This window comes from Microtus pennsylvanicus, chromosome 8, assembly GCF_037038515.1.
Source record: "Microtus pennsylvanicus isolate mMicPen1 chromosome 8, mMicPen1.hap1, whole genome shotgun sequence".
NCBI lineage: Eukaryota > Metazoa > Chordata > Mammalia > Rodentia > Cricetidae > Microtus > Microtus pennsylvanicus.
The window spans coordinates 115421102-115565280 of record NC_134586.1 but is presented as its reverse complement, the minus strand read 5'-3'; the positions used below and the strand labels follow the sequence as shown (position 1 = coordinate 115565280).

The 144179-nt window shown below is 39.1% G+C and overlaps 9 protein-coding genes and 2 pseudogenes across 9 annotated transcripts; 4 read left to right on the top strand and 7 right to left on the bottom strand.

Annotated features, from left to right (window-relative positions):
• The first annotated feature begins 29629 nt into the window (after positions 1-29629).
• On the top strand, positions 29630-30557 carry LOC142855736 (olfactory receptor 4C45-like; annotated as a pseudogene).
• Positions 30558-40067: 9510 nt separating this feature from the next.
• Positions 40068-40997, top strand: LOC142855399 (olfactory receptor 4C45-like). The gene has a single exon (XM_075981898.1). The coding sequence runs from the start codon at positions 40068-40070 to the stop codon at positions 40995-40997; it is 930 nt and encodes a 309-aa protein (XP_075838013.1).
• Positions 40998-44753: 3756 nt separating this feature from the next.
• LOC142855676 (olfactory receptor 4C3-like) lies at positions 44754-45680 on the bottom strand. Its single transcript, XM_075982127.1, has one exon. It carries the CDS (start codon positions 45678-45680, stop codon positions 44754-44756), a length of 927 nt encoding a protein of 308 aa, XP_075838242.1.
• A 5529-nt stretch (positions 45681-51209) lies between these two features.
• On the bottom strand, positions 51210-52118 carry LOC142855675 (olfactory receptor 4C3D-like). The gene has a single exon (XM_075982126.1). The coding sequence runs from the start codon at positions 52116-52118 to the stop codon at positions 51210-51212; it is 909 nt and encodes a 302-aa protein (XP_075838241.1).
• A 7037-nt stretch (positions 52119-59155) lies between these two features.
• LOC142855674 (olfactory receptor 4X1-like) lies at positions 59156-60085 on the bottom strand (annotated as a pseudogene).
• A 15452-nt stretch (positions 60086-75537) lies between these two features.
• On the bottom strand, positions 75538-76503 carry LOC142855398 (olfactory receptor 4X2-like). The gene has a single exon (XM_075981896.1). It carries the CDS (start codon positions 76501-76503, stop codon positions 75538-75540), a length of 966 nt encoding a protein of 321 aa, XP_075838011.1.
• An 8344-nt stretch (positions 76504-84847) lies between these two features.
• LOC142855397 (olfactory receptor 4B1-like) lies at positions 84848-85783 on the bottom strand. The gene has a single exon (XM_075981895.1). It carries the CDS (start codon positions 85781-85783, stop codon positions 84848-84850), a length of 936 nt encoding a protein of 311 aa, XP_075838010.1.
• A 4-nt stretch (positions 85784-85787) lies between these two features.
• On the bottom strand, positions 85788-96714 carry LOC142855396 (olfactory receptor 4B1-like). The gene is made up of 5 exons (XM_075981894.1): positions 95789-96714; positions 92475-92548; positions 91942-92027; positions 91129-91220; positions 85788-85824 (listed from the first exon to the last, which is right to left on the bottom strand). The coding sequence occupies exons 1-5, from the start codon at positions 96697-96699 to the stop codon at positions 85788-85790; spliced, it is 1200 nt and encodes a 399-aa protein (XP_075838009.1). The 5' UTR covers positions 96700-96714.
• A 7945-nt stretch (positions 96715-104659) lies between these two features.
• On the bottom strand, positions 104660-105589 carry LOC142855673 (olfactory receptor 4X2-like). Its single transcript, XM_075982125.1, has one exon. The coding sequence runs from the start codon at positions 105587-105589 to the stop codon at positions 104660-104662; it is 930 nt and encodes a 309-aa protein (XP_075838240.1).
• Positions 105590-111492: 5903 nt separating this feature from the next.
• Positions 111493-112419, top strand: LOC142855672 (olfactory receptor 4B13-like). The gene has a single exon (XM_075982124.1). It carries the CDS (start codon positions 111493-111495, stop codon positions 112417-112419), a length of 927 nt encoding a protein of 308 aa, XP_075838239.1.
• A 6877-nt stretch (positions 112420-119296) lies between these two features.
• Positions 119297-120214, top strand: LOC142855671 (olfactory receptor 4B13-like). Its single transcript, XM_075982123.1, has one exon. The coding sequence runs from the start codon at positions 119297-119299 to the stop codon at positions 120212-120214; it is 918 nt and encodes a 305-aa protein (XP_075838238.1).
• Positions 120215-144179: the final 23965 nt, after the last annotated feature.

The window sequence follows — 144179 nt, the reverse complement described above, 5'->3', positions numbered from 1 at the left end:
CAAGCGTTGTTTATATAAAATTTCCTAAATACGCTGCATGCGCATAACTTAATCCGCAAAGAAACGTTTTATAAACACCACAAATGCTGAATTTAATAAATAGGGGACAAAAATGCAAGGTAATGAATGGCAGCTGGCATTGATAATGCTGAAAGGGAGAAGATATAGTCTTGTTACTCTGCAAGATGTGCGTCGGTTATGGATCAGAACTAAGAAAAGAGCAGAAAATAAAGACAGGTTTTCCAATGGACTCATGATGGCCCTTCTGTCAAAGAAGACAAATTCTCTCTATGGCAATTCTCTCTATGGAAGCGACCTTGATGACATAGGTCCTCATCCTAACCTTCATGGGGTCGGGTGAAATCTCTTGCCCTCTTAGGTTCAGATTATTATACAGCAGTCCAGAATAGCTGTTATGGATGAACATCATTTTCCGGCCCTGATGTCTCTGCTATCTGTCTCTTCAGTTCGGGGATCAGATGTAAGTTAATGGGCTTATATCCCTAACCCAACAATGTTTCAGCCTGTCTTTTGGGTAGATACTGATGTGTTAGTGTATAACAATCCCAGTATCCTTACTCCTCCTTGGAATAATTTAACTCATCTGAATGATTTTGATGGGACTCCATATAGTTTTACTTATATGGATAAAAGGGAGCCAATACTATTTGGAAATGGTGCTTGGTTTTCAATGGGATTTCAGCAGTGGTCACAACCTATTATTAAAATAGGAAAATCTAGCAATCATCCTCAAAGACTCTGAGCACAGTCCATGACTGAGACCTTGGATAATATTACTGAAAATTATGAATTTGCATATCCCCTATATCCATATTTTAAATATTATATGTTAAAATATAAGCCATTTATATGGAAAATTTCTTTCGGAAAATTTGGAAAAAATTCAAAATAAATGGATCAATTGTCGTACATATAGTGACTTTATTAACACTTGTTCTGAAAGGAATATTACCACTTCTGATTTGATTATTGGTACAATGATGAATCAAACCAGTAATAAAACGGTAAATGGAAGCTGTTGTCTGCATGGGGAGATGGAAGAATCAGTGATGATCTTATTGCCTTCTTCAGAGTGAAAGCTGCAAAACAGATGCATAATTGGCAAATAGTAGCTACCGTTAAACCTGTTCAGGTTTTAAATGGATCATTATTTGGAACACCAGTATCCACTTCTAGTTATGTATTTACCTTATTTAGAAGTAATGTTACTGCTTCAGTGCCGCTATCATATGTATTTTTTTGAAAGAATCAATTGTCCTACTGGAATTAGTTTTAATGATTAGCAATTGTAGTCATACATTAATTCCTCTATTCAGTTTTATCATCATCACTTATGATATTAGAGCAACATACACAAATTTAGCTGCCTACAAAGTAAGGTTATGCTTGGTATCAAAATTCTATAGATGATATTTTTGTTGAATTCTTCAATATGATATTGAAAAGAACAAAGTTCATGTTAGGTTTAGTAAGAGCTGTAATTCCTGACCTTGTTGCTGTTGTTGTTACTGCTAATGTGGCTAGTATCACTTTACATACATCCTTGCAGACAAAAGACTTTGTAGAGCAATGGCATATTTTCACAAGCTGGTTTCAGCAGGTTTAAATATTTGCTCGACTTTGAACAGAAATTGCTGTACCAAAGCAAACTGTGGGTTCACTGAGAAAAAACCTGTATCATTGCAGGAAGGAACTAATTAAATTACTTTGTGTTTGTTGTGATTGGAATTCAACCACTATTTGCATTAATAATTTGGATTATAAAGATTTTTTACGGGAATGGAATAATATTCCAGCTTATCTTCTGGGAAATGCCTCCGCTCAATTTTTCAATGATCACTTACATAGGACTTTTGTTAAATCATAACCCTCAAACATTGAACAAATTTTTGATGACAACTTGGCAGGTTTAGATCTTAAGGGATTCTTACAAATCATTATTCATACCTCCAGTGGTATGATTATCGTTAATCATGCTAATACTTTTTTATGTTTGATTATGTATCAGTTTTATATTTGACTAAGCATAATAATTGCATACTTTATGGTTAAAACACCATTTGAATTCAAATAAAAATAAAAACAATGAAATTGTGGAGACACAGAACTGGCTCAAAGTGCAGGCTCCTCCTGGGGCAGATGACATGAAGCTGGGAAAATATTGTTTTGCAAACCAAAGGAGCAATAAAGTAAAAAGGAAGAAAAAGAGCAGGAGAAATGAGACCCCCAAACCACAGCGCAGACCAAGAACACTTCCCAAAGACTCAGACAGCCACTGTAACAATTTGAACAAGATGCAAGACACTGCCAAGGTAAAATGAAAAGAAGAAGTTGGTCGACTATAATGCAATAATTTATACAACATCCTAAGAGGTCACACTGTAACATCAGAATCATGTGATCACAGACCAGGCACATTTCAAAACAAAGGAAAAAGGACTATACTTATGTAAGAAGATAACTTTATTGAGATGATAAAGACATAAAGTGAAATGAAAATCTAACTAAAAAACGAAGAAAAAAAGCAACAGCTAAAATATGAAAAAAATTAAAAATCACACAAAAAAAGCAAGATAATGAAGGGGGAAAAAACCAGACTGCTGATGAAAACGGTTTGAGACCAAAGACTGAAATATAAGCCATAAAGAAAACAATAGAAACCCCAGATATGAAAATCCAGGGAAAAATGAACAGAAAATACAGAGGGAAGTACAACAGAATAAAAGAGATGGAAGAGAGAATCTCAGGTTTGAAGAATGCTAGATCAGGTAATGAAATAAAAACATGAAACCTAACAAATTTTTAACAAAACATACATTAAATCTGGGAAAACAAAACAAAACCTAAGAAAGTGAGGGATAGAAGGCACAGAAAATATAATCTAGAAAATTACAAAAGGAAACTTTCAAAACATAAAAGAATATATATTACCTTAAGAAAGAGGTTTAAGAAGCATAAGGAACAACAAATAAAGTAGATTAAAAAGGTCCCAGCCTTACTAAAAGGAAAACACCAACGCAAGAATGAAAACTTCACACACTAATTCTCAAGCAAAAAAAACTCACATCAGCAAAACTCTAACAACCACTCTCACTGAAAAATAACAGAAATTATCATCTTATTAGTCATTAATGTCTTACTATACATGTACTCAATCCACATATAATGACACAGTCTAAGAGAATAGAGATTAATGTACCATTCTCCTTACTTTTCTTTATCATGGTGCATTGTGGACCATTAGGGTCCGAAGTATTCATCCCCTGATCCTTAGACTTACCAGGGAGGCCTTCTTCCTGTGTGCGCCCAACCTCTCAGTATGTTCAGTTTCTGACATACTGTACTGGACTTCTGATAGGACGTTTCCACGAGAAGAGTCAACGATACGGAGCAAACATACCAGTGAGCCACTAGATCAATCTCTTTTACGAAGTTTTTCAGTCTGATGGGCAATTTTTATGTCTTTGATTTAACACCGACTCTAGTGCTGTGATAACGGACTGTGAGGAACCCATGATGACAAGCAGGCACCAGCAGCTTATCTACGTCTGTCTTACATGTGCCGCAAAAACAAAAGTATCTGTGTGCAGCTCTTTTATCTACAAGAGACTGAAGCGCACAGTAAGGGCCTGCCCCTTACCGGAGCAAGCATACCAGTGAGCCACTCGAATCTTTTTCGAAGTTTTTAAGCGTCTGATGGGCAATTTTTTTTTTTTTTTTTTTTGGGTTTTTCGAGGCAGGATTTCTCTGTAGCTTTGGTGCCTGTCCTGGAACTAGCTCTTGTAGACCAGGCTGGCCTCGAACTCCCAGAGATCCGCCTGCCTCTGCCTCCCGAGTGCTGGGATTAAAGGCGTGCGCCACCACCGCCCGGCCTGATGGGCAATTTTTATGTCTTTGTTTTAACACCGACTCTAGTGCTGTGACAACGAACTGCGAGTAGCCCATGATGACAAGCAGGCACCTGCGGCTTATCTACGTCCGTCTTACAAGTGCCCTGAAAACTAAAGTATCTGTGCATGGCTCTTTTATCTACAAGAGACTGAAGGGCACAGTAAGGTCCTGCCCCTTACCGGAGCAAGCATACCAGTGAGCCACTCGATGAATCTCTTTTTCGAAGTTTTTCGGCGTCTGATGGGCAATTTTTATGTATTTGTTTTAACACCGACTCTAGTACTGTGATAACGGACTGCTAGGAGCCCTTGATGACAAGCAGGCACCCGCGGCTTATCTACGTCCATCTTACAAGTGCTGTGAAAAAGAAAGTATCTGTGCATGGCTCTTTTATCTACAAGAGACTGAAGCGCACAGGAAGGTCCTGCCCCTTACCAGAGCAAGCATACCAGTGAGCCACTCGATGAATCTCTTTTTCGAAGTTTTTCGGCGTCTGATGGGCAATTTTTATGTCTTTGTTTTAACACCGACTCTAGTGCTGTGACAACGAACTGCGAGTAGCCCATGATGACAAGCAGGCACCTGCGGCTTATCTATGTCCGTCTTACAAGTGCTGTGAAAACTAAAGTATCTGTGTGCAGCTCTTTTATCTACAAGAGACTGAAGCGCACAGTAAGGGCCTGCCCCTTACCGGAGCAAGCATACCAGTGAGCCACTCGATGAATCTCTTTTTCGAAGTTTTTCAGCGTCTGATTGGCAATTTTTATGTCTTTGTTTTAACACCGACTCTAGTACTGTGATAACGGACTGCTAGGAGCCCTTGATGACAAGCAGGCACCTGCGGCTTATCTACGTCCGTCTTACAAGTGCCCTGAAAACTAAAGTATCTGTGCATGGCTCTTTTATCTACAAGAGACTGAAGCGCACAGTAAGGTCCTGCCCCTTACCGGAGCAAGCATACCAGTGAGCCACTCGATGAATCTCTTTTTCGAAGTTTTTCGGCGTCTGATGGGCAATTTTTATGTCTTTGTTTTAACACCGACTCTAGTGCTGTGACCACGAACTGCGAATAGCCCATGATGACAAGCAGGCACCTGCGGCTTATCTACGTCCGTCTTACAAGTGCCCTGAAAACTAAAGTATCTGTGCTCGGCTCTTTTATCTACAAGAGACTGAAGGGCACAGTAAGGTCCTGCCCCTTACCGGAGCAAGCATACCAGTGAGCCACTCGATGAATCTCTTTTTCGAAGTTTTTCAGCGTCTGATTGGCAATTTTTATGTCTTTGTTTTAACACCGACTCTAGTACTGTGATAACGGACTGCTAGGAGCCCTTGATGACAAGCAGGCACCCGCAGCTCATCTACGTCCGTCTTAGAAGTGCGGCAAAAACGAAATTATCCGAAAATGAAAGTATCTGTGCACGGCTCTTTTATCTTCAAGAGACTGAAGCGCACAGTAAGGTACTGCCGCTTATCTACGTCGGACTTACCGTACCTAACAGTCATAACGGTGGTCCCAAAATGATGATCAAAAGCCCTCCCAGAAGATCACTAAGGCCTCAATGCTATAAAATTAACTTTTAGCTTTTGGTGAGAGTAATTGAAAAATACACGAGGAAATGGAAAGATCTCCCCATGTTCTTAGATAGAGAAAATAAACTAAATATGGCAATCAGTCCAAAAGCAATCTGTAGATTAAATGGAATCCATACCAAAACATCAAATTCTTAATAATCAATAATCAATATTGAAAAACCAATGATGGACAACATAATCCTGTACAGGAAAGTAAGTTCCAGAGGCATGACAATCCATCAGCCTCCATTACAGAGATACAGTATTGGAAACAGCTTGGTATTGGCATAAAAGCAGACTTGACCACTGGAATCAAATCAAATACACAGATAGTAATCCACACAGAAGTTCAGCTGATTTTTGACCAAGAAGCTAAAATTATACAATGAAATAAAGATAGCATCTTCAACAAATGGTGCTGGCATAACTGTATGTCAACATGTAGAGGAATGAAACTAGATAAATATCTATCAACATGCAAAAACCTAATGTCCAAAGGAATCTCCAAAATATATAAAGAGCTAAAGAAATTAGGCATCAAAAGATGAAAATGTCTTACCTCCTCTGAGGACTGAATGGATATGGTAGGGAGGCTGCTTGTTTGTTCCGGATGCTCAGAACTAAATAATAAGACAAACCATATTACTTGAAATACTCATTGGACAATAGCTTAAGCGTATTTATGGGTAACTCATATCATAAATTAAACCCATCTCCTTTAATCTGTATATTGTCTTCCCTTGTAAAATTCCATCATCTGTCTCTATACTAGCTATATTGCTTCTTTCTGACTCTGCCTTCTTTCTATCAACATTGACTTTCAATTTTCTGACTGGCTCAAACAATATCTGGAACAGATTTGGTATTAAGCAACAGTATTCACAGCACAGACAGAAGGGACTCTCATATCACCTTAAGCTGAAGAGAAAGCTGCTAACATTCTGCTTTCATTCTCCTAATGTTAAAACCACATTTCTTTACTTTTACTTTTCCATTTCTAGAACCAACATTTTTATATTCTCATTCTTATGATTTATGATTGCCAACAAGTCTGCTGCAAAGAAAGAAAATAAGAACTCCAGAATACAAAATGGAAGGGGACTGGGGCATAGGGGACAAAGTAGTGAGGGCAACTGTTGCAGTATTTTCTTAATATCACTGAGCATGTACCCAAGCAAGCATGCCCTTTTGTCTGCGATGTCCATGGCCAGCAAGTGGCCTTATCCCATCCAAGCTTTCCACCAAGGACTCCTATCTAACTGCAGGGTGTTGAGGTTCACCATCACAGCCTACTCCAGGGTGGAGTGGATAAAAGAGACTCCAGGGCTAAGAGAACTAAGAGAAGGCAGACCAAGAAAAAACCACAAGCACACAGCTAGCCACAGCAAAGAGCGTACCAAGCAGCCAAGACTCTCCTAACAGGATTGGTACAACTGTGCATGCTGTTATGTCAGAATACCTCCAAAAATGTGAAAGACAACATGATAGTATGAGAATCCAGTGAATATACACCCTAATCCCGAGGAAGAAGAAATAAACCTTAAAATTAAATTTAGAAAAGAGATAGGGTCCATCAAACAGAATGTGAAAAACAACTGTAAGCAAATGGAAGAGAAGAATAACAACAACTTTGAAGAAATGAAAAATCCAAAGATACCCTAGGAAAGGAAACCAAGAAAAAGCAAATCAAACTGGTAATGGATAGAGTTGAAAACTGAACTGGAGGAATTAGATTAAAGAAAATTATACAATAATTCTTTCACAACATAAAAAAATAATATTCCTATTAAGGCAGAGAAGCATAAGGAAAACAAAATAGACTGAAAAAAGAAACCCTCACCACATCATAAAACACAAATGATACAGTATTAAGAAAGTATATTAAGAGTAGCAAAGGAAAAAGGTCTAATACTAATTTGTAGAAACAAAAATGACTTCTAACTTAAACCAATCAAAAGAGAATAAGATGGAAACTTTAAACTCATAGAAGGTATATTTTGAGGGATGAAGTATGAATACCAAATATAAATTTCAGTAATATAAACACACCCACATTACTAGAAATAAATTTATGCCTCAAACCACACTAATAGTTGGAGACTGCAGCACTATCTCAACAATGGACAGGTCAACCAGACAGAAACATAACAGAGAAATAAGAGAAATAATCGACATAATTAAATAAATGGACTTGACATCTGTAGATCAACCCAAATATTAAAAAATATACCCTCAGCATCTCCAGAAACTTCTAGAAAATTGACCACACACTTGATAACAAAGTAAAGCTAATATGCCACAAAAAATTTTTGCGGAGGCAGGAGGATCTGTGTGAGGTCGAGTCAGGCCTGGTATAGAACAGCTACTTCCAGGACAGGGAACAAAAGCTACAGAGAAACCCTGTCTCAAAAATCAAAAAAAAATTAAGAAAAAAGGGAGGGGGCTTTTTTGATGGCTTAGTGGTTAAAAATATTGCCTGCTCTTCCAAAGGTCATGAGCTCAATTCCCAGTAATCACATGGTAGCTGACAACCATCTGTAATGATGTCTGGCACCCTCTTCTGGCCTGGAGACACACATACAGACAGAATACTGTATACATAATTAATAAGTAAATAAATATTTAAAAAAAATTTGCAACCACATGAGCCTTATCAGATCAACATGGATAAAAGTTAAGAGTATAACAACAATTATAACACCAGAAAGCAGACAAACTCATGGAAACTGAACAGTCAACTATTAAACCCCGCCTGGGTCAGAGAAGAAATAAAGAAATTAAAGTCTTGCCTGAATTCAAGAAAACAAAGACACAACATAACCAAGCTGAAAGTAGCGCAAAAAGGAAAATTCATCTTACTAAGTTTCCACATTAAAAAAAAAAACAGAGAAAGCTCACATTAGACAACTAAAAGCACAGCTGAGAGCTATAGAAAAAAAAACATTCTTACCCAGGAGTAGAAGGCTGGAAATTATCAAATGGAGGACTCAAACAAACAAAATATAAACACAGAAAACAATCCAAAGAAGTCAATGAAACAAAGAACTGGTTATTTGAGCAAAAACAAGATTCACAAATGGCTGTCCAATGTAATAAAAAGTTACAGAAAGAGAACATGCAAATTAACAGGATAAGTAATGAAATGATGGACATAACAGACACTGAAGACATTCAGAAATAATTATCTTAACACAAAGACCTATAAACCAAAGTTGGAGAATGTAAAATAAGTGGACTTGTTTTTAGATAAATAACATATACCAAGTTTCAATAAGACAAAGCGAACAATGTAAATAGATCGTGAAGTGGTGAGGAAATATAAGCAGCCAAAAAAAACCTACATACCAAGAAAAACACAGCAATAATTAGTTTTACTACATAATTTTACCAGAAATTCAAAGAGCTGATACCCAAACTCCTTAAAGTGTGTCACATAATAGAAACAGAAGAGTCATTTCAAAGCTTTATATTAAGCAACAGTGGTACCATGACACTGAACGAAAAAATAAAAAGCAACCAAGATAGAGAATTAAAGACCAATCTCGCTCATGAACATCGACAAAAAAATTCCCAATAAGATACTGAAAAACCTGATTCAAAAAAATAGGAGGCTTTATCACAGAGATACTGCGCTGGTTCAACACATGGAAATCCATCAATCAAATCTATCATATAAATACACTGAAAAAAAGAACAAACCATATGATCATTTCAGTAGAGAAAAATAACAGTAATTATCAAAAACTAGTCATTAATATCTCTTAATATACATGCGCTAATTTCAAATATAATGACACAGGCTACGAGAATAGGTAAGAAAACAAGAATAAGCCATCTGTTATACACAGAACCTTCATCACTGCGTCTTAAACTTCAGTCTATAACTGCAGCCCTGCCTAGTAAGCTCTCTGAGCAGGACCATGTAGGACCATGTCATGGATTCCCCAGCTGCCTAGCATGTGTGTGAGCCCTGCCCCCTCCTTGCCTTAAAGTCTGTTTAGCCTGTTTGTGGGTTTTCATCCCAAGTCAGGTATTTATAGTGACCAAATTTCCTCTGTCACAGGAGTGGGGTCACTGTGCCATGGGGCTTCTGCCCTAGAGGTGGTACTGGCAGCTGGTGTAAGCTGAGGAAAACTCTACACCATTTGGAAAGATGGAAAACCGAATCCAGGAATACATTTTAAAAACCTTCATTAACAATTCAGCTTCATCACAACGATGCAGGGATGGTACAACATTCATAAATGCATTAATGTAATCCATGATACAAATAAACTTAAAGAAAAATACGCATGAACAACCTATGAAATATTAAAGTAGGCACATATCGTACTTGTCATCAAAGACTCTCAGCATATTCCATTAATCATACCTGGGATAATGGTACTGAAAATTGAGAAACAGCATAACCTGTATGTACAGATAATACATATTATTAATTTCAAACATCAGCCATCCTTTAGAAAATTGTGAAACAAATTGGACAAAATACTTCAATATAAACGGGTCAATTGGAGCCCACATGGTTAGCTTAGTAACAATTGTTCTGAAATATCACCACCTGTGATTTGCTTAGTGTTACCAGGATGAATCAAGCCAAGAATAAAAAGTTAACAGGAGGCCATTTTCTGGCATTGATTGCCTTCCACACAGCCCATAATGCAATAGATCCATATTAGGAAGATCATAGCTGACTTAAAACCTGTTCAGGTATTTAAAGGCTCAGTCATTGGAACAGCAGTACCCGCCTCTACTTATATATTTACCTTACTCAGGAATACTAATGTTACTACCTATGTACCACTAACATATGTATTTTTAGTTAGAAGAACCAATTTCAATACTGGAATTAGTAGTTATGATTTTCAATTGTATTCATGTATTAATTTTTCTGTTAGGTTTAATCCTCATCATTACTTATGATAGTACAGCAACATACACACATTTGGCTGTCTGTAAACCTAGGTCAGTGTTGGGCTCAAAATCCTCTGGATCTTAATGTAGAATTCTTTATCAAAATATTGAAAAGAACAAAGTGAATGTTAGATTTTGTAATAGAGGAAATTCATAACCTTATTGCTGTTGCTGCTAATGCTTCTGTGTCAGGTGGGCAATGGTATAAAGATTCTCAGGGACTGGACTCAGCAAGCTCAAATAGATACTCAACCACAGACAGAGATTGATGTGCTTAAGAAATCTGTAGGATGGTTGGGAAAGAAATATTTATCTGTGCAAAAACATCTGTGATTGGAATTCGACCGCTTTTGACATTACTGATTAAGCTTACTGAATTTTTACATGAATGGAAGGTTATTCATATTTATCTTTTGGGCAATGCTGCTCCTTGATCTCTCATTGATCATTTACATGATGTTATAGAACTTACTTTTCCTAATCATTTCCTGATTCAGATGCCTCAACTATTGCACAAATTTTTGATAACAAAGTGACAGAACAATTTGGACAAATTAGATGCTATGGGACTCGTACAAAGTATTCCTCATACATCTGGTGGTATGCTTATTGTAATCATTGTTATTCTTTTCTACTTTTGATTATGTAAGAGTTTCTTTCAACCAAATGCAGAATATTTACATACTTTATGAATAAAACTCAATTAACTTAAAAAGTCTAAAAGGAGAAAAATATGGAGGCACAAAACTAGCTTAGAGTGCAGGCTCCTTGTGGCACAGATGAGACAAACTTGGGAAACAGTTGCATGAGAGAACAAGCATAGATGAAAGCAAACTCTGCCTATTTCTCAAATGTTCTCTCAGAATCTATACCATGGATAAAGAATTTGTTTTTGAGCTCAGTTGCTCACACTGTACCAGTTAAAAAGGAGTGCTTTGCTTCTGTATACTTTTTGCATTGTATCTTTGTACTTATTTTCACTTTTATTACTGATTAATTGAGGTATTGTTTCTGGGAAGGAGAAGCAAGAGAACACACGTACATGAGTACAGAGAGGTTTCAGAGTTGAGGTATCACTTTTTAGTATGTATAAAAAGCCATAGTAAATAAATCTTATTGTGCAGTTGTTCATACTATGCATCAATGTGTACTGATTTACAAGACAACCATACCAAGGGACCACAACGCCGTAGAAGTTGAAAGGTGGTACCAGAACAGGGACCATAAAGAGTAAAAGTTAGGAAGGGTTTTAAATTATAAACCAGATAAGTAATCTTCATTACAGGGTAATGGGACAAGCCAAATCCTCTCTTTACCTTGCTATCCTAAATCATTCAATAAAAACTCATAGGGTTCACATTTCTCTTTCTGATTTAGAAATGTGTGTGGAAATAATGAAGCCTTAAAATTCTTTGGTATCCAGAAGGCACCTAAGATATAGATACTTGGTAAAGAATTAAAGCTAATGTTGAAAAAGCTCTGAGATAGGGTGAGAAAGTACTTGTCTGTTTCTGGTCTTATAGGGTTTATGAGCTTTACTATTTTCAAAGAAAAGCAAATGAAAATAACTGGCCACTGTGTCAAAAGAGAAAGTAGTGCCAGCTGCACAAGTAACGACCATATATAAAAAAAAAATTCAAATATTTGGCTCTTTGTTAATGGGAGTACATGACATGTAACTCCAGCACATAGAGGCTGGGAGGAAAGCTGCCATGAATCAGTTGCCTCCCTGGGCTAAATAACAAAACAACAATGAAACAATTCCATTCAGGATAGCAAGGGCAGACATAAAAATTTCAAGTCCTTTGCAGTAAGAAAAGTACATTTGAGGTACCATTTTTTGTTCCAATTTTCTTCTCCATTGTTGTGATTAAACTCTATCCAAAAGCAACTTAGATAATGAGATTAATCTGGTTGATATCCAAAGATCACAGTCCATCCTTGTGGGAGCTTAGAGTGGAAACTCAAGCTAATAAATGAAGACAAAACATGGGGAAACATTGCTTCCTACCTTTCTCTCATTTGTCATGGTCTCATGCTAAGCTAGTTCTCTTCTGCAGGTCCACTTGCTTAGAGATATTGTCAACTCAGTGGAAGAGCCTTCCCACACTTTAAATCAATACAATTTCTCTCAGATGCAGCAATTAGATGTTCTCATCTATGCACACCCTCAACTGATGCTTCTTCAGATAACCCTAGGCAATGTCATGTTGACAGGTGAGGCTAATTAGGAAAAAGGCAATAATATACAAGGAGGTTTTAAAGATCCAAATCAATGTGTTAATCACATCCAACCACTTAAACAGCCAAAGCCCAAACAGCAACTGGAAAACACAGAAATGTCAGGGAATGGGAAGAGAAAGGCCTTTAAGAACAATAAATAAAAAAACTAAAACCAACTCTCCACAAACTTCTCAAAACAACAAAAACATAAGGAACTTTTAACATGAAATTTTCTAGATACAAAATTGTTGAAGGCTGATCATTTTCCAGAGGAACAATCAGATGATAATAAAACTAACAATATAGGGCTGGAGAGATGGCTCAGAGGTTAAGAGCACTGACTGCTCTTCCAGAGGTCCTGAGTTCAATTCCCAGCGACCACATGGTGGCTCACAACCATCTGTAATGAGACTGGTGTCCTCATATGGCTAGCAAGGAGACAGACAGAACACTGTATACACAATAAATAAATAAATCTTTAAAAAAAAAAAAGAAAAGAAAATAATATAAAACTAACAATATAGATTGCAACACTCAAAAAATGAGACATAAAGACATAGCTACAAATATAGACTATAATTTCTTAAACAGAAATGACAGGATTCTAATCAAAATCAAACTACCAGAAATCAATGACCATAACTCATCCAGTACACCACATTCTTTGGAGAGATTCACTTGAAACCTTCTGAGGTTTTAACTTTGTAGAAAATATTGTGACTACTAAAAGGATATCATTCAGCCGGGCAATGTTGGCGCACGCCTTTAATCCCAGCACTCGGGAGGCAGAGGCAGGTGGTTCTCTGTGAGTTCGAGACCAGCCTGGTCTACAGAGCTAGTTCCAGGACAGGCTCCAAAGCCACAGAGAAACTCTGTCTCGAAAAACCAAAAAATAAAAAATAAAAATAAAAAAAAATAAAAAGATATCATTCTATTATAATAAAGAATAGGATGTCTGTTAGGGTCACTTAGACAACATTTTGCTTACTATTGTTGGGTCCAGGTGGCATGCAATTATTGAGGAGGGGGCAGACCACTAAAATCTATTAAACCAGAAGCAAAGTTGATTCCAGAAAAAAAGGAAGGGAAAAAACAAACCTCCATGGGGCACACAAAGCTTATCAGTTATATCTGATCACCACCTGAGATTGGATTTCTATATCAGTGGTGATGGGAGATTTCCAAACTACCCTTTTTATAGCAAGAAGCAAGCATTATGCATGAACAAAAGAATTTTTATAACCTTGAGGTAAAGCTCAGGTACTAATTGCTTTGTTTGTTGTTACCATTTACAATAACAGGCTTTTTCAGTGAAACTAGGGTTTGCATTTAGCCTATTGTTTCTCTCTGCCACTTTCTGGTGGTCTTTATTGAAGTTCTGTGATCCCTTGATACTTACAGTTTTGCACAACAAAAAAGTCATGTACATCCCTTAATTTAAAAGTTAACTCGGCATTTCTAAAACCTGAAAAATGCAGCTGTTCTAGAATTATTATACCTTCATGGCACACAGGTTGTGAGCCTATAATGGCCCCTTGAGCACCATGTTAGAGGTCTTTGACTGAGAAGTGGGTCTTTTGGCTGGTTGTAAATCATGGTTGTCTCATTTGTTACAGGAATGTACCTTAATGGCTTATTAATCTTGGTGAACAAACATTTGCATCTCATGATACTAATATCTAACAGGCATGGTTAGCATACTACTTATCTTTGGGGAATTAGGGATGCAGCCCTCCCTTACTTAAATTCTACTGTGTGACTTAATGTCTCCTAAGAACTGGTAAATCCTTATACCATTAATGCTACTATCAATTATACTCTACTTCAATTTAGCAGGAGTGCTACTCTACACAGGAGAAACCGTTTACAAGCTCCACAAAATTAATACAAATGGATCCTAAACATAAATGTTAAAAGTGCAGAACTTCTGAAGATACTGTCGTCTCCGAGTTTGGAAAATTTGGTGATATCTCTCCGCATGCGGCAAAATAAGCACTACAGCCACCACCATTTGCAGCTGCCAATGCTCTGCTCAGTGCAGACACAGCCCAGGCAGTGAAGTTATTCAGAGACTGCCATGGAGAGTTGCAAGGATCACTTAGGACTACTTACTTAGGATAAGGCAGGAACACACTAACTCTTTGTCCACTGGCTCCCAACCAATCAGGAGAGGACTGAACAGATCAGCCGTACTCCTCAGCAGGCCACTCCACCTAGTTTGTGGACAGTGGCCCCTGACCCGCCAAGCACAGCCACGTGGGAAGTGCAGCCACGTGCATTAAGCCCAGCCACTCCTCCCACCTGGGGACATTGGCCCTTTACTCACCTTGGCCCATCACTACTCCAATCTGTGAAGATCAACCACTCATTCACCATGGTACAGCTGACAAACTCTCCCCACAAGGGAACCCAAGACACAGTGCACAAGAGAGACTGATTTCTTCAGGAAGCGATAAACCAGGAGTCCTTGCTCCCTGAAGAACCCTCCCATTTGACTGGTGGAGGCTCTGATTGGTTAGTGAGGTCTGAGTGTCAGAATCAGGTGAGCAGAAGGTCCCAGCAATGGCTGCTAATCAGACCTATCCCAGATTGACTGTAGAACTAAGTCAAATTCAACAGCAAGTCTCTTGCTAATGTAAATCAATGGGTTGGGTTTTAAAAGGAAGTATACAAATTCAGAAAGGGGCTAATCAGACAATGTTGCACAAGAGAAACATTGGGTAAACCAAGAACATTATAAACAAAGTCCACAGTGGTGTTGGAACTGATAACCATAGTTTTCACCCTTCTGTGAAAAGTCTTGGGTTCTGAGGACCCAGACCAGCAATGGAAGAGGTTGCTCAGCTTCCATGTAAAATGTTAGTCACTGAGTGCTGTAATCTAACACATGGAGTTGCATTCAATTGTCTGTTTCTCAAACATCTCAGCTGACTTAACTTTATCAATCAGGATTGTACATATCTGCATAGATATGCTCATTGGAAACTGAATACTCAGTAGTTCAAGCTACCCTCCCTAAATTGCACACCCACGAATTCTGTCTGTCTTCACTCACATGGAAGGAATTAATACATGCAGGGAAATTATAGAGAAAGTCACTCATCATGCCCCATCAGTCAGTCCTTCTTTAAAATGGAGACCCCTGCAGCTCACTGCCTTCAAGTTTAGTCTGTGACCTGGCTACTATCTAATCTCTTTTCTCAGAGCAGTGTTCCTCCTCTTCTGGTCTGAATGGAGAAGCCAGGCTCCATAAACAAATCCTTTCTCTGTTCTGCAATGGACAGTCCACTATGTACTCAAACTGGCAGTCTCAGAATGCTGTGGTGCTGCAGACGTGCAATCCAAGGTTTAGAGTGTTTAGGAAAGAAGACAAGAAGGGCAATGTCTTGTGGGGCTACAGACAGGGTTCAAATATACTTCAATCAACATTGGAGACCTTGACTCAAAATTTCTTTTCATAAAGACTAGAAATGCCAATGTTCTAGATATACCTTTATGGCACAACAGGACTTAATGGGGTTGTGACCCTGGCATGGTCTCTTGGGCAGCATTAAAAGGATGGTTTTTTATTGGAGGAATGGGTGTTTCTGCTGTTTGTAAAACATGGCTGTTGCCTTTGTTTTGGGAATGCAGCTGGTTAATGCTAGGGAACAAACATTTATATCTTATACTAATCTCTAACATGTGCAGTTAGCATACCATTAACCTTTGGAGGATTTAGGATGCAACTCTCCCTTACCTAAATTCTACTTTGTGACTTAATATTTTCTAAGAACTTATACCATCAATCCTAGTCTTACCACAGTAGCAGTGGAGTGTTACTCTATAAAGGAACTACTGTTTACAAGCTCCACAGAATTAACTACAGATGGATAGTAAACCTAAATGTTAAATGTTCAAAGTGCAAAACTTCTGGAAGATACTAGAGGGACCAGGGCTCTCCGACCTTGGCAAATCTGTGTTACACGGGGCTGATTTCATAAAGGATATTTCAAAGCACAGTCCTGCTACCAGTGCTCTGCACAGATGCAGTCAGGAGAGTGCCAGTCGACCCAAGAGATACAAAGAACATGCAGGACCACTCAGATCATGCTGGAGCATTAAAGACGAACAGAAGCACACTGGATGATGCAGGACCAGGGAAGAATATAAAGAAATCTGCATCTGATCACTAACTACCACATAGCCAGGGGAAGATGAACCACACTGGCTCTCGTAGTTTAGCACCAGAGAACTTATACATGAAAATTGTAAGATTATTCAGGAATTCCATGGGTACAATTCATATAAAACTCTGACAATTACTGCCCTAAGCTTCACTGAGCTCAAGAGTATATTGCTGACCTTGAAGACCTGACAGCCAGCCTTCCAGAACTGTAAAATGTGTCGTTGCACTATTTAGCCACATGGTGGCAGCACGCGTCTACTGTACTGTTGCCCGGCAAGAGACTCATAAAGAAGTAGGAGTCTGAGAAGACTAAAAGAAATAGTTGGACACAAAAAATCAGGTAAAAGCTTTTGAAAACAGTCACTTTAAATGTATCCCAAAGAGCACAACAAAGTGAGTTTGGTCCAATCACGTCATCTAAGAGAAAAGGCCCTCTCCACCACACTTTTAACAATGGCTCTTCCTCCACTAGTGACTAGGCATTCAGGGAATAAACACTATCAGATGTGCCAGTGACTAGGCAAAAACGCTACATTCAGGGAACAAACACTATAGAAGTCCACAGGACAATGAGAGGAACTGCATCCCAGGAAGCCTGTAGCCAGGTGATAAGGCTAAAAGAGAGACTGTTCACTCAGGCCTTATCACCACCTAAGACTCTCTCGACTGAAAGTCTAAGCTATGATGAAGAAAGCGTGGACCTTACAGCCCTATCCTACTCATCACTCTTTCCTGTTTCTGGTCTGCCTGGTCCCACAGAAAACAAGAAATGCTTCTGTTTGGTTTTAATTTTCTGATCACGCAGATGTTTTAAATGAGCAAAGCATTCTGTTCCAGGTTGGTATAAATAGGAGCTGATATTTATTTCAGGTAGAAAGGACAGCTTAGTTACATCAGTCACTGCTATAGGGGTTTGTTCTGAATCCCAACTAAAGAGAGTTCTTTACTATAGGTTAACCTATAGGTTTCTAGAGAGGGTGGGTGATCTAAAGCAATGTATGGCTTTGTACAAGCTCAAATTTTGGGGGGTTGCTATATGCCTGAAGTCAGGAAGGCAGAGAGGTGAGGACCTAATTTTAATCCCCAGAAACCACAAGGTAGAACCAACTCCCACAAGCTGTCTTCTGTCTTCAACATGTATGCTATGGTGCATGAGTGCTTGTATGCCCACAAAAATGCACACACATGCACACATAATAAATAAGTTTTTGAAGTTATGCCTGAAGACTCAGAACTGGGTATAAAGACTCACACTTGATATCTCAGCATCTCAAATACTAAAGCAGTATTCTGCTTTAATACCAGGCCACCTTAGGTTGTATGAAACCCTGTCTCTGAAAGAACATGATAAAGGACTGAAACCCTAGATTATGAGCTTCACTGCTACAAATTTTTCAGTGACCTCAAGCAAACACCTCGTCACCTTTCTGATTGTCAGTTTTCTGACAGAAGTCTGAATCAAATGTCCTGTGCTAGGCTAGGATCTACTGTTCTGTGCTTATCCTCCTAGGATCCTTTACTTTCTGTCACTGAACAAACTCAGAGTGTGGTGAGTGCCGCTTCTCCACCACCAGTGCCAAATGATCTTGAACTCCATCAGTCCTGAGCCAAATTGAAGTCTGGCCACATGATTCCATAGTAAGCACCAGACATAACAAGTTTTTAAAAATTTCCTAACTTCATTCATTCTGACCCTAAACAGGAAAGAAGGCAAGGAGAAAGGTTTCTGCTTCTTGGGTTCACGTAGACTTCCAGCAGACAATAAACATCCACAAGTTAAGAGCCAGGGAGGTGCTGTCTTGTGGTAATTAAGATCCATCAGAGTTAGGAGAATAAGACATCATCAGATGGCTCCTCTTTTCATAATGTAGTGTTTCCTACTCTTTGTGTCTCTCATGTCTGTGAGCTACACCTAAGCATCCTACCTCGAATCTGGAAACTCCTCTGAGACATCAGTCTCAGCTCAATTCCTGGGTGTGCCACACACTTCCACACACACACACACACACACAGAGAAACACACAGTAGCTCCTCAGATGACTTTTAGAATGCAGCCTCCTGACATAGTAGGTCTACAAATCAGGCATGATTTGATTGATCTAATCAATCAGCTCTGTTGTCTGATCAAGTGAGGAACACCTCTCCAAAAGGCTCTTGAAAATCCTTCCATTTGTGTTGTGTGGCATTTTGTTTGTGTTCTGACAAATAAAACTGGCCTGGAGATCCAGGGTGGAGCTAATCACTAGTTGACCATAGGAGCCCGGTGGTGGTGGTAGTGGTGGTGGTTGGGTAGAGACAGAATCTCACCCTTTTAAATGCAGAAAGGAGATGCATAGGAAGCTCTGGTCTTCCAGGTTTTTACCCCCATATCTGTCTCCTGGTTTTTATTGATTACATGTAGTTGGATTTACACATCACCTTTGTAACACAGATCATGTTTTACTTTAAGTTGTTCAAAGGATTCATTGCTTAAACCATTAGCTTGGGAGAAAGATCTGGAAAACAAGCATGACAAGACTTTGATCACAGACTGCCTCCAAAAAACTGAATAGCTAGCTAGAGGTGCAAAGAAAGCAGAAAGGGTTTTTGCAAAGTTAGAACTTAAACAAATCTAACTCTGCCCATGCCCCCATTGTACCCAGTGAACAGGATAACTGTGGCAGAGAGCCTTTTGTCTTCTTATTATTTCCCCAGGCTCTTTCGAGCCTTCCTAATGACAAAGAGGAGATAGACAGTTTGAATAATTTCCCTGCAGGGAGACAGGCCATCTCTTCAACAGTATAATCAACTTTTACAGGGAGGAAGGCAGAGTCTGTGGCAGTTGAATCAATACTATGGACCTATCAGGACAGCACCAGCACCAGCAGAGAACTTATACATGAAAATCGTAAGATTATTCAGGAATTCCATAGGTACAATTCAGATAAAACTCTGACAATTACTGCCCTAAGCTTCACTGAGCTCAAGAGTATATTGCTGAGCTTCAAGACCTGACAGCCAGCCTTCCAGAACTGTAAAATGTGTCATTGCACTATTTAGCCACATGGTGGCAGCACGCGTCTACTGTACTGCCGCACAGCAAGAGACTCATAAAGTAGGAGTCGGAGAAGCCTAAAAGAAATAGTTAGACTCAAAAAATCAGGTAAGTTTTTGTAAACAATCACTTTAAATGTATCCCAAAGACAGCACAACAAAGTGAGTTTGGTCCAATCACGTCATCTAAGAGAAAAGGCCCTCTCCACCACACTTTTAACAATGGCTCTTCCTCCACCAGTGACTAGGCATTCAGGGAACAAACACTATCGGATCCGCCAGTGACTAGGCAAAAAACGCTACATTCAGGGAACAAACACTATAGGAGTTCATAGGACAATGAGAGGAACTGCATCCCAGGAAGCCTGTCTCCAGGTGAAAGGCTGAAAGAGAGACTGTTCACTCAGGCCTTATCACCACCTAGGACTCTCGACTGAAAGTCTAAGCTATGATGAAGAAAGCGTGGCCCTTACAGCCCTATCCTACTCATCACTCTTTCCTGTTTCTGGTCTGCCTGGTACCACAGAAAACAAGAAATGCTTCTGTTTGGTTTTAATTTTCTGATCACCCATTCTGCTCCAGGTTGGTATAAATAGGAGCTGATATTTATTTCAGGTAGAAAGGACAGCTTAGTAACATCAGTCACTGCAATGGGGGTTTGTTCTGAATCCCAACTAAAGAGAGTTCTTTACTATAGGTTAACCTATAGGTTTCTAGAGAGGGTGGGTAATCTAAGGCAATGTATGGCTTTGTACAAGCTCAAATTTTGGGGGGTTGCTATATGCCTGAAGTCAGAAAGGCAGAGAAAACAAGGATCAGGGTTATAACTGTATCTGGAGCTCATAAAGCAGGGGTTGCTCTTGCTGAAGCAGGAATGATAGACAGAAATGTGCCTGGGGCTGCAGGGAAGGTGACCAGATCACTCTAATATTACCAAATCTGGTCTCTACTTTTGTCTTTCAGTTTCTTATAAACACATATAATGTACTTTGAATTCATTCCCTTCCATTGTCCTCTCTTATGCCCCTCTTACCAAATACTTTTTCTCATCTTTTTATTTATTTACTTATTTAATGTATATAAGTATTTTGTTTATTTTTACGTCTGTGTGTCACATGCTTGCCACATTCTTGCAGAGGCCAGAAGAAGGTGTCAGATCCCCTGGGACTGCAGTTAGACAGTTGTTAGCCACCATTTGGGTACTGGGAATAGATCCCAGATTCTCTGGAAGAGCTACCAGTGCTCTTAACTGCCGGGCTATCTCTCTAGTCCTCATGTCTTTTCATGTGTGCATACTTTATCACATTTAATTAGAGTCACTTACATGAACATAGGTAGGGATCTATTACTTGAACTAGGTCAGCTTACCAGCACTACAGAGCTATGGAATATGACTTCCCTCCTCTATCAGCCATTAGCTGCCTATAACTCCTCAGGGTGGCGTGGGGTTTCATGAGCCTCTCTCCACCTTTCATCAAGGAATGTTAATAGGCCCAGTCTTCTCCAAGTTTTGTTCAAGTAACCCCCACTGCTGTGATTTCCTAAGTGCGGCAGCCTGGTGATGTCCAGAAAAGATAATTTCCCAGCATTCCTTCCCATTCTCTGGCTCTTAGATTCTATCTCTGCAATGTTTCTGAGCTTTGGAGAAAGGAAATCTAGTCTCTCTTAAAGATGCTGCATATTAAAATGCTGGCCCCATGATCCAGTACCAGATCCCATCACCTACCCACATAAAAAGGGCAATGTACATGAAATCTCCATACCCTTTATCACTGGAGTCCACCACATCCACACACCTGAGAAACTTTGGTAGCTCCTTTTGTCCCCTAGAACTATCACTGAATCATATCATTGTGGCTAGAGAGAGCAGAAAGTTAGAACCATTCTCATCATGTATTGCAAAAGATAATCAACATCACCATAGTTCTACAACCTTTTAGACTATTTGAAACATTTATAAGACAAACTTGAAAGTAAAATACAATATTCAGAAATTCTAGAAACCACAACATTGGGTTTCGAATCTGACATCCCACTGCACACCAAAATAACGCCCGTATGGGTACACTAGACAATGATATTACAAGCATAATATCCTACAAGAGCTGAAGAATCTCCCTCTTCCCAGGAAATCCATACACTGGGAGGCTCAGAGTACAAGGAACGCTGACCAGGTCTCTACACAGACCAACAGAACCATAGCCTAGCTCATGGTTCAACAACCCCAGAAGAAATGGCAGCTCAACAGACCTTGTCTAAACACTCTGCACTCACCATGGCATAGTTTGTGGTCTTCCTTACAAGTCACTACAAGGGAAGCAGTAAAGATTCATGAAAAGAACAACCTATAAGTTAGCCCACACTATTATTCCTGCTTGCTAAGCCTTCCCAGAGTCCCTCACTGGCTACCACCACCATGCTGGGCCTCAAAATTAATTACCTAGTTCCACACTACTAATCTCAGCAACTGTTGAAGTATGAAAGTTCTCAACCACTGTCCTGTCTCTCCCTTTCTGTACTGTGCATCTACCAGCTTGAAGCTTTGTCTATGCACTCAATTCCTGCACAGATCCCTCTTTATCTACAATCAAACACGAAAAGTCAGAGAGACTGGAGGTCACTCTAGCTGGTTTATTTTTCCTTCTCATAGACCACTCAAAGCCGAGTCCTAAAGGCTATCCAGCACTGGGCAGCAGACGCAGGATTAGGTGTTTAAAGAAATACTCAATTAGATAGCATGAGGAAACAATATTACAAGCTCACAGACTCCCATGACAGAATGGCAGAGCCTTCCCCACACTCAACAAAGATCAGAGGCCAATGGCCAATACCCAGGTCACCACAAAGAACAACAGAACCTGTCTGGCTCATGGTTCATCCTTGTCCAAGCAGATCTGAAAGCTCAGCCAACCTGCTCTTCCTGTTCTGGGGGCAGTGGCTCCTACATTCACCATAGCATTGTTTGTGGTCATCCTTACATCTCCTTAGAGTGAAACAAGAGAATCCTGAGATGTTGCATTAACTCTTTTAAATCCTGAATTAATCTCCACTTTCCCGATTTCTTTTTAATAACAAAAATTGGAGAGTTCCATGGAGAATTAGATGGTGAAATATGTCCATTATCCAGCTGTTCCTGCACTAACCGTTGGTCAGCTTGCAATTTTTCTTGTGTTAGAGGCCATTGACTCACCCATACAGGGTCATCACTTTTCCATATTATCGGGTCTGCATGGAGTGCAGGTATTTCAGTGACCTCTCCTAAAAATACCCTAATCCTGCTCTAGAAGGTCTACTGTCTGATATGACAGGATCAATCTTTCTCTTATTATCTTTTCCTAGACCTTGATTAGGTAATAATCCTTGTTGAAACATCTGATTAGTAACAGCCGTGCTGGGAGACTATATACTCCCATTCTGGACATGATATCTCTGCCCCATAAGTTCACAGGTAAATGGGGAATAATATATGGCTTAAAGGTTCCTTCATGTCTTTCCTCATCTTCCCGATGCAGTTCATTGCTACTTTGTTCAGGATTTCTAGTCTGACCAATTCCTTGTAACTGTGTAATAGTCTCTGGTTTTGGCCACTTAGAAGGCCACTGACTGGCAGTTATGATGGAAGTATTGTGCCAGTATCCAGGAGGCCAGAAAATCTTTTTCCATTTATAAACAAAGTGAGTTCTGGTCTCTGAGGACCTATGGTCTGTACCCAAAATGCATCAGATGAACCAAATTCATCTTCTCTCTTTTCTTTTTAAGATCTCAACATAAAACCAACAATATTTAACCTCATAAAAGAAAAATTTTTAGAATTAACATTTAAATACATTGGCACAATTCTAACATAATCTCAGTGGCATACACATTGAGAAACAATAAGATCTCTTGAACTGAGAAGCTTCTGTATAGCAACGGACATAATCAACAAGATATAACAGAAACATATAACAGAAAAATATCCTCACCAATCACTAATCCATTTCAAAAATATACAAAGAACTCTGGAAAATAGTCACCAAAAGAACAATTAATCCATTAAAAATATGCAACAGACCTAAGCTGAAAACTCTCAATAGATGAACTTAAAATGACTGAAAACATCCAAAAATTGCTCAAATATAATATCCTTAACCATTGGAGAAATGCAAATCAAAACAACTCTGAGACTCCATCTTAGCTCTGTAATATGACCAAGATCAAAAACTCACAACTTATGTTTAAGAGAAACTCCTCCACTGCTGTTGAATTCTCAGAAAATTAGGCAACAAACCATTTTAAAACTCAGCTATCTCTTCTGGGCATATATACAAAAGATGCTCAACTATACAAGGACACATGCTTAACCATGTTTATAGCAGAATTACTTTATCATACATAGAATCTGAAAACAACTCAAATGTATCTCCTCTACATATATCATAAACGAGATAGTCATAAATATCATAAATATTTTTGAGTAACTCTAAATCACACAAATAGAAAAACTTGTATAACAAGAACTTTAAATCTCTGAAGGAAGAAATTTAAGCCATCAGAAAATTGAAAGATTTCCTATTCTCTTGTAAAGATAGCACCAATCATAGCAAAATTGACAATGTTATTGAAAGCAATCTACAGATCTAATGCAAATGCCCATTAAACTTGTAACAAAATTCTTCACAGACTTTGAAAAAACAATCCTTAACCTTGTGAGAAAAGACAAAAACTCAGGCTAGCCTGAACAATCTTAAAATCCTGTACAATCAAGGAACTTCTGAATGCATCACAATCTCTGACTTTAAACTTTACTAGAGGCACAGTACTGAAATCAATCCACCTTGGATACGAATTCACTTGCCTACAAACAGCAGACTTTTGACAAAAAGGCAAAATTGTGAAATGAAAAAGCATTTTAACCTGCTTATCTCAGAGGCTACTTTAATTTAAATCTGGCTTTTTTCTTTCAGTTGAAGCTGCGCTGCACAGCAGGGGGTAGAACACGGGCTCTCTTTGTCTGTTAGACTGCCTTCCTGAGCTCTGGCGGGCAGATTTTTAACTATTTTTTTATTTTAACTTGTAAATCATAAAATTAGGAGAATTTCTGAATCCTCTCCTCTGTTCTATAGACTGTGTGAGGTTAAATTTGCTCTCTAAACTAACTTTTGCTTCTCCTTGCCTTTTACTTACAGGTGGGTTAGATTAACTGGCTACACTGAGCACGTGGCACCTCAATCTCTGCAGCAACTTGGTGATTCTTAGGCCAAAAGTCATTTTTCCTTCACCTTTTCTACCCATTTAGCAAGCAATAAAAGTTACAATTCTGGGTCTATCATGCTTGCAGATTCTCAATAACTCTGCCATTGTTCTGCTCCACTTTAAGTTACCAAAATATATAACTGGATAATTTTTACTTATCCCACATCTAACTTATTTACAAATTTTTACTCCCAATTTAAATTTTGTCCCGCTTTTCTACATTTCTTTCTCTATTTTACATCTCTAGTTTGGAGCGCTCACTACTCACACATACACTGATTTCTTCTCTCGTGGGTTTCTCACGTCTGGTCACGTCTTCCTTGCTTTTTGGGGAGCGCCGATTAGCCTCACGTTCTCCTCCATCCATTCTCCGGTTTCTCTTGGGGTTCAGCAGACAGCATTTACCATCTCTCTCATGTTGTCTCTTCTCTGGGGTCATGGAGTTCGACGTTCAGCACCGTATTCCTTTTTCTTACTTCTTCCTCCGGCATTCGTCTCAGGGTTCAGGGGTCAGCTCCAGTTGTCTTTAATCTTGGGGTTCAGTGGTCAGCCCCATGTTGTTGGGCGCCAATTATGTCGGGGCCCGTGAGGATCCAACATAAATTCTCTGATTCCCTAACCCGGCTGGAACGGAGTTGTGAGGACCGACACAGCTTACACCGTCATCATGGAAAAGGCCAGATAGCCCCCGTTTATTGTCCAAACATTTTATATACCCACACCAAATTGAGCGGGGAGGGGGGAAAACACATTATGCCATCACCTAGGCAACCAGGTGCCTGGGGTCAAGTCACGTCCATCTGGTAGGCCCTGAATTAGCATCTCTATAAGACACCTTCCAAATTACAAAAGAAAGGAAGCACCAAACATCTGAACTCTTAAGTCATCAGCTTCAGTCAAACATTTCTTCTCAGGTAATCCACATTTTAACAAAAGAAGCTAGGAGCAGGCATCCTGGCTTTTGTTTAGGGCAGAGACAGCTTGTTTGCAGAGCTATGTGATCAGCTCCGACCGGGCTAATGGCTTTTGTGCCATATCGAAATATGGGCCCACACTGAAAGAACCTGTAAACTTCCTACTACTGGGGCTCATTATTGCCACCCAGAGTCCATCAATAGCTAGGACCACCTAGCTGGGATTCAAGACAATAGCAGTTACCACAATTCCATATTGGTAGTTAGTGTTACCTCTTCAGAGGAAGGTGGGATAAGAACTGGAGGTAGAAATCAACTATACAATTTAGGGAAGAAGAATTGAGGAGTATCTGCTAATTTTATTTAAAATCAAAAGTTGTTAAGAAAGAACAAAGATTCCACTTGCAGTTACAATCAGTTCTTTATCAGCTTGGAAGCTGGAGAAGAGAAAATAGTAGAATCTCATTTGTAGAGTTTTTCTGTGCTTCTGCCCCTAACTGACATATATTTTAGACAAATCCTTGGGTGTGTGACTTTCTCTATGAATACTGATCTAGAGCACCACTAAGCATCCTCTGCCAGTAAAGAGAAAAAGATACACGGCCCTTGGTTTAGCAGAAGAAGATGGCAGTTCTTTGACTTTTCTCAATTTCTACACAATCTTTGATGCTGGTAATCCTGCCATTTAATATCTTCAGTCACTGATAAGGTAAAATAAAATAAACAAAATATATCACAATCTATAATAGTAATCAAGCACATAATTTTGAATACTAACATTTTCATTCATGGTCCAGGTTCCACAATGTCACAATCAAACAAAAAAAACATAGAAGAAAGCTTCCAAAGTCCTGCAACTGAGTTTACTTTAAATTACAACCTACATTTCTACCTAATACCAGATGCATTTCTACAACTAGTCCTTGCTAATGGTCTTGGTGGGTGCCAAATGGGAGTAACCCAAAGATCTTTACAGCTGCTTTGGCAAAGACTTCAGCCTTAATTATTTACCAATCCTCTGGGTGCTTGAGAGGCCAAAGCATGACCAGATTCTACAGACTGTCAAAATCTATTTAAATCAGTGTTTCTCAACCTTCTTAATGCAGCAACTCTTTAATACAGTAGCAACTCTCATGTTGTGGTGCTCCCCAACCATTAAATTATTTTCATTGCTATTTCATAACTATAGTTGTTTTACTGTTATGAATTGTAAATATCTTTGTTTTCCAATTGTCTTAGGCAACCCTCCCAAGGAAGTCTCAAACCAATAGTTGAAAACTGCTGATTTAAAGTTTTCTTTAGATCAAGGAAGAATCAAAAAGATCAAGAGTGGTCAGTGATCCAGTGACTGAAGCAAGCATATATCAACAAATGAAGATTTGTTTAGGAAAAGCTGCAATTGAAGTTGGTGAGTGTCTATGAAGACAGAGATAAAGGGGAATTTTAGTTAAGTATTAAAGGAATTCTCTCTACACAGGGTTCATAAACACTTAGTAAGCAAAGCTCAAGCCAAGTATTTAAAGAAAATCAAGTTGTTTATTTACTTATTTATTTTTAGTTGAAGATAGTGGTATGTCCTGATTTCAATAATGTTTGCCTTTTGATTGAATTTAATAAGAAAACAGAGAAAGGTCATAAGAATGGGGTCCTAGAATTGTCAAAATGTTGCAAGGTCTATTCCATAGCTTATATTTGGAGCAATCTTGGCTTTGAACGGGATAATAATATCTAAATTGGATAGTGTCTACAAAAATATTAACTCCAGTTTCAGTTTATGGAGTTCACTGAATACCATGCTGTATATGCCCAGGGAAAAAATGATGTACTCAATCTACAAACAGGAATCCACAACCAACTAGACCCAGGTCAGTTTAAACTACATCTTTTCCTCTAAAGTTTTAAATAGATTGACTTATTCTCACTGAATAAGTTAATACACTTAAAGATTAGTATTTTCTATGAAAATTAATAAGTGTGACACGATAACATCAAATTATCTTTAGAAAATACTTTCTGTAATTCATCTAAATCAGGTAGTATTGGGAATAAAGGTATTTCTATAACATCTCATAAGTATACTGTGAACCTTGTAACCATTTGAAGTTTTCCCGCTGTTCATGATTTCCACAAGTCACTTTGAAGTTAGGATTTGTGAATGAAGTAAACCCATTGAGAACTATTAGCAACAAAGCTTCCATCTACAAGAGCCATAAAAAGAATTGAGACACTCAGGGACTTAGCCATCATGAAAACCAAATGTATTTTTTCTCACTTTTATTGGGGGTAAGAGGTCAGGATTCTTTTCTTGGTAGCCAAAATGCTGTAAAAATTATGTGGCATTTTTGACAGATAGTGAGGAAAGAAGAAAAAATTGGACAGAGAAAGATTAAAATCTGAACATTGACAGCTCTTGAAAAGCCAAATATAGTCCATTTAAAAGAATATACTGCTATAGCCTCAAAATTTTTGTTGCTTGACAATGAAAACTACAAGTTCATCTTATTTTTCACTGAAGTTATTCTGAAAAATGAAAAGCTTATGATATTATCTAATTCTCTCATTTATGTAATATCATATGGTTACCTAAGCCTCTGCTATGTCATTTGTAAATGTGAGTGTGGCAGACAGTTTGGCCTAATAGAAACATATTACTAAACTAGATATGATAGAAGTTTAAATTCAAACACATTTCTTTATAGATTCTGAGTGCCCCTAAGAAGGCTTTGTACCACTTACATGTATTCATTCGAAGATATAGATGAAAACAACATGAAAGGGTAGGTGTGAATTGGGCATTGAAATGAGGGACATTTAGATTACTGTAACAAAGATAGATCTGGGACATTCAGAAATGACAAAGTTCAGTCTGCAGCAATGTCTGTCTTTAGGGGTATAGCATTCTTGTGATAGAGAGGAACAATAGGACACAGAGTGCATGTGCTTTCAATTTAGGAAGATTTGTTTTAGTATGGTGTCCACAGGTGACTTTCTTAGAATACTGCTATTTCCAAATTGACATTAGTAGAGAAACATAACTTCAAAATCATTGATATTGCTATTTACCCTCCAAAACAACACAATGAAATATGAGGGACTGGTTAGAATTTGGAAGTAACCTATGTTATTAAGTATGACTGTTGGGTTTCATTTTATTGAAAATAGATATTCTTCCCTCATATAATACATCCCAACAACATTTTCACCTTCCTCCATTCCTCCTAGCTCTACCACCACCTCCCCACTCTGCTCCCAGACCCATTCCCCTTCATTTTCCTCATCAGAAAAGAGCAGACCTCCAATATCAATAATCAAACAGGACCAAACAGTATACAATAAGACAAGGTAAAAGCACTCATATTGAGGCTAGACAAGGCAAACAAATAGGAAAAAAGGGGGTTCTTTTAGTAATTTTAATGTCCTGTCCTTATTCTGGGAAAACTCATTAGAAATGATACAACCTACTTCTGTTCTTTATTACTGCATGCGATATGATACTATCAGCAAAGGTGAGAAGTAATGCAGCTACATCAACTTCTGGGACCAGAAGTAGTGAGATGATGGAGTATTTCAGTGTTTCTTTTTAAATATCATCACTGAGACACCCTATGGTTTCTTTTCAGATGACCATATGCTCAGAGCCTTAACTAAAGTGAAGGAAAGGATGAAAAATGTCACAGAATTCATTCTCCTGGGCTTGACTCAAGACCCAGATCTGCAGAAACTCTTATTTATTGTGTGCTTAGTAATCTATGTGATTACACTGGCAGGTAACACGCTCATCTCAGTCACCATCTTCATCAGTCCACCCCTTTCTACTCCCATGTACTTTTTTCTGTCCTACTTGTCCATCATAGATGGTTTCTACTCTTCTTCCATAGCACCCAAAATGATCTATGACTTGATCTCTGAGAAGAGCACTGTATCCTTCAATGGCTGCATGACTCAGCTTTTTGCTGAGCATTTTTTTTGCAGGAGCTGAAATCATCTTGCTGATTGCCATGGCTTATGATCGCTATGTAGCCATCTGCAAGCCCTTGCACTACATAACCATAATGAGCCGACCTTTGTGTGTATTCTTGGTGGGAGCTGCTATAATTTTGGGATTCATCCATGGAGGAATACAGATTTTATTTATTGCCAAGTTACCATTCTGTGGCCCAAATAACATCAACCACTTTGTATGCGATTTAATACCACTTCTCGAGTTGGCTTGCACTGATACTCACATTCTTGGGCCCCTGATTGCTGCCAACAGTGGGTCACTGTGTTTCCTTACTTTCTCTATGTTGGTTGCTTCCTATATAGTCATCCTTCACTCCCTGAGGAATCACAGTTCAGAAGGTCGTCGCAAGGCCCTGTCTACCTGTGCTTCTCATGTAACTGTCGTTGTCTTATTCTTTGTACCTTGTTCATACCTGTACCTAAGACCTATGACTTCCTTCCCCACTGACAAAGCCGTGACTGTATTTTGTACTCTGGTGACACCTATGTTGAACCCTTTAATCTATACCCTCAGAAATGAAGAGGTCAAAAAGGTTATGAAGAAGCTCTGGGGTCAAATGTGCAAAGCTGGTGATCCATAAGCCTGGTGATTTGTGTTTTTAAAAACAATGTCTGATGCTGTTTCTTGGATATTTGTTCTCCTTAAATTAATAAAACTTAAGATAGTCATTTTTATTCTGCTTCAAAGTTTAATTGGCATAATCACTATCTTTATTGATGATGTGGTTTCAATACAATAGACAAAGTCTGTATTCAAATCAGGGTAGCAAGTTTTCCAACCCCATTAAAATTATTTGTCATCCACTTGCATTGAGACTCTTTAACTCCCCTTTGTTCTTCATAAAATACATAACAAATTGTTGTGAGCATAGTCACCCACTGTATTTAGAACTCACTGTTCCTAAATAAGTGTATTTTGGTTCCCATTATCTATTCACCTAATTATTCCTCTTTTCCAATGCTAGCCTCTGTGACTATTGTACTCTCAACCTCAGTGAGATCAAATGCTTTGACTTTGACATATTAGTAAGAATATGCAATGTTTGGCTTCTTGTGTTTGCCTAAGTCTTTTACATCCTGTCCCCCTGACTACCCTTATTCCCACAAATGCTAGGATTTCATTCATTTCATGGTTGAATAATATTCCAATCTGTGAATAAACTATATTTCTTTTTTTATTGAAAGAAAAAAAAAAAGAAATTCCTGCCTCCTCCCAGCCTCCCATTACCCTCCCCCTCCTTCCACTCTTCTCCTCCTCCCTTCACTCCTCTCCCCCTCCCTCTCCAGTCCAAAGAGCAGTCAGGGTTCCCTGCCCTGTGGAAAGTCCAAGGTCCTCCCCCCTCCATCCAGGTCTAGGGAGGTGAACATCCAAACTGGCTAGGCTCCCACAAAGCCAGAACATGAAGTAGGATCAAAACCCAGTGCCATATTCTTTGGCTTCTCATAAGCCCTCATTGTCCACCATATTCAGAGAGTCTGGTTTTATCCCATGCTTTTTCAGTCACAGTCCAGCTGGCCTTGGTGAGCTCCCAATAGATCAGCCCCACTGTCTCAGTGGGTGGGTGCACCCCTCGTGTTCCTGACTTCCTTGCTCATGTTCTCCCTCCTTCTGCTCTTCATTGGGACATTGGGAGCTCAGTCCGATGATCCAGTGTGAGTCTCTGTCTCTATCTCCATCCATCGCCAGATGAAGGTTCTATGGTGATATGCAAGATATTCATCAGTATGGCTATAGGATAGGGTCATTTCATGTTCCCTATCCTCAGCTGCCCAAGGAGCTAACTGGGGACATCGCCCTGAGCACCTGGGAGCCCCTCTAAGTTCAAGTCTCTTGCCATCCCTAAGATGGCTCCCTTAATTAAGTTATGTGATTCCCTGCTCCTCTATCCAACCTTCCTTTCTCCCAATCATCCCGTTTCCCCAAGTTCCCCCCCCCATTCTCCCCTTCTTACTTTTCTCACCCCATCTCTCCTTACCCCCATCCCACCCCATCCCCAAGTTCCCAATTTTTTGACCGGCAATCTTGTCTACTTCCCATACCCAGGATAACAACTATATGTTTTTCTTTGGGTTTACCTTTTTATTTAGCTTCTTTAGGATTACAGATTATAGACTCAATGACCATTATTTGTGGCGAGAAACCAATTATGAGTGAGTACATCCCATGTTCCTCTTTTTGGGTCTGGGATACCTCACTCAGGATAGTGTTTTCTATTTCCATCCATTTGCATGCAAAATTAGAGAAGTCATTGTTTTTTACCGCTGAGTAGTACTCTAATGTGTATATATTCCACACTTTCTTCATCCATTCTTCTATTGAAGGACATCTAGATTGTTTCCAGGTTCTGGCTATAACAAATAATGCTGCTATGAACATAGTTGAACAAATGCTTTTGTCATATGATAGGGTATCTCTTGGGTATATTCCCAAGAGTGGTATTGCTGGGTCCAGGGGTAGGTTGATCCCGAATTTCCTGAGAAACCGCCACACTGATTTCCAAAGTGGTTGCACAAGTTTGCATTCCCACCAGCAATAGATGAGGGTACCCCTTCCTCCACAACCTCTCCAGCAAAGGCTATCATTGGTGTTTTTTTATTTTAGCCATTCTGACAGGTGTAAGATGGTATCTTAAAGTTGTCTTGATTTGCATTTCCCTGATCGCTAAGGAGATAGAGCATGACCTTAAGTGTCTTTTGGCCAATTGAACTTCTTCTGTTGAGAATTCTCTGTTCAGTTCCGTGCCCCATTTTTTAATTGAGCTAATTAGCATTTTAAAGTCTAGTTTCTTGAGTTCTTTGTATATTTTGGAGATCAGACCTTTGTCTGTTGCAGGGTTGGTGACGATCTTCTCCCAGTCAGTAGGTTGCCTTTTTGTCTTGGTGACAGTGTCCTTTGCATTACAGAAGCTTCTCAGTTTCAGGGGGTCCCATTTATTCAATGTTTCCCTTAATGTCTGTGCTGCTGGGGTTATACATAGGAGGCGATCTCCTGTGCCCATCTGTTGTAGTGTACTTCCCACTTTCTCTTCTATCAGGTTCAGTGTGTTCAGATTGATATTGAGGTCTTTGATCCATTTGGACTTGAGTTTTGCGCATGGTGATAGATATGGGTCTATTTTCATTCTTCTACAGGTTGACATCCAGTTGTGCCAGCACCATTTGTTGAAGATGCATTCTTTCTTCCATTGTATGCTTTTAGCTCCTTTATAAAAAATGAGGTGTTCATAGGTTTGTGGGTTAAAATCCGGGTCTTTTATACGATTCCATTGGTCAACTTCTCTGTTTTTATGCCAATAACACACTGTTTTCATTACTGTAGCTCTGTAATAGAGTTTGAAGTCAGGGATGGTAATGCGTCCAGAAGTTTCTTTATTGTATAAGATTGTTTTCGCTATCCTGGTTTTTTGTTTTTCCATATAAAGTTTATTATTGTCCTCTCAAGATCTGTGAAGAATTTTGATGGGACCTTGATGGGGATTGCATTGAATCTATAAATTGTGTTTGGTAGAATTGCCATTTTTACTATGTTGATCCTCCCAATCCAAGAACAAGGGAGATCCTTCCATTTTCTGGTATCCTCTTCGATTTCTTTCTTCAATGTCTTAAAGTTCTTGTCAAATAGATCTTTCACTTCCTTGGTTAGAGTTACCCCAAAAATATTATGCTGTTTGTGGCTATCATGAAAGGTGAAGCTTCTCTGATTTCCGTCTCTGCTTCCATATCCTTTGTGTATAGGAGGGCAACTGATTTTTTGGAGTTGATCTTGTATCCTGCCAAATTACTAAAGATGTTTATCAGCTGTAAAAGTTCTTTGGTGGAGTTTTTGGGGTCGCTTATGTACACTATCATATCATCTGCAAATAACAAAAGTTTCACTTCTTCATTTCCAATTCGAATCCCCTTGATCCCCTTATGTTGTCTTATTGCTATTGCTAAAACTTCAAGCGCTATATTGAAGAGGTATGGAGAGAGTGGACAGCCCTGTCATGTTCCTGATTTTAGTGGGATGGCTTTGAGTTTCTCTCCGTTTAATTTGATGTTAGCTGTCGGCTTGCTGTAAATAGCTTTTATTATATTTAGGTATGACCCTTGTATCCCTAATATCTCCAAGACTTTTATCATAAAGGGATGTTGAATTTTGTCGAATGCTTTTTCAGCATCTAATGAAATGATCATATGGTTTTTTTCTTTCAGTTTATTTATATGATGGATTACATTGATAGATTTTCGTATGTTGAACCAGCCCTGCATCTCTGGGATGAAGCCTACTTGATCATAATGGATAATTTTTCTAATGTGTTCTTGGATACGGTTTGCCAGTATTTTGTTCAGGATTTTTGCGTCGATGTTCATGAGTGAGATTGGCCTGTAATTCTCTTTCTTGGTTGAGTCTTTGTGTGGTTTTGATATCAGAGTAACTGTAGCTTCGTAAAAGGAATTTGGCAATGCCTCTTCTGTTTCTATATTGTGAAATACATTAAGGAGTATAGGTATTAGGTCTTCTTGGAAGTTCTGGTAGAATTCTGCATTGAAACCATCTGGTCCTGGGCTTTTTTTGGTAGGGAGGTTTTTGATAACAGTTTCTAATTCTTCGCGATTAACAGATCTATTTAGGTTGTTCACCTGTTCCTGGTTTAACTTTGGTATATGGTATTTATCTAAAAAAGTGTCCATTTCTTTTACATTTTCCAGTTTTGTGGCATACAGGCTTTTGTAGTAACATCTAATGATTCTCTGAATTTCCTCTGTGTCTATGGTTATGTCCCCCTTTTCATTTCTGATCTTATTAATTTGCATATTCTCTCTCTGCCATTTGATTAGTTTGGATAGGGGTTTATCAATCTTGTTGATTTTCTCCAGGAACCAGCTTTTTGTTCCATTGATTCTTTGGATTGTTTTCTGTGTTTCTATTTTATTGATTTCAGCCCTCAGTTTGATTATTTCCAGTCTTCTACTCCTCCTAGGTGAGTCTGCTTCTTTTTTTTTAGAGCTTTCAGGTGGGCTGTTAAGTCTCCAATGTGTGCTTTCTCCGTTTTCTTTAAGTGGGCACTTAGTGCTATGAGCTTTCCTCTTAGGATATAAACTATATTTCGTAATCCAGTGTTCAGTTGATGGATATGTCATCTTATATTAGAAATATGTATAAATTGACCAGTCTGGCACATTAAGACAAGTAGGGACAGTGGAAAGAGGCCACATAAATCTAGGTATTTTCACAATGCTCAATTTCTTTAAGATGAGAAAAATAAGTAAATACAATCTAAATTCAACTTGAACTAATCATCACTTACCAATACAGCCATATAGTGCAATTTTTACTATTTTCTATGACAATAAAGTTTCAAGGGTTCAAACAATTATTATATTTAATATGAGAATATCAAATATCATGCAATCTATTTTTATCATATTCAACATACACTCTATTCAGATCCTTCCCAACCTCCGATACCCCCAATTTCATGTCCTTTTTATTAATAGCACACTGAGTCAAATTTTTGTTGCCTATACATACTTACATACATACATGAATACATACATACCTATTCACACATGAATATATATGCATGTATGTAGTCATGGTTGTGGGACATCTATTGAAGAATGGTGACTTTGCAGAGGTCATAGCCTTACAGAAGACTGTCTTTCCCTTCCCCTGAAGCAGTCAAGTCTAAATAGCACCTCACTTAGATGTTCAGGCTTGTGAACCTTTCTTTCTATATGCTGGATTGTTGACTGTTAGGAAATAGACCAGCATTAACTCTGTTGATATTTTATGGTCAGCACTGCAGCTAGAATGAGAAAGGAAAAGTAGTGTTTATCAAATAACTTTCTATTTTCCTAAGTTTAAGAGGTTTTCAAATACTCCTCTGAAACAAAAACAAAACAACAAACCCACTTTTTTCCTTAATACGTGGAGACTACATTTTCACAGAATGGACACAAGCTATTGTCTTACAGTTGTCCTAAATGTCTGAACAGTCTTTGAAATTGCTTTTAACTGATTATTAATTTATCATTCCTGTTTATTTACTTTTATGTGTGTAGATGTTTTTTCCACATGTATGTCTGGTTGTCACACATGCTTTCAGAGGCTAGGAGATGGCATCAGATACCATGGAACTAGGGTTACATGGTTCTGAACAACAATGTGGGTGCAGAGAATTGAACACCATTCCCCTAGAAATGCAGCCAGTGATAGCCACTGACCCATCTCTCCAGGCAAAAATTTATTTCGTAAATCTCTTGAGCTTTAATTTTCAGCATATTTTGTAGGTAGGCTTGCTTTCACATTGGCTGTGGCTGAAAATGCTTTAGTCTTAGAATGGTAAAGGAGACTGGAATGATGGCTTTTAGGTTGTAGACACTTACTAAAATAAAGTATTGCCCCAAATATTTTGTGGTCTTCTAAATCTTTTTTTAAACTTTTTTACATTTTTCATTCAATTATTTACACTTCCTTCCCTCCTCCCAATCCCCTCCCGCTCTCCCACACCCCGCTCCTCCCTCTCCCACCCTGTTTGAGAGAGGGCAGGGAACCCTGCCCTGTGGGAAGTCCAAGGTCCTCCCTCCTACACCCAGGCCTAGGGAGCTATGCATCCGTATAGACTAGGGTCCCCAAAAGCCAGAACATGCCATAAAAACAAGTCCCAGTGCCTTTATCAATGGCTTCTCAGTCAGCCCCTATTGTCAGCCACAATCAGAGAGTCCAGTTTGATCACATGCTCATTCAGACCCAGTCCAGGTGGTTTTGGTGAGCTCCCATTAGATCAGGCACACTGCCTCAGTTGGTGGACCAACCCCTCGCAGTCCTGACTTCCTTGCTCGTCTTCTCCCTCCTTCTGCCTTTCAACTGGACCTTGAGATCTCAGTCCATTGCTCTGATATATTTTTACACAAGTCCTTGTGTGTGTGACTTTGTCTATGACTGCTGATCCAGAGCATAGTACACCATTCAGCATCCTCTGCCAGTAGAGACCAAAAGATACATTCCCCTTGGTTTATCAGGAGAATATGGCAGTACTATGGTTTTTCTTAATTTCTGCACAATCTTTGACTCTGGTAATTTTGCCATTTAATCTCTTCAGTAACTGGTAAAATAAATAAAATACATCACAATCTATAGTAGTAATCAAACACATACTCTTGAATACTGACATTTTATTCCTAGTCCAGGATCCACAATGTCACAATCAGCAAACAAGACCAAGAAGGAAGCTTCCAAAGTCTTGCGACTGAGTTTAATCTAAACTACAACCTTGATTTCTACCTAATGCCAGCTGAAATTCTAAAAGTAGTCCTTACTAATGGTCTTGGTGAGTGCCAAATGAGTATAACCCAACGATCTTGACAGCTGCCTTGGCAAAGACTTCAGCCTTAATTATTTACCAATCCTCTGGGTGTTTGAGAGGACAAAGTATGACCAGATTCTACAGACTGTGGAAATCTATTTAAATCAGTGTTTCTCAACCTTCTTAATGCAGCAGCCCTTTAATACAGCAGCAACCCTCATGTTGTGGTGCTCCCCAACAATTAAATTATTCTCATTGCTATCTCATAATAGTAATTGTTCTACTGTTATGAATTGTAATGTAAATATCTTTATTTTCCAATGGTCTTAGCCAACCCCTCCCAAGGAAGTCTCAAACCAATAGTTGAGAACTGCTGATTTAAAGTTTTAAGATCAAGGAAGAATCAAAAAGATGAAGAGTGGTCAGTGAGCAAGCGACTGATGCAAGCAAATATCAACAAATGAAGATTTGTTTAGGAGACACTGTTATTGATGTTGGTGAGTGTATATGAAGACAGAGATAAAGGGGAATCTGAGTTAAGAATTAAATGAATTCTCTGTTCACAGGCTTCACAAACACTTAGGAAGCAAAGCTCATGCCAAATATTTAAGGAAAATCAAGTTGTTTATTTATTTATTTTGTAGTTTAATATAGTGGTATCTCCTGATCTCAACCATGTTTGCCTTAAGAATGAATATAATAAGAAAACAATGAAAAGTAATAAGAACGAGGTCCTAGAATTGTCAAAATGTCCCAAGGAGCTGTTTCATAGCTCATATTTGGAGCAATCTTGGCTTACAATGGGAATCAAATGGACAATAATATCTAAATTGGAGAGTGACTGGAACAATAGTAATTCCAGTGTCAGTTTATAGAGTCTACTGAATCCCATTCTGTATGTGCCCAGAAAAAAAGAAACAATCATGTATTCAATCTATAACAGGAATCCAGAACCAACTAGACAGGTCAGTGTAAAATACATCTTTTCCACTAAATTTTTAAATGGATTGAATTATTCTCACTGAAGAGAACTTGTAGTTCTATATCACTTAAAGTTTAGTATTTTCTATGAAAATTCATAAGTGTAACATGATAATATCAACTTATTATAGAAAGTACTTTTCTGTAATTCATCTAAATCAGGTAGTATTTGGAGTGACGACATTTCTATAACATCTCACAAGTATACTGTCAATAGTTCTCTTTGTGACCATATGAAGATTTCCCTCTTTTTTTATTTTTTTTGAAGATTTCCCTCTTATAATGATTTCCACACCGTCACTTTGAAGTTAGGATTTGTGAATGAAGTAAACCCATTTAGAACTATTAGCAACAAAACTCCTATTTTCAAAAGCCATGAAAAGAATAGAGACACTTAGGGACTTAGCCATTCAGAAAACCAATGTGATTTTTCTCACTTTTATTGTGAATGAAATGTCAAGATTCTGACCTTGGTAGCCAAAACTGTTGTAAAAATTTCATGACATTTTTAACAGATAATGAGGAAATAAGAAATAGACAGGGAAAGATTAAAATTTGAACACTGACAGCACTTGAAAAAGCCAAATTTAATTCATTTAAAAGAACACATTGCTGTATAGCCTCAAAATTTCTAGCACTTTACAATGAAAACTACAAATTTATATTTTTTACACAAGTTATTCCAAAAATTAAAAGCTTATTACATTAACTAATCCTCTCATTTGTGTTCTGTCAATAATAAATTTATGATTACCTTAGCCTATGATGTGTCATTTGTAAATGTGAGTGTAGAAGACAGTTCAACATAATAGAATCACATTACTAGACTAGATATGATAGAAGTTTAAATTCAAACACATTTTCTTTATAAATCCTGAGGGCCCATAAGGAGGCTTGTACAACTTACATGTATGTATTCATTCAAAGATATATATGAAAAGAACACAAGAGTAAGTGTGAACTGGGCATGAAACCAGTGGCTATGAAATGAATGGCATTAAAAAGAACTGTATTAAAAACAGGTCCTGGACATTAAGAAAGGAAAAAGTTCAGTCTGCAGCCATGTCTGTCTTTAGGGGTATAGAGAGGAACAATAGGACACAGAGTGCAGGTACTTTCAATTTAGACGGATGTGTTTTAGTATGATGTCCACAGTTGACTTTCATAGAGTATTGATATTTTTGAATTGATTTTAATAGACAAAAATAAATTTAAAATAATTGATATTGATATTTACCCTCCAAAAATCACAATGAAATATGAGGGACTTTTATAATTTAGAAGTGTCCTATGTCATTAATTACGACAAATGGGTTTCTTCTTATTGAAAATAGATTATTATCTCATACAATATATCCCAATGACATTTTCTCCTTCCTCCTCCTCTTCCTAGCTCGTGAACCACTTCCCCACTTAACTCCCAGACCCACTCCCCCTCATTTTCCTCTTCAGAAAAAGAGCAGAGCTCCAATAGACAATGTCAACAGGACAAACAGTATACAATAAAACAAGGTAAAAGCACTCATATTGAGGCTGGACAAGTCAAACCAATAGGAAAAGGGATTCTTTCAGTATTTGTAATTTATGTCACTATTCCATGGAAACTTATTAGAAATAAAGCAAACTACTTCTGTTATTTATTACTGCATGTGATGTGGTACTATTGGCAGGGTTAAGAAGAAGTGCAGCTACATCGGATTCAGGGACCAGAGGTAATGAGATGATGGAGTATTTTAGTGTTTCTTTTAAAATAACATCACTGAGACACACTCTGGTTTCTTTTCAGGTGACCGTATGCTCAGAGCCTTATGTAAACTGATGGAAAGCATGAGCAATGTCACAGAATTCATTCTCCTGGGCTTGACTCAAGACCCAGATCTGCAGAAACTCTTATTTATTGTGTGCTTAGTAATCTATGTGATTACACTGGCAGGTAACACGCTCATCTCAGTCACCATCTTCATCAGTCCACCCCTTTCTACTCCCATGTACTTTTTTCTGTCCTACTTGTCCATCATAGATGGTTTCTACTCTTCTTCCATAGCACCCAAAATGATCTATGACTTAATTTCTGAGAAGAGCACTGTATCCTTCAATGGCTGCATGACCCAGCTTTTTGCTGAGCATTTTTTTGCAGGAGCTGAAATCATCTTGCTGATTGCCATGGCTTATGATCGCTATGTAGCCATCTGCAAGCCCTTGCACTATATGACCATCATGAACCGTTCTGTGTGTGTTTCCTTGGTGGGAGCTGCTATAACTTTGGGATTCATCCATGGAGGAATACAGATTTTATTTATTGCCAAGTTACCCTTCTGTGGCCCCAACACCATCAACCACTTTATGTGTGATTTAATACCACTCCTCGAGTTGGCTTGCACTGATACTCACACTCTTGGGCCCCTGATTGCTGCCAACAGTGGGTCACTGTGTTTCCTTACTTTCTCTATGTTGGTTGCTTCCTATATAGTCATCCTTCACTCCCTGAGGAATCACAGTTCAGAAGGTCGTCGCAAGGCCCTGTCTACCTGTGCTTCTCATGTAACTGTCGTTGTCTTATTCTTTGTACCTTGTTCATACCTGTACCTAAGACCTATGACTTCCTTCCCCACTGACAAAGCCGTGACTGTATTTTGTACTCTGGTGACACCTATGTTGAACCCTTTAATCTATACCCTCAGAAATGAAGAGGTCAAAAAGGTTATGAAGAAGCTCTGGGGTCAAATGTGCAAAGCTGGTGATCCATAAGCCTGGTGATTTGTGTTTTTAAAAACAATGTCTGATGCTGTTTCTTGGATATTTGTTCTCCTTAAATTAATAAAACTTAAGATAGTTAATTTTCTTCTGCTTCAAAGTTTAATTGGCATAATTAATATGTATATTTATGATGTGGTTTCAATATAATAAACAAAGTCAGTATTCAAATCAGAATAGCAAGTTTATCAACCCCGTTAAAATTATTTGTCATCCACTTGCATTGAGACTCTTTAACTCCTCTGTTGTTCTTCATAAAATACATGACAAATTGTTGTGAGCATAGTCACCCACTGTATTTAGAACCGACTGTTGCTAAATAAGTGTAGTCTTGTTCCTGTTATCTAATTTCATCTTATTCTTCCTCTTTTCCAACCAGCCCAGTGTCTGTGACTATTTTACTCTCAACCTCAGTGAGATCAAGTGCTTTGACTTTGATATATTAGTGAGAATATGCATTGTTTGTCTTCTTGTGTTTGTGAAACAGTGTTTGTAAATGTGTGTGTCTTATTGCCCATACACACACACACACACACACACACACACACACACACACACACACAGGTATTCACTCTCATTTCCATTCAAATTCCAAATTCTATTTTGGGGAAATGAAGAAAACACTGTTTTAAGTACTTTTCCAGCCCACAAGACTGTTGTACATAAAAGTTTCAAGCATTGCTATTCTCTTTCCATTTCTTGGCATGTTTTCCACAAAATTTAAAACTGAACTTTTACTTTATTTCAAGTCTGTAGTCTTTCATTTCCTTGTCTAACATGAACCAAGCTCCAATTAACATCAGTTATTGTTCCTTGCATATTGTCTCTCCTTATACTGGGCGTAGCCTAAGCACAAGTGCTCATCTGGGGGCAAGGAAACAGCATCAGGAAGGTGTAGATGCCTAGGCTGCTTTGTTAAGCTGAAGAATGAACACTTTACACCCAGGGTGTAGTCACCACCTTTTAGGCCAGCAGAGGCTTTACAAACTTTTTAGCTGTATCTAGTGTTATATATCAAAGAAGCAGTAATTGAAGAGTAGAGAGAAAAAATAAAAATGGTTGAAGAGTAAAGAAGTCATGGTGGTGAGATGTAGAGAGATCCGCAGGAAGGCTAACTTCAGACAGGATGTGTCATGAGTGCAGACGTGCTTCAATGTGTGGAGACACGGGAAATTCTTAGCAATGGGAGCAGACTTGCAACAGAGTATCTTGGATTTTTTGAATATTTATTTTTTATTTTATGTGTATGTGTTAGTGTCTGAATGTGTGCATGTGTACCACATATACGCCTGTTGCCTAAAGTGGTCAGAAGAAGGCTTTAGATTCTCCGGGAACCAGAGTTACAGGCAGCTATGAGTTGCCATTTGGGTGCTGGTAACTGAATCTAGGTCCTGTTGTGAGAGAAGTAAGTGCTTTTAACTTCCAAGTAATTTGTCAAGCATTAAAATGCCTTGTTTTGAGAGAAAAGACAATTATCATTTTCTGAGCGTTGAAAGGCAACATTCTCACGAGTACCAGGTCTCTTTAATTTTATTTTTGCATTTGTATTAATCATATATAAATGCGTTCGCATGTGGAAAAATCTCGTATTTTCTGTGTCTTGAATAAAGAAAATATGATGAATTTGATAGCATTTCTTCAATCATGTTTGATATACACAAACATAAACCACAATACTCAATAATTTTTCATATTAATATTATAGCATACACATATATATACACATACATGTATGATGCACATACATATTCATACACACATCTATATACATATAAACATATAATGCATACAATACACCTACACACATATATGTATAAATATACATATATACACCTGCATACATGTTCACATATACACATATATATTCATGTATATAACATATACATACACACACATACACACACACTGTTTCTTTGTTCATTTGTTTGTCATTTTATTTCTGGGTTTTTTTTTTTTGGTTTTTCAATACAAGGTGTCTTTGTGTAGCACTAGCTGTCCTAAAACTTTCTTTGTAGACCAGCCTGGCCTTGAACTGAGGAATCTGTCTACCTCTGATTCCTGAGTACTGAGACTAAAGTTGTGTACTACCACAACCCAGCTTATTTCTGTTTTTTATTTCACCAAGGTCTGGCTATGTAACCAGGATGCTCTCAAACTTAAGATCCTCCTATCCCTACTCCTAAGTGCTGGTATTACAGTCATATACCAATATAACTAATTATATCTGTGTTCAACCTATTTTTTCAGTCGATATTGCTTTCCAGACCATCTCTGTTGGTGCACATAGACCTGATTTAATTTTCTTTGAATGACGATAAAGTAACTCATCATATCTAGTGTATATTATTAAAACATTCCCTACTTGATTGTTTATGTGTTGTTATTTTGTTATTGTTGTCTTGTCTATTTTTTGAGATTTGTTTATTATGAATACAGTGTTCTGCCAGCATATATGCTTATTTGACAGAAGAGGGCACCAGATCTCATTATAATGGTTAGGAGTCACCATGTGGTTTCTGGGAATTGAACTCAGGAACTCTGGATGAGAAAACAGTGCTTTTAAACTTTGGGCCATCTCTCTAGCACCCCTGTCCCAAAATCTATTATTTATTACCAAAAGAAAAAAAAGACAGTTCTGTGGTGAATACGGTTGTTTGTAATTCTGCACGTATATGCATGAGATTTTTGTTAAAAAAATACCTATAGGCAAATCAAACAGCTTGACTTCTGTATTTGATAAATATCATCAAATGGCTTTCTATACAACTATGTCACTAACAGAGTGTCAGATAGCTGCTAGTCCTCGTTCTTGGCAGCACTGACATTGTCATATATTTTAGTCTTATGCTGAAGTTGTGCATCTTTGACAATATATATAAACTATAAAATATATTAATACTTTTAAAAAGTAGAAAATACTATCATTCACTGCAGCTTGAGTAGACAGAAAAAAGATAATGCTAAGTGGAAGAAACCATACATATCAAGGTAAGTAAGACACGATCTCACTTGGACTTTTGTCGATTATTCATGATCACTACAGCAATAAGCATAGGAACTAAGATGGAGAATCTGGCTTGTCTCCAGAGCCTAGCTCTTGGCCTGTCTGAACTAGTGTGAAAGCAATATTGCCAATGTCACAAAGGACGATGATGGATATGATCTGGTATGCCCACAAGACTCTTTATATGTGACTAAGCCTCAAGGATTTTCATATGTGCTTTTTCTTCCTTTTCTGTAGCTCAATTATCACACAGACCCAACTTGTCATGCCATTTAATGACAATGATACTGCTTTCGTATGTCTGGAAACTGCGTTAAAAGTTTTGTCTAGATCATTTGTTGAAATAACACTGGGAAACATAAATTGTCTTCACATATTTTCCAAGTTTATTGAGATATACACTTAATACCTTTAAAAAGTAGAAAACCCTGTCATAATGGGTTATAATTTCCCAAAAATAACTGATTGAGTTTTGAAACTAGATAACTTTGAAAATTCAATTGACCACAACAGGTGACATAGTTTTTTTTTATTTCTAAACCAATAATGAAAATCCAGGTCATATATCTTAAACAGCAAGTCCATAATAAAACTGTGCAATTTCAGCCAAAAAGATTGTAAGCCCTAAAGCCTATGATGATGATAGGATGGATAACTGTAACAAGGTGATATTTGGGAGTGAAAACAGCAAACTTTAGTTGTTTCATTTAGAGAAATAGAGTCCCTGCTATTACCTTCCTTAGCACTCAGGTACTTAAAATTTCTGAGTGTGTGAAGAGCTTTCTCATGGCATCTTTCACCTCTTCATTTCTCAGAGTATAAATGAGTGGATTCAACATAGGTGTCAGAATACCATAAAATACTGCCATGTTTTTGTCTATAGGTAAAGTAGTTGATGGACGCATATAACTAAATATACAGGGCACAAAGAACAAAGCAACAACGGTGAAGTGGGCCCCACAGGTAGACAGAGCTTTCCGTCTACCCTCTGCACTGTGGGACCTCAAGGAGCGCAAGATGACAATGTACGAGGCTGCCAGCATGAGGAAGTTCAGCAGGCAGATCACACCACTGTTGGCCACCACCAGCAGGCCAATGACATGTGTGTTGGTGCAGGCCAGTTCCAGTAAAGGGTACAAATCACACACAAAGTGATTGATTACATTGGGTCCACAGAAGGGCAATTGAAGAACCAGAAAGAGCTGAACCAATGAATGCAGGAAACCACCCAGCCAAGCCACTGCCACCAGCACACCACAGAGGTGCTTGGTCATGGTGGTGGTGTAGTGCAGGGGCTTGCAGATGGCTACATAGCGGTCAAAGGCCATCACTGTGAGCAGAATGATCTCAACACCTCCAAGGAAATGAGCTCCAAAGAGCTGGGCCAAGCAGCCCTCATAAGAAAGAGTTGTCCCTTCATACAAGGAACCAGCAATGAGTTTAGCGGCCAAAGAAGAGGAATAGCAGGTGTTGATAAAAGATAGATTGGAAAGGAAAAAATACATGGGGGAAGCAAGGTTAGAGCTGAACGTGATAGTGACCACAATGAGCATGTTGCCACAAACTGTGACTGTGTAGATAATCAAGAATACCACAAAGAGAGTTCTTTGGACCTCTGGCCTCTGGGAGAGTCCCAGCATAAAAAACTCTGTAATATTGTGTGGTATTTCCATTGACTCCACGGGTACTGAGTGTGTAATTGCAGTGTCTCCTATGAAGTAAAAATAAACATATGTGAGAGAATTAACTCCAGGGGTTGGGAATGTTGCAATGTTTGTTTTGAATACTCCACTCTTCTCTTAACATGTGTCTTTCTAAAAACCTTAGACACATTTATTCTGTTATTCATTAAATGTTAGCATATGCCCTTTTCTTAACTGGGCACGAGTTATTAGCTGTAAATAATGTCTCATTATCCCAGTTTCTTTAGTTACAGCTTTGAATGAACTTTTTAGCCAGTAATTTTCTAGCTCCAAGTGAGATGCACCTCTGACCATTTTCATGGTCAATTTGATGGCATTTGAGAAAATATTTAAGCTCTCTGACAACCTCTGGTAATCCACTCCTTTCAAACGAAAGCATTCCACTAAGATTATTCAAGGATGCTTGCTTTCCTCTATGTCAGTCTGTCTGATGGTAAAGCTGGCTGATACTGAAGGAGGAGGAGGAGCAGGCGAGAAACCCAATGTGGAGATTTGCATGCCCCACTCTTCTCTTCTGTTCTTTTACTATTGTGCTTACCCATCCCAGGCTGTGGATGGCATATAAGAAGCCAATCTAATTTACTATCCCTGCTTCCATGTTTTATATTCTTCTGGGTTTTGCTTGTCTCGCCTTACTAAAATCCACCTAGTTAAGTCTGCTATTCCCTACAATGACTACAAGGCAGACCTGAAATTTGTAGAAACAATTTTCACCTCCTTGCAATAAAGTATAAACAGTGAAAAGAGACCTTTCTGATTAGCACATTTTTTTCTGCAAATTTAAAAAACAATCTTTTTTTTTTTTGCCTTGTCTTGCCCTTTAAGGCAAATTTTCTAGACAGAAGCCCAGACAGCAATGGCAGAGCAAACACCTGCATGAGCTTAGCCCTCCCCAAGATCTTTCCAAACTGCACTACATACATCAGATTATTTAACCCTCACAACATGCCCACAGAGTAAGTTCTCACCTTGTACAGGAAGAAAACAAGACACTGCATTCAACAACTGTGGGTTGTCTTGAGCCCATTCACTACACTCTATCTCCCCTAGCTTTTAGAGATTCATTTTGTTTTGTTTTGTTTTGTCTTGAGTAATACAAATAGAAAATTTGTGGCAGATGTAAGACTTGCATCCAGGCAGTCCTGTCACAGTGTCTGTGGGCTGGACTGTGGACTGGTTGGTTGATATCTCTATATTTGAATCCTGCCATTGTCAATTGTTCTTAATGGATAATGGACAATTTTTCAAAGCCTCAGTGTTTTTACCTATAAAATAAAAGCAAACTTGCTTGCAATTATTGTGTATCAATATTCAAAGCAGGGCTAACATTTTAAAATGAAAGAGATCTGGAACAGCCAAATGTTCAGAAAGGACATGAAAGCAGTGCATACTGTGTGATTATAAGAAGCTGGATGTGATCAATGTTCAATAAATAATATCTGTGACTGTTACTATGATCCAATATCATGAACAATTCTTAGTGTGACTAAAGGAATCAAGAAAGACAGAGTTCTGGCATTTCAAAGTTATATACATGAAATGTGAAAAGTACCTAATCTTTATTCTCAAACAGAAAAAGGGGTAAAAAAATCACTCTGAATTTTATAAAATATTGCTGAATAGTAAATTAATATGCAGCAAAATAAAAATAGCATGTTCATTTATCTCTGTGATTCATCTTTGTGACTGTAGAGAAAAGTATTCATTTAAAACTAGTTAAAAAAACAAAAACGAAAAATAAATAAACTCTCCTGTTTGGATTACCTATTCCATGTAACACAATAAAACCTCTACTAAAATTACCCCTGTGGTTTTTTCTGGATTTTTTTTGTTTTAAAAATAGATTATCAAGCCAGGCTTAGTGATGCATGCCTATAACTATCATAGTCAAGATACTGAGACAGGAGATTGCTGTGAGTTCAAGGGCTGCCTGAGCTACCCAATGAGATCCAGGCAAGCAAGGACTACATAGCAAGAACCTGTGTCTAAGTAAGTAAAATTTAAATTATAATGAAAATAGAATATATAAAACTTACATTGACTTGATCTGTGCACACCACAGGAGCTCCACAACTTTCTCATATCCCAACATCATAGACTAGTGAACCTGGAAAAGTTCATAAAGGATCTTCCAGGATAGCCCAGACATATGATCTCAAATTGATAATTTCATATTTCTTCTAATCTTAGATGAGAGTTAAATTATTTTTATAATGACACAAAGCAATTGTTATGAGTAAAGAAAAAACAACAAAGCAGATGTTATTAATTAAAGAAATTTGTCTTAGCTGAAAACTTCCTGCTACTATTGAAGTAAATGTAAAATAAAAAATGGGTCAGCCATTCATTTACAAATAGCCAAGAAATCATTCATCACCACTTCCCTTTTATTTGATGAAGAACAAAACTTTCAAAATCTCATCCTCTTGGTGGCTTTGAGACTCAGGAGAGCAGTTGTTTCAAAGTCGCTTAGGAGTTTTGAATTAGAAGCATGACTGGATAGTAGGTCTTTCTGCTGTTGTGCCCTGTCCATATAACCTTGAACTTTCTGCTTCATCTAGCTTTGTCAAGTCAGAATGGCAGTGCTGCTTAAGGCCAGGGAGTCAGGCATCACTGAAGGGTTAAGTGGCTTGGTCACCCTGCTTTATACAAAGAGTTTTCATCTACACAGTCTCAGAGAACACTCTTCCCCTTTGACTGAAAGGGGTTATTTTTAAGATGGAACTATGACAGGGGGATTTTTAGCCCCACATGCTCTCAGCCTCTCTGAGAGTGATGACCCCACCCTCACAGGATCAACTACTGTAGCAGCATTAGAAACAACTTCAGGTCACAAGTTGGGACAATGTGGAGACCATCTTTTAATTAATCCCTGTGAATACAGTTTGGTCTCTTAAGGAAGAAACTTCTCTCCTGCTTCTTAAGATGCCCAGCATCTTTCTAGTATCTAGAGAGTGAGTTCACAAAGTGCCATAAAGGAATCAAAGTTTGGATATTTCAGAAACTGAAGGTCAGCCTAGTCTACAGAGCTAGTTTCAGCACAGGCAAGCTTAGGCAATGAAGGACAGAAAACTGGTGAAGATGTAATTGAATGAGGAGATTATATTCCAGCCCCAGCAAGCAGCAAAACTTGGCATATTTGTCCATGTGGTTCTGGCTTTAGAGTCAAAGATAAAAGAAACAAGTCATGAAATTTGCCTCTATGCCTAAGGAAAGCTGCTGAAGCCAGGAATGTGGCAGGGTGTCCTTGAACAGAGGCCTAGAGAGGTCGTTTCATGAAGCTGTGAAATTGAAGCCTGGATCGCTTTGGAGACCCCAAGATGTTAGAGATGCGCAGCATGCAGGTTGAAGTATCAGAGACTAAAGGATGCAAGTGCATCATCCAGCGTGGAGAAACAGGTTACTAATCCTCAACAAAAACCACTCTGCTCATCACAGACACTAAGTATCTCAGGCTGTGGGAGATCCCTCTTAAACACAGGTGAGGAAGACAAAGATTGCCCCTCCATATTCTTCAGTTTAGGGTGAACTCTTAAAAAGGAACTGAGCTGTGGTATAATCATTTAATCTGATAATCGTGAGTATGGATATAGGCATACATTTACATATTCATGCAATTTTTTTGATTTTTAATTTAAAATAATTTCTTTATTGATTCTTTGGGAATTTCATATCATGTACCCTAATTCCACTCACCTCCCAGTACCCCCATATCCTCCCCTCACCCCTACAGCAATCTCCCCAAATCTTTAAAAGTCGAACCAAACCAAACACACAGACAAAAAGAACCCTCTTCAGTACTTCATCTTTCTCATCTCTCTAACACTTCTTCATTGGCGGTGGTAGCTTTGGGAGCCATGGTGAGTCACACAGTGTACACTTTTGTCCAATCAGCTTTACTTGCAAATCTTCATTGCAATGAATCACTGATCTGGTTCAAGGCCTCTGGTGTCTGGCACACCGTTGTCACTGGGTTCTCACTGGAACTCCGGGTTATCCCACAGCTGCTCCGAGTCATAGAGATTCTTCAGGTATTTTTCCACAGGACCAGTCCTTTCACAAGCTCCAGCAGGTCCCAAATTGGATAGATGTTAGAGTGGGCCAGCCCCAGGTCCAGCTGTGGGCCTAATCTATAACTGAGCTGGTCAGTCCAGGCCCTCAGGGCCTCCCAAGTCAGGCCAGCGTTGGAGACAGCTCTCCTACACCCATATCATTAGGGTCAGTTCTCCCTTGCCTGTGGTGAGGGGTGGAGTCATCTCTCCTGAGTGCAGGGGCCAGATCTCCTATGAGGGTCAACACCAGCTTTCTTGCTACAGTGTCCATCAAGAGGCAGGCTCAGCTTTCCCAGATCCAGCAAAGGGTGGGGATGGCTCAACATGGTCCTCTGATTCCATGATGCATGGTTCCTATGACCCCACCTGAGGTGACACAGGCCACAGACACAAACACAGATCCCAGTTGCTGCTGAACCATGGACCAAAACATGGCCCTCTGGGCTGCAACCTGGGCCTGGACAATATCTTGGCTCCAGGTGGAAGGACAGGCCACTAAGATCAGGATGTCTTTGGCAGCAGTGTGATCCCCAGCTACCAACAAGGCCACAGGTTGCAGCCCCAACCCTGAGCTTCCATATGATCTTTGGTGGCAACGTGGACCTTGGATTTCACAAAGACCTCAGCAGTGTAGCAACTACATTGGGACCGTGGACCCAGACATGGTCCTTGGCAGTGGCTAGATCTGAATCTCACCATGGCCCCTGTGGCAGTTTGACATGGCCCCAGCAGCAGTATGGCCCTCAGACGCTAGCATGGCCCCAGACGTCAAGCATCTTCATGGCCTTCAATGGTCACAGGAGCCTTGGATATCAACCCAGATCCTGGCTAGAGAGAACCACAAACCTAGACATCCCCCACCAGCCACAACTCTGGCATGGAGTCACCATGACATTGGGTATGTGCCACTCAGATCTATATGGCCCCGGATGTAGCATGGTCCTTGGACAGCAACATGGATTCAGGTGACTAACCTGACCTCAGGAATCCCACATGACCCTTGGGGAAAACAGAAGCCAAGGGCATCAACTTAGACATTGGCTGCTATTGGGCCATGGACCCAGACATGACCCTCGGCAGCAGCCAGATGACCACAGGGAATTATAGGCCACACAAATCTGTGTGGCCCTGACTGTAGCATGATTCCCAGACTCCAACAGCACCACAGGTTGGAACCCAGACTCTGGACTTCTACATGGGCCCTAGTGGCAACATGGGCCATGAACTTGAACACAGACCCTAGCTGTGGGTAGGAATACAGAATTCATATTTTTTATAGGACCTGAGTAATTGTCAGAATTTTGGGATAAGTAGCTAGCACCTGCGTGCATTCTTGCAGTTTTATCCTGAAATTTTGACAGTTGCTCTTAGATCCCATACAAAATATGAATTCTTATATCAATGATTTATTTCCCCACTATAACTTGTGTTCTCCACTTAAAATTTCTCATTTTCTCCAGAGATTCTTCATGGCATTTTTCACTTCTGCATTTCTCAGAGTGTAAATGAGGGGGTTAAACATGGGTGTCAAAATACAATAAAAAACAGCTACGATTTTGTCTATGGACAGAGTAGATGATGGCCTCATGTAAATAAATATACAGGGCACAAAGAACAAAGCAACAACGGTGAAGTGGGCCCCACAGGTAGACAGAGCTTTCCGTCTACCCTCTGCACTGTGGGACCTCAAGGAGCGCAAGATGACAATGTACGAGGCTGCCAGCATGAGGAAGTTCAGCAGGCAGATCACACCACTGTTGGCCACCACCAGCAGGCCAATGACATGTGTATTGGTGCAGGCCAGTTCCAGTAAAGGGTACAAATCACACACAAAGTGATTGATTACATTGGGTCCACAGAAGGGCAACTGAAGAACCAGAAAGAGCTGAACCAATGAATGCAGGAAACCACCCAGCCAAGCCACTGCCACCAGCACACCACAGAGGTGCTTGGTCATGGTGGTGGTATAGTGCAGGGGCTTGCAGATGGCTACATAGCGGTCAAAGGCCATCACTGTGAGCAGAATGATTTCAGCTCCTCCCAATAAATGAGCCACAAAGAACTGGGCCAAGCAGCCCTCAAAAGAGATGGCTCTTCCCTCATGCAGGGAGTCAGCAATGAGTTTGGGTGTCATACAAGAGGAATAACAAGTATCAATAAAGGACAAATATGAAAGGAAAAAATACATAGGGGAGCCCAGGGTGGGACTGAAAATGATTGTGATAATTATAAGTAGGTTGCCTCCAATAGAGACCAAATAGACAAACAGAAAAATCACAAACAACATCCCCTGCACCCGGGGGTTCTGGGAGAGTCCCAGAATGAAAAATTCTGTGATATTGCGTGGATTATCCATGAAGTCCCAGCCGCATCCAGAGACTTACCTGGGAAGTTCAGCTACTGTCTCTTTGAAACATTTCAAGAGATTGGGGGCTGGAGGAAAACAGTTTTTATGGAAGATAATTAATCTAAATTCTAGATCCCTTATTAAAACCAGTTAGTAATGTAAATTGAGTTATTTCCAGATAGTTATTTTAAATAAGTGTAAAGTAAAATATATACCTGTCAACTACTGCAATTTTTGCTTGGGGCATGTAAGAAACAGTTCTTTTTAGTGTGTGTGTGTGTGTGTGTGTGTGTGTGTGTGTGTGTGTGAGAGAGAGAGAGAGAGAGAGATGCATGCATGCATGTATGGTTGTTCACCTGTCTGTGCAGAGGTTGACGTCGGTGTCTTTCTCAGTCACTCCCCATCTTATGTTGAGACAAAGTCTCTCTCATTTGGACCCAGAGCTTTCAGAGTCAACTAATCCAGTTAGACAACTTGCCCTGATGATACTGAACTCTCTGTGGCATGATATGGCATGCTGTGGCAACATCTGCTAGTTTTTACTAAAGTGATAGGAATCTGAGTTATGGTCCTCACACTCACATAGGAAGCACTTTTCCTGCTGGGTCATCACCTGAGTTCTCATTTTTTTATTTTAATGGGGTTTTGTTTGTTTGATTGGTTGGTTGTTTGGTTGGTTGGTCTGTTTTTATTTTTTTTATAGACAGGGTTACTCTGTATAGACTTGGTATAATAAGTATAAAATATTCTGGTACACACTGTTTAGGTGAAAGTCAATGAAACCATAGAATATTTAGACCTTTATACAACCAGGTACTTTTTCATTTTAAATAAAGCAAATTTCTTCTTAGAATAGTTTTGAAAGACAGAGAAGGGTAAGATACCAGTGAGAAATCTTCCTCAAGGGAATAAAGTGGAGATTGGTAGAATATCACACCTGGCATCCTCCTCTTGCCTCTACACACCTACACATACATGTATGAATATACCATACTAATACATATGCAAACAAGCACACATGTGCATGCACACAGAGAGAGAATACCTTCATTATGCAGTCATTTATTCTTGTATTAATTCTAAAATATTCCACAAACCATTACCAAGGACCAACCATCCTCAGTTTTTGATGAAGGTCAATTCTTGAAATGAGCTAAAGCTCCAGTAATATCATAGGCACTCTCTTCTACCTTATCACTCAGACAAATTCTGGCTCAGCCGTAAACATGGTAGTCATAGTGACATTAGTCAATCATCCAATCATATCATTACCCATTTTAATTTCCTAAAGCTCTCTTTACCATTGAAATAAAATTCCAGCATTCTGGCCCCCTCACTAGGCTGTTGTTTTTGTTGGTGGTGTGCCCATATTATTCTTCAGCATCCATTCTTGAACACTGCCATGTGTTACAGTCACCCCATACTGCTCTAACTCCCTAAGTTATCCTCAGTCATAATTTTCCAAATACAGTATTTGAGAAATGACCCTGGCCTTATATAACCTTTCTATTCTAGCAGATTTCTTTAAAACTGGGTGCCAATACCATTCATCTCTGTAAGAAATTTAATCTCTTACCCTATATTATAAAGCCACAATGCTCCTTTAGTAGTCAGGTGTATCTCCATTCTCGCACTTTGTATTCTGTGGATCATTAAAACACAAGGAATTATTTGCATTAAAATATCTATATTGCCAGATCTCCAATGGTTCGTAATGAAATAGATGCTGAATGACTGAAAACAAAAACCAAAAGATTTAGGAAACTTAATAAAAGCAGAAATTAAGCAATTTAGACCTTCTTAGCAAAATTCTTTTTCATCCTGACATAGCAAGTGACAAAATCAAATGCATTCCTTCCACATCGTCTGGTCTTCCTTCTCCTGATTGACTGTTGCAGTCATTAAATGCCTATCTGGGATTAAAGAAAGTTCCCACAAGGAGAGAGATCCAGTGAGAAGTTACAGTTTACTATTTTCTTTTCTGGCTTGGAAATCTATCATAGTCTAAGCAACCCTGTTCACAAACCGAAAAAAAGAAAAAGAAAAGAAAAAGGATTTCATCCATGTTTGAGCTTCAGGAAACCACTTAGGTTATCACGTCCCAGTTTTTCCCTTAAAAGTCCATAAAGGAAAGGGTTTTTAGGATTGGGATGGCTTTTTTTTTATTTGTCAACTTGTCTACAACTGGAATTAGCTAGAAGCCAAATGTCTGTGCACAGCTGTAAGGGATTATATTTCTTAATTAAATCATTTAAAATGGGTAAACTTACTTCTACTCAGGATCTTTGAGGTGAGAAGATTAAACCAAATCTTTTGAGGCAGGAAGATCCACACAGAAGAGGTAATCTTGCTCTCTCTTTGCCTGCTTACTCTCGCTCTCACTGGCAAGTCTATTTCTTCCTTGGCATTTTAGAGCCAGCTTCTTCAGAATTCCAGCATACACTAAAACCAACTGAAATATCCAACCTTGTGGACTGAACAGTTGCTGGATTCTTGGGCTTTCCATCAACACACAGTCATTGTTGACGACCTGGACCACAGTGTGTAAACCATTCTAATATCCCATGTATATATGGGGATATTAGAATTGGATACATATGCACGTATGTATAGTTATGTATATATGTGTGTGTGTGTGTGTGTGTGTATACACAGAGAGAGAGATTCATTCATTCTGTAATTTTTATTACTGTAGAGCAGTGGTTTTTAGTCTTCCTAATGCTGCAAACCTTTACTAAGTTTAAGTTTCTCATGTTGTGATGACAACCAGCCATAAAATTATTTTTGTTACCATTTCATAACTGTGATTTTGCTACTGTTATGAATCATAATGCAAACGTCGGTGTGCAGGATATCTGATATGCAACTCCCAAAGGAGTTACAACACACAGACTGAGAACCACTGTTCTAGAGATCACTGATCAAGACAATGGTAATCTTACATAACCGTTTTGATTCTTAAAGGTCAAAAATTTGAATCAGAATGATGAAGTAGCCATTTCAAGTCACTTGTCCCAGACAGTTTTGAAGGGTCACATAAGAAAATATAGGAGCACACTGTGGCCACCAAAAACCTTCCAAACAAAATTAAGTTGTTACTTGTTATTAACTAGTCTGTCTCATTTCTAAATTTAAACTTTATATCAAGTATAAAAGACAATTTCAGAAACTTCACTAAAAATTTAGAGAGAAAAGTAAACCTAGAGTTATTTTAATAGCCAAAGAGGGGAGCTGGGGAGTGAACTCAATCAGTAAAACGCTTGTAGTGCAAGCATGAGGACCTAAGTCCAGCTCTTTGCCATCCATGTTAAAAGATAAACAGCACACATCTGCAACTCTAACACTGGGAATAATTCTAACATGAACCTCTGCCTTTCACAAGAACATGTACTCATGTGTGTGCACATGCACACATACACACACACACACACAATTCAACACATATATACCACACAATTTTCAATTATGTTGTTGCATTATAATATAAGAACAAACATAAAATAGAACTAAGCAAAAAGTTATCAGCAATAGAGAAAAACTTACTTGTGGTGAATATTGAAAGTCTTAACTAATAATTTTATCCTTGTGCTGAAGGCTTGAAATTTTCTGAAGTTTCAGTTGTAATTTTGGGCTCTGACTATAAAAGTAGTTCCCAACATGCTTCATGTTACAACATAGTCTCATCTTGGCTACAGATGCCCTACACCCTGGACTGTGCTTTTCTGGCTCTCTGAAGCCAGAAGTAAGAAGAGAATTGGGGGAATATATGGCTGTTCTTCCTCCCTAAAGATCCTGCCCTGAAGCCCAATGTTTTACTTCTTGGATTAAGTCACTAATAGATGATCAACCAGAAGAGGAGCAATGTCACTCTGTTTTCATTCCTGTTCTGAAAACCAGAGTAAGTTGAAGATGTCTTTCCTAGGTGTCTGAAATGAAGACCCAACTCTTAAAAGAAAACAGTCTCTTCCACCTCCCAAGCTGGAAAAAGTTGGCACTAAACCAGCAATTTAAGCACGATAGGCCTTTGAGGCCCTGTCTTGGCCATAGCCCAGGTGTGATAATATAGAGAAGTGGACAAAGTCTGAAAGAACTTGTGACCCCAGATTTTCCAGCTTTGCAAAGTCACACTTTACCATCCAAAAAAAGTTCAGTGCCCAGTCTTAGATGCCTGTGGGTTCATTCTCACCCAGATCTCTATTCCTAGCTTTTCTCTTTGGGCAAATAATTCAACTTGTATCCTTGTGTCTTGAAACAAGTCCTGAAGAGACACCTACTTTTCTGCTGCCTTCACTTTGAGCTGGCAAAACAATAAGAAACAAATATTTGTGGTTGAGCTATTTCAAACTAGTATTCTTATTGTAGCCTCTCAGGTAAACTAAGAATGTACATTGCATGAATGCCTGAAACTACCAAAAGATGTCATGGTGATACACATGCTGGCAAAGGTATATAGCAAAAGGATCTCTTAAACCATTCAGACCTACTTCGTGAGACACAACTCATTTATGTTATGACCAAAATAGCAAAGAACACATTGCTAGGTAGATCATAGGCACAACTGCAACACAACTCCTGTACCTAAGGCTCAGAGATCATTGTAGAAGAGGGAACCTATAAGAGTCAGAGAAGCAGGGAGTTTGTTATGAGGTTGTCTCCTAGAAATGTCAAAAATTACAACCATCAAGTCTTACCCTTCATGGCTGCCTAAACAAAGCTGAACAAAAATGACACCAATGGACATGCCAGCATGGAAGAGGGAAAGCTTACTAGGCTTCAACCCTAGACAAAGAACTGCAGGCAACTAAGGAATGCTGAGAGTGGGAGAAATAGTCTTTGCTCAGGAAGAGCACACCAACTTGTTATCCAAAACCAAATGGTCAGCCCTGAAAACATATAAATACAATTAACATTTATATAGGCGGAATGGGCTGTATTTATTTATTTTAAAATACACACACATATATATGTATATATATACATATATATTAAAGAAAAAGAGGACATAAATTTTACATGGAGTGGGGTAGGATGCTACATAGAATGGTTGGAAGAGAGGAGATGAAAGGGGAAATAATTTTCAAAAGCAGTACTTAGGTGCTGTTAATGTAGGATTTCAGTTGCTTTGTCTCAACCTTCTACCAACCTGCCCTTGACATTGGACCTACAATAATTCTACTACCCCAGGTACTGATGCACTCTTAAATTTTTTTTCCTATATTCATCTGGGATGTACTCACTCATAATTGGTTTCTAGCCATAAATAAGGGACACGGAGCCTACAATTGGTGATCCTAAAGAAGCTAAGTAAGAAGGTGAACCAAAGGAAAAACATATAGCTATCCTCTTGGCTATGGGAAGTAGACAAAGTTGCCGGGGAGAAAATTGAGATCTTGGGGGTGGGGTGGGATGGGGGTAAGGGGAGATGGGGAGAGAAAAGGGAGAAGGGGAGGAAGGGAGAACTTGGAGAAAAAGGAGGATTGGGATAAAGGAAGGTTGGATAGGGGAGCACGGAAGCACAATTCTTAGTTAAGGGAGCCACCTTAGGGTTGGCAAGAGACTTGAACCTAGAGTGGCTCCCAGGAGCCCAAGCCGAGGTCCCCAGTTAGTTCCTTGGGCAGCTGAGGATAGGGAACCTGAAACGACCCTAGCCTATAGCAATACTGACGAATATCTTGCATGTCATCATAGAACCTTCATCTGGTGATGGATGGAGATAGAGACAGAGACCCACACTGGAGCACTGGACTGAGCTCCCAAAGTCCCAATGAGGAGCAGAAGGAGGGAGAACATGAGCAAAGAAGTCAGGACCACGAGGGGTGCACCCACCCACTGAGACAGTGGAGCTGATCTACTGGGAGCTCACCAAGGCCAGCTGGACTGTGACTGAAAAAGCATGGGATAAAACTGGACTCTCTGAACATGGCGAACAATGAGAGCTGATGAGACGCCAAGGACAATGGCAAGGGGTTTAGATCCTACGTAATGTGCTGGCTTTGTGGGAGCCTACCCAGTTTGGATGTTCACCTTCCTAGATATGGACGGAGGGGGAGGACCTAGGACTTAACACAGGACAGGGAACCCTGACTGCTCTTTGGACTGGAGAGGGAGGGGGAAAGGAGTGGGAGGAGGGGGAGGGAAATGGGAGGCTGGGAGGAGGTGGAAACTTTTTTTTCTCATTTTCTCAATAAAAAAAAAGAAAAATTTTTTTTTCCTGATTTTCAGTTATTGATTCATATACCCAGAAGAAACTCAGCCTTTGGGTCAAGGATTCATGTTTTCTGTCTCTCTCTCTCTCTGTCTCTCTTTTTCTCTATCTTTGTCTCTGTCTCTCTCTCTCTCACACACACAGACACATACACACACATTTTATCACTACAATAGTCAAGGTGCATGGAAGCATTTGATATGATTCTGAATAGTTTTGGTGAATATAATATAATATAATTATATTATATTTATTTACAGTTACTTTGAATCTATGACATTTGTTTATTCTTTCATATATTCATGCATTTACAATAGCTTTGTTATTTTCTCAGAGTTTTGAATTCTGTTTGTATTGTGTTACTACACAACTTCTAAGTTCCAAGATAAGAAAATATATTTCTGTAACATATTTTAGTTGCTTTCATTGTTTTCATTTTCCATAACTAGTATATATTCATTCACTCATTTGAACAGTTAATATTAATGGAATACCAACAAAGTGCCAAGAAATGTTCTAGATACTTGAGACACATCAGAGAACAAAACTATGAACACTGGCTCTTCATTTTCCTCTTTCTTTGTCTCCTTCCTCAAACTTCCCAGACTTACTTGGGATACTGAAGAAGTTCACTTTTCCAGACTTGCCAATCTACCTCAAGGCCATTCTGGCACTAGAATATCCCTCTTACTCCATTCTAGATATCTTCACTGTTTTTCTATTGACATAAATATGAGGAAATGGAAATTTCAATAAGGCCACTGTCAAACAAGGCAAAGATCTAGGGAGACCTGAGCTATCCCCAACTTCCCATCTACTGTCCCTGTTTTGCCCAAATTTTCTACTTTTCTTCCCAAGTCATCTTCCTCCATGCAAGTCTCTTCATGGCATTTTTTACCTCAGAGTTCCTGAAAGAGTAAATAATGGGGTTCAAGAGAGGTGTGACAACTGTATAAAACACAGCCACGATCTTGTCCACAGGGAAGGTGATGCAGGGTCTCATATAGACAAAAGAACAGGGTATGAAGAACAGACCCACCACAGCAAGGTGAGAGGCACAGGTAGACAGTGCCCTACGCCATCCTTCTGCCATGTGGCTCCTCAGGGAATGCAGGATGACCACATAAGAAGCCAGAAGCACTGCAAAGCTGATCACTGAGATGGAGCCACCATTGATGATGACTAGCAGGCTAATGAGGAAGGTGTCTGAGCAAGCCAACTTCAACACTGGGTGGACGTCACAGAAGTAGTGGTCAATGATGTTGGGACCACAAAAGGGCAGTTGGAAAATGAGGAACGCTTGTCCCGCAGAATGCAACAAGCCCCCACTCCATGCTGCCCCTACCAGGAGACCACACACTCTTCGATTCATGATGGTGACATAGTGCAAAGGCTTGCAGATGGCCACGTAGCGGTCATAGGCCATCACTGTCAAAAGAAAGATTTCAGTGCCACCAAAGAAATGGAGGAAAAATATCTGTGTGATGCAGCCCTAAAGGGAAATGACTTTCCTCTTGAGCAAAGAGTCAAAGATGAGCTTGGGGGCTGTGACAGAACAGTAACAGAGCTCTACCAATGACAAGTAGCTGAGGAAGAAATACATAGGGGAAGAGAGCCTTTTGCTGGCCATAACAGTCACCACAATGAGGCCGTTGCCCAGCACAATGGCTATATACATCAGGAGAAACATCACAAAAATAACCTTCTGTACATGCTGACTCTGTGAAAATCCCAGAAAAATTATTTCTGTTATGTTACTTGTAACTGCCATGTTTTAAAGCACAGTTTCTGAGAACCTAGAATCACAGAAATCAGAATTAGAATCCATTAGAAATGAGAGGCATTCTCTTGACTTTATGGTCTGGTCTTCTCCCCACTCTCCCTCCCTCCCTCTCTCCTTCCCCCCTATCTCTTTCTCTTCTTCCCTCCCTTTTCCTTTCCTCTGTCCCTCCCTCCCTCCATGTTTGATTTGGGTTTCCCCAAAGCAAAGATTCCATGACACAGTGATTAAAATAGCAATTGCCTACTGCTGGATGTTAGTCTCAGGCTGCAATTTGACTTTGTAATAATCTACATATGTAGGAATTACCTGACTATCCTCAAAACTGGAGTGAAGATATGCATGATACAGCCCAAATCTTGAATCTCTGACTCATAGTGACTTAACTGATGACATAGTCCTGCCCTACAACAGAACAGGATCAACATTCTACAAGGAGTGATTTCTCAACTCTAATTATTCTGCAGTTGGTAAAACTTACGAGGCTCCAGAGTTTATACATGCTAAAATCAAATTATATTGTATCAGAGCATAATTGAGTACTCTTCTGTCTACATTATCACACCATTCCTGGCATCGGTGTGGGGGAGTTCCTTAAAGTACTCTTGCATTGCAGGCATGCATAGCACTACTTTTAGTACTATTCAGCATTCCAGGATTCTGATACAAGAATCTTCCACCCAACCCATACACAGAAATGGTGAGTATGAAGGCCAGAGGTAACTCTCAGGTGAAATTCCTCAGAAGTTCCATTCACATTTTTTTTGAGATAGTGTCTGTCACTGGATCATGGGGCTTGTCAATTCTACTAGATTAGCTGCCCAGTAAACCTGAAATATCCACCTGTCTCTGCCTCCTCAGCACCAAGATTATAAATAAGCACCACTACATCTTGTTTTTCACCTGGTTGTTGGGGATCAAATTCAGGTTCTCATTCTTTCATGGCAAGCACTTTTCCGACTGACCTATCTCCCATCCCTGGTTTGATTTGGGTTGGGCTGGACTGGATTGGTTTGGCTTAGATTGGGTTCAATTTAAGATTATTGATATTTAATGAATCTTTATAATATAATGATCTTAAAAAGCTAAAAATTAAATGTATTTGGGTGGAACAACAATAAAGGAACCAACATCTAAGTGGAAATAAAAAAAGTGTTTGAAGTAATTTCATAAAGGGTCATCAGGCAAGTTAAACATGGACAACAATGATGACATTTCACCTATGGGGTATAAATAATTTTAATTATATTTTCTTAGTTGTTGGAGGCAAAGTAAAAGTTTAAAAGTTTAAAAGTGAAGATTCTTATCAAGCAGAAAGCTAACTGGATATTTCTAGGATTTGTAGTTAATAAAGCTTTAAACAGAAATGAATATAGAAGCTTAAATTAGGCCAGACGCGGCGGAGCGGCGACGCCAGACGCGGCGGAGCGACACCGCATTCAGGAAGAGGCTTTGGGAGACCAGCGCGGCAGCAGACGCAAGCTGCAGGGTCAGGCATGCAATAAGGAGAGCAGATCGCCCTACTACAATCAAATCAAAGAGGTAGGCCTTTGGTTGGCCAGGTCACTGGCAAACAGGGAGCCTGGTCCTGTCCTGAAGACCCTTCGGAGGGGTGAGAGGGTTCTTGGCCAGCGGCAGGAACCAGGAAACAGAGCGAGGGCATTTTGTAAGTGGAGCCCTGGGCCAGCAGGGAAACCTGATCCGGTTTTTATAAGACCCATTAGATAGGATTAATAGGAGGAGATGGGCAGACGCCAAGGCAAGAACTCACCCAATAATCTGAAAAACATGAAAACACCAGAACCCAAGGATCTTACAACAGAAGTATTTGAACAACCTAACACAGAAGAAGTGGAAAAAATTGACTTTATGAACGCAATAGAGTCCCTTAAACAACATGTAAAAAATGCCCTTATAGAAATGGATGAGAAGTATAACAAAAAGTTTGAAGAAATGAGTAAATATGTACATGATACCCTGGGAAACCAAGATAAAACGATCAAACAGGTAATGGAAACAGTTCAAGAATTGAAAACTGAAATGAAGGCAAGGAAGAAAATACAAACTGAGGACCAGCCGGATATGGAAAACCTAGGTCAACGAGCAGAGTCTACAGAAACAAGCATAATCAATAGAATACAAGAGATAGAAGAAAGAATCTCAGATGCTGAGGACACCATAGAGAAAATAAACGAACAGATCAAAGAAAACAGCAAAGCCAACAAATTCTCAACACAAAACATTCAGGAAATATGGGACACAATAAAAAAACCAAACTTAAGAATAATAGGAATAGAAGAAGGAGAAGAGTCACAGCTCAAAGGCCCAGAAAATATATTCAACAAAATTATGGAAGAAAACTTTCCCAACTTAAAGAAAGATATTCATTTAAATATTCAAGAAGCATACAGACACCAAACAGACTGGATCAAAGAAAAACATCTCCTCGCCATATAATAATCAAAACACAAAATATACAGGTTAAAGAAAGAATATTAAGAGCTGCAAAGGAAAAAGGGCAAGTAACTTATAAAGGTAAACCGATCAGACTTACACCTGACTTCTCTATGGAAACTATGAAAGCCAGAAGGTCCTGGATAGATGTACTGCAGAAGCTAAGAGACCATGGATGCAAGCCCAGACTACTATACCCAGCCAAGCTATCGTTCATTATCAATGGAGAAAACAAGACATTCCAGGATAAGAATAAATTTAAACAATACGTAGCCACAAATCCAGCCCTACAGAAAGTAATAGAAGGAAAATCACAACCCAAGGAATCCAACACTGCCAACACTGCCTACAATAACCCAGGCATCTAGTGACCCTTCACCAGCACATCTCAAAGAAGGGAGACACACAATCTCTACTACCAAAAGCAATAAGAATAACCGGAGTAAACAACCACTGGTCATTAATATCACTTAATATTAATGGGCTCAATTCACCTATAAAAAGGCACAGGCTAAAAGATTGGATACGAAAACAGGATCCAACATTCTGCTGTTTGCAAGAAACACATCTCAACCACAAAGACAGGCACCTACTCAGAGTAAAGGGTTGGGAAAAGGTGTTTCAAGCAAATGGTCCTAAGAAAAAAGCAGGTGTGGCCATATTAATTTCTAACAAAACTGACTTCAAATTAAAATCAATCAGAAGAGACCGAGATGGTCACTTTATACTCATAACAGGAACAATTCATCAGGATGACGTCTCAATTCTGAATATCTACGCCCCCAATATAAAAGCACCTACTTATGTAAAAGAAATATTACTAGAACTCAAAGCAGACATCAAACCACACACACTAGTAGTAGGAGACTTCAACACACCTCTCTCTCCAAGGGACAGGTCAATCAGACAGAAACCTAATAGAGAATTAAGAGAATTATTGGAGGTAATGAAGCAAATGGACTTAACAGACACCTATAGAACATTCCACCCAAATAGGAAAGAATATACCTTCTTCTCTGCAGCTCATGGAACCTTCTCAAAAATTGACCACATACTTGGAAACAAAGGAAACCTCCACAGATACAAAAAAATATCAGTGTCCACCTGTGTCCTATCTGATCACCACGGATTAAAGTTAAAAGGCAACAACAATGCTACCCACAGAAAGCCAAAAAACTCATGGAAACTGAACAGTCAACTACTGAACCACACCTGGGTCAAGGAAGAAATTAAGAAAGAAATTAAAGTCTTCCTTGAATTTAATGAAAATAAAGAGACAACATACTCAAACCTATGGGACACAATGAAAGCAGTGCTAAGAGGAAAGTTCATAGCACTAAGTGCCCACTTAAAGAAAACGGAGAATGCATACATTGGGGACTTAACAACACACCTGAAAGCTCTAGAAAAAAAAGAAGCAGACATGCCCAGGAGAAGTAGAAGACTGGAAATAATAAAACTGAGGGCCGAAATCAACAAAATAGAAACACAGAAAACAGTCCAAAGAATCAATGAAACAAAAAGCTGGTTCTTGGAGAAAGTCAACAAGATCGACAAACCCCTATCCAAACTAATTAAACGACAGAGAGAGAACACACAAATAAATAAGATCAGAAATGAAAAGGGGGACATAACCACAGACACAGAGGAAAATCAGAGAATCATTAGATCTTACTACAAAAGCCTGTATAACACAAAATTGGAAAATATAAAAGAAATGGACACTTTTTTAGATAAATACAATATACCAAAGTTGAACCAGGACCAGGTGAACAATCTAAACAGACCTGTTAGTCACGAAGAATTAGAAGAGGTTATCAAAAACCTCCCTACCAAAAAAAGCCCAGGACCAGATGGTTTCAATGTGGAATTCTACCAGAACTTCCAAGAAGAGCTAATACCTATACTCCTTAATGTATTCCACAATATAGAAACAGAAGGGTCATTACCAAACTCCTTCTATGAAGCTACAGTTACTTTGATACCAAAACCACACAAAGACTCAACCAGGAAAGAGAATTACAGGCCAATCTCACTCATGAACATCGACGCAAAAATCCTCAACAAAATACTGGCAAACCGAATCCAAGAACACATTAGAAAAATTATCCATTATGATCAAGTAGGCTTCATCCCAGAGATGCAGGGCTGGTTCAACATACGAAAATCTATCAATGTAATCCACCATATAAATAAACTGAAAGAAAAAAATCATATGATCATTTCATTAGATGCTGAAAAAGCATTCGACAAAATTCAACACCCCTTTATGATAAAGGTCTTGGAGAGAATAGGGATACAAGGATCATACCTAAATATAATAAAAGCTATTTACAGCAAGCCAACAGCTAACATTAAACTGAACGGAGAAAAACTCAAAGCCATCCCACTAAAATCAGGAACACGACAAGGATGTCCACTCTCGCCATACCTCTTCAATATAGTGCTTGAATTTCTAGCAATAGCAATAAGACAACATAAGGAGATCAAGGGGATTTGTATTGGAAAGGAAGAAGTTAAGCTTTCGTTATTTGCAGATGATATGATAGTATACATAAGTGACCCCAAAAATTCTACCAAAGAACTCCTACAGCTGATAAACACCTTTAGTAATGTGGCAGGATACAAGATCAACTCCAAAAAATCAGTTGCCTTCCTTTACACTAAGGATAAGGAAGCAGAGAGGGAAATCAGAGAAGCATCACCTTTCACGATAGCCAGAAACAGCATAAAATATCTTGGGGTAACCCTGACCAAGGAAGTGAAAGACCTATTCGACAAGAACTATAAGTCTTTGAAGAAAGAAATTGAAGAAGACACCAGAAAATGAAAGGACCTCCCTTGCTCTTGGATTGGGAGGATCAACATAGTAAAAATGGCAATTCTACCAAAAGCAATCTATAGATTCAATGCAATCCCCATCAAAATCCCATCAAAATTCTTCACAGATCTGGAGAAGACAATAATCAACTTTATATGGAGGAACAAAAAACCCAGGATAGCCAGAACAATCTTATACAATAAAGGATTGTCTGGAGGCATTACCATCCCTGACTTCAAACTCTATTATAGAGCTACAGTATTGAAAACAGCCTGGTATTGGCATAAAAACAGAGAAGTCGACCAATGCAATCGAATAGAAGACCCTGACTTTAACCCACAAACCTATGAGCACCTGATTTTCGATAAAGGAGCTAAAAGTATACAATGGAAAAAAGACAGCATTTTCAACAAATTGTGCTGGCAAAACTGGATGTCACTCTGTAAAAGAATGAAAATAGATCCATATCTATCACCATGCACAAAACTCAAGTCCAAATGGATTAAAGACCTCAATATCAGTCCGAACACACTGAACTGGATAGAAGAGGAAGTGGGAAGTACTCTACAGCACATGGGCACAGGAGACCACTTCGTACGTATAACCCCAGCAGCACAGACACTAAGGGCATCATTGAATAAATGGGACCTCCTGAGGCTGAGAAGCTTCTGTAAAGCAAAGGACACTGTCACTAAGACAAAAAGGCAACCCACTTACTGGGAGAAGATTTTCACCAACCCCGCAACTGACAAAGGTCTGATCTCCAAAATATATAAAGAAATCAAGAAACTAGACCGTAAAAGGCTAATCAACCCAATTATAAAATGGGGCACTGAGCTGAACAGAGAATTCTCAACAGAAGAACTTCAAATGGCCAAAAGACACTTAAGGTCATGCTCAACTTCCCTAGCAATCAGGGAAATGCAAATCAAGACAACTCTAAGATACCATCTTACACCTGTCAGAATGGCTAAAATAAAAAACCCCAATGATAGCCTTTGCTGGAGAGGTTGTGGAGAAAGGGGGACACTCACCCATTGCTGGTGGGAATGCAAACTTGTGCAACCACTCTGGAAAGCAGTGTGGCAGTCTCTCAGGAAATTCGGAATCAACCTACCCCTGGATCCAGCAATACCACTCTTGGGAATATACCCAAGAGAGGCCCTATCATACAACAAAAGTATATGTTCAACTATGTTCATAGCAGCATTGTTTGTAATAGCCAGAACCTGGCAACAACCTAGATGCCCTACAACGGAAGAATGGATGAAGAAAGTATGGAATATATACATATTAGAGTATTACTCAGCAGTAAAAAACAAGGACTTCTTGAATTTTGCATGGAAATGGATGGAAATAGAAAACACTATCCTGAGTGAGGTAAGCCAGACCCAAAAAGAGGAACATGGGATGCACTCACTCATATTTGGTTTCTAGCCATAAATAAAGGACAATGAGCTTATAATGCATATTCCTAGAGAAGCTAAATAAGAAGGTGAACCCAAAGACAAACACATAGTCATCCTCATGAATATTAACCTTCATCAGGTGATGAAACGAGACAGAGACAGAGGAGCATGGGACAGAAATCTCAAGGTCCAAATCAGGAGCAGAAGGAGACGGAGCACGAGCAAGGACCTCAGGACCGCGAGGGGTGCACCCACACACTGAGACAATGGGGATGTTCTATCGGGAACTCACCAAGGCCAGCTGGCCTGGGTCTGAAAAAGCATGGGATAAATCCGGACTAGCTGAACATAGAGGACAATGAGGAATACTGAGAACTCAGGAACAATCGCAGTGGGTTTTTGATCCTACTGCACGTACTGGCTTTGGGGGAGCCTAGGCAGTTTGGATGCTCACCTTTGGAGACCTGGATAGAGGTGGGCGGTCCTTGGGCTTCCCACAGGTCAGGGAACCCAGATTGCTCTTCGAGCAGATGAGGGAGGGTGACTTGATCGGGGGAGGGGGAGGGAAATGGGAGGCAGATGAGGGGGGGGAGGCAGAAATCCTTAATAAATAAATAAAAATAAATTAATTAATTAATTAAAAAAAGAAGCTTAAATTAAACTCACCCAATAAACAATTTCCTTGAGAATCTTTCAAATTATTCCTCAGCAAAATTTGGCTCTATTTCTTTTTTCTTTTTGTAGCACTGTCAATAACCACCAATACCTCATTCGTGCTACATAAGCACTCATTCACTGCATCCCATCTCCAGACTCCAAATTCAGGTTTCTGCATAGGCTGGTCTCCATTCAGGCTCAGATGATGGATGTTAATACCATTATGTCCTCCAGAAAATGTCAGGCCTTGGCCAAGGCACTTAAATTTCTCAAAAGAATATATTTTTAAAAAACATAGCAGCAATTACTTATAAAACTATCATTGCAAATTATTCAACCAGAAGATGGGAAAAAAAACTAACTCTATCATCTGCTCTAAGTCAAGCTGCAAGCTTTTTAGTCAGAAGGGCAAGACTGTAACAAAATGATATATAAGGCGATCTCATCAGCTAATAGAGAGCAATTCTGAGAGAGGCTTTCTGTTTATGAAGGCTTGTGAAGCAGGGATATCAACAATGAAATGAGTCAATGAAGGGATTAGGTATGCTGCATAGCTGGTAGAGTGCTTACCTAGCATTCAAAAAGCTCCAGCATCACATAAAACTGGATGTGGTGGTTCATTCCTATAATCTCAGCACTTGGAGGTGATGTCAGGAAGATCAGAAGTTCAAGATGATCCTCGGCTACCTAGAAATTACAAAGGCCAACCTGGGATACTTGAGATCTTGTTGAAGAATTAAGGAGATAGGGAAAGAAGAAAGAGTAGAAGAAATGTGTCAGTGTTTGAAAGCCCCCCACCTCCTAGTGTCTGTCCATCCATGGAAGATCTCAGTGAATACAAGACTTGGAATCTGCTCCACACAAAGGGACTCACCAGTTGTCATTGATGCTGATACCCCTGTGTGTCAACTTCACACTTAATAACCTTCTCATTCAGAAAGTGATAGGGAAATATAATGGGATAATTCTACCCTAAAGCCTGTGAAAAGGAAGTTGGAAATGTTTGCTGGGTGAAGGGTCTTGAACCATTTAAGGTATGAGGAATGAAGAATTTAAATCAGAGAGCTGAATCCCCTGAGCGTATCATGCCCAGGGAGTCCCTAACAACAGCGAAAGTCAAGTTCTTATTTACTTCATTCAGAGTTAAGAGAGCTCTCTCTAATTAATCCAATTAGAAATCCAAGATTTATACTTGCCCCTCATGATTGGTCTCAGGTGATCTGGCCCCAATGGTCCTCCTTTCTCTATCCTCTGGTTAGTGACAGAGAAGGATCTACCATCTCAGACTACCAGGACATCCTTAGGGGGTCTCCAGGTGGCCTCTGCTACCCTGTCACACCTCATTGTACCCACAATATCAACAAGTGCCAGGAAAACTTCAGTCAAGGAAATCCAGGTTACCTCACACACATACTTTAAACAACACCGGGACATAGAATGATCTCTGAGATCATCTACTCAATCATTGTAAAGATGAGAGAGTAATGTGGAAATAGTAGCACAGCTACCCCAGCTGTCCCTTAAAATCTGCTGTAAGAGTCTTCTAATTGTTCATTCTTACAATGATAAGCATTTCCCAACAAATTCCCAGAACATGGTGAAGGGGCATCAGAAAGAGTAGAGTTCCTTTACTACAAGGTGTAATTTCCAAAGCAACAGCACACTGAATTTGCATTTCTGTATCTTTCTACTTTTCTAATGTCCCATATAGGGAAAGTGACATTCTCCTGCAAGAACTGGCATTCCCATTTGATAGACTAAGCAAAGAGAGCTCAGAAAGGTAAGGAAAATTGTTCCCAAAATCACAAACCTATACAACTCATAAATGATTCTATTGAATCAAAAGAAGAAGTAGGAGAAGAAGAAGAAGGAAAAGGAGGAGGAGAAGGAGAAGGAGAGGGAGAGGGAGGGAGAGGGAGAAGGAGAAGGAGAAGAAGAAGAAGAAGAAGAAGAAGAAGAAGAAGAAGAAGAAGAAGAAGAAGAAGAAGAAGAAGAAGAAGAAGAAGAAGAAATGGGAGAAGAAGAAATGGGAGAAGAAGAAATGGGAGAAGAAGAAAGGAATGTAGAATAATTAGAACAAGAATGAACTGGAACAGAAATTTGTAACAGAGAATTGGAACTGAGACATAATAAGAGCTAAAAATCTATAGACAATTAAAACAAGAAAATGATAATTAAAACAAAACAGTGAACAAACATGACTGGAACTACAAGCATGTGAGTTCATTCCATTTTCTCTTAGACTAGAATTTTTCAAAGTCTCTTCCACTACATTGAGGCAACCTAACCAAATGCTGGGAGAAAGTCTGCAGCGCTGGACTCTGTTGGCTTTTGATAAATAAAAATATTCACAGCAAAATAAAAATAAAGTTTATAGATAGCCTTAATTTTCTTCCTTGTACTAAAACTTTCATTGGATATAAATACATTAAAAGAGGGTGTTGTATACCTTACGCAAATATAATTGAAGTGGTGCTTCTTTTTTATTCAATAGTTTTTTATATTTTCTGGAAATTTTATATATGAGAACATTGCATCGTTATCACCCTTCTCCTTCTTTTCCACCAAGTTCTCCACACCCCTCCCAAAATCACAATCACTTTTTAATTGTCCCAGTTATATACACATGCATAAGTGTGTGTATATATATACACATATACATATATATGCACATCGTACACACACATATATATACACATATGTGCACACCTGTATATATAACCTACTGAGTTCATTTAGCTTTACTCATGTTATATGCCCAACCCTAACCACTTTGAATTGGACAACCTATGTGGAAATTTGTATCTGAAGACAATTGACCCTTAGAAAATGATGACTTCATGTAGCTCTTCACCTAGGAGTGGAACCATGTGGAATTTTCCCCATCTGCATTGGCACATCAACAAAAAAAAATGTATTCAAAATAAATAAAACCTGTCCCTACTATATACAAGGCTCTGAGTTAAAATCCAGGATCCTATCTCTAACTCACCAGTAATAAAATAATTAAGCACATGACATACACAAATTTAATAACCTATAGTTATACCCAAAATACCTTGAATATTTTTTATGTTTAACTAGAAAGTTCCATATTTTAGGACTTTATAGTCTACATATGGTTTTAAAGAGTTTAGTAATTGTGCTGGCAAAAGGGCACGTGTGATAAACAGAAGCACCACAAAAGTATTTATTATTCAATATTTAAAGTAGATTGCTTAAAATACTGTTAGTATAGATTTCAAATATTGATTTTCAAATCTTCAAGCAAATACAATAAATACATATAATCAGAAGAGTTCATCTGTTTTAATTTTGCTTAATCACCCAGTTATGCTTACTCACAAGATTATAATTTGTGTTCAGTTCTAAAGATTTAATGTTTCTGTCATGAATAAGATATCATATATACAGCATGTATATTATATTATTCAAGCATTTAATATCATTGTCAATTATGCCTAATATAAAGAAAAGTAGTTCATTAAATCATGCTATTATATAATGTATATCTTATAGTTTCATAGTTCTTAAAATAAAGAATCCAATTATCACAGCACATCTCCAAACATTTTATTGGATTTATTTTAAATCTAATTTTTATGTTTCAATGTTTCTGTAGTGGTTTATTGTTATCAATATATACTACATAAACCACAACTTTAATTATTATTAATATCCATCCAGATAGTTATGTAAGCCAATCACAGTTACTCTCCTTGTCTGCTCTACTTTATGTTACTAATAAATTGTTGTGACAAATGTATATATTTTAAAATCTTTGAAAACTTCCACACAATGTCTTTTTATCCCTAGTACTTCAGTGAGCAATTCCTAACTCCAAAGATGCTCTCTAAGATAGATGGTGTCATTTTCAAAGTTAGCAAACTAATATTTACACAATCCCACTACTTCATCTACAGAGATTTGATCCAGAGCATATATCATATTCAGCTGTCATCAATTCATAAAGGGAAAAAAAGCTCTTTTGTGTGATAACACGCCATTTCTTAGCCATTTGTTTTTCTTTTTTTTTCCCCCTTTAATTAAAAATAGATGGGAAAGACTCACAAGGTTCAACTCAGGAATCATCATTAGGAATTTTTTTTTCAAAAGTGGAGAATGTAAATACATTCATTTTGAGGCTTGCATCCCTAAGTGGGAAGCCGGAGTGAACTATTGGGAACACTGTCGACAGCCCAAAGAGAAGCTGAGGGAAACAGAGAAGACAGAATGCTAGGAAGCTGCATAAGCTTATCAGTGCCCCCAATCAGCAGGAAGTAGCCTGGAAAACAATGTTCACATTCCCAAAAAGTGGATTATTGATGTTTTTCTTTCTTTAGAGAGTTGATTAGAAGTTGTTATGGATAATCATCAGGAAGAAAGCTAAACAAAGGAGATTAGATTCAGTTTTGGTTTGGTTTTTTTTTTTTTTTTTTTTTGATAAAAAGGGAAAGTGCTATGAAACAATGGGCTGGAGAAAAACCTCTGTCAACAATTGGGTTTACACACAGATCTACATGTGATAAAATGTAACATGTAGCATCATAGTGACACGTTCACTTAAGCATCTTTCGGGACATAGTTGAGTCTTGCTACTCAATTAACTTCTTCCTGAATAAACAGTTTAAGAAGAAACTTCAGCTGTAGGCATTTGTTGAAGGGTGTTCAGAGGAACCCTAGGCTCCCACATGTGATTTCCTGGACAGTCCTAGACAGGATTTCCACAGACAGCCATTACTAACAGCTGGATTTTATTGTGGTCTGCCAAGCAGTAAAAGGCATCTTTAATAGATAGTTATCATTATAGAATGTGTATGTAAGATCACATCCCTAAAACTACCCACTCCCATTAAAGATGTAACAGGTACCATATAAATCCTGGATAACATTTCATAGCCTGTTATTCAAATGCTCTGCAATCAAAAGATTCTCCTAAGCACCTCTGGAGGGATTACCTGCAGTGCATGAAAGAAACAACTATGTGTGGACACCACCCTCTCTTTGGAAATACCTCCAGAGGTACTTAGGAGAGTCTTTTTTAATTAATTAATTAACTTAAAATTTCCACCTCCTCCCATCCTCCCATTTCCCTCTCACTCCCCCCACCCCCTTCCCCTCACTCTCTAGTCCTAAGAGAAGTCAGGGTGCCCTGCCTTATGGGAAGTCCAAGCCCCCCCCCCCCATCCAGGTCTAGGAAGGTATGCATCCAAACAGACTAGGCTCCCAAAAAGCCAGTACATGCAGTAGAATCAAAATCCAGTGTCATTATCATTGGCTTCTCAGTCCGCCCTCATTGTCAGCCACATTCAGAGAGTCGGGTTTGATCACATGCTTGTTCAGACCCACCCAGTCCTGCAGGCCTTGGTGAACTCCCAATAGATCAGTCCCACCATCTCCATGGGTGGATGCACCCCTTGCCTTCCTGACTTCCTTGCTCATGTACTCCCTCCTTCTGCTATTCATCTGGGCTTTGGGAGCTCAGTCCAATTCTCCAGTGTGGGTCCATCCCTCGCCAGATGAAGGTTCTATGGTGATATGCAAGATATTCATCAGTATGGCTATGGGAGAAGGCCAGTTCAGGCACTCTCTCCTCTGCTGCCCATGGACCTAGTTGGGGAAATCCCCTTGGACTCCTGAGAACCCGTCCAGAGCCAAGACTCTTGCCAACCCTAAAATGGCTCCCTTAGTTAAGATATCTTCTTCCCTGCTCCCATAGCCACCCTTCCTCCATCCCAACCATCCCTTTCCCTCAAGCTCTCCCCCATCCTCCCCTTCTCCCTTCTCTCTCCCCCCAACCCACCCCCCCTGCTCCCAACTTTTGCCCGGCGAGGATAACTATGTGTTTTTCTTTGGGTTCACCTTCTTATTTAGCTTCTCTAGGATCAGGAACTATAGACTCAATGTCCTTTGTTTATGGCTAGAATCCACTTATGAGTGAGTACATACCATATTCCTCTTCTGGGGTCTGGGTTATCTCACTCAGTATAGTGTTTTCTATTTACATCCATTTGCATGCAAAATTCAAGCTGTCATTGTTTTTTACTGCTAAGTAGAACTCTAAAGTGTATATGTGCCACACCTTCTTTATCCATTCTTCTATTGATTGCAGAGCATTTGAATAACAGGCTATAAAATGTTATCCAGGATTTATATGGTACCTGTTACATCTTTAATGGGAGCAGGTAGTTTTAGGGATGTGATCCTACATATACATACTATAATGACAACTATCTATCAATCATTTAAATAAATTATGTTATATTTTCCTTTTACAAAAAAAAATAAAGAAAAACTTCCCTCTCATACAGATAAGCCCTTCTTCAATCTCTCATTAGAAAACAAACATGTTTTGAAGGAATAACAATACAATAAAACAAAACAAAAACTAATGCGTAGGAATAGGACAAAACAAAGGAAAAGAACCAAAGAAAAAAGAAAGACAAATGACAAGGATATGGAAGCAGAGACACACTCATTAAACAGTTAGGAATCCCATAAAAACACTAAACAGGAAGATTATATATATATATATATATATATATATATATGCAAAAGACCTATGATATTTAAAAGAATATTCATATATATATTAAAAAGAATATGTGTGTGTGTGTGTGTGTGTGTGTGTGTGTAGACAGGGCTTTTATGTGCAACAGTCCTGGCTGTTCTAGAACTCACTTTGTAGACCAGGCTAGCTTCAAACTCATTGAGATCTGCCTGCCTCTGTCTCCCAAGTGCTGGAATTAAAGCCTTGAGCCACCACCACCCAGAGATAAAATTTTTAAAAAGAAAAAAGAAAGCCCTGGCACATTATGAAACAAGAAACATCCAAAGATCTCACTGAGTTTGCTTTCTGTTGGCCATCTATTTCTGGGCATACAGCCTACCCTTAAGAGTAGTTAAGAAGGGGAAACAATTTTTCAGTCTTTCTTTCTTGTTGATTGCCTTGGCGGGCTACTTAGTCTAGGGTTAGTAGCCCGCCTGGCAGTTCAGTTATTCCAGGGTCACGGAGAGGCACTACCTGGAAGATATGGGCTAGGAGACAGGAAGAAGGCCATGCAAAGTTTGTCAGAGCCTCCCTTTATTAGGGATGAGATACAACTTTTTATAGGGTAAGGAGTTGGGGGATGGGCACAGGGTTCTGGGCTCTTGCCGCGTGGTTCACGTTGGTCACATGGTCCTCGTTGGTCACGTAGGCAGGAGGTTATCTTCGGTCAGGTCACTGTAGGCCTGGAACTTGACACACCTAGCTCCCTAGATAGTTTGGAATGTGGGGTGGGTTCCGCTAACAGATAGCTCTCATTAACAGCCAATTTGGGTGTGGGGTAGGCTTTGTCAATAGAGCGATTCCTAACACAATTAGGGGTGTGGGGTTCTCTGCAGACTCCCCAGGGTGATGGTTCCTGTAATGATTTTAGGAGGAAATTGGCTCCTGACACTTTCTCTGTGTTTTTTTTTTGAATAGTAAATGCCAGCAATATTGCAAAACACAATTCAGCTTGATTTTCTCTTAACCTATAACAAAATTATACTTAGGTTGCATATTTTGGAAATAATAGCACAGTAATAATGTTATGTGTCTCTAGAGCACACCATATAATGAGCTATGCTCCATCAGTTTATCTTGTTACTGGAGTGATGTTCACATTGGGAAATTATGTAAGAGACAGTTAAGAAGTTACATGTTTCCTTTTGCAATTAACAAGCATCTGTCAAGATACAGTGAGATAGTTTATCCATTCATTCATTTTTTTGCCAAAAAGGATACTATTCTATCAAGTGAAGTGCTTTTTTTCTATCACACTTGCATTTGTAAGACAATTTGCTCAAAGTAACTGACCTTGTGAAGCAAAGATCTTTCTGTCCTATGTCACAGTAAAATTACCATAGGAAGTGAATCTAAACTAAAATAAGTATAATCTAGTATTCTGCTGCAAATATTTGCTACAGTATTATGGGGAGTGGTAAGAATGTAACAATCTAAAGTAGTCATGTAAAGGTATTTTTATAAAAGGAACTAATTTACAAGTATTTTATAAGATGTTCTTCAGTTAAAATAATGCTTTTCCTTCCACTCACAGGGCCCCATCAATTTGGACTCAGCACCATTCCAATACTGATAGCCAATATCCAGACTTTTTCTCATCTACTTTGATTGTCCTGATCCATAGAGTCTTCATGGCTTTCTTCACTTCCGCATTTCTCAGGGAGTAGATGACAGGGTTGAGGAGGGGAGTTATCACTGTGTAGAACACAGCTACCATCTTGTCTATAGGCAGTGTAGCAGAAGGTCTCATGTAGATGAAAACACAGGGACCAAAGAACAATATAACTACAGTGACATGGGACCCACAGGTGGAAAGGGCTTTGCACCGCCCCTCAGAGCTTTGAGTCCTCAGATGAAACAAGATAACCACATAGGATGCTAAGAGGACCACAAAACTGATCACAGACAGTGTTCCCCCATTGGCAACAATTAGCAGACCGATGAGGAAAGTGTCTGAGCAGGCAAGTTTAAGCACAGGAAGCAAGTCACAGAAATAATGGTCAATGACATTGGGGCCACAGTAAGGTAAGTCGAAGATAAGAAGGATCTGGGCAAAGGAATGCACAAAGCCTCCCATCCACTCTGTTCCCACAAGGACGGCACACACCTGTCTGTTCATGATACTGGTGTAGTGCAGGGGCTTGCAGATGGCCACATAGCGGTCATAGGCCATCACCGTGAGCAGGAAAATCTCAGCGCCACCAAAAAAATGCATGAAGAAAAGCTGTGTCATGCAGCCCCATACAGATATGGATTTCTTCTGAGCTAGGAGATCAAAGATGAGTTTGGGCACTGTTGTAGAGGAGTAGCAGATCTCCACAAAGGAGAGGCAGCCAAGAAAGAAGTACATGGGAGATTCAAGACTTCTGCTGGCTGCGACAGTGACCACCATGAGGAGATTCCCAAGAACAATGGCTGTGTACAAGAGCAGAAATATCACAAAGCAAACTCTCTGTACCTCTTGACTGGGAGAGAGTCCCAGAAAAATGAACTCAGTTACATTGTGTATGTTAGCCATGAGGGAGCAAGTTGGGTGGTATGATCTGAAATGATACAAAAGACAACATAAAATAATTAAATTTTTAATAAAATCCTTTGCAGGAAACCTGTGAACTAAGCATTTAAAATTGAGTAGGAGTTAATAATAGAAAGAAGAGTGTACCAAAGAGATAAAGTGTTAACGCATTGTGTATGACTGGAATTCTGGAGAGAATAGCTAAATGTAAAGCTGTGGGAAAAGAGTACCCCTGACATAAGAAGGGGTGTAGTAACTTCAGACTTCACCTATAGTCAATGAGCAATAATCAAGGATATGTCAGCTGAGGAGCATAGACTTATTTGCAGAGAGTGGAGTCAAAGAGGGAAAACCAACTAAAAACTCAATAAATCCACTTATTTTACAACATGGGGCATCCAGGATAGGATAATCGTCACATCCAAGGTAGATGCTTTTCTAGTACTTTTGAACATCTTTATACAGATTTTCTTCTTTGCCTTTCTCCGAGCTCATTTTCATTTATTGGTGTGCAGCGGGGCTGGTATTCAACCTCTTAAATACTCATTAGTGTCTTCAGAAGACATGTCGATGGTGTGGTCCTTGACACACCACACCCCTTAGAGAGACCACAATCCTGTACACAGTCATAGTCTGTGATCTTCATTCTGCTTCTCCTTCGAATTCTCACTTTATATAGTTGTTTACTTGATGACATCACCATAGTTTCACCCATGCACAATTTTCTTCTTTGAGGGCATGCTCATTTCCTCTAAATCTGTGCCCCCATGTGAGTAGCCTGACATCGTTTTTCTAGTGTCCACTGATGCTCTGGGGCAGCATTTCCTAGAAACAGCTATCTATCTCCTCAGGAAATCACCCAGACTGCCACTAACTGACTTGAAACTATCCTGGTACTTGCTAAACTTTGTCCAAAGTAGTTGAGGACTTTATGCATCCATAGAGTCTCTCCTACAGCAAGATCCAGGGTACCTGACAATAGGAGCCAGATAACTTCCAATCATATCACAAAGATTCGCCTCCTTAGTTCACTACAGGCCCAAAGGGACACCCTAGTAGAAACACAGAAGTAAAAGAGGGTAAACACCAAAAAGTCCATTCATGGTAGAAGGCACTGCTCACAAGATGGGCTCACACATTCAGGTTTTCTCACGTGTCAACTGTGTGATATCTAGAAAGTTCTTTAACTTCTTAGACGCTAAGTTGCCAAACAATACCATGCAGATAACACATGCTTCAGGGATTGAGGCCCTAGATAAGTGCCACTCCCAATCCCCTGGTACAAGTTAAGCTATCATCATATGACTTCTTGTGCCACATCCATAGGTTCTTACAGACAATGGTCTTTCTTATCTCATGACATTTTGAAATGACAGCACTTATCACAATCACACTGAATCATAATTATTTATGTAGTCATCTGTCTAGCTATAGTGTGAGCTTCCTTAAGGTAGAGACTATTTCTTTCTCACTACTTCATTGCTAGTATGTTATATATCGCATGGCACCACTCCCTTTTCTTTCAAAGTACACTAAGTAACCACACGTGAAAGAAACCCATGAACAAAAAACTAAAGTCACACCAGAGTTCTTCTGAGTTTGCTGCTCTGACTATACATATGCAAAAGTCTGAATTCACACTGTTTCTTGGTGAGCCAATAGATAAACACTAAGCCAATTATAACCTACCCCTACTTCCCTGAAATAGCAGAATACATCTGCTCCTCTTTCAGTTTTAGACTTGGAGATACAGAAAATATGTATAAAGACTCAACTCTACCTGATTTTTAAGTAAAAGAAAAGTAGACTTACCTCCCAGATGTTCCATAGAAAACTGATCAGTCAGACAGCCCAGCATTAAGTTCATGTTGCCTAAATGACACCGAGGGAGAAGGCATGATCAGGTGAGAGGAAGGAGTTCCCCAGAGATCTGTAGTCTCTTCCCTTCCAAATAAGACAGAATGCCTCATGGGAAGCAGAACCTCAAAAAGCTCTATAGAAAACATTAGATAGAGGGAAATACAAAGCAGTTGAATTTATCCAGTGTTCACAGAACACTGACCCATGAGGGTCTGTTAATAGGTGATAATTCACATACCCATCATAAGTTTAATCTGGTGGCTTCGAATAAAATGACACTAATGATTAGGAAATATACATACCAGCAAATTTAAAAAAGACAAACATTTCCACAGAACTAGGAACATTTGGAGAGAAGACAGTGGCTTGAACTTTTACATAACTGGAAATCTTGCAATGTGATCAGGCATATGGACTACCTTTGTTAGGTCTTAGGTTTGTTTTTTGTTGTCTTATACAAGTAAGTTATGGAAAAGGAGAATTTATGGGTGTAAACAATTTCTTTAATCTATAATTTACCATTACATGGATGACTGATGTCAGAAGTTCTTCTGTCTATTTGTTGCTTTTATTGGTTAATGAATAAATCTCTTTATTCATTATCTGTTTAGTTATAGGTTAATGAATAAGCCTGTGGCTTAGCAGAATAGAGAAAGGTGGGAATGCCAAGCAGATAGAGGAGGAAAGAAGCCAGAGTCAGGTGAGAAGCCTTGTAGTAGAAGCAGGAGACAGATGTCTCTGCTGGAGCCCACCAAAACTTTTCCAGTAGGCCACAACCTTGTGGTGATGCAGAGATTAATGGAAATGTGTTATTTTAGTATATAAGGGCTAGCTAGAAAATACAACTAAGCTATTGTCCAAACAGTATTGCAAATAATATAGTTTTTGCATGATTATTTTGGGTCTGAGTGGCCTGGAACAAATGAACAGTCTCCAACAACAAATGACATTTTGCTTTCTGATTCAAATGCAGATACCTTAGAAAGAATGTTTGAAGAAGTAGAGAAAGTTTTGCCTAAATGGGATTACAAATTGCTCCTGAAAAAAATGCAAAGAGGAGATTCTACCAATTACCTACCTTATAAAAGTTTATAGAAAATTATAACACAAAATGTTCAAATTAGGAGAGACCTATTGCAGACTCTTAATGACTTTCAAAGATTGTTTGGAAACATTTTCAATCTATTACCCACTGTTGGCATAACACCTGATATAATAATTCATTTAAACAAAACCTTAGATGGTGACAAAGACTTAAATAGTCCCAGGAAATTGATATTTTATTTATTTTTTTTTTTTTTTTGCATTACTTGGGTTTTATTTTTTTTTCTTTTTTTTTTAAATTTATTTATTTATTAAAGATTTCTGTCTCTTCCCCGCCACCGCCTCCCATTTCCCTCCCCCTCCCCCAATTAAGTCTCCCCCCCAGCCCGAAAAGCAATCAGGGTTCCCTGTCCTGTGGGAAGTCCAAGGAACCCCCACCTCCATCCAGGTCTAGTAGGTTGAGCATCCAAACTGCCTAGGCTCCCACAAAGCCAGTGCGTGCAGTAGGATCAGAAACCCATTGCCATTGTTCTTGAGTTCTCAGTAGTCCTCATTGTCCGCTATGTTCAGAGAGTCCGGTTTTATCCCAGGCTTTTCCAGACCCAGGCCAGCTGGCCTTGGTGAGTTCCCAATAGAACATCCCCATTGTCTCAATAAATGGGACCTCCTGAGATTGAGAAGCTTCTGTAAAGCAAAGGACACTGTCACTAAGACACAAAGGCAACCCACCAACTGGGAGAAGATCTTCACCAACCCCGCAACTGACAAAGGTCTGATCTCCAAAATATATAAAGAACTCAGGAAACTAGACCGTAAAAGGCTAATCAACCCAATTATAAAATGGGGCATTGAGCTGAACAGAGAATTCTCAACAGAAGAACTTCAAATGGCCAAAAGACACTTAAGGTCATGCTCAACTTCCTTAGCGATCAGGGAAATGCAAATCAAGACAACTTTAAGATACCATCTTACACCTGTCAGAATGGCTAAAATCAAAAATACCAATGATAGCCTTTGTTGGAGAGGTTGTGGAGAAAGGGGTACACTCATCCATTGCTGGTGGGAATGCAAACTTGTGCAACCACTTTGGAAGGCAGTATGGCGGTTTCTCAGGAAATTCGGGATCAACTTACCCCTGGACCCAGCAATACCACTCTTGGGAATATACCCAAGAGAGGCCTTATCATACAACAAAAGTATATGCTCTACAATGTTCATAGCAGCATTGTTTGTGATAGCCAGAACCTGGAAACAACCTAGATGCCCTTCAATGGCAGAATGGATGAAGAAAGTATGGAATTTATACATATTAGAGTACTACTCAGCAATAAAAAACAAGGACTTCTTGAATTTTGCATACAAATGGATGGAAATAGAAAACACTATCCTGAGTGAGGTAAGCCAGACCCAAAAAGAGGAACATGGGATGTACTCACTCATATTTGGTTTCTAGCCATAAACCAAGGACAATGAGCTTATAATTAGTGATCCTAGAGAAGCTAAATAAGGAGAACCCAAAGAAAAACATATAGGCATCCTCCTGAATATTAACCTTCAGCAAGCGATGAAAGGAGAAAGAGACAGAGACCTAAATTGGAGCACAGGACTGAAATCTCAAGGTCCAAATCAGGAGCAGAAAGAGAGAGAGCACGAGCATGGAACTCAGGACCGCGAGGGGTGCACCCACACATTGAAATTGATATTTTATACTGAGAAAGAGTTGACTTGGGTTGAAGAGAAATTATAGAAGGCACATGTGGTCAAGGTGAATCCAAATCTTAATTGCATTCTAGTCATATTACCTTCCAGAATTTCCCCTACAGTAATTTTAATGCAGAGCGAAGGTATTATCTTAGAATGGATATTTTTACCACATAAATCAAGAGAAAATTAAAAACTTATGTGGTAAAGGCCTCTGAATTATATAATTAATAAAAGTAAAATTCACACTTTATCAACTAGCAGGAATAGACCCAGAAAAGATTATAAAGTCCCTTTTACTACTGATGAAATTAAAATTTATGGGAAGGCAATAAACGCTGGCAAAGAGCTTGCACAATTTTTTAGGAAAGGTTAATAGCAATTATCCCAAAGGTGACAGAATTAACCTTATAAAAAGAACTACTTGGATTCTTCCCCACATTGTACATGACACACCATTAACTGGAGCCTATACATTTTGTACTGATGCAAATAAATAAAAAAAAAGTTACAAATCCAAAGACTTAAGTAAGGTGGAACAAAGCCCTTATAATTCTGTCCAAGTTTGTCACACTTGGACTAATCAGATTCTTTAGATATATAGAGATTGTATTTCACATAGATAGGCAATCTTCAGTCACTTCAAAGATCTGTAGAATATGGCACTTAAATAACTTAGGTTTCTGTTGACGTGAGACACGATTACTAGTGTTATCACCAATCTATTCCTGAGAGAATGTTGGGCACTGAAGACACTCCACTTGAAGCTTGTTTTCTTCTTGGCAAAACTGGCCTTTGGGCAAAGAACTGCCACTGACCACTGACAAAATGCATGGTGTCTAAGCAGGACAAGCAGGATATAAGAGAAAAGACTGCCAAACCTTGCCAAGACAGCGTAAGACAATTCTGAAATATTTCCTGCCTCTGAAAATGGTCTGTCAGTTACTCTAGGCCTTAGCCAAAGTTGGTTGCTCCAACACTGCAAATGAGACTTTGGATGATTGCCCAGGTAGCCAGTTGTCTTTTTCATTTATGCACATTTTGGAAGTTGCTTGATTGTATTTCCTGTTTACTCAAGTAATATCATTTCCCTTCTCAGGTCTTTGATGGGGTTGAAGACTAGATAGTTGTAGTTACTTTCCTCTCATGACTTGGCCAAGCCATTTCTCACACAAGACTTAGACTCCTTAGGATAGGATAATTATTGAAACATTTAGCATATGTTTCTTGCTTGATATTGTTTGTGCTGGTTGTAATTCTAATTTTTATACTTGAAATATGTTCTTATTGTATATAATTTTATATTAGGCTTGTAACTCTCTTATTTAAACAAAAGGGGAAGATGCTGTTGGAACTCTTTCAGCCAACATAGCCTTTAAGATACAAGCCCACTTGGGCATGGTCTCTTACAGTATAAATGCAGTTGTGAAGTTTGTGTGCCCTCACTCTTTCTCTCTAGGCTGCTCTGCTCCTCTATTCAGTTCCTGTTCCCCACCCATACAGAGAACTATGATCTGCAAGGTTACTCCTCAATAAAGTGTCATTCATTATACTCAGTTCTGAGCTAGTGTGGGACTACTTTATACCACACATCTTCACCAACCCTTCTTTGTCTTATATATTAGAAATATGACCAATGTCCAGCAACATAATACCTTTTATTTACTGTAATGTATTCATGCAGTGGCACACCACTCAATAAAGAAAATAACAAATTATTGTAATCCATAGTACAAATGAGTTTCAAAGACATTAAAATCAGTGAAAAAGTTCCAATATAAAGAGAGAAACCATCATCCAAGTATTTCTGTGTATACAACAAGATGCTAAACTAACACCTAATGATAGAAATTAGAGCAGCCACCGCTGTTGGGTGAGGAGGAGGTGGTATACATGAAAGTACACAAGATAACGCACATGTCTTCTCTTAGATTTCAGGAAAACAGTGTGTAAATTTGTCAATAATCAATGGATTGCATTCTTAAGATCTTTAAATTTCACTGGATATAAATTCTGTATCAATTGAATACTACCGTTGTGAATGAAACTTCAGCACTCATCTCGGGACAGGAACTAAACTTGGAAAAGAAAGGCTTGATGACGGACAAACATGAGAGAGAATGTTTCTACGCTGAATTGTTTACTTCTTCACAACTCTCTTATTTTAGATTCTCTTTCTTGCAACCCAAACTGAATCTAAATGACATTTAAATATCTGAAGCTATACTTTCTGAATGATTAACTACTATTCCATTAACATCATAGAGTTGCTTTGAAGATTTTAAGAAGTAATATGAATGTGAAAGGCCTTGAAATATGCAAAAGCTATTTACTCACATAGAATTCATATCAATCACTCCGATAAAATTTTCAAGTAGAGATTTGGGACATTCCCATGGAGTTCATAAAGCTGATTATCTTTTAAACAAGATAATATATTAATGCCATTTTAATATCTATGGTTCAATTAAGGCAACTGCTAAGAAAATTCTTCCCTGATTCTTGGTATTTTCATATCTGCCCCAATCCTCTTCCAAATGGTAAATACTATTAGCATCACCTTGATGTCTTTATTCATCATATAGCTTAGTTCCTGTTATATATGACTTGCCATGTAAGGTTACCTGGAAAGAACACAGATGTAGAGGGTGAGGAAAAGGTTGATGATTCAGTACTGTCAGCCTAGGAAATATATGTGGAAAATCAGGAAAGGTACCCTAAGAGTACCTCCAAAATTGCAAGTGTGAAACAAGGTGAAATATGAACTTTTGTCATTAGATGCCAAGTTCCTTTCACATCCCAGAGTATGCTAACATTAGGGAGAAATGTCACAAAACTGGCAGGGTAGGATTTCATTTGTAAATTAAGATTCCCAGAGGAAAGCCACACACGTGTTTAAGATTCTAAAAAAACTTTGGGAGGCAGAAGCAGGCAGATCTTTGTGAGTTTGAGACCAGCCTGGTCTATAAGAGTTAGTTCCAGGACAGGCTCCAAAACCACAGAGAAACCCTGTCTCGAAAAACCAAAAAAAAAAAAAAAAAAAAAAAAAAAAAAAAAGATTCTAAAAAACTGACTGATCAATTCGAATTTTATAATTATGGGTTGCTGGGGTGTTAGACTCATGCCAAATTATCATGAGCTAGCTTTAGTGTCATTAATAGCCATCCATTGTCTACCTCTGTGGCTAACCTAATGTCCTTGTGACTATCACATGAATCTTTGAGGTATTTAATTACTTAAAAGACCACCGACTTCACCAACTCAAAAATACCAGCACACACTATCTGAAGCCTATAGTAGAGATTTCATGCACACAGTGTTCCATAACCAATCAACCTGAAGTTCTCACCAATGTATTTGAAAAGTGTCTTGATGTATGACTTTTGGTTCTATTAACCTGTCACCACAGTGAAACCTAGTGTTTCATGTAACCTGAGTCTACGTTCTCACTTAATTCATATTGGCTCAAGAAAAAAAAAACTGTTTTGTTCCTTTTGATGTGAGAGCTACATTTTGCATACACATGTTACAGAAGTTCTATTCATCAATCTTACACACTACAGATCACTAGAGAAGAGTTGTAAAATAGCCCAATACTCCAAAATACTGATACCTATGACATGATGGAAGTCAAATAAACACAAAACATGAGCATATAGATTTTGACTTGTGCCTTCACTGATTATGAAAGTCAGATTCAAGTTCTTGACATATTAGGCATGCTGTTTATAATTTCATGTTTCTAATTTTGTTCCACACTGGAGTTCACCAACTTGCCCCATAACTTCTTCACAGCATTTTTCACCTCTGCATTCCTGAGTGTGTAGATGATGGGGTTCAGCATGGGGGTGATGACAGTGTAGAACACAGCCACAAGTTTGTCTTCAGTGTAGGTAGAGGCAGGTCTTAAGTAGAGGAAAATGGCGGGTCCAAAGAACAAAACAACCACCATGATATGAGAGGCACAGGTAGATAGGGCCTTCCGCCTCCCCTCAGCAGAATGATTTCTCAAGTTGAACAGGATGACAACATAAGAGGACACCAAGAAAAGGAAGGAAAACACAGAGAATAATCCACTGTTAACAAACATAATAACCCCAACCACAAAGGTGTCAGTGCAGGCCAGCTTAAATAAGGGATGGAGGTCACAGAAGTAATGGTCAATCACATTGGGACCACAAAATGGCAAGGGGATAGTGATAAAAATCTGAATTATGGAATGAAAAAAGCCCCCCACCCAGGAACCAGTCACCAGATGGTGACACATGCTCCTACTCATGATAGCTGTGTAGTAAAGAGGTTTGCAGATGGCCACATAACGATCATAGGCCATCACTGTAAGCAAGAGGATCTCAGTGACCCCAAAGAAATGGAAGAAGAAAATCTGAGCCAGACAGCCCTTCATGGAGATGGTTTTAACTCTGGCGAGTAAGTCAGTGATGAACTTAGGGACAACAGTAGAGGAGTAGCAGATCTCCACCAGGGACAAGGAGCTGAGGAAGATGTACATGGGAGAACGCAGACTCTTACTGATGTTGACTGTCACAACAATGAGGCCATTGCCCAGCACTGTGGCCAGGTACACAGGAAGGAACAGCGCAAAGCACACTTTCTGCACCTCTGGATCCTGAAAAAGGCCAGTGATGATCAGTTCAGTCACGTTATTAATGCTGACCATGGCGTCAGATCAAGTGTGCCAGAAACCAGTAGCTGAGGGACCTACAACAAAACAAGCAATAGCTATGACATTATCCACAATGTTTGTATCACATCAAAGAGTGAAAAACTGCTTACAATATGTTGAGGTAAGCTTACTGAATATTAAACATTGTCTATTTAACAATTTATTTTAATTACCTTTCTTTTAATTATTAGAAAATGAAAATCAGTAGAAAATGAATAGTTAGAGAAATCAATATTTATTTGCCAAAGATCACATAGAATGTGGTAAAACTTAAGACTCAGACAAGTGCTTCTGACTGTGGGATTCTCTCTAATGCACATAAGATATTCAAAAAGCAGTGAAACACTCACGTGGAAAGCCTGTTTGTGTCATTTGCATAGCATTTAAATAGATGCCCTCCCACTAGGAAATCCCCTGGGTACATCTATGACTGACCCGTGTTCCCCATCTTTCTTTTTTGCACCTCAGGAACTTATTTTCTCACAGATTATTTTCCACCAAAGTCCCCTGCACTGTCTTCTTTCCTTGGCTACACACACTCTTTCCCCTTCCAATAATGTAAACAGATATGGCCCCTGTATACAAGTTTTGAGGGTATGGTGTCTAGATACCAGGACATTCTGGCTTTGGATGCATCTTATCCCAAGTGCACTTTCAGTGATGTCACCTTGGTTGATTGAAATGGGATGAGGTTGTGGGGACAGTATTTGCACATTGGAAACCAGCAACACTTCAGAGCTAAGTTTTTGTTAAGGAGAAAGAGTTGTTAAAACATTGCTAAAGGTGTGTAGAAGAGCATTTCCTCTCTACCCCTGATGTCTCCTTCCAAGGAGAGGATGCTGTAGAAACATATCTATAACATAGGGTATATATGCCATACCCTGACATAGAGGTGTGGACTGAATTTGAAAGGAAAAATTGGGTACACCCAACTGGGCTCTTTTCCTCTTTTGTGTGAAATGTTCCAGGACGAACTTCCAAATCTACTTCAAGGACAACTTCTGTCTGAGTGCTATAGAGACAGTGTTCCCTTTGATGGGATCTGAAGTTGCCACAGCTGGTTGGATGTATCCAAAGCTGCTGCTGATAGCTGTATGTCTCCTTGTGTGAAGATCACTGATAACTAATATAAGACCATATTTGTTGCCATCTTTGTAAGAAAGAAAGGCAATCTTCCTCAAACTCAAATGCTATTTTTGTTAAGTTAGGCTAACACCCATATAAACAAAATGACAAACCAAATTTATCAGACACCAAAACAATGTTTCTCATACTTTCTAAAGCAGGAAAAAAATGCAAAGCATTAAATATACGTGAAAATATTCTCTCTACTCAAACAAGAGTCACAATAATATTTTAGGAAGAATATCTCTGTGTGGCAGAAATAAAAGGCAAGACTTCAGAAGAGAAAGAGAAGTCAGAAATTCATAGAACCAAAAACAAACTGACTCAAAGAGCTAATGCTTTTAAAGAAACCTTATTCAACTTCAAAATTACATTTAAATTCAAGGACACAACAAGGAATATGCTCAAATTCATCATGGCATGTGCTATGAAATAAGAACAATAATTTAGTGCAAGGCTTTTGAAACACCAAGAATATCCGGTCACCTGAGAAATCAAGTTGCTAAATAGGGAGACAATGCAGAATCACTTTACCACATCTTCATTCAGAAGCAAAAAGATATGGACGGGTTAGGCGTACAAATGTTGGGCTACACTGTGTTTTCACAGAAGACCTAAGAGCAAGTAAGACCTAGAACGTGTTCTGGTGATCCCATTACCCTCTAAGAGCAAGTAAGATCTAGAACGTGTTCTGGTGATCCCATTACCCTCTAAGCTGCCTGATTTTAGAGCTTTGATGTCAACCTGTCATTCGTATGCCTAGCTCATTTCCCATATCCAACCAGCACATCACATTAATTTCACCTGTATGCATACCAGATCCCAAGTGTGTTCTTTCCTCCCCCATCTTGGGGTCATCTCCTCACACCCAGAAAGCTGATAACTAAATTACCAAAGTCCTTCACTTTCCAGCTGCCCTGCCCCATTCTTCCTGTAATGGAAATCAGAAAATTGCTTTACTACACCCTTCCTTCCTCAGATCACTCTGCTGCAAGCCTGAGTCCCTCTAACTAGTGCTTAATGACTTTTCACCTGGAAATAACCAGGACAAGCCTGACTCCTTCTAACTAGTATTTAATGACTTGTCACCTGGAAATAACCAGGACAAGCCTGACTCCTTCTAACTAGTATTTAATGACTTGTCACCTGGAAATAACCAGGACAAGCCTGACTCCTTCTAACTAGTATTTAATGACTTGTCACCTGGAAATAACCAGGACAAGCCTGACTCCCTCTAACTAGTGTTTAATAACATGTCATCTGGAAATAACCAGGGCAAGCCTGAGTCCCTCTCACTAGTGTTTAATAACATGTCACCTGGAAATAACCAGGACAAGCCTGAGTTCCTCTCACTAGTGTTTAATAACATGTCACCTGGAAATAACCAGGGCAAACCTGGTCCCTCTAACTGACTTTTAATGGCTTTCAAATATGAGCCACCTCAACAATTCTTTTTATTGATCAACAAACTTCAACTTATCTATTTTGGAGTCAGACTCCTCTCTGCCTCTATAAACCTACACTGTTCATTGCACCAGAAACACCCACTCCTTGTCCCTTCTGGTCCTATGCATCTTCTCGGAGCAACTGCAGTCCTGTTGGTTCAGTGAGTTTGTATTAATTACACGATCTCATATTATATCTTCTCCTCTCTAAACACTGGGGAAATACTTCAACCATTTTCCTTACATACAAATCTAACCGCATTTCTTCTCTACTAAATCTTACCAACTATTCCCTACTACCTTTAGCATGAGTTTTGATATCTTTAGAGGAAATGTAAGGCCCTTCTTAAGCTGACTGTAAACTCCTTGCACCCTTATTGTCATCTGCTATCTGAACGTTATGAGTCTTTATTCTAACTTAAAATGCTCTTACCTCTTTCTTTGGTATTCCTTCTAAGTTGTACAATGAACATCACTGCTATGAGAATAAAGCTCGGTAGAATTCTGTCTCATTAGTACCCCATATTTGTTTCAAAGAAATTAATATGATCTTTTATTATTTCTGCTTCTGTATTTTTATCCCTTACTAAGAAATAAATCATCTAATGTTGAAATTACAATTTTTTTTGCAATTGTTTGCATCTTGGTGTTAATAGAAAACTTCCTAACATATCGCACCTTTATAAGTATTCTATATGAATTAATATATTTAGCATGTACAACAGACCTGTAAAATTGGTGTGATTATTGTCTCTCCCTTTTTACAAATGAGAAAACATAAACACATAGAAGTAAATTAGACTGTCTAGGTTTACACAGCAGCATAGCCAGGATTTGAAAGCTGGCAACCAGAGTACCACACCTGTGCTCTTTAACTACAACACTGTACATAGTAAGGACATGCCATGTGTGCAGCATGTAAGTAAAGAGAAATAAAAATGGCCAACTATTAGAAGCAGGGTATGTATTCATTTGACAAGTCAAACACAACTCTTACCTGATGTTCTATTGAAATATTTCTGATTCATTACAAAAACAAAGGTAAATTTATTAGAACCATTCTGAGACACTCAGAGAGAAGAAAATTCATGTAAGGACCGATGTTTTCAAGCTTTGTCAACAAGGGGAAGAATACATTTGTAGCTTTCCTCAATGAAAAGTAACTCTTATTTACCTATCTACCATCTGAGACTTTTCTTATTTCTTCTCTCTATAATGCCCAATTCTCTGTTCCTACTCCTTCCCATAGCAGACAATAAATACATCATTTCAGTCCACTATGGTGCCTCACCTAGAAATAGAGAAGACAAAGTGATCAAGATATGGAAGCACAAATCAGTAGGTGAGTATGGAAACTATATATCAAATAATCTCTTTGAATTTGCATTACACCAAATGGTACCATGCCTGAGAAAAAACAGAAAGCAGAACTTTGTGTGTCAATTATGCCTGATCACGATGTGAAGCAATGGGACTGTTATTTTAATTATTAGCTCCAACTTCCTTAAATTCAAATGGTACCTCACAAGAACCCCCAAGTTACAAAGGACTTTAAAAATAGACTCTGTAATGCTGTGTAAAATTATCAATTTAAATAACAACAGTCTCCAAAATTTTATATCCAAAAGAAACTACCTCATTTAACAAATAAGCTCTGACTCTGGGAGCAAAATTCATGTCCAGCATCATGTGGTTGCTAGGAAACTTTGCACTTTGCTTCCTGGCAGATCACCTACCTTTAAGTCAGAAGAGCTGCTGTGTGCTTGCTCTGCCTTAAAAAAAAAATCGTAGAACAGTAGGGAATTCAAAGACTCCCAAGATGCACCCAACATGAAATTTATAATGCAGTGAGATGAGGATGACCTCTGTATACTTCCCTTTAAATCATGTTCTTAGCAAATAAAGTCATGTAACTAAGAGCACCACCCAACAGATATCTCACCAACTGCATGATGCACCAAATCCAGATCAATATCAGATAAACCTTCTAAGGGTGATACGGAAAGAATTCAGGGAGATATTTTACTTCCTATTCAAAGATGGAATGACATAAATGGAGAGAGGTTATGTCCACATCCTAGTTATTTCCAATTACCAGCTCAAAAAACAGTGCTTCTTCATAACATCTGGATCCTTAAAGGAACTATGTGGTGGGTACAACTATGACTCAAAGATCTGACCTATCCTCAAGGATAAATCACCAGTGGTCTTAGGAGCTTTATAAAGTAACAAATATAACACCTAAGACAAATCCCAAAGAAAATTCAAGGGGTTAGAATAGATGATGATATTTGAATCTAAGAAATAAAAGCCACAAAAAGCACCTGAAAAGTTAAGATCCAGTTGCATTGCAGGAATCCTACCTCCTAACTCAGACTCCAAGAGTTGTGATTAAGTGCATAGAATTTATACTATTTAAAATAAACGAAGCTACACACTGTAGTCAAGAGACCAACTTCCCCATAGAATTCCTGTTCTCTAGAGTAAAAATTTACCAAATGAAATATGATGCAAGGACAAAATCAGACGGCTTCAATTAATTACATACATAGCCATACAATTTTAGTGATGCAATGGAAAGGTAATGAATGAAACAAATTCAATGTATTTCCCCCATACATTTCCACTGAAAATAAATACCAGATCATAAATAAAATAGCCCAAAGGCACTAAATCAGGGTAAGCAGTTGATGAACTATGCCACTCTACTCATACCATCATACCTGTTTCTTCTGAAATGAAAATGTTGGCTTTGCAAGCACCACTCACCCCTGTTGATGTTTGCTGTAGCCATGGTCAACTTCACCATGATCGTTGACATTGTGGCTGACAGCAAGCCCTTGGGCCACATCTTCATTGAGCTGTTTGGAGAAAACTCTCCAAAGACAACAGGAAAATTTTATGCTTTAAAAACTAGAAAGAAAGGATCACTCCTTTCACAGAATTATTCCAAAATTCTTATTCCAGGATGACAACTTCACATGTTGTAATGTAGCATGTCCATCTATAGGAAGAAATTTGAGGAAGAGAACTTCAGCCTGAAGCAAACAGACACTGGCATCTTGCCCATGGAAAATGCTGGACCAATCACCAGCTGTTCCTAGTTTTTCAACTGCATTCCAAGACTGAGTGGCTAGATGGCAAACAGGTGATGTTAGCGAAAGTGAAAGAAGACATGAGCATTGTGGAAGCTACAGAGAGTTTAAGGTCCAAGAATGGTAAGACCAGAAAGAATATCTCCATTGCTGACTATGAACAACTCTAATTCTTTTGACTTTCAGACATATTACCCACAAGACCATTCCTTCTGTAGTTCAGGAAAGCATCTCTGCCCCCTCTACTCACCATACCAGAACAACCACTCTCACTAATTTTATTTATAATCCATATTATCCTCATCACTCTCCAAGTCTAGTTCGATTGTGGAGTTAAGTTTATTATTATGAATCAAAACTAAACATACATATTGGAAGTGTTCATCTGTGTTCATCAAAACATCTTGTAATTACAAAGGTAAAAGGTGAAAAACATATGCACATATTCTCAAAAACAACAATATTCAAGAGAGCTTTCAGGCCTCACGGTCCCAGCAATATTCTGCTCCATGGCAACGTCCACTGGTTTTGCTGAGTGACTGACCGACTCCACGGGTCTTACGTTGCAGGAACCTATTGGACAAGGGCTCATATGCTGGTCCAAATTTAGGCCACACAACTCCCAAAGGTGTTATATGTGATTTGACAAGCTAGTTCAGTAATGTACTTAGTGTAAGTATGAGGAGCTGAGTATAACAACCAGAACACAAATAGATGTGGAACGCTTAAAAGTTCCAGATAGGAAGAGAGAGGGAAGATTTTAAGGTTCATTGGTTACCCAGCTTAGCCAAATCAGCATACATTAGACAAATAAGGGATTCTGTTTTCAAACAAACAAACAAACAAACAAAAAACCAAGTGATCAACACATGGGAAATAATATTTGAAGTTGAGATCTGGCCTTCAGATGCTAGTGAACACAGATATACATACACACATGCATATTCACACAGACACTCAAAAAAATTCAACATGTATATTATCAGATTAAATAGTCAAGATATTCATATTGATGCTTACTAGTGTTTGTATTGATAAATGTAGGTAAAAACTGTTGTTCACAGAAGTTGGGCACCTTAACTCTCTGGCTATAGCTGGAAGACAATCAAAACATCCTAAGAATTTCAGAGCCAGAGATCCTTTAAAATTTAATAATGAAAAAAATGTGCTCTTCAGTGTGAAAATGTTCAAGTAGCATCTGTAAGGCTTGAGCATCAAGAATTGCACATCAGCCACAAGAGTTGTTTACATATCAATAGTTACAAAGCATTAGCTATGATATTCACATCTACTAGGAAGAGACCATGAATAGTCCTCTACTTGAAAAATTATATTTTGAGGAACACATTTATAATCATTATACTAAAAACTGATAGAGCAATAAAAATTTTGGAAACAATTCTTCTCAAGAAGGAAAGCAATCCTTCACAAAGCAGGTGGTTTAAATCAGGACTCTACAAGTTTTCTGTATACGAAAAGGAAATAGCTGGGCAGTGGTGGCGCATGCCTTTAATCCCAGCACTCGGGAGGCAGAGGCAGGTGGATCTCTGTGCGTTCGAGGCCAGCCTGGTCTACAAGAGCTAGTTCCAGGACAGGCACCAAAAAGCTACGGAGAAACCCTGTCTCGAAAATCCAAAAAAAAAAAAAAAAAGGAAAGGAAATAAAGTCATCCCAGGTAGAGCAATTTCTTGGGAAATTGATGGTCACTTGTGAACATTCATGCATGAACAAGAAACAGCAGAAGCAACAAGAAAATGAAGACTCTGTGCTGCCATTAAACACACTATTCGCCTAAAGCTTCAAACAACACATACAAAAAAGAAAAACAGGAAAATTCATAAGATTTAGTGGCACCAAAGATGCTCCATCTCTCTACTAAGAAAGGATGTTTTTTAGTACCATCCATCCATTTACCTTCAAATTTCATGATTTTATTTTTTAACAGTCAAGTGATATTTCATTGTAAACATGCCACCTTTTCTTGCTCCCTTCTTCTGTTAAGGGACATCTAGGTTCTTTCTAGTTTCTAGGTATTATGAGTAGAACAGTGATGAGCATGTCTGAGCAAGTTTCCTTGTGGTACAATGGAGTGTCTTTTGGGTATATGCCCAAGAATGGTATAGTTAGATCTTGAGGTGAATTGATTCCTATCTTTCTGAGTAACTATCATACTGATTTCCATGGTGGCTGTACAAGTTTATACCCCTATCCGCAATAGATGAGTGCTCCCCTTAATTCACATGCTTTCCAGCATTGTGTTATTGATCTTATCCGTTTTGACAGGTATAAGATAAAATCTCAATGTACTTTTGATTTACATTTCCCTCATGGCTAAGGATGCTAAACATTTCTTAAATGTTTCTCAACTGCTTGCATTTCTCCTATTGAAAATTCTCTGATTAGGTTTGTACCCCATTTTCAACTGAATTATTTGGGTTTTGGATATCTTAGCTTCTTGAGTTATATATTTTGGATATCAGCCCTCTCTCAGACGCGGAGTTAATAAAAATCTTTTTCCATTCTGAGGATGCCTCTTAGTCCTCATGATATGTTCTTTGTCTTGCAAAAACTTTTTATTATTGTGAGGACCTGCTTATTAATTACTGATCTTAGTGCCTGTATTGACAGTGTTCCTGTTCAGAAAGCCATCTCTTCTGTGCTAATGTGTTCAGGCTGTTCCCCATTTTCTCTCCTATCAGGTTCAGTGTGTCTGGTTTTATGTTGAGGTCTTTGGTCCACTTAGGGTTGACTTTTGTCCAGGGTGCTGAGTATGGTCTATTTGAAATCTTCTACATACGGACATAAATCCACATACCTATAGATACCTAATTTTTTATAACAAAGACAGAAATTGACACTGGAAAAAAAGACATCATCTCCAATAAATGATGCTGATGCTGATCAAATTGGAATGTGTATGTTATTTTTAGTATCATCTTCATTTATAAATTTTGAACATTGTAAGAGGCACTAAAGTAATTTCTTAAATGCCAAAATGTCACAAGAACTGAAATTGTTCACAGGACTTGTCTAGTGATCATAATTGGTATATCATACAAGATCCTAAGAAGCAATCAGAATAACAGAAAAATCCTTGGATGCAATTTAAATGATACATTTTCCACATAGAAGGGATAATCAGATTGTTAGCCTTATCCCCCAATATCTCCTGATTAATTCCTCTGGCTCATTCCCTTTCTAAGTTAAATGTAAAGAACTTTCTTTTTTTAAGTTGTTATCCTGAGGTATTTAAATAAATAAAGCAAAGAGTAAATTTACTCATAGGGTATTTATAAAAATATTCACCTTATGCTGGGTGCATCTGGGTAAAGAAATTTCTTCTACTGATTTGCATTGCTTCATAATAATTACAGGTGTAAACAATAATTAAATGTTCAAAATTGCTAGTAGAGATGATGAGGAATTTTTCCAACATGAGAAATGCTAAGTGGTCAAGGTGATACACGTGACAATTTCCCCAATCAGATAGATTACTTTACATTTCATACATATATTGAGATTATTATATTCTACCCCATAAATTTGTTACTGTTTCTTTTTAAAACACATGTTTTTCTTTGGGAGAAAAGGTTCATTTTTTCTTCTTTTAATTACAACATTTCCCTTTCGCTTTCCTCCCACCAAACCTTCCAATTTAATTTTCCCCTCTCTCCTTCAAATTCACAGCCTCTTTTTTTCACTAATCATTATTGCATGCATATGTGTTTATATACATAAATATTCCTAAATATAATCCCGTTCAGTCTGTAAAATGTTATTTGTATGTATGCTTTCAGGGCTTACCTAAAACTACGAATTTTTTAATGGGCTTTACATTTTCACTTGGCTTGAATATTCAAATCACTCAAGGCATGATAAAAGCAGTTACCAGGAAGATAATCAAATTCCATAAACTTCCAGAGGGGCAGATCAGCATTGTGTTTGTAGGCAACACTAGGCTACCATGGAGTTTTGACCTATTAATAAGAATCACAGAAGCAGCAATGTGATATCCTTATGTCTATGACCACCATTTTATAATATCTCACAGAAAATAGATTCATGCCAATGATAATTTACATATTTTAAAATAAATTCCTTCTTTTAGCTGTCTTTCACTCCATCCCTAGGGGTTTTTTTAGTTGTTTATTTGTTATATACCAATCCCAGTTCCCCCTCCCTCTTCTCCCATTCCCCTCTTTTCCCCCCATCTGACCTCCAATACGCTCCTCAGAGAACTTAAGGCCTCCCCTGGGAAGTCAACTAGGACTGTCCTCTTCCCTCATTGAGGCAGGGCTAAGGCCCTTCCCCTTCCCCATGACTAGCATCCTTACGTTTTTCTGACCCACAACTTTCTCATGGCATTTTTCACCTCTGAATTTCTGAGTGTGTAGATGATGGGATTCAGCATGGGGGTGATGACTGTGTAGAACACAGCCACAAGTTTGTCTTCAGTAAAAGTAGAGGAAGGTCTCATGTAGAGGAATATGGCAGGTCCAAAGAACAAGATGACCACAGTGATGTGAGAGGCACAGGTGGAAAGGGCCTTGCGCCTCCCCTCTGCAGAATGATTCCTCAAGTTGACAAGGATAATGACATAGGAAGACACCAAGACTAGGAAGGAATACAGAGCAATTAAGCCACTATTAGCCATTACGGTGACACTCTCCACAAAGGTATCAGTGCAAGCCAGCTTGAATAGCGGCTGGAGATCACAAAAGTAGTGATCAATCACATTGGGACCACAGAAGGGCAACTGAATAGTGATAAGAACCTGAACTAGAGAATGCAAAAAGCCCCCCAGCCACGAAACACCCACCAGCATGTGACACACTTGATGACTCATGATATTCATATAGTGAAGAGGTTTGCAGATGGCCACATAGCGATCATAGGCCATCACCACAAGCAAAAATATCTCAGCAACTCCCCAAAAATGGAAAAAGAATATCTGAGTCAGACAGCCCTTCAGGGAGATGGTTTTAACTTTGACGAGTAAGTCAATGATGAACTTAGGGACAACAGTAGAGGAGTAACAGATCTCCACCAGGGACAAGGAGCTGAGGAAGATGTACATGGGGGAACGCAGACTCTTACTGACACTGACTACTGTGACAATGAGGCCATTGCCCAGCACTGTGGCCAGATACACGGGAAGGAACAGCAAAAAGCACACTTTCTGCACCTCTGGATCCTGGAAAAGGCCAGTGATGATCAGTTCAGTCACGTTATTTGCCTTGCCCATGTTTTCAGTTCAGGAGTGGACATCAGGCAGGGACCAGCCTGAAATTCAAAAAAAAATGTAGCACCAGTTTATACAATTTACAGGATCTCAGAGGAAGCAAACCAGCAAACCACTTACTAATCATTCTTTACCCAATAGATAATAATTCGGAATTCAACATGGCACTCTAACATTTTATATTTTACTTAGTTTTATCACTGGAAAACAGAAATTCAGAGGAATAATTGCTTGCTCATAACCACACAGGCAAAGGTCACTTCTCAGTCCAGGACCATTCTTTCTAGCTTCTGGTACATATTTATGACAACGTATTCTGAATTTGGGTAGTCGTTCATGCTAAGAACCTGCATTTGTACTCCTTTACTGTATTTTGATATCTCTTCTTCTTCTGGGGAATTGGCATATTTCTTCCCCTCTATTCTTTGTTTCTTTCTTCTCTTTCTCAAGAACTATCCATTTCCTGTTGTATTAATGCATGTGAAAATATCTCACCAGTTATCAAGTAAATTCCCATAATATATAAAAAGAAATACACACTGTAAAAATCGATCAACATTTCTTTTTACTTGGAAAGATGATTAACAAATGAGAGATAGTAAGTACTAATGTTGAAGTTATTGTTGGCCTCATGTTTAGTTATTGACTTGAAGACCAGAGAACAAACTTCTGTCAAATGGATGCACAGGCACTTCCACAAGTGAGTTGCAAAGAAGTTTAAGCCAACACAAGTATTGGGGGCAGTGTGTCACAACCATTTAATAAATCATTCCCAAGCTCTGTATTCGAGAGCACTACCTTGATATCTGTTTGTCAGTCAAAGCCACAGTATTTACATATTGTAAATCACCAAACACAACAAATCATTTTATTTTTATTAAGAAGACTCATTTTCAATCACACAACTTGGTAGAGACTATCAAAGAGAGATTTTTCTTCCCTGTTACAGTAAAAATACACTTCAGCCACATGCTGTAGGAGATCTGAGTGGACTTAGAAGAAGAGACTAGGCATACACAGTAGGTCCTTACTCACTCCTCCTCCTCACGAGTATTTTAGATAGCATGCTTTTTCCTTGGAGCATCTATCTCTGTGTTTGTGTATATCCAATGCTGCCATGCCTGTGTGCATATGTTGTTCACACTCATGAGTAAACTACACAACAGCTCTTTGGACAGATGTAAACCACCATCTCCCTTATCATCTTCATCAACAAGGCAATACTTTCTGCTCACTCAAGTGCATCCCTTCTGAATTACTTCAGCTTTCATGGGGGCAGGAGCAGGTATACTAAGTTTCCCACAAACATAGAATGTATGAACTGATGCCACTTTACAACACGATAAACTAAATCATCTAAGTACATACCAAACCTATGGTGGAACTATGTATCTACCCAAATAGGAAGCATACTCTCTTAACTTTACTGAGCAAGCAAGCAATTGTTATGTTAACAAAAGAAGAAATGAACTAGTCATTCATTAACAGAATCCATAGACAAAGGTATAAGAGAAGAGTTCAAATTAAATATGACCACTGTTAGAAATTTTAGGTGCATTTACTTAAATAAACACATAACTTTTCTGTGAGCTTAAACACAATTTAATCTTGATCTATTACAGAAATTAAGATAAATTTACTAGAACAAATATAAGACATCACTTGGAGATAGAATAATTGTGGAGCTCCACAGTGTTCCAGGCTTCATTTATAACTCCTTTGGGAATGACCCTTGCCTCTGAAAATTTCTCTCTCTCTCTCTCTCTCTCTCTCTCTCTCTCTCTCTCTCTCTCCCTCCCTCCCTCCCTCCCTCCCTCTCTCTCTCTCTCTCTCTCTCTCCTCTCTCTCTCTCTCTCTCTCTCTCTCTCTCTCTCTCTCTCTCCCTCTCTTTCTCTCTGTCTCTCTCTCTGTCTCTCTCTCCCTCTCCTGCCTGTTCTTCTTCCTCTCCCTGTCCCCACTCACCCATTCAAACTCCCTCTGCCACTGAGATGGTAAGAAATACCTCCTGCTTTGCTTCATACTAGAACAAATGATAGAATATAGACCATGACTAATCAAAAATATGAGATCTCTTGATGTACTAATGTGACTGACCTTGGAATGAAGTAAAGAACCTCTACCAATATAGGTGCCAACCTGGCAATCCCCAAATAGTAAATTATAGTATGCATAACTGTAAAGGAATTTCAGTAACATCACATTTCATGCTATGGATTTTTTTAAAGATTTATTTATTTATTATATATACAACATTCTGCCTCCATGTATGCCCACATGCCAGAGGAGGGTGCCAGATCTCATTACAAAGGGTTGTAAGCCACCATGTGGTTGCTGGGAATTGAACTCAGGACCTCTGGAAGAGCAGACGGTGCTCTAAACCACTGTGCCATCTCTCTAGCCCCCATGCTATGGATTTTATATCATTATTCTCTACTCAACCACCTCTTCATCTCGAAAGTGAATTCTTATGGCTCTAATAAAACAAAATTAACTAGTCCCAAATCCTATGTCAGCTGAGAAACTCTGCACCTTGCCACTAGTCACACCACCTACCTTTATATCAGAACAGCTGCTGTGCTCTTATGCATTCTTTGAACAACAAATAAAAATGAATAGCATGAATTCAAATAAACTCAATGTGCTTCCAAGTCAGCATGATGTTAGGAACCCTGCTGGAACACATCACTACTCACGGTTTGTTTGGACTTAGGAAAACTGGAGTGGAAAAATAACTCGATTTCTTGCCTGGAAATGCTGGTCCTGGAGCAAGCAAGATCTGTGGGCTGTTACCACCCAGCTGATTGAAGACCATCCACTCATACTCAACTAAGCCACTCTGGGAATAGTGCTTAAAAGAATTTAAAGACAGATTGTTCCAACTCCTTCTTTTTGTATATGGGGTGGCACGGGCTAAGAGGAGACAGTTGTCTTTCCCACACACTCTAATAATTTCTGGGTACTATGTAAGAAATCATCATTCTGTCAAAAAGTACTAGGCTATCATTGGTGATATGTGGTGATTATTGTTAAGGAGTTGGCTTTGTCTCCTAGAACATATCATCAAAAGGATCCTGGCAGCTTTTCAAAAGAAAAGACAGTAGGCAGAGTCTAATTTAAATCACAAACGGGGAAAATTCACAGCATCTGCAATTTTGAAGGAAAAAAATCCTTAAGAATAGTAAACTGAGAGTCTCTGGATCCTGTTTTAATAAATAACTACCCACTCACACCAAGTGCAAGCATTGCAATTGAATTCCCACATACTAGAACTGTTTTTAGTAAATCAGCCCTCATGTTATAACCAAGAGACCAACTTCTCCATGGAATTTCTTTTCCCTAGAGTAAAACTTGCCAAATAAACTTGAAAAAAAGTTTCAATCTATTCCAATTATTTTTTCTGTCTCTTCCATGTTGTTTTGCACACACTAGAGAGAAAGAACACACTAGAGAGAAAGTGTTGAAAGCAAGGCATGCAGGGGCCATTTGACTAAACTTACCAACTGAAAATAAATTCCAGATGAATAAGGAAAGAAAAGAAGCCCACTGGACACTGGTGTGATCAATACTGGACTCACTATCCACCTATAGCTATGCCACTCCACTTTCCCTTCTCACTTTCTTTTATTTAAATTTCTCATCGTCATAATTGTCTACCAAGCCTATCAATGCTAAGTCCTTCCCTCAAACTCCACCTCCATGCCTTTGTGTATATTCTGTGTATAAAAGCATTTAATCACTTTGTAGCTCTTTCCCTCTGTCAACAACAGTTGTCCAGTCATGAAATATAGCACGAACTTCTTCTGAAACAGGGGTGGTTTGTTGATCCGTCCATTTATCCATTCATTAATATAATACTGAATTCTATAATGTTCTAAATTCTGCTATAGGTACTAAACAATACACTGTATAAAAATAAAGTCACTAAACCTCATGAATGCAGCATCCTTAATTTTCCTTTTAGGATATAACTGAGTTAGAGAGGAAATGAAAAAAAAAATGATTCCAGACAGTCAACTCAATCCTTTCAAGGACAGAAAAAAAATAAATATGACAAAAATACTAGTGGAGAAAAGCACATGGTAAGACCTTATTGTGGAAGACATCACACAGTTTTGCACAACAACAGAGATAAATGAATCTTAAGCCCTCCCTCCTAGAGCATAGCTTTCCTAGTTCCAGAAGGTGCTATGCAGGCTCAGTTATCTTACCCGGTGCTGGGACATACATGCTACAATACTGGCATACCGGGAACAATATGCCTGCTTGTGCAATAGTGACGTGATAGCTATGGAGTAACCAACTGGTCTCTGAATAGATTTGAGACCTGTTCCACTGTAGGGAATTCACACCTGATCAAAAGCCCATAGCTGGGAGGGTCATAGACCCTAAGGTAAAAATTATTGTGGTCGTTGTTGTTGTTGCTAAATGGTCATGTAGTCAAACTACCTTCTAAATATTATGTTTGTGTTTATACCCATTGTGATGGCTATTCTTGGTTGTCAACTTGACTATATCTGGATTGAACTAAAATTCAGAAGTGGACAGCACACTTGTGATCCAAATCTTGAGGCAGGAAGACAATGTGCCTTTGATCAGAATCTTGAAGCAGGAAGGCACACCTTTAATTTGGGCTACACCTTCTGTTATATATGAGGAAACCTATACATAAGGAAGCTTATATAAGAACAGGGTAAAAAGAAAGGGTTCATTCATTCTTGGCCTGCTTGTCCTCACCTTGTCAGCACATCCATTACTTCCCTGGCACTGGAGCCTACTTCTTCAGGGTTCTAGCATACACAGAGCAGCTGAGACATCCAGCCTCATGGGACTGAGAAACTACTGGATTTGTAAACTTTCCTTTTACAACACTTAGCCATGTTGGACTGAAGCTCATAAGTCTTTTCCAATAAATTCCCGTGTATGTGTTTGTATATGTATGTATGTATGTGTGTGTATATATGGAGGGGGGAGAGATTCATTCTATAAGTTCTGTGACTCTAGAGAACCCTGACTAATACACCCACAGACCTGGGCTACTCTCAACCATGGTCATAAAAATCTTTTTGCAGTGGGTAACATACAGTGAAGAGATTCATAACAAGTCAAAGTGCTGAGAATAGAGAACTGTGAATATTAAACCCTTAAAGGGATCTTTTTAACCCCCGTCCTGAAACCCAGGGAACGTCACAGAGGAGGAGGCAGAAAGATAAGTAGAAGAAGATGGGGAGGAGGCCTGTGAAATTCTGCCATCTAGCTATGGCATGGATATTGCACTCTTTAACTCACAGAAGTTGTGGTTCCAAGCACAAGATCTCCCAAAAATCAAGCCAGTCAATGGTCCAGTATGAATGGAGGAGGAGCTAATGAGGTCCTCCTAATTTAGGAGCTATTGGCAGTTGATAACTACTAGGGGAGGGTGAATCCTTCTTTGGGGATGTTGCAGTTGATAGGTTGACCATGTCCAGCAGATGGCTCCACTCTCAAGTACATATGACACAAATTAATTAGATTTTGTAGAATATTTCTTTAATAGAGAAGTGTCAGAGGTATACACCTTGAATCCCAGTATTTGAGAGGCAGAGGTAAGCAAATCTATCTGAATTCAAGGTCAGCCTAGTCTACAAAGTTAGTTCTGGGACTACATAGAGAGACCCTGTCTTTAAATTTAAAAAAAAAAAAAAAGAACAACAACAACAACAAAAAACCCAGAAAGATGAGAACATAAAGATACAAAAAGAATATGTTATGAATGAGTCTAGGAGGAGATGGGGAGATGGAAATTAGGTATGGCCAAAATACATTTTGTATTTATATGTGACACTCTCAAATAATAATGTTTTTACGTTTTTAAGAAAAAATAAATGATTCATTTAGGCTAGCACACCAAAAATTTAATCATCTAAGCCTGTAATTCTTTATACATTATTATGTATTTCACATTCTGAGTTTCATAATATCTTTACCATCAAGAATAAAATTTTTATACTTCAGTACATTCAAATTAGGTTCAATTAAATTTTTTGAGTTACATCGCAAATAAAACAGGCAAAGTTGGATTCCTAAAATATGAGAAAATACCACTGAACATCAGTGAGCAAGTGTCTTTCTGGTAGAATGAAGCATCTTTCAGGTAAATGCCCAAGAGTGAACCATGTGATAGATTGAATCCCATATTCCTGAGGAACTACCACAATGATTTGCATAGTAGTTACATGAGTTTGCACTCCTAGCAGCAATGGATGAATGTTCCCCTTACAACACATCCTTGCCAGCATAAGCTGGCAGTGAATAATAAAACTGAAGACGATATCTGAAGATAGAAAGGTCTTTCATACTCATGTACCATAGAATTAATATAGTAAAAATCATCATCTTAACCAAAATCAAGCTATAGATCAATGCATTCTCCATGAAAAACTCAACACAATTCCTCACAGATCTTAAAAGGAAAATTTTCAGCTTCATTTGGAAACAGAAACAAAAAAAAAATCAAGAATAGCTAAAACAATCCTAAACAAAGAAGAACTGCTGGAGTTGTTACTATCCCCAATTTCAAGTTACACTACAAAGCTATAGTAATGAAAACTGCATGGTATTGCAAAGAAAGGCACATTGATAATTGATTGATTGGAATTGAAAACCCTGACATAATTCTACATACACATTTTAATTTTTAATAAAACATTGGTAGATATTATCTACTATAAAGGTAGTAGAAAAGAGAATCCCGTGCCAGGAACTTTGGCTGATGCCATTACAAGAACGAAGGGAAACTGAAAATTTAAAGAAAAACAAAACAACAAAAAAACAGTAAGTGGCCATCACAAAACTCCAGTTGAGACGTTGTAATGACTAGAATGAAAATAGTAGCAATTAAGAATTTAGGAAAGGTTAAGACTCTAGATATATTCTGAAGGTAGAGTTCACAAGATTTACATAAGTTTTGATGGAGTAAAAGAAAATAAGTCAAGGAAGCAAGGAAGATTAATCAAAGCTTGATTGCTTATCCTGTGGCTTTGCCTTTTATTTTGTTTAATTTGTTGTTGCTGTTGTTGTTTAATAAAGTTAAATGAGGGCCATGAAGATGATTTGGTAAGTAAAAGTGCTTGCTTTCAAGGAGGATCACCTGAGTTTGATCTTCAAGACCCACCTGATTGAAGGAAAGACCTTACTCTGACAACTTGTGCTCTGACCTCCTATCGTGCTGTGCTTTGTGCAAGCAAATAAATACACACTTGCACACATAATTACATTAAATTAGTGTCCTAGTTAGGGTTTCTATTGCTATGATAAAACACCATGACCAGAGCATTTTGGGAACAAAATGGTTTATTTGCTTTATACTTCCATATCATTATTCATCGTTGAAGGAAATAGGGTTAAGAACTCAAGCAGAACAGGAATCTGGAGGCAGGAACTAATTCAGAGGCCACGGAGGAGTGCTGCTTACTGGCCTGTTCCTCATGTCTTGCTCATCCTCCTTTCCTAGTACCATGAACCATGTACCACAAGTTCAAGGATGGTACCACCCACAGTGTACTCTGCCCTCCCACACCAATCAATAATTAAGAAAATGCCCTATAGGCTTACCTACAGCTGGATCTTGTGGAGGCATTTTCTCAGTCACCCACTGTACCAAATTACAAAATCTTGATTCTGTGAGGAACACTTTCACACAGCATGCAGTTCAATTTCACAGAGAAACAAAGGGCTTCATATTCTTCAAAAAAGTAAGTTCACTGTTTATTTATAGGGATAAAGATTTGAAACATTCCAAAATGGCTATATGTGTTATAGTATAGCCCTAGCAGGATATATTTTACAGATGCTTAAAAAGAAAAATTTAGGATGGACCATAAAGAACAACTCTAGAATTATCAAGCCCTATGAATTTTTTCTACTCATTTTGCAAATTAGGAATTCAACATTATTCCAAACTCATGACCATACAAAGACTCAGCCTCTATTTTTTATCTACTTTCACCGTCCTGATCCATAGAGTCTTCATGGCTTTCTTCACTTCTGCATTTCTTAGGGAATAGATGATAGGGTTAAGGAGGGGAGTTATCACTGTGTAGAACACAGCTACCATCTTGTCTACAGGCAAAGTGGCTGACGGTCTCAGATAGATAAAGACGCAGGGTGCAAAGAATAAGACAACTACAGTGACATGGGATCCACAGGTGGACAGAGCTTTGCGTCGTCCCTCAGAACTCTGAGTTCTCAGATGAAACAAGATAATCACGTAGGATGCTAAGAGGACCACAAAACTGATCACAGACAGTGTTCCCCCATTGGCAACAATCAGCAGGCCATTGAGGAAGGTATTTGAGCAGGCAAGTTTGAGCAGAGGAAGCACATCACAGAAATAATGGTCAATGATATTGGGACCACAGAAAGGTAAGTGAAAGATGAGAAGAATCTGGGCAATAGAATGCACAAAGCCTCCCGTCCACGCTGTTCCCACAAGGACGGCACACACCTGTCTGTTCATGATACTGGTGTAGTGCAGGGGCTTGCAGATGGCCACATAGCGGTCATAGGCCATCACCGTGAGCAGGAACATCTCAATACCACCAAAGAAGTGGATGAAGAAAAGCTGTGTAATGCAGCCCCATACAGATATGGATTTCTTCTGAGCTAGGAGATCAAAGATGAGTTTGGGCACTGTTGTAGAGGAGTAGCAGATCTCCACAAAGGAGAGGGAACTAAGGAAAAAGTACATGGGGGATCCAAGACTTCTGCTGGCTGTGACAGTGACCACCATGAGGAGATTCCCAAGAACAATGGCTGTGTACAAGAGCAGAAATATCACAAAGCAAATTCTCTGTACCTCTTGATTGGGAGAGAGTCCCAGAAAAATGAACTCAGTTACATTGTGTATGTTAGCCATGAGGGAGCAAGTTGTGTGGTATGATCTGAAATGAAAAATGAGGAGTTAGTAATGTGGGGAAGGAAGAACATACCATGAGGACTGAGAGAAATGCACATGTGTTGTTATTTCAGGAATAGTGAGGAATGGCAAAGTATGATGCTATAGGAGAGTTGCCATCAGTCTGAGAAAGGCTGCTAGGGACTTCGGACTTTACCCTGAAGCCAAGGTCCATCAGCAAGAATATCTATTATCCAATGAGTAGTAAGTCACTTTGTATGCAGAATGTAGAGTTGTGGAAACACCAAAAAGGAAAGGCATTAAAAAGTTGTATTTCCTCATCAAAAAGAGGCTGCCAGGACACTGTTTCCATCTGTGCTGCATGTCTTTCTATTGTCTTTGAATGGCTTTTGGTATTTTTTTCTCCTGAAGACTTAGCTCGTTACTTCTTTCTTTGGTTAGCAGAACCAAGTTCTCAACCATTTAATACATGGTACCAGTATTTTCAGAATACATAACCCTGCTGTAGCTCCCTTGATGTTCAGTATACCTCAAGGGGATCAGAACTCACCACAGACATGGCTGTGCCTGTATGTCTTCTAATTCTTGTCCTTATTCTCTGTTCGATTACTTATTGATCTTTTCTTTTTCCTTCACTTCAATCCATTAACTTTTCTTCTTTCTCCTGGCATTTTGATTTCCTCTGTTTCTCTTAACGGCAGCAATGATCCAACAGCCTTGCTCATGGCCCAGCTATGTAACACGTCCGAGCATTATTTAGACTGCATAGTGTCTGGCTTGAAAACTATGCTTTTTCCAACATAGCTGAGACTGTGTGTATTTACTCCAGCAAGACTCCAGGGCTCCTGAGGTTAGAGCTAGATGGTTCTGCCCATCTCACAAAAGCTCTCTCCTCACTGATCCAGACCTGTGAGGAAGACCTCTGCAGACCAGAGGGAACTCAGGAAATACACCTTACAATTATAGACACAGAGGGTGGAGAGCAGACATAAATTCCCAGGTCATCCGGCAATCCTCTCAGGAAGCTACTTGTGGAGAAAAGAGCTGGGTTTCCATTCAGCTGTTCTCAGGAAGTAATTTCTATAACATTTACAGAGTTCTTTAAGTTTTCAGATACTCAAGATTCAAATTAACATGCAGATGGCGCATACCTCAGAGGAAGAAACCACAAATCTTAAGTCCTGCCCAATTCTCCCATAAGCTAAGTTCCAGCCCTTGATTTTTTGGGCATCTTTCAGGGATGAGACATCTCTTCCCATTCATGGGTTCTTGTGGCCACTGTGCCTTCTCTCAGGACATTCTGTAACCATAGCACTTATCACAATGAATTTTATTGCCTACTACAGTATAAGTTCCCAGAGGGCAGAATATGCCCTGCTCTTCATTTCATCTTCAATGCTCACTGAAGTTGATCTCAAGAGATAACATTCAGTGAACATCGGGAGAATAAATGAATATTTGACATCTAAACTTGGTCTCCTTAGTCTAGTGTTGCACACATTGTAGGTGTTCAGTAACTACCAAACGAGGAAAAGCCTCTATGGTATGATATCATACCTTATTAATTCTGGAGTCTCACCCAGGGTCCAGACAGTACTTTTCACAAATATTCATGCAGGCATACTCTCAGAAATGCCATGTGTCTCATGGCACCATTCCCTTTGCTTTCAAATGAACTATCACAGCTAAATTAAACCTATGGCCACAAAGCTCACACCAGTGTTTCAGTTACTTTGCTCTTGTGAGCACAGTGATATTTTATGTTCTAACACATAAGCACAAATAATTGTGACAACATTGCTGGCTCATGATAATTTCCCAGTTACCTGATGGAGATGCATGGGCCAGGTGTGGCCCCGTCTTCTGCCTCAGTGGAGTAACGAGATGAGGATATGTCCCCATGCAGCCTTAGTCTTGGAAATGTGGAGATCCTCAGCCTCAACTTCTCATGAATTTAAAATAAAAGTAAAACAAATTTGCCTCTCAGATGTTCCTCAGAGAACTAAGAACTCAGGAAACTCAGCTTTAAGTTCACTCCAAGAAAAGCCAAGGGAGAAGTTATGATTAAGTGAGAAATGGGGAGTCCTTGGAGATCTTCATACTCACCCCTTCCTAATTAGGAAAAAATGTCTTACTGGAAGTAGGACCCTAAAGTCTCTGTGGGAAAAAAACTTTAGAAACCAGTGAGAAATGTGAAACAATGAAACCCACCCACTGATCAGAGATGATTAAAGGTGGTTCAGGGATTTCGGAATCACAGAAGGGATGATACTACTTGTGCTGAATTAGATGTATACATCAGTAGCTTCCAACTGAGGGGTGATTATGCCTGTGCAAGACATTTGATAATGTTTAAAGATTTTTGACCAGTCTGGCCAGGGAGGAGAGTGCCACTGACATTAAGGAGACACAAAGTCAGAGATTCATGAAGTATCCTACAATGCATAGGATGCTCCTGTATATTATAACTAAAGGGCTCCACAGACTTGTTGTACTGCCCTACTATTTATTTTAAAAAAAATCCCTGAATGGATAATCATTTAAGTTGGGTGATGAATTACACAGCTTTGACCATACCTGCTTGTGCTTTAAGGTTCCTGTAATAAGATTTTAAAAAACCCAAAAATTGTCTCACTATGTAACCCTGCCAAGCCTAGAAATCTATGTAGATAGGGGTGGTCTTGAACTCAGAGATCCATCTGTCTCTGTCTCCTGAGTACTGGGATTAAGGGTGAATGCCACGATGCTTAGTGAACACAGAAGATTTTTAGGTAGTGAAAATATGCTATTATCATGGTTGTATGTCATCATACATTCATGTATGTACAAGCCTACAGACTGTGCACCAGCTAGACTAGACTAACATACTAGCACAGTACTTGGAGGTGGAGTGCAAGGCAAGAGATAAGAGAATCCTTGGGCCTTGCTAGCAAGAAAGCCTTGCTGAACTGATGAGCTCTGGGTTCAGTGAGAGGCTTCGTTGAAATAAAAAGAACAAATGGTTAAGTGATTTAGAAATACCTAAATTTGATTTCAGGCTTCTCCACATGCACATATACATGCATGTGCAGCCATCCTCACACATGGGTATACACACACACACACACACACACACACACACACCATACCTATACATTGTATATGTGACCTCTAATTATTGTAATTCATAGCAGAATGACTAATACAGAAGAGTGCATGTTCAAGCTTCCATTTATAGGAACTCCAGACGATAGAAATTAGAACAGTGAAGTTGGGCATGGTGCCGCACACCTTTCATCCCAGTACTGGGAGGCAGAAGCAGGTGAATCTTTGAGTTCAAGACCAGTGTAGTCTATAGAGCAAATTATAGGCCAGCCAGAGCCACACAGAGAAACTTTGTCTTGAAAACCAAAACCAAAAATAGAAACAGAAACAAAAACCAAACAACACAAAACAAAACTTAAAATTATATCAGTGGGTACTCTGAACACAACCTCATGACTGATATATTGGGGGGAAATCTTAAATATGTTATAGCTTCAGACTTATTACACATGTCTTATATATAATAGTACACATATATTATATATACATAAATATAACAACACAATAATAAAAGACAGAAGAGCATGAGAAATTTACAAACGTTTTATGGTTCTCGTAAATCCTTGACTTACATGTTACAAAAATCATTACTTATATTTGCTTTTATTGCTCTTTTTTGATCACCGTCCCCCTCTATAAAATGAAGGTACAACCTTCATTTTAGAATAGAGAAATAGAGAAAATTTAAGTCTCACATGTCCAGAGAGTTTCATTTTTGTGCCTCTTAAGCCCAGCCCTTAAATTAGTTCTTGGTGATTTGTAGTATTCACCAGTATTTGTTGAGTAAGTGAATGAAAGAGTGAAAGGGTGATTGGTACTTTCTCCAGAGGAAGTTGTCCCCATCTTTCATGATCACGACCACTATCCTCATCGAGGGAGCAATGAGGTTTATGGCAACTGAGGTGATTTTTTTGAAGTGATTTTTAAAATATAAACATGGCACATAAATATGAGAATTAGAAAATTCAGTGTAGCACATATAGCCTAACTGTTAATTTATATAGGAGTAGAAATGGAAAAATGAGAAGTAGGAGGTAAATGGGATAGTTATAAGCAAATAGTTAATTTACTGCTAAACACGTGTTAGTTCACGTCCTGGCTTCCAGTCCTGTCTCTTTTATCTACTATCATGTAAACTTATTTTCAGTAGACAAACCTGAGGAAAATGAGTCCCACATGCCTGATTCTCATCTTTTGTCTTTGCCTTCCTAATTTTAAAGAGCTTCATGTAAAAGTCACTGAAGTACTTGAGATTAAATTTAAACCTTTTCTTTTTGTTCCAGTTTAGTCACAAAGTTTCCCTCTGGAGAAAAGAAATTCCATGGGGGACATTTGTTTCATGATTATAGCCTGTGAGTTAGTTTATTATAAAGAATGCAAGGACCTCAGTGTGTAGTCACACCTTTGGATAAAGAATGAGTGGGTAGATTTTCTTGTCAAAAGAAAAAATGTAAGATTTCTCTCTTTGCTGCTTCTTATGCCTGCAATTAATTTTTACATTCAAATGTTCAACTTCATGTAGCTTTCTGAGTTTCCTCTTTATTTTATAATTAGCTTTAGGTACCAGTTACATTCCTTTTTAATAGGTACTAAGACTAGTGATGATTTTTTTTCTTGGAGAGAAAATGCAGCCCTTAAATTGCAATGACAACCTCCACCCAGTAAAGTCAGAAAATTCAGTGCTATTGAGACTATTATCCTTGATTTAGTGCATGGAAAAATCATTTGAAGGTGATTTTGGGAAGCCAGTTCTCCTCTCTCAGCCTTTGTCATTTCATCCATGAGCAGAAAAATTTAGGAGATATTCTTTTAAATCTACTTCACATTATTCTAACATAGTTAAGATGAGGATGATTGGTACATGGCTCACTGGGTGTTCAATGAGGAATCTGTTGGGTGGTGATATTTAAGGGACCTTGTTTGCTCAAGTACCAGGACTCATAAACTATTCCTTGTTCCTTCCCAGCCGAATTTTTCCAAAACCAAACTTCTACTTGACTCATGTTGTATTTAAGCAGAGACATACTTCATATTGGGTTGGAGACAATTTGAGTTTACTTAAAATCTGTGATCTAACTCCTTGTTGAAGATAAAGAACACAGCATCCCTTCTGATCTACAGCAAGGTAAAGTGACTAAAAATAAGATACAGAGTTTCTTAGCCATTGTTTGTTGGACAACCTCAATTTCCTCTTAGACCTACAAAGTCTCACTTTTATTGAGTGGCTGCATTTGATGATTTTAGGGTTGGCAGACCTACTTAAATTAGTAATTTTTATCCAATGAAAAATACAGCATAAAATTAAGTATTTTAAAAGTTCTTTTAGGTTTTTGGATTCTGTGAGTTACTGTTTTAGAGTCACCAAGGAGAATCATCCCAGAATTGAATGGGAATTTGATTTCTTCACAGGTAAGAGGAGATTACTTGGGAGCACAGGAGTGTCCCCGAAGGTTAGACCACTAAATAGGGTCCTAATTCTAATGACTCTCCAAATATCGACTGCACTGGAAATGACGAGGATCCCAGAGTGAAAGCCTGGTAGAATGGTTGTGAGCCCTAGAATTCTCTACTTCTTCTGTTACTATGGTCAAATAAGTTTTTCTGAATATTCATTTTCTAGTTACAAAGTAAACAAATTAAAATAGTATAAAATGTTATACTTGAATATACATGTAACTAGTATTTATTGACTAAATAAATGATATACATATTGTAAATTGTTTTACATTATCTGCCATACTATACATGTCATGAATTTGTGTTCAAATTGTTTTTTTTCAACAGAATTTTATAACATCCAGCGCACCTGAACTGAAGCCATGGCTAAGACAAATAACGTGACTGAACTGATCATCACTGGTCTTTTCCAGGATGCAAAGGTACAAAAGGTGTGCTTTGTACTGTTCCTTCCCGTGTACCTGGCCACAGTGCTGGGCAATGGCCTCATTGTTGTGACAGTCAACATCAGTAAGAGTCTGCGTTCTCCTATGTACATCTTCCTCAGCTCCTTGTCCCTGGTGGAGATCTGCTACTCCTCTACTGTTGTCCCTAAGTTCATCACTGACTTACTTGTAAAAATTAAAACCATCTCTCTGAAGGGCTGCCTGGTTCAGATATTCTTCTTCCACCTTTTGGGGGTTGCTGAGATTCTTCTGCTTGTGGTGATGGCCTATGATCGCTATGTGGCCATCTGCAAACCTCTCCATTACATGAACATCATGAGTCATCAAGTGTGTCACATGCTGGTAGCTGGCTCCTGGCTGGGGGGCCTCATTCACTCCACAATCCAGATCCTCATCACCATTCCATTGCCCTTCTGTGGTCCCAATGTAATTGACCACTACTTCTGTGACCTCCAGCCATTATTTAAACTTGCCTGCACTGACACCTTTATGGAAGGGGTTATCGTGATGGCCAACAGTGGTTTAATCTCTATTATCTCTCTCCTTATCTTGGTGTCCTCCTATATCACCATCCTTGTGAACTTGAGGAACCATTCTGCAGAGGGGAGGCGCAAGGCCCTCTCCACCTGTGCTGCCCACATTACAGTGGTCATCTTGTTCTTTGGACCTGCTAGCTTCCTTTATCTGAGACCTTCCTCTACATTTACTGAAGATAAGCTTGTGGCTGTGTTCTACACAGTCATCACCCCCATGCTGAACCCCATCATCTACACCCTTAGAAATGCAGAGGTGAAAAATGCCATAAAGAAGTTGTGGGACAAAAAGAGCTCAGAGGCAGAGTGAATGGAGTAATAAATGACGAAAAGGGATTTTAAAACTTAGTCTGTTGTTGATGTAGATTTTGCTGTTTGGTGCATATTCAAATAAAAGAGTAGTTAGAAGAGCGTGTTTCTTTTACTGCTGTACTTCTCTCAGGAAACAAATACTCCAAGGACAGAGGTCTGATTTTCTCACTGAATTTGATTGGCTGCATAGTTAAAAAGCAAGTGCAAATTCAAAGAATATATAGAAACATGCTTGTATGTTCCTTGAGACATGGTAGTATTTTGAAAGATTGGGTAAAGTATACTTTAGTACTTCCATACATTGTATACAAACCATTTTATGACTATTATTATCTCAAAAATCAGCATTTCTTTTTGTTGAGAAATGATTACTATTTTCACTGGAAGAATTAAGGACAGGGTCATAACTTTTTAATTCATATCTCTTTCCCATTATTATGAGTGACCATGCCACAGCTATTTCTTGTAATATCCACTGATTTTTTTTCAGTGAGGTGAGATTAAAAGAGTCTTTGTTAATCTGCACGGTTATATTTCTCATAATCTCTTCAATGCCCCATTGTATCTCCCCACTATGAAAAGTTTTGAGTGTATCTTACAATTGCTCTGTCTTGGCTTAGGAGTTGTATAAAATTGCACTGATTTGCATCCATTCACCCAGATTTTCTCAAGTTGTGATATGCCAGAGTAGGCTGTGTTTCCACCAAGTATCGTTTGGGCTCCGAGATCATATAATAGAGGAATTTGTGGCTGCAGGGCAAGGCATAGACAAATTCATATGTTGATGAAAACATGTGTGTCTGTGATAATACATGATAGTCAAAGACACACGGCTAATGGACATTTAAATTTATGTATCATTAATGTCACTAAAACCTGGAATTCTTAAAATTTAATTTTAACTTACTTAAATCTACATAGGTACACACCATATGACTATGAAAGTTGGTAGCATAAGTGTGTTTTCCTAAGACTTGTAGGTTTCTCAGTGTTAGAGGCAAGACTTCTATCCTACTACCTTGATGGTTCTGTGTCTACCTGCCTCTAACCTCAGGTTTCATTAACCAGCTCTTTACCTCATTCTCACATATCCTTTCTAATCACTCCCAAATTCCCACACAAATCTCAGGGTGACTGGAGAGAAGGAGCATTTGCAGCATCCACAGGACATGTCTAGTCAGCTTGTCTTGCTCTCTCACTGTTAAACTAAGAATGTATTTATAGCCTGTGTGATTTCCTGTCTCATGATCACCTGCTAAGCAGAAGGACTACATAAAGCTAGAGATTTTGCTGGATTATTTATTGGGTGGACAAGTTGATGAATGTTATCTTTCAGAGTCCAATTCTTGACATATTCAGTGGGTATAGTCAACTATCATTCACAGATACAGAGGCAGAAGGATAGGGGGCAAGTAGTTTTATAATGTATGTAATACACAAATATGCAAATGTGAGAATGAGAAGATGAAAATAAAATAATGTCAATCATCACTATAGTTTTATATAAAAGTGGTAAAAAGGATAGGCTGTCCTCAGTTGTCTACTTATTCAGTAGCTGATCAAAACCTAATGCCCAAGGACTTTCTCTTCCTTTTTAAAAATTCTGCTATATCGGCGATCGCTTCCTAGGTATAACCCCAGCAGCACAGACATTAAGGGCAACATTGAATAAATGGGACCTACTGAAACTGAGAAGCTTCTGTAAAGCAAAGGACACTGTCACTAAGACAAAAAGTCAACCCACTGACTGGGAGAAGATCTTGACCAACCCCGCAACAGACAAAGGTCTGATCTCCAAAATATATAAAGAATTCAAGAAACTAGACTTTAAAATGCAAATTAACCCAATTTAAAAAAATGGGGCACTGATCTGAACAGAGAATTCTCAACAGAAGAAGTTCAAATGGCCAAAAGACACTTAAGGTCATGCTCAACCTCCTTAGCCATCAGGGAAATGCAAATCAAAACAACTTTGAGATATCATCTTACACCTGTCAGATTGGCTAAAATCAAAAACACCAATGATAGCCTTTGCTGGAGAGGTTGTGGAGGAAGGGATACCCTCATCCATTGCTGGTGGGAATGCAAACTTGTGCAACCACTCTGGAAAGCAGTGTGGCGGTTTCTCAGGAAATTCGGGATCAACCTACCCCTAGACCCAGCAATGCCACTCTTGGGAATATACCCAAGAGATGCCCGATCATATGACAGGGGCATTTGTTCAACTATGTTCATAGCAGCATTATTTGTAATAGCCAGAACCTGGAAACAACCTAGATGTCCTTCAATGGAAGAATGGACGAAGAAAGTGTGGAATATATACACATTAGAGTACTACTCAGCGGTAAAAAACAATGACTTCTCGAATTTTGCATGCAAATGGATGGAAATAGAAAACACTATCCTGAGTGAGGTAACCCAGACCCAAAAAGATGAACATAGGATGTACTCACTCATATTTGGTTTCTAGCCATAAATAAAGGTCAGTCAGTCTATAATTTGGTATCCTTAAGAAGTTAAATAAGAAGGTGAACCCAAAGAAAAACATATAGCTATCCTCCTGGTTATGGGAAGTAGACAAGATTGCCGGGCAAAAAATTGGGATCTTGATTCAGTCTCATATCAATAAAGCAAAATGTAAAAAAAAAATTGGGATCTTGGGGGTGGGCTGGGAGGGGGGTAAAGGGTGGTGGGGAGAGAAAAGTGAGAAGGGTAGGATGAGGGGAACTTGGGGAAACGGGATGATTGGGATAAAGGAAGGTTGGATAGGGGAGCAGGGAAGCACATATCTTAATTAAGGGAGCCATCTTAGGGTTGGGAAGAGACTTGGACCTAGAGGGGCTCCCAGGTGCCCAAGGCGAGGTCCCCAGTTAGTTCCTGGGGCAGCTGAGGATAGGGATCCTGAAATGACCCTATCCTATAGCCATACTGATGAATATCTTGCATATCACCATAGAACCTTCATCTGGCGATGGATGGAGATAGAGACAGAGACCCACACTGGAGCACCAGACTGAGCTCCCAATGTCCCAATGAGGAGCAGAAGGAGGGAGAACATGAGCAAAGAAGTCAGGACCACGAGGGGTGCACCTACCCACGGAGACAGTGGGGCTGATCTATTGGGAGCTCACCAAGGCCAGCTGGACTGTAACAGGAAAAGCATGAGATAAAACCGGACTCTCTGAATATGGCGGACAATGAGGGCTGCTGAGAAGCCAAGGACAATGGCACTGGGTTTTGATCCTACTTCATGTTCTGGCTTTGTGGGAGCCTAGCCAGTTTGGATGTTCACCTTCCTAGACCAGGATGGAGGGAGGAGGACTTTGGACTTTCCACAGGTCAGGGAACCCTGACTGCTCTTCAGACTGGAGAGGGAGGGGCAGAGGAGTGGGAGGAGGGAGAGAGGAGTGGGGGAAGGGGGAGAGGAGTGGGGGGAGGGGAAGAGGAGTGGGGGGAGACATAGAGGAGTGGGAGGCTGGGAGGAGGCGGAAATTTTATTTCAATAAAAAAAATAAAAAATTAAAAAAAAAAGTTCTGCTATATCAATCAGAAACCATAGGCAATAAGCCCTATTACCTTTACTTTTTTATGTACCTTCTCCTTGTTGGGTGTAAAGCAATATTGAAATGACATTAAAATGATTGCAAAAGATTTAGAAAATTTCCCTAAGTCATTCTTTATTTGCCTAAGTTTTCCTACAGGTAAAAGAAATTCCATGGGGAAGTCGGTCTCTTGATCATATGTGTGGCCTCATTCATCATAAATAGTCCAAGAATCTGAGCATTTAATCACAACCTTTGGACATTGTGTGGATAGACATGACTGGGGCATCAAAGCAGGATTTTATTACCGCTGAATTTCCTAGTCTCATGAATTTTTATTTTTATTCTAAAGTTGTAAGTCTAAATATTTTTTCCTTCTGATTTGTCTTCGTCATCACTTTATTTTCTAAATACTCCATAGGGGACAGATCCAACTTTTGAAAGGCAGTAACATTTCCACCTCATATCCCCAAAGCCTAATGATTTGGAGAGAGAATTGTTTCCTGTGACAGTACCAAATAAAGAACAGAGTGTGGTTTTAAGAAATCAATTCACCTTTCTCAGACTTTTACCTTTTTTATACATTCAGAAGTTAATATAAGATTATTATAAATTATTCTCTAAAGTGTTTAAGAAAACACTCCTAATGTAGTTTTGCTGAGTGTGACTTGGTTTGGGTCTTCAGTAGGAAATCTGCTCAGTGATGATATTAGTCAAGGGACTTCACTTATGAAAGAAAACAGAATCTGTAAGGAGGAATCTGATGCTCCTTCTCTATATAGATTTTTTCCCCAGAGCAAACCTCTCCTTGAGGCATAGCATGTTCTATGGGAGAGGAGAATTTTTATGATGAATTAGAAACAATTTATTTGAAGTCTATGTGGTCTAAATACTGCTCTACCTGGGAGCAAGGAGCACACCAGGTCTTCTGACCAGAAGGTAGGTGAAGCGACTTGAAGTAAGAATTAGAGTCTACAGGCTGCAATAGGTATCAGGTAACTCATTATTTTCTCTACCCCTGTCTGTATAAAGTACATGTCTATCTGCTGGTGTGACTTTATAAACTTTTTCTCCTGGTTTGCATTTTCCTTGGTGCGTCAGTCATTGTGGGGAAAGAGGAGGAATTTCTCAATTGCTAATGTTTGGGGGTTGGAGAGAGAGAGGAGAGAAAGAGAGAGAGAGAGAGAGACAGAAAGAGAGAGAGAGAGAGAGAGAGAGAGAGAGAGAGAGAGAGAGAGAGAGAGAAGATTAAATGTAGAAAAGGCAGAGCTGAATAGGACCAGGTTGTGTTAAAAAAAGGTTATCAGATGTCAGATGTCTTCCTGTTGGAGGAACTGATCCATGAAACATAAGAAGCTATGCAACTTTGTGTGTTTTCCTAATTCAGAGATTAAACCTTGTCAAGGTTATTTGTAATATACATAAACTTCCATCTCCCTTCTTATCTTTGTCAGTGATAAAGATGTTTTCTGCCGTCTCAAAAGTTTTAGTTCTTATTTATTTTAATTAATACATTTTATACAATGCCCACCACCTCTCCGAAGTAATTGGTGCTGCCAGAAGCAGACACATCTCACTGTCATAAAACATCCTAAGTTCTTAAAATACTTTAAATGCAATATTCCTAGATTTGAAAGATTTGAAGAATACCTATTCATAAGAAATATATCTCTATATATCTAGAAAACCTAATTAACATGACTAAAAGTTTCATTATTATAAATGACTACCTTTCAATTCATAATTTTTATGAATTCACAAACACATCATACCCTAAAAAAAGAGAAAATATATACATATAAAAGAATTGACCTTAAATTGTATCAATAAACCAAGATCCATTACAATGCAAAGTATTCATCTCTAGAGCATATTTTAAACATATTCTTTTCCAGTCCCCTATTACTACTCCCAGATTCTCCCTCTCTATACCCAACCAACTTTGTATTTTTTTTCTTCAAAAAATGAGCTAACCTAAACAAAAATCAGCTAACAAACCAAACAACAACAGTAACAATCCCACCTAACCCCAAACTACCATAGATTCCACAAGACCCCCCTCCTAATATAGAATCTGTTTTGTGTTGCCTCATTAATTCTGGGCATTGGGTGAACTTGGAGTATGGTTGATATACACAGTGTCACTCTATGGGAGAAAACTGATTTTCCTCTCTCTCAGTGGGTATCAGTTACAAATAGGTCTTTTGTCTGTGGTGGGATTTTTTTCATCCACTGGTCCTTTTCCATGCCGGGATTTTGTCTATCTTGATTTTGTGCAGATCTTGCACATGTTGTCAGTTTCTGTGAGTTCATATATACCTCATCACTATTGTGTTTGGGAACATAACCTTTCCCTTTTCAGCATTTCTTTTCTCTATGGAATCCACTCTCTATTGCTTCACTCACCTAATTCCACTTAGCTATTTTGAAATTTCTCTGTTTCTTTGGAATGAACATCTCTCAGTAGATTTGGTGGTAGATGGTGGGAAACAATTGTGGAACAGGGTGGAAAATATAGTTAGTTCCACACTCTCAGAGATGTGAACATTTGTTGTAGAAACATATTTCTTGAGGCAAGATGTAGAGGATTTTGCTTTGGTACAGTGAGGACTGGGACAACTGAGAGAAAACATCATGGAAGACATTGGGAAATGACAGAAACAACAGGAAAATTATTTCTTGCGAAAGTGTAGCTTTGTTTCCTGGTGAGTTTATGGTTTTGGAAGTTGGATCTCTGGTTGTAACTGAATCACCACAGCTTATTCTGCGCATGTATCACTCTGCAGACTTGAAGACTGCATGTCAAAGGGAGCTTTCCTTGTCATGTTTGTCTGTCTCATCATATAATGTCTGCCATGTCACTACACATTGAGTCTGAGTTTGCTTTGTACTTCCCAACTTGTAGAATCATGAGCTAGCAAATGTGTACTCTTTATTAATTACAAAGTCTATACTACAGATGTAGTACTTCTCTGAAGAAAAAAAGGATATAAAGAATTCCAACCAGCACAGTATCCAAGAGATGACTCAAAAGGAAGACTTATTAAATGCAATGAATATAATACAAACACATGATCTGTGTTTCTGTATATGCATCTATCATCTATCTGCTTATAATATATCTTGAAATTTTAACTTCAGAATTCCTTGTGATAAATTAGAAAAATACCTGGCTGAAAGTTAGAAGGACTTATTTTGAGTTACATTTTAACGTATAGTAAAACAGTTTGTTCTTTCTAGAATGCTTTTAGTATAATTAATTTGTGCTAAAAATTTTTGGCTTTTTTTCTAGCCTTCATTCTATTTGATGTCCAACACACTTGAGCTGACTCCATGGCCAATGAAAATAATGTCACTGAGTTAATTTTCACTGGCCTTTTCCAAGATCAAAAAGTACAGAAGGTATGCTTTGTACTTTTCCTTCCTGTGTACCTGGCCACAGTGCTGGGCAATGGCCTCATTGTTGTGACAGTCAACATCAGTAAGAGTCTGCGTTCTCCTATGTACTTTTTCCTCAGCTCCTTGTCCCTGGTGGAGATTTGTTACTCCTCTACCATTGTCCCTAAATTCATCACTGACTTACTTGTAAAGATTAAAACCATCTCTCTGAAGGGCTGCCTGGTTCAGATATTTTTCTCCCATTTATTTGGAGTTGTTGAAGTCATTCTGCTTGTGGTGATGGCCTATGATCGCTATGTGGCCATCTGCAAACCTCTCCATTACATGAACATCATGAGTCATCAAGTGTGTCACATGCTGGTAGCTGGCTCCTGGCTGGGGGGCCTCATTCACTCCACAATCCAGATCCTCATCACCATTCCATTGCCCTTCTGTGGTCCCAATGTAATTGACCACTACTTCTGTGACCTCCAGCCATTATTTAAACTTGCCTGCACTGACACCTTTATGGAAGGGGTTATCGTGATGGCCAACAGTGGTTTAATCTCTATTATCTCTCTCCTTATTTTGGTGACTTCCTATATCACCATCCTTGTGAACTTGAGGAACCATTCTGCAGAGGGGAGGCGCAAGGCCCTCTCCACCTGTGCCTCCCACATTACGGTGGTCCTCTTGTTCTTTGGGCCTGGCACTTTTATTTACATGAGACCTTCCTCTACCTACACTGTGGACAAGCTTGTGGCTATGTTCTACACAGTCATCACCCCCATGCTGAACCCCATTGTCTACAAATTAAGGAATGCAGAGATGAAAAATGCCATAAGGAAGTTTTGGAGACAACCAGAGAACTGAGAGACCACAAACAAATTACAAATATGTCTTGGTTTTGGTGCTTATTGAAATGGCTTTTGTTTTTAGTAAGGTTTTCTTTTCTTTTTCTTTCTTTCTAAGAAAAAATCTAGTAAGAATTGTAGTAGAAATTTAATCATGGCACTTTACTAGGTAACTTGCCCTGTACTTCAGTTTTTCTTAAATCTTAGTTCTTAAACTAATCTACTAACGTGAAGACAGGTCACTGAATTTCAGATGTGTTTTTATTATTTCAAACTAATTTTTCCTTTCTCAAAAATACATGTTATGTTTATGTTTGCTTAAACTAGCTCATGTTTTCATAGTGTTTAATATACCCCAGTGAGTAGAAGGTAGATAAAACAGATGATTGTGAGGTATTTTATTTGATTTGATTTTCTTTGTTTGCTCCATGGATCTGTCACACAGCACAGAGTTGCTCTACACTCCAGGTTCTTTATCCTGGCAACTCCTTTGCAGCATGACTATTGTTCTTTAGGAACACAATGGGGCAAATAAGAGTTCCTGCAATGGAAGAGCTGGGTGCCAGGCTGTGGGCTTGGCACAGTATCAGACTGCGAGTTGAGAGGCGTACAGAGCAACAAGACTGGAAAAGTGGGCATTCGTGTCCTTAGGAGGATGCAGTCAAACAACGTGAGGACTATAACCTACAATTCTTACTTCTGAAATTTCCCACTGATTGTTTGGAGGCTGAGGTTAGCCACGGATAACTGGGACTGTGACACCTTAAAGTGTAGACAAAGTAGAGTCTACTGAATGTAGTTTTACATTTGTACTAGAATATACTTTCACATCTTAATGGAAATGAATGTCTTGCCTTTAAGTCTTGCCTAACTCCTTTTAAAAGTTAGAACACAATTTGATGACTCATGAAGCACACCTTTGTAAGTGAATGTAAGAAATTCTGGTTGTTCTTTGTGCTTAAGGAAGCATTGAGTAAGTGGTTTTATGTTGTGCTCTGTGGGCATTTGTTAGTGTTTGCAGATACTTGCTTCTCAGAGGCAGGTGTTGTTGAAGTACAGAGAAGCTTCAAAAGCCCCAAGTGCTAGAGCAAACAGCCTGTCACAGTTCCAGGGCCATCCACTTGCCTTGTTCATGCTCTTATATGAACTGAGAAGATAGGAGGTCTGATATAGAAGGAGAAGGAGGAAGGAGAGACAAAAAATACCAAAATAATACTTTTAAAATTGTGAATTTTTACAAAGATGTTCTATGCCACCACCAAAGATTCTTCTGAATTTTTGTTTAACTGTGCTTACCCAACACTAATTGTACCATCTATTTTCTCTTCTTCTGAGACTTTCAAGTCTTTGGAAAAGACAAACAAACAAATAATCATTAAAACAGTAAATCTTAAGACAATGAAGAATTATTCAAGACATTATAGTGCAGGGTAAAAGAGCCTGCTTATTTTGAACTTTTCAGCAGCACAGTTGTTATTTTGGTGTTATTCATCCCTCTGTCCTCCTCCTTCTGTATCATACTTTTGTGGTAGGGGAAACAGCTTAGGTTTTTGTCACAGATAAATGGGTGCAGAAAAATGTGATATCTACGCCTGCCTCTCACTATATATATTTTGATTCCTCTTTATATATGTGATATACACACATGACAGAGTTTTGTTTATTAACTTTTTATTGATTATTTGTGGATTTCACATCATTCATTCTGGTCCCACTCATCTCCCTGTCCCCTCATCTCTGTCTTTCTCCCTTGCACCCATTTATCTGTGACAAAAACCTAAGCTGTTTCTACACCGTGGGTATTGTGAACCACACAGCAAATACACAGGCCTGCAAATCTCTCTCTTTTATAAGGATTTAGATTCCTTTGGGCACAGTCCCAAGAGTTGCACAGCTGGATAATCTGGTAGTTCTGCTTTGATTTTTTGAAGGAAATGCCTTTAACATTCATACTGACTAAACTAATGTATATCCCCTACCACAAAAATATATAAATATATAAATGTACGCACACACATACTTAATGATGTGCATAAGATAAAATATTTGTAAATATTAAAAAGTAGGTGTTGTCTTATCAACCATACAGAAAGAACTACAGGCAACTAAGGAATCCTAAGAGTGGGCGAAATAGTCCTCTCCTGGAAGGAGCACACCAAACGGTCAGGCCTGAAAGCATAATACAAGTAACAGTGTACAGACTGAGGTCTATATATGTGTATACATCTATATAATAACAATTCACAAAAAAAGATGACAGGAATTTGTAGAACAAGGGGTTATATGTGAGGTTTTGAGGGGAAGAACAGGGAAGGGGGAAATGATGTGATGTTATTATACTCTCAAAAATAAAAGAAAAATAATTAATAATAATAAAATAATAATAAAAGAAAAATAATTAAGTAAAATAGAGGTTACTTGAAAATACACACACACAAATAATGAATATGTGTGTGCACATTGGAAAAGGTTCCAAAATGCATTGTTATGAATAAAAAAGCAAGTTGCAGAATTATACATGTGATACTACCATAAATGGAGAAACGATTAGTTGTTCCCACCAGCCATCCGTAACTCAGACAACAGCCTCTGAGCTCAGAAGAAAATGTTCTCTGATACATTGGTCTCCAGGGAAAGGAGGGACTAATTAGTCCTCTATTCTCTGAGGTCAGCCACCAGTCTTCTGCTTCTGATATGCGCCAGGCTTTTTGGCTCTGCAGCAGGCTTCAGCAACTAATTATACCTGAAGGAGCTGAAGAGTTGATAAAAGTTTGTGAAGAAACAAATTAATCCCTTGGAGGCTCTTCAGAGTTGAGAACTTCTACTTCCTTGAGATTCCCAGAAGCTTCAGTTCTATAACTAAGGGCACAATTAGGGACCACGAGAAGCATGTGCTCATGAATTGGGTGAGTCACTTCCATACCAGCCTGAGCTACAGTGTCAAACTCGTCTCAAAAAATACAAAATGAAAACAAATAATAAGTTCAAGTCATTAATGAGCCACGATATCTGATTCCAACCTCTATCTCTGTAACCATAGTGTGGGCCATATTGTAGTCTACCAATGCCCCCATTAGGTCCATAGCATTCTAAAGAGCTGGGTTACAATGTCAACACAGGATCAGATCAGATATTCATTATAGTAGATTAATAAGATAATACAGGATAGAAGCTATTTGCTTCCTCTCTTTTTTTTATACATGCTGGTCATCATGGATGCGAGGGTAACTGCCATTTAAGAAATGCGCAGGTACCATTATCACTCCTCCCACTGGGTGCATCTGGAGAATATAAAATGAATGTTTCAGAGGACAGTGAACATAGTTCAGGATTCTAAACATTTCATGGACACAGATATCAATATATAAATCACCTGAAATGAAACCTCCACTGCCACACATGTGAATGCTGTTAAGCATTTTCCAGTAATGCCACAAATACCAATAAAATTCACCCAAGAAACACCAATTATTTGTTATTTGAATCTTTTTCCATGATGAGTCCCAAAGCAGAAGTTCACTTTGCTGGTAATGGATCATTCTTATGTGCATAGATCTTAGTCCACTTTGATGTCCTGCTAATTATAAAAGACTGTACTACAAGTGTTCCTTATGCATTATTTATGCATACATAAATATATATTCAATGTAAAAATTGTAGTGAGATACGAATCTTAACTGGCATACTAGGAACATCATGTGTGCCAAACTATAAAGCCAGCTTTAAAGCACTATGGAATTCTGTTTACCCATGATATTCCTCTACTTTACATTATTCTCCCATAAAAATGTTTAGTTTCTGAAATAACATACTCGCTAGACATTAAATCTTATAATTACATAAAATAATATTAATAATTATTTTTAAGAGTAATTTAAAAGCCCAAGTTGAATAGTAGACTAGTCTCAGGCACACCTGTAGACTTTGATTTGGGGGTATTTTCCATCAAATTGAACATGGGCTACTTTCAGAAGATGGAGCTGAAACACTGATTTGGGATTCCCCTCTGTGTGCCATGATTACCGTTGGTTAATAAAGAAACTGGTCTTGGGCCTGTGCAGAGCAGAAGAGAAAGAGGCAGATGGGGAAAACTAAACTGAAGGCTGGGAGAAAGAAGGAAGAGTCAGTGGGACACCATGGAGCCACAACCAGAGACAGACATGCTGGAACCTATGTGTTCATATAATTATGACTTTTCCTTAGTCTATTGTCTATTATAATTAAAGATTATCTGTAAAATTTATTTTCCTTTTTACTTATTTCATTTTTTTTTGATCTTGCATCACTTCCATGTCCCAAAGTCAACTCAGTTTCATTGAAGTCCTTTAGAGTACAACCTTGTTCTTAACAACCCCTGCTAGAGAAATAGGCTCATTCACTGTTTCGATGTATTATAACTAGGACTAATGATCTAAGCTGTCACAGACTAAACACTCAGAACCCCAAACCTGTTCTTACCCTCTGGTGATTACACCATCACATTAAACTTACGTGTTAGGCCCATGATAAACCTTCTCACTGTATAAAAGAAGTTATTCTCCTGAACTTCTTTAAGTACTACCCATACTTCAGCTACGTAAAACTACTACACACATCACCATTGGCTTAAAAGTCCAGTTAATATTATGGAAGCCTCAGAAACTTAATGACCCTACTTCTGTATGCCTTACAGAGATCTCCACATCTTCTTCAAGGATGACTCATGTCAGTTTACTCTCACTGTACTCAGGGACATGATGGTGATTGAATAGTATTCGCTCTTATGTTTCTGAGTTCTGTGATATGATATTGCAAGGTCTTTTACAAGGGATATCTCAAATACATCCCACTGCCCCACTACCCTCTTCTCAGAACTTCTTAGGCCATTCTTGGGGTGAATTAATCATGTTTATTATCTTGTGATACTCATTTACTCTCTTACTAAAATATTATTGGGCTTCTATACTGTGAATTTTATGATAATAAGCATTATAAATATTTCTGTTTTTGTGATCATCTTGAATTATTATTATTTTCTGTTCTCTTGCTCCAGATGCAGCTGTATGTATAGTGATCTCTCCTTATAATCTACTCCACAATAAACATGACCTCTTCATACAGCCAATCTCAACATTGAAAAGGTTCTACACACCTGATAGTACTTAATGTATGCACCCTTCTAATGGACACAATCCACAATTTCCATCCTTACATATTTGTAGACACACAGAGATTTATTTATTCACACACTTAAATTCCTCAAACCTCCTTTCTCACTGCTTCACATTCTTGTCCAATGTCAGCATCTTAAGCCAGGTAAGTGACAAAAAAAGGAACTGTCATGTCAATACATTATTGGAAAATACCAGGCAAGATAAACTAGGTATAGTTTTCTTTAGAAAATACATTTCAGACTCTAATTAAGTCCTTTAAAATATAAAGACCCTGTGAGTATAGGAGTGTTTCTGCAATTTAAAGACTATTTGATATTGAAGTTTGTGATTATATTATGTTTAAGAGGTGGCTCTCTTTCTGAGATTATAGACAACAAATCCACCGTCAAGTCAGTGTCTTTAAGAAACTGGTGTTTGTTTGGAACATCACAATGATCTTGGGGCTAACATTGACAAACAGAAAACAGCCTTTTCGTGTTTATTCATAAAGATTCACTCCATGGGAAGAGACGAAGCTCTCAGAAAGCAGGCGTTCAGTTCATTTGTGTTTTAAACTTGAGCTGTGCCTCTTCTCTAGTTTTGGATTCTTCGGGCCACTTTAGAATTGCCTCTCCCTCCCCACTTCTGTTCAGAATGGAACACCACTTTCTGATAGGGCTGTATACGCTGTCAGTTAACAGGTTCTATTCCTTTTCTCTTTTTGACAAAAGATGTCTTACTACAAAATATTCTGGTTACTGTAGACAGATTTTCCTTTGGACTGCCAGCCTTAGATAATGAAATGGAGACTTATTATTAATTGTAAAAGTTTGGCCTCATTTTAGGTTTAGGGTTGTTCCTAACATTTTCTTGAAACTTAACCCGTATTTTAAAATCTGCAGTCTTTTACAAGGCTCAGTTACCTTTACTCTGTATTTCCCTTCCTGTTTCCTCTGCTTCTGACTGACGACTCTTTCTTCTTCTCAGAGCTCTTTTTCCAGAAGTTCCTGCTATACTCCTGCCTAGCTATTCGCCACTCATCCTTTTACTAAACCAATCACAGTGACATGTCTTTGCACAGCATAATCAAATATCTCTCAATATTGTTCCTACTGTATATAATTTCCTTTGTTGAAGCTAATACCTTTCCTTCCTAGACAATAGCTGCAATGTTGCTGTGTGTCCACTAGATGGCACCACACGATCGCACATGGGCATTTCCAATTGAGCTGAGAGGTTCACCTTAAGAATTAAAAGGACATGCAGTTGGGAGGGAATTGTGCTGTGGTACCCAATAAATCAGCAATCAGTGGGGGAATCAGGAATGAAATAATAAAGTTAGACTGCACACAAGAAATTCTCAATGAATAAATAAATAAAAAAAAATAGAGTTACAAAATATTTCATATTTGCCACAAGTTGATATGCCACGCTTTCCTTATACCCATGTGAGGCCTGCCCCTTTCTAAACAGAAACAGAGGTGGGGTGAATGGGGGTACAGAGGGCAGGATGGGGATGGAGGGACACTGCCATATGGATGTAAAATAGTTAAATTAAGGAAAACAAATAATATTAGACATCTTTATACTTACACTTTTATGTACCAAATACACTGAAAGACTTCATGATTTTGACTTTGATTTCTAATGGTGAATCATAATTTTCACTGCTGTTTTTAATAAATATTTTATTTATTTATTTAATAAACATCATTTAAAAAATCAATGCATAAACAATACTTCTCTCTCAGAAGTTTCTATAACATCCAAGACATTGTCATAAAATTTAATTATACCAGAAAACTCAGTTTAGCTGGGTCCTTTCTTCTAAGGAGAACTTCGAGTCTAATTATTTAGTCCTTAACTCCATCAAGAACCCCAGAAGGGTGAAATGTTACCTAATGACAGGTACATCTGGATGCATGGACAGTTTTATAGACAACTAATCCACCGTCAAGCCAGTGTCTTTAAGTAACTGGTGTTTATCTGTGATATCACAACGATCTTGGGGCTAACACTGACAACCAGAAAACAGCCTTTTCGTGTTTATTCATAAATGTTCACTCCGTGGGAAGAGACGAAGCTCTCAGAAAGCAGGCGTTCAGTTCATTTTTGTTTTAAACTTGAGCTGTGCCTCTTCTCTAGTTTTGGATTCCTCGGGCCACTTTAGAATTTCCTCTCCCGACTGCGAAGCTTCTGTAAAGCAAAAGACACTGTCATTGAGACAAAAAGGCAACCCACTTACTGGGAGAAGATCTTCACCAACCCCGCAACTGACAAAGGTCAGATCTCCAAAATATATAAAGCACTCAAGAAACTAGACCGTAAAAGGCTAATCAACCCAATTATAAAATGGGGCACTGAGCTGAACAGAGAATTCTCAACAGAAGAACTTCAAATGGCCAAAAGACACTTAAGGTCATGCTCAACTTCCTTAGCAATCAGGGAAATGCAAATCAAGACAACTTTAAGATACCATCTTACACCTGTCAGAATGGCTAAAATCAAAAACACCAATGATAGCCTTTGCTGGAGAGGTTGTGGAGAAAGGGGGACACTCACCCATTGCTGGTGGGAATGCAAACTTGTGCAACCACTCTGGAAAGCAGTGTGGCAGTTTCTCAGGAAATTCGGGATCAACCTACCCCTGGACCCAGCAATACCACTCTTGGGAATATACCCAAGAGATGCCCTATCATACAACAAAAGTATATGCTCAACTATGTTCATAGCAGCATTGTTTGTAATAGCCAGAACCTGGAAACAACCTAGATGCCCTTCAATGGAAGAATGGATGAAGAAAGTATGGAATATATACATATTAGAGTACTACTCAGCAGTAAAAAACAAGGACTTCTTGAATTTTGCATACAAATGGATGGAAATAGAAAACACTATCCTGAGTGAGGTAAGCCAGACCCAAAAAGAGGAACATGGGATGTACTCACTCATATTTGGTTTCTAGCCATAAATAAAGGACATTGAGCCTATAATTCGCGATCCTAGAGAAGCTAAATAAGAAGGTGAATCCAAAGACAAACATATAAGCATCCTCCTGAATATTAACCCTCATCAGGCGATGAAAGGAGACAGAGACAGAGACCCACATTGGAGCACCGGACTGAAATCTCAAGGTCCAAATCAGGAGCAGAAGGAGAGAGAGCACGAGCAAGGAACTCAAGACAGCGAGGGTGCACCCAAACACTGAGACAATGGGGATGTTCTATCGGGAACCCACTAAGGCCAGCTGGCCTGGGTCTGAAAAAGCATGGGATAAAATCGGACTTGCTGAATATAGCGGACAATGAGGACTACTGAGAACTCAAGAACAAAGGCAATGGGTTTTTAATCCTACTGCACGTACTGGCTTTGGGGCAGCCTAGGCAGTTAGGATGCTCACCTTACTAGACTTGGATGGAGGTGGGTGGTCCTTGGACTTCCCACAGGTCAGGGAACCCTGATTGCTCTTCGGGCTGATGAGGGAGGGGGACTTGATCGGGGGAGGGGGAGGGAAATGGGAGGCGGTGGCAGGAGGACGCAGAAATCTTTAATAAATAAATTAATTAAAAAAAACAATTTCCTCTCCTTCCCCACTTCTGTTCAGAATGGAACACCACATTCTGATAGGGCTGTATACGCCGTCATTTAGCAGGTTCTATTCCTTTTCTCTTTTTTACTATAGATGTTTTACTACAATATATTCTGGTTACTGTAGACAGATTTTCCTTTGGACTGCCAGCTCATAGATAATGAAATTGAGACTTATTATTAATCGTGAAAGCTTGGCCTCATCTTAGGTTTAGGGTTGTTCCTAACATCTTCTTAAAACTTAAATTAACTTGTATTTTAAAATCTGCAGTCTTTTACAAGGCTCAGTTACCTTTACTCTGTATTTCCCTTCCTGCTTCCTCTGCTTCTGACTGACGACTCTTTCTTCTTATCAGAGCTCTTTTTCCAGAAGTTCCTGCTATACTCCTGCCTAGCTATTCGCCACTTGTCCTTTTACTAAACCAATCACAGTGACATGTCTTTGTACAGCATAATCAAATATCTCTCAATATTGTTCTTACTGTATGTATATAGTTTCCTTTGTTGTAGCCAATACCTTTCCTTCCTAGTTAGACAATAGCTGCAATGTTGCTGTGTGTCCACTGGATGGCACCACACGATCGCACATGGGCATTTCCAACTGAGCTGAGAGGTTCACCTTAAGAATTAAAAGGACATGCAGCTCATTGGGACCTTGGGAGCTTATTCCGGTGCTCCAATGTGGGTCTCTGTCTCTATCTCCATCCATCGTCAGATGAAGGTTCTATGGTGTTATGCAAGATATTCATCAGTGTGGTTATAGGTTAGGGCCATTTCAATTTCCTTATCCTCAGCTGCCCAAGGCTCTAACTGGGGACTTCCCCCTGGGCACCTGGGAGCCCCTCTAGGTTCAGGTCTCTTCCTACCCTAAGCTGGATCCCATAATTAAGATATATGCTTCCCTGCTCCCATAACGATCCTTTCTTTATCCCAACCATCCCAATTCCCCAAGTTCCCCCCATCCTCCCCTTCTCACATTTCTCTCCCCATCTCCCCTTACACCTACCCCACTCCCAATTTTTGCTCGGCAATTTGTCTACTTCCCATATCCAGGAGGATAACTATATGTTTTTCTTTGGGTTCACCTTCTTATTTAGGTTCTTTAGGATCACAAATTTTAGACTCAATGTCGTTTATTTAGGTCCCAATGAGGAGCAGAAGGAGGGAGAACATGAGCAAGGAAGTCAGGACCGTGTGGGGTGCACCCACCCACTGAGACAGAGGGACTGATCTATTGGGAGCTCACCAAGGCCAGCTGGACTGGAACTGAAAAAGCATGGGATAAAACCGGACTCTCTGAACAATGAGGACTGATGAGAAGCCAAAGACAATGGCACTGGGGTTTGATCCTACTTCATGTTCTGGCTTTGTGGGAGCCTAGCCAGTTTGGATGCTCACCTTCCTAGACCTAGATGGAGGGGGGAGGACCTTTGACTTTCCACAGTGCAGGGAACACTGACTGCTCTTCGGACTGGAGGGATGGGGAAAGGAGTGGGGGGAAGGGGAGTGCTGTAGGAGGAAGCGGAAGGAAATGGGAGGCTGGAGGAAGCACATTTTTTTTTTTTTATTTTCAATAAAAAAAAGAAAGAAAACAAAAGGACAAGCAGTTGGGAGGGAATTGTGCTGTGGTACCCAATAAATCAGTAATCAGAGGGGGAATCAGGAATGAAATGATAAATTTAGACGGTACACATGAAATTCTCAATAAATGAAAAAATAAAATATAGTTTAAAAATATTTCGTTTTTGCCACAAGTTGATATACAATGCTTTCTTTATACCCATGTGAGGCCTGCCCCTTTCTGATGAATGGGGGTACAGAGAGGATGATGGGGAGGGAGTAGGAGGAAAGGAGGAAGGGACACTGCCATATGGATGTAAAATAATTAAATTAAAGAAAACAAATAATTTTAGTCTTCTTTATACTTACACTTTTATGTACTAAATACACTAAAAGACTTCATGATTTTGACTTTGCTTTCTAATGAGGAATCATAATTTTCATTGCTGTATTAAAATGTATTTAATAAACATCATTTAAAAAAATCAATGCATAAACAATACTTCTCTCTCAGAAATTTCTATAACATCCAACATTATCATAAAATTTAGTTATACCAGAAAACTCAGTTTAGCTGGGTCCTTTCTCTAAGGAGAACTTCAAGTCTGATTATTTAGTCCTTAACTCCATCAAACCCCAGAAGGGTGAAATGTTACCTAATGACAGGTACATCTGGATGCCTGGACAGTTTTATAGACAACTAATCCACCGTCAAGCCAGTGTCTTTAAGAAACTGCTGTTTATCTGTGATATCACAATGATCTTGAGGCTAACATTGACAAACAGAAAACAGCCTTTTCGTGTTTATTCATATATGTTCACTCCATGGGAAGAGACGAAGCTCTCAGAGAGCAGGCGTTCAGTTCAGTTTTGTTTTAAACTTGAGCTGTGCCTCTTCTCTGGTTTTGGATTCTTCGGGACACTTTAGAATTGCCTCTCCCTCCCCACTTCTGTTCAGAATGGAACACCACATTCTGATAGGGCTGTATACGCTGTCAGTTAACAGGTTCTATTCCTTTTCTCTTTTTGACAAAAGATGTCTTACTACAAAATATTCTGGTTACTGTAGACAGATTTTCCTTTGGCTCAGTTACCTTTACTCTGTATTTCCCTTCCTGTTTCCTCTGCTTCTGACTGATGACTCTTTCTTCTTATCAGAGCTCTTTTTCCAGAAGTTCCTGCTATACACCTGCCTAGCTATTCGCCACTTGTCCTTTTACTAAACCAATCACAGTGACATGTCTCTGCACAGCATAATCAAATATCTCTCAATATTGTTCTTACTCTATGTATATAGTTTTCTTTGTTGAAGCTAATACCTTTCCTTCCTGGTTAGACAATAGCTGCAATGTTGCTCTTTGTCCACTGGATGGAACCACACGATCGCACATGGGCATTTCCAATTTAGCTGAGAGGTCCCCCTTAAGAATTAAAAGGAAGGAATTGTGCTGCAATAATTCAGTAATCAGTGTAGGAATCAGGAATGAAGTAATAAAGTTAGACTCTACACATGAAATTATCAATAAATAAATAATAGATATGATTTCAAAATATTTAGTTGGCACAAGTTGATATACCATGCTCTCTTTATATCCACGTGAGGCCTGCCCCTTTCTGAACAGAAGCAGAGGAGAGATGAATGGGGGTACAGAGGGAATGATGGGGAGGGAGTAGGAGCAGAACAGGGAGGGACACTGCCGTATGGATGTAAAAGAGTTAAATTAAAGAAAACAAATAATTTTAGTCTTCTTTATACTTACACTTTTATGTACTAAATATACTGAAAGACTTCATGATTTTGACTTTGATTTCCAATGATGAATCACAATTTTCACTGCAGTTTTTATTAAATATTTTATTTATTTATTTAAACATCATTTTAAAAATCACTTCATAAACTATTTTTTCTCTCAGAAGTTTCTATAACATCCAAGACATTGTCATAAAATTTAGTTATACCAGAAAACTCAGGTTAGCTGTGTCCTTTCCTCTAAGGAGAACTTCAAGTCTAATTATTTAGACCTTAACTCCATCAAGGACCCCAGAAGGGGGAAATGTTATCTAATGACAGGTACATCTGGATGCCTGGACAGTTACCCAAACTTCATTATTTTGGAGCATCCAATTTTGACCTACAGGCCTCGAATATCTGACAGACATTTTTGAGATGCAGGAATTTTGATGGCCTGTCCATCTTGGCTTGGCAAGGAGCAGTGCATGAGTTGGAGAAGAGAGGAGATGGGGGAGAGACTGGGAGGAGGAGGGAGGGGAAAATTGTTACGATTAAAATCCAAAAGGAAATGAAGAAAGAAAAAAGAAAAATCCTTGATAAGTTCATGAGGATAATGGAGAGTAGAGGGCCATGTGTTCAGGGATGGCAAGGAAAGGCAGGGAGCTCTAGGGGCAAGTTTTATCCCAAATAAGGGCATGAGAAGATTGTGAGTTTAAAATGTGGGAAATCAAGGAAGGAAGTGAAATCAGCTGTGGGAATATTGAGGAAAGAGATCAAGGGAGTTACAGGAGCCATAGTTATGGAAGAGCTGAAGGGTGACTGAGGAGGAGAATAAGGAGGATGGATGAGGAGCTGGGTGGAAATCAGTCAGTGTTATTAAAGTCTGCAAACTGTGGTTGGCCAAAGAAGCAGCGAGATGCAATTCAAGTTGCAGGTATCAGCCCAGCAGAAGGGAATGCTCTGATGGGCCCATCTCATTAAGGCAAGGCCACGGGACTGCAGGTCCCAGAATGTCTCTTGTTTCTGCTGTGCCTTTACATGTTTGCTGTGGCTATCTTTCTCTGGTCTCTAGCATGGTGTGAGTAGACGTAGGGATATCTCCACTGCCTACAATATAGGTTGTCTATTTCTTGAAAGCATCCTGTTCTACTGGGCATGTTTACCTTTGGATTTTCAAGAAGATGACCCTCCATGTTGTACTAATTTTATAATAAGAATAATAATAATCATATCTTACATAGAGTTTTGATAAATAAAAATAAATAAAAGGATGTGTTTCACAGCCAGGGTCTGAGTTTCACCTAAGGAGCAGCACGGGTTGGAGCTCAAGGTAATGACTAACAGTTGAGTCTCCATAGCCCAGCTGGTTTAAATTCTTTTAACCTTATTGTTGGGAGATGTGTTCACAGGTCTTGTAGTGCATCACGGCTGAAACCAAGCTTTAAAAATAAGAAAGTTAGACTAAGATGGTTTTCTTAAATAACTTTGAGTTGAAAAACCCCAGAAGACAATCTAAAGTTTTAGAAAGGCACATAGCTGAATGCAGAACTCTTTAAGGTCAGGGAATAAGATTAAAGTAGCCCAGTTATTACTGGTTGATGGACTCTCCTTGTATTATCAACTGCAGAGTTCCCTGGTAGAAATTTTGGGGTTGCTTATGTATACTATCATATCATCTACAAATAGCAATACTTTAACTTCTTCCTTTCAAATTTGTATATCCTTGATCTTCTCTAATTGTCTTATTGCTCTAGCTAGAACATCAAGTACTGCATTGAACGGATATGAAAAGAGTAGACAGACTTGTTTTGTTTCTGATTTGTGGAATTACTTTGAGTTTCTCTACACTTAATTTCATGTTACCTATAAGCTTGCTGTAAATTGCCTTTATTATGTTTGGATAGGTGCCTTGTACTGTTGATCTCCCCAACAGAAGGGATCGGGTATGGGGGTGGGAGGACAGAATACTGGAAGAGATTACTGAGATTGAGGGGCATTTAGGGGAGAGTAGAAACCTACCTCTCCATATGGGTGACCCTAGCAAAGTCTCCTAGTGATGGGGGATACAGAGCCCGAACAAGACGTCTTCTGTAACCAGGCAAAGATTCCAGTGGAAGGATTAGGACACCAACCTAGCCACAAAACCTTTGAGCTACACTTTGTCCTGCCTGCAAGTTATGCTGTGATAAAGGTGGTACAGAATTTGTGGGAGTAGCCAGCAAATGAGTGGTGCGACTTGAGACCCATGCCACGAGAGGGAGCCCATGCACTGCCTGGATAGCCAGGAAACAGAGTCTGGGTATCCCAAAGACCTAGGATAGAACCAAACAAGAGAGAGAGAGGGAGAGGGGGAGGGGGGAGGGACGAACGGGAGGGGGGAAACAGAGAGAGAGAGAGAGAGATCAATGAAATAATCCCTAATGATACCCTGCTATCTCGTAGATTGGAGCCCTAGAGTCCCTCATAATTGTCATCAGAGAGGCTTCACCCAGCAATTTATGGGAGCAAATGCAAAGACTACAGCCAAACACTAGGTGGAGCTCTAGGAATTTTACAGATGAGGGAGAAAAATCAGAGCACCAGAGGGTTCAAGGATATCACAAGAAAATGGTCCACAGAACCAACTTAGCAGGGCTCATAGGGGCTCACAGAGACTGAAGTGACAATCAAGGAGCCTGGAAAAGTTTGAGCTAGGTCTTCTGCATATATGTTAGGGTTGTGTAGCTTGATGTTCTTGTGGAACTGCTCACAGTGGGAGCAGGTGCCTCTGACTCCTTTGCCTGCTTTTTTTGGACCCTTTTCCTCCTATTGGATTGCCTCACCCAGCCTTAATATGAGGGGATAATACCTAGTCTTGTAACTTGATATGCCATGTTTGGTTGATATTCCTGGGAGGCCTGCCCTTTCTGAAGGGAAAGGAGGCATGGGTTTGAGGAAGAAAGGAGGTGGCAATGAGAAACGGGGAGGAGAGAAGGGAGGTGAAACTACAATCAGGATGTAATATATAATGGGAAAATAAAGAAAAAGAAAACAAAAGTTTCAAAAGGAAAAAGGGATGCATTCCTAGGACTGAACAGTAGAATGCAGATGCTGATACTTCCAGCTAGAAGGGGAAAGATAGACCAAACCAGATATTTTAGACTCCATGAAGATTTATAAACCTGGTAACTATAAATGTTCTATATTCTTATGAGCAAAACAAACACAGTAAACAAAGGAAACAGTTTTTCTTCAGAAATGCTACCTTTTGTAAGGGAGCATTGCAACCACAGAGCCACCATTTAAGCCACAAATCAAGTTCCTAGAACTGGTGTGACTCTCGAAATGATTTCATGTTTGGCACCACGCAGAAGCATGGCATGCTCCCCAGTGGCATGTATCTGGTACACAGTGGTGGTTCTTTACAATTCTTAAGACTGAGTAGAGGAAGAAACGATGAAATCATTTCAGTTTCATCCAGAGATATATTTACTTCTCTGTGTTATTATTTATTTTTTTCTATTTCCTGAATATCTCAAAATACATTAAAAGTAAAAGGTGAAGTTTCAGAGGAGAAACAAAACTGAGTTTCTACTGCCTCTGCTTCAGGCAGTGGACTTGTTTGACCTCCTTGAACACATTAGCATCCTTTCTGGCCTATCAATGTTTATTAGATTTGATCCTGCCTGATTCTGACATCCAAAGGAAGGTGATTCACTCACAGTGAGCATGTTAATCATTCCCTGAGGACGTGTGCAATCTGAATGATGTCATCTTGTCTGGCTGGTGTATTTTAGGTGGAGAATACCCAGAGCTCACAGAAGGAAATTTTCCATTTGTTTGGCATCTCTGATATATCCATTAGAGCAGATATAAGAGGTGTCTTTGAAAGGAAAAGACGGTGACACAGATTTGATTTCGCATATCCATATTTATGACACTTGTCAATGCAAGTCTTTTCAAGAAAATCTCTTTGAGTAAATAAAGATCTCCTTTAAAGTAGTAAAGATCACTGTAAGCCCGTCTTCTCTAAGATCCCTTCAGTAATCATTTGGGTCCTCACACTTACTTGCTATGTAATCATAGAAAGTTATTGACAGGTCTGAGCTTTGGACACCTGTTCATATGATGAGGATCCTCAGTGAGGAATTATGAGTAGTAACAAGACTTTGACACCGCATGGTCTCATATAGTAGGAGGCTGGAAATGAGACACGGGTGGCTGACTCAGCTAACACAATTCCTGAATAAAAAAAGAATTAAGGAAATCTCCATGTAGACAGAAGGATTTTCTTTGTCTTTGAAAGAGAAATGTTCCTATTATCCTAATGCTAAAAGACCATAATATTTGGAATGAGAAGATCTGGTCTCAATCCCATCTTCATCAGATGTGAGTTAAAACATCTCTTTCCTTCCTCGGGCTTCATTTCTTGGTGCTACAGAGATGGTTTAGTCATAGGATACTGGACATCATTATTTTGGAACAATTCAAAATGCTACTTGGACTAGTAAAGAAGGTGTTATACAGTGCTTAATAGTATAGTATATACTCATCCATGGTCTGAATTTGAATTTTGGTTACCAAAAAAGCTTTCAACAAAAAACAACATCCCTTCATAATAAATGTCTTGGAGAGAACAGAGATACAAGGAGCATACCTAACCATAATAAAAGCAATATACAGCAAGCCAACAGGCAAACTCAAACTAAATGAAGTGAAACTCACAGCTAACCCACTGAAACTAAGAACAAGACAAGGTTGTCCATAACCTTCTCCATATCTATGATATATAGTTCTTGAGGTCTTAGCTAGAGCAATAAGACACCAAAAGGAGATCAAGGGGATACAAATCGGAAAAGAAGTCAAACTCTCATTATTGGCTGATGATATGACAGTTTACATAAGCAACCCAAAAAATTCTACCATGGAACTTCTACAAATCATAAACATTTTCAGTAATGTAGCAGGATACAAGATAAACTCAAAAACATTAGTAGCCCTCTGATGGAGAAAGGTCATTGGTTAAATAAACTGCCTTGGCCCTGATAGGTTAAAATTTAGATAGGCAGAGTAAACAGAACAGAATGCTGGGAGGAAGAGGAAGTGAGCTCAAACACCATGCTCCCCTCTCCAGGGCAGATGTGATGAAACTCCAACCTAGGATGGACATAGGCTAGAATCTTCCTGGTAGCACATCTTGGGGTGCTACACACATTATTAGAAATGAACTGGTCCAGGTGTGAGAATTGGCCGGTGGGGGCTAGAGATAATGGGCCAGGCAGTGTTTAAAAGAATATGATTTGTGTGTTGTTGTTTCGGGGCATAAGCTAGCCAGGCAGCCAGGAGTCAGGCTATGAAAAGAGGCCCGCAGCTCTTACTACAGCCTTCCTGTACAGAGATGATAAATGGGGTTAAAAAAAAAAGGAGAGAAAAATTACCCTTCACAAGAGCCACAAATAGCATAAAATAGCTCAGAATAACTCTAACCAAACAAGTGGAAGACTTGTATGGCAAGAACTTTAAATCTTTGAAGAAAGAAATTGAATAAGACATCAGAAGATACAACAATCTCCCTTGCTCTTTGGTCAGTAGAATTAACATAGTAAAATGGCAATCTTACCAAAAGCAATCTACAGATTCAATGCAATGCCTATAAAAATCTCAGCAAATTCTTCACAGACCTTGAAAGAATAGTACTTATCTTCACAAGGAAAAGCAAAAAACCCGGGATAGCCAAAACAATCTTGTATGATAAAAGAGCTTCTGGAGGCATCATAATCCCTGACTTCAAACTCTACTACAGAGCTACAGTACTGAAAACAGTCTGGTACTGATACAAAAAATAGACAGGAGGACCAATGGAACCAAATCAAAGACCCGGATATTAATCCACACACCTTTGAACACTTGATTTTTGACAAAGAAGCAAAAGATATCAAATGGGGAAATAGAAAGCATATTTAACAAAGGATGCTGGCATAACTGGATATCAACATGTAGAAGAATGAAAATAGACCTTTATCTATCACCGTGCACAACACTCTGGTCCAAATGGATGAAAGATCTCAACATAAAGCCAGCCACACTGAACCTTATAGAAAAGAAAGTGGGAAGTGAACTTGAACGCATTGGCACAAGAGGCCACTTTCTAAATAGAACCCCTGCAGCACAGATACTGAGAGAAACAATTAATAAATGGGACCTCCTGAAACTGAAAAGTTTCTATAAAGCAAAGGACACGGTCAACAAGACAAAACAACAGGTTACAGAATGGGAAAAGATCTTCACTAACCCCACATCAGACAGAGGTCTTATCTCCAAAATATACAAAGCACTCAAGAAATTGCTCATCAAATAATCCAATAAAAAATGGAGTAGATACCTAAATAGAGAACTCTCAACAGAGGAATCTAAAATGGCTGAAAGACACTTAAGGAAATGTTCAACACCCTTAGTCATCAGAGAAATGCAAATCAAAACAACTCTGAGATTCCATTTTCACCTGTAAGAATGGCCAAGGTCAAAAACATGGATGACAACTAATGCTGGAGAGGTTTTGGGGTAAAGAGAGCACTCCTGCATTGACTGTGGGAATGCAAGCTGGCACAGCCCCTTTGGATGTCAGTGTGGTGATTTCTCAGAAAATTAGGAAACACCATTCCTCAAGACCCAGTAATACCACTTTTGGGTATATATCCAAAGGATGCTCAATCATGCCACAAAGACATGTGCTCAACTGTGTTCAGAGCAGCATTGTTTGTCATAGCCAGAACCTGGAAACAACCTAAATGCCCCTCAACCGAAGAATGGATAAGGAAGATGTGGTACATTTACACAATGGAGTACTACACAGAAGAAAAAGATCTTGCAGGCAAATGGTTGGAGCTAGAAAACATTATTTTGAGTGAGGTAACTCAGATACAGAAAGACAATTATCACATGTACTCACTCATAAGTAGTTTTTAGACATAAAGCAAAGAAAGCCAGCACACAAATCACAGTGCCATAGAAGCCAGACAATAATGAGGACCCTAAGAGAGACATACATAGATCTAATTTACATGGGAAGTAGAAAAAGACAAGACCTCCTGAGTAAATTGGGAGCATGGGGACAATGTGGGATGGTTGAAGGGGAGCAGAGAGACAGGGTGGGGAGCAGAGAAAAATGTAGGACTCAATAAAAATTAAAAAAGGAAAACATAAATGATCCAGCAGAAGCTGTGATCTCTGTAGGCTTCATTGGTGACGAAAACCTTGTTCTGTGGCATGTGCTATATTGGCTTTTATAAGACAGGATCTCACCTTTTAGTGCTGGTTCTTCTAGAACTCAGAGAAATCTGCCTAGCTCTGTCTCCCAAGTGCCACCACATCCAACAGTGACTTTTGACTGGATTAAAGCCAACCTCTGGGAGGACGCCCACAGCACAGTTCTCTACAGCTGCCATATTGACCTGATGTAATGTCTAACTGCAGCTGCCAGTGCTCAGGGAAAGGAGAGAAAGGAGCTGTTTCTTGGATCTAGAGCAGTGATTCTCAACCTTCCTAATGCAGAGACTCTTCAATACAGTTTCTCATGTTGTGGTGATTCCTCCCACCATAAAATTATTTTCATTGATGTTTCATAACTGTAATTTTGCTACTGTTATGAATTGTACTGTAAATATCTGACTGCATGTTATCTTATAATCTACCCCCGTGGGTAGCAAACCCCAGGTTGAAACCTGTTGGTCTAGTGTCTCCAAATAGGTAAATGTGGAAAGTGACCTTGGTGATGTTTGAAGACCAGATGAATGTGTGTTTCCCTGTACTGGGCTGGACACTTATGATCAAAGTTATATATTTTCTGTTATGTATTTTGTGTGTGTGTGGTCACGAGGGTCTGTTAATTCAGGTGTGTGTATACGTGTCTCTCTGTGTATATGTATGTGTGCAAATGCTGACATTTCTTCATATGCATGCAGAGGCTAGAGTACAAATTGAGGAGCCATTCCCTTATTTTTTGAGACAGGTTTGCTAAGTAAACTGGGCTGGCTAACCACTCTGAGCCGCAGGGACATAACTGTCTCAGCCTCCTTTACTGGGACACAATTCACTCAGCTCTGTTTGATCTGGCTGCATCTGCCTCTAAGGCATGCCCAGTTCACCAGGCTCTCCATATGGATACTAGGGATCAAGCTCAGAATACAAGTACCCAATAGCAAACACAATATGGACTGAGACATGCTTGTTCCATACACTTATGACTAAAACAACTCTATTTCAATGGTTTAATTATCTGTGAACAATGTAAATCTAAGGACACTCAGCCAGGACAGGTGGAAAGCATGCATTGAGCTTGCTCTCCTAGGGTCTCAGCCTTCAGCATTTGTTCCCTTCTCTGTGTGAACTTCATTCCCCATTCCTCCTCCTCCAGAGAGGATATGCTCACTCCTCATCTCTTTCCAGCAGTCAGCCACCATGCGTAGCCCCTCCATTGTCACCTCCGCAGTCACCACAGCTGGACTAGAGGACCAGAGGAATCCTTCACATGTGAACCCGAGAACCACAGTGGCCGCAGCTGTGTTCATAACACCAGTCTCTGTGCTGATAATCTTCCTATGGTGGAAACAAAGGTAAATGGCCCAGGAGAGGGCCTCACCTGAGCTATCCCTCTGAGTTTTCACAGTTGTGGGACATGGAGATGGGTAAATGTATTAGTCAGGGTTCTCTAGAGTCACATACATATACATGCTGCATGAAAATAAATTTTTGAAAAGTAGAAAAATACTGAAATATGTAAGGATATTTGTATAATGGTAAATGTTATACAATGACTCCTTACAATGCAAAACAGTCTCAAAGTTCAATGCAATCCTATACAAATCCCAAATGCTTTTTTGTAAAGATAAATGGTTTGACTTCTAAAATCAAAAGGATTATAAGAAACAAATATGGGGACACAGTAGGTGACACCCTAATACCAACATTGGGAAGTGCTCAGGGGGAACTAAGAGTACAAGGTCAACTGAAGTTACATGGAAAATTGAAGATCACCCTGGCTTCCACAAGACCTTGGACACACATAAAACAAAAGCAAAGGGCCGGGCGGTGGTGGCGCACGCCTGTAATCCCAGCACTCGGGAGGCAGAGGCAGGCGGATCTCTGTGAGTTCGAGACCAGCCTGGTCTACAAGAGCTAGTTCCAGGACAGGCTCCAAAACCACAGAGAAACCTTGTCTCGAAAAAACCAAAAAAAAAAAAAAAAAAAAAAAAAAAAAAGCAAAGTGTGGACTGGATTAGGAACAGACTTAAATCCATGGTAAGCAGAAGAGTACAGCATAGGAGCAGAGATGAGCAGATAGTGGAGTGCAGTGGAAAGCACAGAAACACAGACTTGATCCTGCAGGCCCTGGTTTTCAGAAGGGCTCAGCCCTTCAATAGGTAAGAACAGCTGAGGCCTGGAGAGCAACAGACTGGGAGGCAGCAGAAGTCTGACTGGGATTCTAAACCTTAGATTGAATCTGCAGGGTTCAACAGCTTGTACTCACAGGGAAAGTCAGAGAGCCCGTTTCCAGGGGGACAATAGAGGCATTGTGAATGCAAAGCAGGGAGAGCAGGGGAGGGACATGAGTTCAACGCAGCAGAAGGAAGGAAAGGAAGAAGGGCATGGATGAGGGACCATGGAGCTGGGGAGTGTTCCTCTGATGGGTTGTGTTTTGGAGAAGGACAGCTGAGAACTAGCCTCAGATCCTGGTGACTGTCAGACCTGTGCCTGAATGTCTGCTGCAGAGCTGCCCTGGGCCCCTAATGTTTCTGAACACAGAGAACAGCTGAGAGGCAGATAGAGGATCAGCATGACTGCTGCACTGACAATGTTTCTTCTCCTACAGGCCAACAGAATGAAGCCAAAACCCCAGCTAGGTCAGCGACTGTCATCCCATGGAGCAGGCAAGGAGAAGTTTGTTATAAGAGGCATGCAAAGGAGCTAAAGAGACAGTGGAGTTAGAAAGCCCTTGTACATGGGCAGGAGGACTTGAGTTTAATTGGGAGCACACACATTATAAATTTGTAGTCCCAGTTCTGGACAAATAAGTGACATTCAGAGTCATGGTGATGTCTGTCCAGCTAGAATAGCATTATTGCTGAGTTCCAGGCCAATAAGAGACCATGTCTTAAAAAATAATGTAGATTCTTCAAGGGCATAAATCATGGATATGGTATTTTCCAAGTTCATTTTGAATAAAGCATTTGAAAATAACATATTAAGGGATGAAAGAAGAGTGGGGAGCAGAGGGATAGCTCTGTGGGAAAAGGTGTCTGCAGCCAAGCCCAATGATGTGAGTTCATTTTGGGGACACAAATTGTGGAAGTAGAAAACAGACTATGGAAAACAGTCCTCTCCTTCTTAAGCACAACACTGTCTGTGAATCCCCAGCTAACAGAACTCCAGGAGCCAGGATCTCTCACCAGGGTAGTGAGTTTCCATCAAAGTAGGGCTTGCTGACTACACATCTAACCAGCTTCCTTGTTTCCTGCCTCAGGATCAGAGAGCTGGGCTGCAGGCCTGTGCTGTGAGACACACATCCTTGGACAGGTACAAGGAGAGAACCCCCACATCTGCCGTGTGGACTCTGATTTCCTCTCCTCAGAACCCAGGTCAGTCTGTCTGTGTCTGGTCCCGAGATCCCAACTCTGCTGTTTCCTCTCTGTCCATGGAGTTAATAACACTTTTTAACAAATGTCTTCCTCCCAACAATGCATCTCATGTCTCTCTTAGTACTCCACGTGAAATCTTAGAGAATATCAGACTGTGTCCAGAAGCAGGGACACTGAGAGTGGCAGGGACCATGGACCACAGTGAGAACCACTGCCTGAAAATTCTGGTTCCTCCCTTACTCCACAGACAGCATCATCTCAGCTACAGGCCCCAAGTCCTCCATGCTCCTCATCAGGTGACAGACCATGGCTTGCTTGAGTTCATATTCAGCTTCCTTTCCTCACAGGCCCATCTACAAACACTCTCTTTCCTTATTTCCTGCCATGATGATATTCTGACATCTGGGGTCTCCTCTAGGACAAGACTTCCTTCCCAAGTCCAGTCTGTCTTAACATTTAATAGTCAGTTTCTACCAAAGGGCCCACTGGGACATAAGGACAGCATCCATACTGACCAATAAGGACAGCCAGAGGTGGTGCATGGGCATGTGGCAGTGTGGCTGTAGTTGGCCCCCATGTGCCCATAGGGAGTGGCACTCTTAGGAGGCATAGCTTTGTTGGAATAGGTGAGGCCTTGTTGGAGGAAGTGAGTCATCATGGGGGCTGTTTTTAGGTCTCTTATGCTCAGGCTACACTTATGGTAGATGAAGTTCACTTCCTGATGCCTGTGGATCCAGATGGATGACACTCAGCTCCTGCTCTGGCTCCATGTCTGCCTCAATGCAACCATGTCCCACCATGGACTAAATCTATGAAACTGTAAGCAACCCCAAATTAATTATTTCCTTTTTAAGAGTTGCCATGCTCATGGTCTCTCTTGGCAGCAATAGAAACCCTAAGACAGACATGCAGGATTAAGATTCAACAATCACAGCCCTGCATAGTTGGAGCTTTTATTCCCTCAATGACAAGCCTCTAATTTATATCAATTTGGGTTCTTTGCTGAGTCAGTGGAAAAAATTGTCCCCTCCTGATCAGACTAGCTGAAGATAGGAGAGATGGAGAAGTCACCAAGGCTTCTCCTGATTAAAGTAGAGTCTTCTGGGGCAGCTGCAAGATGTCTGCTGTGGTGTAACTGGATCCAACCCTCTGAGGCTGAACTTAGCATCAGCTGTGGTCACAGTAACCTTGGTAGCTGGGGTAGTGACTCCTCTGAGCACCCATGAAGTGTTCATACAAGCAGACTGCCATGATGACTGTCTGTCCAGTCATCTGAAGAAAGGTCCATTCACCATCTCCTCCGTCTAGGTAGCTGGGAACAGAGAAGAGGCCTCATGGATGGTACTCCAACAGTCATGT

Bases quoted from the DNA above. Each gene is read 5' to 3' on its own strand.
- LOC142855399 (XM_075981898.1), top strand. From the start codon at position 40,068: ATGGAAAGCATGAGCAATGTCACAGAATTCATTCTCCTGGGCTTGACT.
- LOC142855676 (XM_075982127.1), bottom strand. From the start codon at position 45,680: ATGGAAATACCACACAATATTACAGAGTTTTTTATGCTGGGACTCTCC.
- LOC142855675 (XM_075982126.1), bottom strand. From the start codon at position 52,118: ATGGATAATCCACGCAATATCACAGAATTTTTCATTCTGGGACTCTCC.
- LOC142855398 (XM_075981896.1), bottom strand. From the start codon at position 76,503: ATGGCTAACATACACAATGTAACTGAGTTCATTTTTCTGGGACTCTCT.
- LOC142855397 (XM_075981895.1), bottom strand. From the start codon at position 85,783: ATGGTCAGCATTAATAACGTGACTGAACTGATCATCACTGGCCTTTTT.
- LOC142855396 (XM_075981894.1), bottom strand. From the start codon at position 96,699: ATGGGCAAGGCAAATAACGTGACTGAACTGATCATCACTGGCCTTTTC. The intron at 92,028-92,474 runs GTAAGCATCAAT...CTTGTCCAATAG, and splicing joins ATTTATCAATACAAACACTA to GTTCCTGCAACGTAAGACCC. The intron at 91,221-91,941 runs GTGAGGCCTGAA...TTCTCCAAACAG, and splicing joins AGCAGAATATTGCTGGGACC to CTCAATGAAGATGTGGCCCA.
- LOC142855673 (XM_075982125.1), bottom strand. From the start codon at position 105,589: ATGGCTAACATACACAATGTAACTGAGTTCATTTTTCTGGGACTCTCT.
- LOC142855672 (XM_075982124.1), top strand. From the start codon at position 111,493: ATGGCTAAGACAAATAACGTGACTGAACTGATCATCACTGGTCTTTTC.
- LOC142855671 (XM_075982123.1), top strand. From the start codon at position 119,297: ATGGCCAATGAAAATAATGTCACTGAGTTAATTTTCACTGGCCTTTTC.